A 144,179-nucleotide genomic window follows, 5' to 3' on the forward strand; every position below is an offset into this window, starting at 1 on the left:
AAAAACCTGTGAAGTGACTTTGTTTTCTCATCTGTTACTCTTTTGTGACAGCATTAGCACCCTTGATAATACATTGTCATACTCCAATAGAGTCAGAGTAAAGCAAGAGAAATAAAAATAGCCAGCCAGGCACTTACCCATGTGCCAAACTGTTACAAGAGTTTTACACGCATTACTCATTTAATCCTTACTTCAACACTATGAGGTAGAGATTATCACTTTTAAAGATAGGGAAACTAAGACCCAGAGAGGTTAAGTAATTCATCCAGGGCCACCCAATCATTCATGGCAGAGTTGGGCTTGACCAAGGGTCTGGCTTCACATTTTGTGCTCTTAGCCCTGTGAGGTAGAGACAGCTGTGAGCTATTAGCACCCCAGCTGTCACAGCAGCTGCAGGGTAAGTGCCCAGCCAGCAAAAGGGACCTGAGAAAGGCCCTACCAGCATCCATTGCAAGGAACATGGAGAACTGCATACCAATCCTTGTATGTCTCTACCCTGAAGTGATGCATATCACTTCCAGTCACATTCCACTGGTCAAAACAAGTCATTTGTCATGTCTATCATCAAAGGTTCTGGATCCAGAAGAAAGAAAACTACAAGTACTGGTAAGTAGCACTAATGTCTGGTGAGTATTATTAATATAAAAGGAAAAGGGTCTTCTTAAATATCTAGAAGGACCTGGTTTATACTGAGATGGAATTTGATATAATAATTATATGATTATATAAAACACAAAAATTATTATATCAATAATTGAATAAGTGAATATACAATGGGAAAAAGATAGTCTTTTCAAGAAATGGTGTTGGGAAAACTGGACGGCCACATGCAAAAGAATGAAACTGGACCACTTTCTTTCACCATACACAAAAATAAACTCAAGATGGATTAGAAACCTAAATGTGAGACCGGAAACCATAAAAATCCTTGAGGAGAGCACAGGCAATAATCTGTCTGACATCAGCCATAGCAACATTTTCCAGATATGTCTCCTGAAGCAAGGGAAATAAAAGCAAATATAAACTATTGGGTCTACATCAAAATAAAAAGTTTTTGCACAACAAAGGAAATAAAACTAAAAAGCAACGTACCTACTGAATGAGAGAAGATATTTGTAAATGACATATCTGACAAAGGATTAGTATCCAAAACATAGAAAGTATTGATATAACTCAATACCCAAAAAGCAAATAATACAATTAAAAATGGGCAGAAGTCACGAACAGACATTGCTCAAAAGAAGACATACACACGGTCAAAAGACACATGAAAAGATGCTCAACCATCATTCATCATCAGGGAAATGCAAATCAAAACTACAATGAGATGTCACTTCACACCTCTCAGAATAGCTAAAATCAAAAACACAGAAAACAAACGTTGGTGAGGATGTAGAGAAAAAGGAACCCTCATGCTCTGCTGGCGAAAATGCAAACTGGTACAGCTACTGTGGAAAATAGTATAGAGGTTCCTCAAAAAATTAAAAATAAAACTATCCTATGATCCAAAAATTGCATTACTTAGTATTTACCCAAAAAATACAAAAACACTAATTCAAAGGGATATATGCACCCCTGTTTACAGCAGCATTATTTACAATAGCCAAACTATGGAAGCAGTCCAAGTGTCCACTGATAGATGAATACATAAAGGAGGTGTGGTACATATGTACAATGGAATATTACGCAGCCATCAAAAGAATAAAATCTTGCCATTTGTAACAACATGGATGGATCTAGAAAGTATAATGCTAAGGGAAATAAGTCAGTCAGAGAAAGACAAATACCATATAATCTCACTCATATGTGGAATTTAAGAAACAAAACAAACCAGCAAAAGGAAAAAAAAAAAGACACCAAGAAATAGACTCTTAACTATGGAGAACAAACTGATGGTTACCAGAGGGGAGGTGGGTGAGGGAGTGGGGAAATAGGGGCTGGGGATTAAAGAATACACTTATCATGATGAAAATTTAAAAAATAAATTAAATTAAAGGAAAAAAAAGTCTAGAAGCACTTGGTTTATATTGAGATGGAAGTTGATATAATTATTATATGATTATATAAAAACAGGAATTATATTGGTAAGTGCTGCTATAATTTGTAACAGTTTTAACAATCCTCTTCCTGAAATATTTACAAGTTCCATACTTATTAATTGTGTGGCTGTCTATCAAGACAACCAGTCCACATTGCCCAGGGGGCTGAGAGTTTCCAGAGATGGGACTTGGTGTGGTGAAATCGGAACAGTCCCAGGCAAACCAGGACAGTTGGTCATCCTACCTTTCACAAGTCTCTCAACCTGTCTAAGCCCATCTTTTACATCTGTAATATGGAAGATAATAATCAAGTCTACTTGTGGGGATTAAATGCATATGTAAAGACATAGCGCCCCACGTGCATGGTAAGTTCATTACATGCTGGTGATATTACTTATTATTGTTGTTGCACTCCCAACAGCTGGTTAAGATAAACGTCATTATTTCTGTTTTATAGATGAAGACACTGAAGCCCCAGCAGGGAATGAGTCACCCAAGGTGCACACGTGCAAGTCTGTTCTTTGGGCTGCATGACCAGGCATGCACCCTCAAGCCCCCCCGCCCAGGGTCCTGCCAGCAGGAAGATTCGGTTGGGCTCAAGCCCCTCTTATACCCGGGGGAAGTGCTTTTCTGCAGCATCCTGATGGTCTCCCCCTCCGTGATTCACGTCTCCCACGGTGATCTTGCACATGAGCTCCTGTTCTCGCACCTGTGAGCAACGCCTCTTGCTGCTGGATTTCGAAACCTGGGTGTGCGGCTAGTGATGTTCTCAGAAAAAATGTCTCCCAGAGGAAGAGGCACTTTCCTCCAGGTAGTGATGAATTACAGTTCCCCTGAAAGGAAGAGTCACCCCTGGTGACCAGGAAGCCCGGGATGTATGACAAAGGCCTTCCATTGTAACCACTCCACTCCTATACCCATTAGGGGGCAGAACAGCCACAACCCCTTTATCCAGATAGGGAAGGTCAGGCCCAGGGGATGAAACAGGTCTCCACCTTATCAGAGTTCTATAACAGACAGAGCCTCCGATGGCACTTCAGAAATCACATCCTGCTGGGGAGACCAACCATCCTGATTTGCCTGAGACTGTCCCACTTTTGGCAGTTAAAGCCACCAGTCACACACAGGACACCCCCAGTCCCAGGCAAACCAGAATGGTTGGTCCACAGTTTCCCTGAGGGCCCCACAAACTACGTCCCTTATCCTGTTACGTAAATTTATATGCATCCTGTGCTTCTCTTCTGTAGCACTCATCACAGCTGTAATTAAGCAATCAATTGGGAAATTTGTTATTTAATTTTGTCTCATCCACCGGACTATAGCTTTAGGCAGGCATCGATCAAATCTGCACCCTTTGCTCCTACCCCACAACATTATGCAGAATGGTCTCTCAATAGGTCTTTCTCAAATAAATGAAAGATTACATGAATAAATGAATGAATTAATTAAATAATTAATTGCTCAGTAAATATTATACAAGAATATTTAGTAACCACCCTTGCTCAGATTGGCATTTCCCAAAATGTCTTCCTTCCAGGAGTTATTAAAATTAGTTACAAAAAATAATGGTTTCCTGGATAAAATAAGCACCAGAATTCTGAATTAAACAAAATCAATCAGGTTTTCTTATTTTTTAGGGACCTTCATCTTTACTTAGTGAAGTGCATACTATGTTTTCCAAGTAGTTTCACCAAGAACCCTTTTAGCAAAGAGCATTTGGGGGACTTATGCTCTGCAGAACATCTTTTGAGAAATTCCGGACTAAATAAGCATGTATATTTGCTGCCAAATCCATTTCCAGTCTCCTCTGAGGCTGCAGTTATTACTGTTGTCATTGACGCCATTGCTGTTCCTTGCTAATGGGGAGGAGAAAGCTGAGGATAAGTCCCGCCTCTCTCACTGCAAGCTGGGACTCTTCAAACTCCCATACCTTCACCCTACAATGCAAGCTAATGTTTCACAAAAATAAATCACTATGCCATACTGGCTTGTTTGCCCAAAATACTCGTGAGGGATGACAAAGCTGTTCCAGCTTGTTTTTCCCAAAGCCTCCATATCCCCCTCCAATCACAAGCCCCATGATCCTACTGGACAATGGAAGGCAACTCTTTGGATATCCCTTTAGGACAGTGTTGGTTATAAAACTGCCCTTATTTCATTCACTAAGAGCTGGGTGTTGAATGCAAGGTAGCCAGATTCCTACACAACCTCCCTGGTCATTATTCACAAGTAATGACTGATCAGTCTCCTAAATCCTGCAAAAGACAAGAGAGAAGATGGGAGAGATGGGGATGAATAGCACCTGCTCCTGAGGGGGATGAAATAATGGTGTATCTCAAAGTACATTTAGAACTATTTTGGGGGCACCTGCGTGGCTCAGTCAGTTGACTATCGACTCTTGGTTTCTGGTTCAGGTCATGACCCCAGGGTTATGGGATCAAGCCCCACATCAGGCTCTGTGCTGAGCATGGAGATTAAAATTCTCCTGCTTAAGATTTTCTCTTTCCCTCTCTCTCTGTCCCTCCCCTGCTCACTCTACACAAGCTCTCTCTCTCTCTCTCAAAATAAATAAATAAAAATAAACCAAAAACTAAATAAACTGTTTTGAAATACAGCAACCAATGACTGGGTACAAAGTTATTTGTTAAAATGAAAAATAAGGAGAGCTGGTCAAATTTTCAGTCTCAGAAAGGGCATGAATGTAGAATTTCCTACTATATGTCAGTTCAGCTCTATACATGTTCATGTATTAACTTATTCTTTCCTTAAACAAATATTTATTGAGGATTGATCATACATTGGGCAGTATGCTAGCCACGGGAAATACAATGGTCAACAAAAGGAACACGGCCTCTGCCTTCACAGAGCCTATAGATCAGTCAAAGAGAGCACAAATAATCAGGTTAACAAACTGGGACAAGCACCATGAAGAACAGGAAAGAAACATACATGGTGCTAATGACTAATGTATGACAGGATGACATGACCTACTGCAGGCAATCAGGGAAGGCCTTCTTGAGGAGGTGACATTTGGGCTGAGATCTAAAGGGTGAGCAAAAAGTTTCTCATTTAAACCCTGCAAGATAGGAGTTATAATACCACATATCAGGATAATTTCGGCTGTGAGTAGCAACAAAAGAAATGGAAAGCAAAAGGAAATTTATCTTGAATAATATGTAGACTGAAGGAATCACAATTTCTGGGTTGCTCAGTGAAGTGGCTTATCAATGTCCTCTAGAACTAGGCTTTCCTATCTTTATGTCCTGCCATCCTCCTCAGGATGTGGATTTGTCCTTTTGTTCGACACTGTGCAGCCTCTTACAATGGCTGTCCCAACTCCAGGCATCATATGAGAGACAACATGAGTGCTTCTTTCCCTGGGGCTCCTTTTCCATTGAATAAATCCTTTCCCAAAGCCCCCAGCAGACATCCCCCTCATGCCTCAATGGCCAGAATTTTATCCCATCCCCTTTCCTGAAACAACTGCTGGCAAGTGTAAAAGAATTACCCCAATCAGCTTCGACCAACATTAACCCACTGGAGGTTTTAACACCCTCCCTATAAGTTTGTGATTGCTTAACATCTAAACAAAAACAGGATTCATTAGCAAATGAGAAGACAGGAATTTCTCCTACAACCAATTTTACAATTAGAAAATTGATATCAAAGAGTTAAATAACTTCTCTCAAAATATTTTATATTGGAGCACAGATAAATCTGATCCCAAATTCATGTTTTATTTTGTTTTTTTTTTCTCCATCTTAAAGCATGCAGTGAGGACTAGACCAGACCCAGAGCAGGGAGGGTGGGAGGTTTGCTGCTGGGCCTAAGATATGGGGCTGGTCCTGGTATTGTGTCTGCAGGTGAAGGAGCCCCAATTATGGGAAGGGAAAAGAGGCTGGAAAAAGAAAGGTGCAACCCACTTTAATGGGAGAAACTTGGGGACAGAAAACATGAACAGAAGAAATTACTATAACTAGGGTCTCATAAATGAGGCAAAGTCACAGTTATTAGAATTGAGGCACTGGCAGCCAAGTTAAGTACCTGAGTAGAATCCCATGTAATTCCCCATCTCAGTGCTACACTGCACAGCTGCCTCAGCTGTGAGGGCAAGAGGGCTAAGGGAGGAGGTAGCAGGGGAGATCATGAGAACAGTTCAAAGGTGAATCATCCATACTTAATAGAAAAGAAAAAAAAAGAGAATCCATCAAAAGAAACAGAAGGGATGGCTAGAAAAGTAGGAAAAGAATAGAAATAGTGTAGAAGACCAAGCAAGACTTTCATAGGAAAGGGGTAGTCAAACCAAGGTCTGGCACAAAGTATGAGCAGAATACACTTAGATGTATCCATGCATGCATGAATGAATAAATGACTGGCTGACTGAATGATCAAATGTAGATAAAAAACAAGATATAAGATCTATCTATATATATATATATCAGAGGATGAAGGAGGGCAGGGGACTCTGAGTCCCCAGGGGTTGGGATCCAAGAATAAAGAAGGAGATGGAAGGCCATTGAAGATGAATGGCAAATCTCAGGACTTGTCTCCTCTTGAAAATGAACATCAGTGGGAATCAGGTTACTCCCCCACCCCCATCCCCATTTTCCAGATACAGCTGCAGAGGCAGGCTCTGCTGCCTTCCAACCCTTTATAGATGTCATGTGAGCCCTGTGACAGACTGGCCAGGCTCCTTGGAGCAAAGCCTACATTTTTTTCAAGTGATAGAACATCAAGCAGATGGAACCCACTAGGATGAGTAAAATTTAGATAGAAGAGACCATCAAACACCAATTTTCTAAACTAAGGGGTTATCTTGAAGGAGTCCTTGTGTTCCATCCTAGGATTATTTTCAGTCACACCTGTCCTGAAATCCTAGAATGTCAAGGTCAAAGACAAGAGACACCACTTCTTTAAACATACGACCTTCATCTCCCAATCTCATGCTTCAGTTCATGCTGTCCTTTCAAAGTGAAATATCTATGGACTTCACATTCATGTGTCTCCAAAAAAAGACAACTTCCTAAAGGCAGGATTGCCTTCTTATAGATACCCTCACTTAAGGCAGTTGGTTATTTCCACAACACATCCCACTATATTTATATTTATTTGATAATCTGCTTTCTCTGTAGCCCAAGATTATTTTCAAACAGAAAGTATATATTTTTCATATCTGTACCTGCAGTGACTTGCATAGCACTTGAGTAGGATAAGTGCTCAGGGGGGAGAAGCCAGGATGGTAGAAGAGCATGGAAGGTTTTTTTGCATCTCATGTCCATGAAATACAGCCAGATCAATGCTAAACCATTCTGCACACCTAGAAAACTGATTTGAGGATTAACACAACAATCTGCACAACGTGAACCACAGATCTCAGCAGGTACACAGCACAGAGAGGTGAACTCAGGGAGAGAGAAACTGCGGAGGGCAGAGAGCTGTTTCTGTGTGCAGAGAGAGGACAGAGATGGAGTGGGGCGGGGGGGGGGGGGGAGGGGGGTATGGGGGTAGAATACGGGAAAAACACCTCCCAAAAGCAACTAGAGAGAAAATGGAGAAGTGGAAACAGCCGCAGGGACTGAACTAAAAAGGGAGAAAGGAGAAAGGAGAGGGTTTAAATTCCATTATGATCTATAAACAGGGGAAGCACAGAGTCTGAAACTCCACAGCTAGATACCTGGCTCTGATGGGTGGTGAATCCCCAGTGATGGTGCTCTGGTGGGAAGGGTGAATCCCCAGGAGCAGAGTGAAGTCCTGAGGTCTTTGGGCCACCCAGGGAGAGGTGGTTCCCCTGCTGGGAGGACTCCCCCAGGCAAAGGCCCCAGTGGACTGGGGAGAACAACCACATTCACTGGTGCTGGAACAAAGTCATTAAGGTGAAACCTAGTGCCAGATGTAAGTTGTGATTTTTCCATAATCCCTGAAATGCTCCTGCTACACAATCATGTGAACTTTTTCTGGGGCGGGCTGGCACCCAGCTGCAGTCTCTGGACGTCGGCAGCAGCATGGGCCCACGAACATTCCTGGGTGTGGCCAGTACCCAGTCATTGCTCAGTGAGACCCTCCACAGAGGGGCAAAATGGGCCAAAGCCTGAGTCCCTCAGAAGTAAGGGGTTGGGAAACACAGTCGCATCTGAGCTAAAACTCAGGAGGGAGGTGCCACCTGGGGCTTGGTCACAGACAGCATAAAAGCGGGCAGTGGTTGGAAACCAGAGACAAAGGACAGGTGCGAGACTGCTGATGGGGAGAACAGAGTTCTGATATTAGAGACTGGGTAGCTGGGTGACGCCATTTCACCGCTCCTGCGCATGCACATATGCACCTACAAGCCCCACATTATTCCACTCGAGTAAGCTAAGCAGCGCCATCTAGTGGAGAACAGAGGCGTTGCATTAAGCCCCGCCTAACTGGGCCAACTTTACTCTTCAGGAACACAAGTCTCTCAACCTGCTTAGTTTACAAAGTATAAAGTGCTTCATAGTTTGACTTATAGGGGAAAACGAAGTAATTTCAATTGTATTTCAGTCTGTTCACTGGTCCACCTATTCAATTTTCTGTTCTTTCTCTCTTTCTGTCTGTTTTCTTTTTCTTGAATACAGAAATGAAAAAATCTATATTTTCATTTTTTATTAAAAATATTTTTAAAAATTTTAACTATATTTTTTACTTTTTTGTAAATTTTTCAAATTCTATTTTACTTCCATCATTTAATTTTATTGTATTTCAGTGTATTCATTTTTTCAAATTTTCAAGTGATTTCCTCCCCCCCCCCTTGTTTCTCTAATCTATCAAGATCTTTCAACACCCAGACTAAAACACACCTAGGATCTAGCATCATTTATTTGATTTTTGTGCATGTGTATGTGTTGTTTTTAATTTTTTATTATTCATTTCTTAATTTTATTTTTTTTAATTTTAATTTTTTACCTCATTAATTCCTTCTTTCAAAATGATGAAATGAAGGAATTCACCCCAAAAGGAGGGCAGGAAGAAACGACAGCCAGAGACTTAACCAACACAGATACAAGCAAGATGTCTGAACCAGAATTTAGAATCATGATAACAAGAATACTAGCTGGAGTTGAAAATAGATGAAATTCCTTTCTGGGGAGATAAAAGAAGTAAAAGCTAGTCAGGATGAAATAAAAAATGCTATAACAGAACTGCAACCTCAAATGGGTGCCATGGTGGCAAGCATGGATGAGGCAGAGCAACAAATCAGCGATACAGAAGACAAACTTATAGAGAATAATAAAGAAGAAAAAAGAAGGAGACTAAGGCAAAGGAGCATGGTTTAAGACTTAGAGAAATCAGTGACTCATTAAAAAGGAACAACATCAGAATCATAGAGGTCCCAGAAGATGAAGAAAGAGAAAAAGGGGTAGAAGGGTTATGTGACCAAACCATAGCAGAAAACTTTCTTAACCTGGGGAGAAACATATCAAAATCCAAGAAGCACAGAGGACTCCCATTAGATTCAACAGAAACCGACCATCAACAAGGCATATCATAGTCAAATTCATTGAGGCAAGGAAAGAATCATGAAAGCAGCAAGGGAAAAAAAAGTCCTTAACCTACAAGGGAGGACAGATCAGGTTTGCAGCAGACCTATCCACAGAAACTTGGCAGGCCAGAAAGGAATGGCAGGATATATTCAATGTGCTGAATTGGAAAAACAAGCAGCCAAGATTTCTTTATCCAGCAAGGCTGTCATTCAAAATAGAAGGAGAGATGAAAAGTTTCCCAGACAAACAAAAATTAAAGGAGTTCGTGACCGCTAAACCAGCCCTGCAAGAAATTTTCAGGGGGACTCTCTGTGGGGAGAAAAGACGAAAAAGCAAATAAATAAATAAAGACCAAAAGGAACAAAGACTAGAAATGACCAGAAAACACCACCAGAAACCCCAATTCTACAAGCAGCATAATGGCAATAAATTCATATCTTTCAGTACTTGCTCTAAACATCAAAGGATTAAATCTCCCATCAAAAAACATAGGATAAATGAATGGATAAGAAAACAAGATCCATCTATATGCTGTTTACAAGAGACTCACTTTAGACCTAAAGACACCTTCAGATTGAAAGTTAGGGGATGGAGAACCATCTATCATGCTAATTGTTGACAAAAGAAAGCCAGAGTAGCCATACTTATATCAGACAGTCTAGACTTTAAAATAAAGACTGTAACAAGAGATGAAGAAAGGCATTATATCATAATTAAGAGGTCTATCCACCAAGAAGACCTAACAATTGTAAACATTTGTGCTCCAAATGTGAGAGCAGCCAAATATATAGATCAATCACAAGCATAAAGAAACTCATTGATACCATAACAGTAGGGGATTTCAACACCGCACTTACAGCAAAGGGCAGATCATCTAATCAACAAATCAACAAGGAAACAATGGCTTTGAGTAACACACTGGGCCAGATGGATTTAACAGATACAAATACACCCCTCAACAAGTACAAAAGGATCAAGATCATACCATGCATATTTTCAGACCACAACACTATGAAACTCAAAATCAACCACAAGAAAAAACTTGGAAAGGTAACAAATACTTGGAGTCTAAAGAACATCCTACTAAAAAGTGAATGGGCTAACCAAGAAGTTAAAAAGGAAATTAAAAAGTACATAGAAAAAAAAAGTACATGGAAGCCAATGAAAATGATAACACCACAGCCCAAAACCTCTGGGACCCAGCAAAGGCAGTAATAAGCGGGAAGGGTATAGCAATCCAGGCCTTCCTAAAGTAGGAAGAAAGGTCTCAGACACAATCTAACCTTATACCTTAAAGAGCTGGAAAAAGAACAGCAGATAAATGCAAAACCAGCAGAAGACAGGAAATAATAAAGATTAGAGCAGAAATTAATGCTATCGAAACCAAAAAACAGTAGAACAGATCAATGAAACCAGAAGCTGTTTCTTCGAAAGAATTAACAAAATTGATAAACCACTAGCCAGTTTGATCAAAAAGAAAAAGGAAAGGACCCAAAAAAATAAAATCAAGAAATGAAAGAGGAGAGATCACAACCAACACAGTAATGACAAATGTTGGCAAGGATGCGGAGAAAGAGGATCTCTTTTGCACTGCTGATGGGAATGCAAACTGGTGCAGCCACTCTGGAAAACAGTATGGTGGTTCTTCAAAAAGTTAAAAATAGAACTATCCTACAACCCAGCAATTGCACTACTAGGTATTTATCCAAGGGATACAGGTATGCTGTTTCAAAGGGGCACATGCACCCCAATGTTTATAGCAGCACTATTGACTATAGCCAAAGTATGGAAAGAGCCCAAATGTCCATTGATGGATGAACGGATAAAGAAGATGTGGTACATATATACAATGGAGTATTACTCGGCAATCAAAAAGAATGAAATCTTGCCATTTGCAACTATGTGGATGGAAGTGGAGGGTATTATGCTAAGCGAAATTAGAGAAAGACAAAAATCATATGACTTCACTCGTATGAGGACTTTAAGAGACAAAACAGATGAACATAAGGGAAGGAAGCAAAAATAATATAAAAACAGGGAGGGGGACAAAACAGAAGAGACTCATAAATATGCAGAACAAACTCAGGGTTACTGGAGGGGTTATGGGAGGGGGATGGGCTAAATGGGTGAGGGGCACTAAGGAATCTACTCCTGAAATCATTGTTGCACTATATGCTAACTAATTTGGATGTAGACTTAAAAAGTAAATAAATAAGTGCTCAAAGCAGGTGTATTGATTGAAATACATATTCTTTACAAGCAAAGAAGTAATAATGAATGAAAGAATTAACAAATGAGGGTAAGTGAATGGAGTGACTGAAGAAATCAGTGAATAAAAAGTGAATGAGTGGTTTCTTGTTCTAGTCAAGATGGAGTGTGTGCCCTCACTCTGCCCCATCCCTATTGACAGCAACTAAAACACTAGAAAGAAAGCATGGGGTAGCTCTCTGAGGACTCTACAAAGTAAACGGTAGTAGGCAAATCTTCAAAGGAAATACACCTTCAAGTAACACAAACTAGTGCTGAATTTCTTGTTGATTTTTCCTCCAGTATTTCTTGTCCAGACTAAAAGGCAGTCTAAAATCTAGAACTGTGTATTTGATGAACACAGAAGAAGCTCCTTCTAATTCTGGTTCAAAGAGTAGTTTCCCACTGCAGGAGGCAGAGCTTAATTCCTCTCCCTTCAAGGGTGGGCTGGATTTAGTACTTGTTTCTGGAGAACAGAGTAGAGAAGGGGGGGAAAACAAGTAACTGGACATTGGAGAAATTTGGCAGACAATACCGTAACCAAGTGATCAAGTCTAACAAGGGCAATGGTAAGAGGTGGAAGTCCTGTACCCTTGATTCAATACAGTAAGAAGGACCTTCACCTGTTCAACCCTAGTCTATCATCAGAAAACATCAGGCAGCACCTGGGTGGCCCAGTCAGTTGAGCATCTGACTTCGGCTTTGGTCCTGATCTCGTGGTTCATGGGTTTGAGCTCTGCTTTGGGTTCTGTGCTAACAGCTGGAGCCTGGAGCTTGCCCTGGATTCTGTGTCTCCTGCTCTCACTGCCCCTCCCCTGCTTGTGCTCTGTTTTTCTCTGTCTCTGTCTCTGTCTCTCTCTCAAAAATAAATAAATAAACATTAGAAATTTAAAAAAAAAAGAAAGAAAGAAAACATCAGGCAAAGTCAAATTGAGAAACATTTTACAAAGGACCTGACCAGTACTTATTGAGGTCAGGAAAAACCAGGAAAGCCTGGGAAAACCGTACACATGAGAGAACAAAAAGACACAATGACTGAATGCATATAGGATCCTGAATTGGATATCACAGAAAAAAAGACACTAGTGAAGAAACGGGTGGATCCAAATAAAGTCTGTAATTTGGTTAATAGTATTTACTAGTGTTAATTTTTTAGTTTTGACAAATGTACCATGGTATAGTGAGAAGTTAACACTAGGGGAAGCTAAGTGAAAGTTATATGAGAAATCTCTGAATATCTAAAATTATTCCAAGATAAAAAGTACTTTTTAATAAAAATATGAAAAAAGACACACCATACAAATACTAATCATAAGAAAGCTAAAGGGGCTAGATTCCTATCAAAGTAGAAACATGGATAAGAAAATTTACCAGAAACATAATTGACATTATTGTCATAATTGACATAATTGATAAGAGAGACAACAAAAAACATAATCTCTCATATCCAAAAAGGACCTATATTGAGAAGACTTCTTTTTTTAAAAAATTTTTTTTTTCAACGTTTATTTATTTTTGGGACAGAGAGAGACAGAGCATGAACGGGGGAGGGGCAGAGAGAGAGGGAGACACAGAATCGGAAACAGGCTCCAGGCTCTGAGCCATCAGCCCTGAGCCTGACGCGGGGCTCGAACTCCCGGACCACGAGATCGTGACCTGGCTGAAGTCGGACGCTTAACCGACTGCGCCACCCAGGCGCCCCGAGAAGACTTCTTTATATATTCGGAATACAAGTCCTTTTGGGATATGTGAGTTGCAAATATTTTCTTCCAGATTTAATTGTCTTTCATTTTTTTGTTTGTTTTAATTTATTTTTTTTTTTTATTTTAAAGAGAGTGTGAGCCGGGAAGGGGTGGAGGGAGAAAGAGAATCCCAAGCGAGCTCCACTCTCAGTGCAGACCTCAATGTGGGGCTCTGTCCCACGAACCCTAGGATCATGTCCTGAGCTGAAATCAAGAATCAGATGCTCCTGACTTCTGTTCAGGTCATGATCTCGCGGGTCTGTGAGTTTAAGCCCCGTGTCGGGCTCTGTGCTGACAGCTCAGAGCCTGGAGCCTTCTTGAGATTCTGTGTCTCCCTCTCTCTCTGCCCCTGCCCTGTTCGTGCTCTCTCTCTCAAAAATAAATAAACATTAAAAGAAAAATTTTTTAAAGAATTGGATGCTCAACCAACTGAGCTACCTAGGCCCCACTATCTTTTGATTTTTATTTTTCTTACTGTTGACATAAACATACAGACCATAGCAAATGGCTAAATTTTTCTTAAAAATAAATGACAAAACCAAGTGCTGACAAGGATATGGAGCAAGTGGACTTTTCATTGATTGCTGGTCAAAATGCAGAAGGGTACAGCCACTCTGCAAGGCAGTCTGCAGTTTCTTATAAAGTTAAATTTACAATTACCACATAACCCAGGAGTTCCACTCCTAGGTATTTGCCACGAAAAACTAAAAACATTTTCATACAAAGACTTGCATGTAAATGTTATAGTAACTCTATTCATGATTACCCAAAACAGGAAACCACATGGAAAGGATAAACAAATTACAGTACATCCAAACATTGGGATACTATTCAACAATTAAAAACACACAACAGGGATGAATGTCAGAGGCGTAATGTTGCAGCCAGGCACACACAGAGAGTCCGGACGCCAAGGCTTTTCTTTCCAGGAAGCAGTTTTATTCGTGCCCACACATGCTCAGCGGGCTAAGACCCCAAAAGGCTGAGCACTGAGTGCGGGGCGGGGGGGTTGTCTTTTGTACAATTTTTGCTCTTTTGTCTCCCATAGATGGTAACATACAGTCTGATTGGGCGGTCTATGTTACAGAGTCGTGAGGAAGGTCACGCATGCACACACAGCCAGGTTGTCTTCTCTTGTGAGGTTTTCCCCACATTCCTTGGGGGGGGGGGGCGGTGCTCTATCACAATCGTGCTGAGTGGAAGAGGACAGTCTCTAAAGGCTGAATGCTGTAAGGCTCCATTTATACGACATTCAGAAAAAGGCAAAACTGCAGCGACAGAGAGCACTGGGGTTAGAAGTGGTAGGAAGGCCTGACCACCAGGGACATGAGGGAGTTTCTGGGGGCATGAGCTGCTCTGTGTTCTTCTTATGAGGATGGTTACATAAATCTACACATATATTAAACTACCAGAACTGTAAACCCAGAAAAAGGAAGTTTGTTTGTAAATTTGTATAAGAACAATAATAAATATATGCATATATTTGCTCCCACTGTAGCCTCTCTGAAGGGACTTTTTCCCTCCTCTCAGTCTATCTAAATCTATAGGCATTCTCACTAATTACCTGGAATCCCACCTCTCAAGGTTCCTGTCCTTTTGCATCCTGAAGCGTGCTGCAGAGACTTTAGGGAGACCCGGTGCAATCAGTCACCTCGGAGCCAGCCTCTAATATGCTGGTGGGAATCTATGCTCAATTCCCCCAGCTGGCTCTCTAGGGGCTGCATGTCATTGTGGCAGCTGCCCTCATGCCGTTTCCATCAAGACTCGTGACTGGATGGAAGAGAAACCCACTGGAGGCAGCCAGGGTCAAAGGCGTTTAGCCTAGGGCTTCTCAGGGGTCTCACAGAACCGGAGAGGAAATTCAGCAGAGCCTAATTTGCGGCCTGTAGCTCACCGGGCCTGCAGATCTCTGCTTTTCTCAGTGAGTCTGTCCCATTCTCTAGACCCTTCCTGCTTTCTTCAGCTTGCATATCAGCTCGTGTGTGTCCCCTCAATCCTCTAGCTGTGAGTCCACAAGACCTTCCCACTCCAGGGCCTACTATGTACTGGGAGCAGTCTCTTTACGTTTCCAATTCCATACTTTGGGGAAATAAATCAATTGGCTCGGCCCAACATTTTGAGTCTGCCACATAATTCTGGGCTGGGGTTATGTGCCCACCTCTGTCTGGCTCAGTAAACAACCGGGTGAAGGATTAAGTGGGCTAGGAAGGGCTAAATGGGCTATGAGCTTCTCTTTCCAGGGGCTGTAGCAAGGGCAGGCACTTTGAAAAAAATGCCACTTGATTTCATTCACAGCAATGTGGAGCTATTGATATACAACACTCCCTTGGGGACAAAGTCAAAACCATGCATCCAGCTATAGGGACGAGTGCAGTTTAGAGCAAGGTCTGAGCCTCAGTACTAAGACACCTCATCCAGCTGCCTGACTGGTGGCCAGAAATACCTTTAAGATTAGAGGAGGGTTCAGAGAGGGTGAGGCCAGGGGGCCCGCTGGTGCCAAAGGAGGCCCGGAGGAGTCGCTGACCCAGACTCAAAGTTCACCTTGAGCAAAGGCAACCAAAGCAACACAGAACAGCTTTGCTGACAGATGAAGGGGCAGGCCAGAGAAGGGCGTGGGAGGGCGGATCTGTGAAGGGCAAGCAGGCACCAGGGCAGGAAAAGGAGAGGGAATCAGAGTTTGAGGGGCACACTTCCCTGCTTTCAGAGGGTCAGCCTGCTCCTCCCCACTACCTCTAGGACCCTCCCTCCTCACCCAGGTGTTGGCAGAGAGGCCACTGCCTTGTCATTGCTAGCACAGACCTTTCTGAGACTCCATTCTGCCTACTCCCTGCCACAACAACCCTCTACACACAGTTTGTGACAATAGAGGACCATCCTCTTTTCGGGGGAAAGGTAATGTTTCGTCACACACTCTTCCTGCCTTCAAATAGTCATCTATTCTGTAAAACTCAAATTCCTCGCCTTTCCTACCACCTCACTATCACTACAAAGTAATATTCAAAAGTGATATGCAAAAGAAGGAATGAATGCTATTGTATTTAATTCTTCATGAGTTTGCTGGGAAATCTCAGGCTGGTTACTGAAGCAGTCTATTGCCTCCTAACTGTCCTTCCTCGAAAAAAAAAAAAGCCACAGATATATCCCCTAATTTGATAACTGTCACCCAATAGAGAGTTGATTCAGAAACTGTCGTTAAACAAGCAGGTGAGGGTGAGGGTGTCCTTCCTCCCTGCTCCATGCCACAGGCAACCCTCCCAGAGTTGTGAGGTCAGTCAAAGCAGAGAAGTGTCCCCAAAGGGATGGCCCTTCTTCTTACATCAGAAACCCACAGCATGGATTCTGGAGTTAGACAGTCTTGGGCAGGACCCTGGCACTGCCTCTACTCACTACATGACTTTGGGCAGGTTCATTAACTTTTCTGTGCCTTGCTTTGTTGTCCGTGAAATGTGCATGTCTACCCATGGGCATCTGGGGCGATGAAATGATATAGGTGTGGAAAACATTCCACTATTGTTTAATATTTCTATTGCTCAGTTTCCTTTCCTTCTCCTAATGCAGGGTAACACTGTAAAAAGGTCACACAGAGGAGAAAAACTGATTTCAAACAAAGACTGGGATCTTTGGGTCCCCAGTAATCAGACAAGGGAACTGAGCCCAGAGAGGTTAAAAAAAAAAAATCATCCAAGGCCACACAGCTAGTAAATATCTCAGTTGGGATTAGCACCCAGGGTGGCTCCAGAGTCTATGCTCATAATCATATCATTTACCCGATGCATCTGAGAATGAATGTTGGGAGTGGGAGATAATTTAACGGGCTAGTAAAGAATCCAGAAGTGCACTAATGATGGCCCAGACCGGTGCAGGCAGTGCGAATGGAGGAGTCTGAGGACTAGGTAAGAGGGAGGGAGGATGGGAGAAGGAGGAATCAGTGTGGATTTGTATTTCACAAGCCTAGGGCTGGTTTTTGGCATGTGTAATTTAGGGTCAGGCATCCAGTTTTGGAGAAAGATGGTGACGCAAGTGATCTTAAAAATATCCACTGAATCACCAAATACTAAGTTCCTGCTATGTATGAAACCCCCCATTAGACTGTATGATTCAGAAGCACCTGAGAAGCTTATGTGTTAAATCCCAGCACTCCGACCTCACGACAAGTCAGTATCTCTGGGGGGGTGAGGCTGTAAGCACTGCTATGTTTTTAAAGCACCCCAGGTGATGCTAATGTGCAGCCAGGGTTGAGACCCCTGGAATTCATTACCTCATGGAATCTTTACAGCATCCCTATGAGCCTTTATTATTATTGTCTCAGAGAGGCTAAGTAACAGCTAAGAAGGAGCAGAGCCCGGGCTCAAACTGTAGCTTATGTAACTTCAAAGTCCATACTTTTAGCCACTATGCAAGCTTGGTGCTGAAAGAGGTTTTCAGGATTGCCACATGCAATCCCCTCTCGTTTTGCAAAGTAGATGATTGAGGTTTGGAGGTGGAAAGTGAATTTCCAAAGGTCAGCCATACCAGTAGTGTCAGAGTCCAGACCACCTGTATCTCTGGACCCTCAGCCCAGAACTCACTGCTCCCAGCCATGCCTCATTCTGTTGTAGACTAGAATATTGATCTAGAGAAGAAGCAGCAAGGAAGAGAAAAAAAAAAAAACCAGTACTGGGTCAGAGTGTCAGACGGCGCTTTCTTGTTCCCAGGACTGGAAAGACAGATGCTGCATTACAGCGAGGTAACCAGGAAGGGAGCCCCAGCAGGCCACTCTCACCCCACCACCTTTTCATGTCTGCACAACAGCTCCTGCTCAGTGACAGCCAAACCCCTTATTAAGCGGCCTGTGCCATCTTGTCTCTTGCCCTTGCTGAACTTACACAGCTCATGTTGTAGGGATTAGGGGAAAAAATCCCTCCACCCTGAGGCAGAACAGTAACAACATGGAAGCTGACTAGGAAGGCAGTTCATCGTGTTGGCTTGAAAAATAACGAAGGTGACATTTAGGGGGTTGCTCTGGCCTCCCTGTCACTGAGCCTCATCATTAATTTAACCATCTCTGTTACAGGCAAACTTTCTAGTCAGCCTTGGAGGGATGAGGAGAGGGCTTCCTGTCCTCTGTGGCCCATTAGAGATGTAGGGGGCTTCTCTCCCTCTGTCCCCCTGGTCACCTGAAATCTGGTCTCTGTCCAATTCCTGGCTCCAGTGACATTTCTGCAGGAGAGCATAATTGGCTGCTGTTGATGAGGGGAGAGAAGGCGAGAAGCACACGGGCAGGAGGGGTCTGCTAAACATCGATGTTCTGCCCAGCTGGTAGACACCATTTATCGAATGCCCACAGTGGACTAATCACTCATTTGTAGATCCATTCTTTAATTCACCAATTAACTACAGGTGCCTTTTTTGTGTCAGGCACCGTGATAAGGGCTGAATATGCTACAGTGAGGCAAAGAGGCATGGTCCCTGCCTTTCTATAGCTTACATTTGGTCCTGTGCGGTCCAGTATGGTGGCCAATAGCCATAGGTGGCTACTTAAATTTAAACTGACTAAACTAACTACAATGAAAAATTCAGTTCCTCTTTTCTACTAGCCATATTTCAAGTGCTCGGTAGATACCTGTGGCTAGCAGCAAGCATAACGGATAGACAAGAAACACTTCCATCATCACAGAAAGTTCTATTGGACGGCACTGGTTTAGCGGGACATATGGACACTATGCCTATATTCTTACATCTAATCCTCATAGAACTTTCTGAGGTGATGTTGTTTCTGTTGTTTTATAATTTTTTTAGTCTAAATATATTCCAAGCAATATATGGAATATACTTATACTGTAGTGTTTATTTTATCTTTATTTATTTTGAGAGAGAGAGAGAGTGTGTGTCAGAATGAGAGAGAAAGAGAAAGAATCCCAAGCAGGCTCCACACTGTCAATGCAGAGCCCAACATGGGGCTTGATCCTACAACCATGAGATCACAGCCCAAGCCTAAATCACATGTCAGACACTCAACTGACTGAGCCACTTAGGAGCCCCTTCCTTTATTTTAGAAAGGAGGAAACAGTGATCACCTGGTCAGTTATGGAGCCAGGCACTGTCCTATTCTAAAACCTACAAGTAAGTGAAAGGAACCAGGATCAAAGTTCCAGGTAGAAAGGTAAAGTAATTAAAAAAATTTTTTTCATGTTTATTTATTTTTGATAAAAAGAGAGACAGAGCATGATCAGGGGAGGGGCAGAGAGAGAGGGAGACACAGAATCCAAAGCAGGCTCCAGGCTCTGAGCTGTCAGCACAGCTGAACTCACGAACCATGAGATCATGACCTGAGCTGAAGTCGGATGCTTAACTGACTGAGCCACCCAGGTGCCCCAGAAAGGCAAAGTAATTTAAAGTATATAGCTTACAGTGTGACCTACTAATGTTTAAATACTAACGTGGGCCAGTTTTTTTAATGTCTCTGAGCCTTGGGTTTATTCATCACATGGGGATAATGATATAGCCACTTCATATTCTGGTAGATTGGTGGCAGGATAATGCAGGTGTGCACATCCTTAGAATGGGATGAATGCTCAGTATTTAGTAGCCATTGTTGTCGTTTTGGATGGAGAAACTGAGCTCTAAATAAGAGAGCAAACAGTAGTGGTTTAGGATCAAAAACACAAAATAAACTCAGAACTCACTTGTTTTCGAAAACTCAAGAAAGCAAACATCAAAATCAGTGAGGATAAGGGGCGCCTGGGTGGCTCAGTCAGTTAAGCATCCGACTTCGGCTCGGGTCATGATCTCACAGTTCGTGGGTTCAAGCCCCACGTCGGGCTTTGTGCTGACAGCTCAGAGCCTGGAGCCTGCTTCGGATTCTGTGTCTCCCTCTCTCTCTCTGCCCCTCCCCTGCTCACACTCTGTCTCTCTCTCTCTCTCAAAAAAAAATAAACATTAAAAAATAAGTAAATAAAATCAGTGAGGAACAAGGAAAGTGGGCCCAGGATTTTGGACATTTTATTATTAACTTTTTCTGCATAACAAATTACCCCAAAACTTAGTGCCTTAAAACAACAAATATTATTATCTCCTTGTTTCTGAGGGCCATGAATCTGGGAGCAGTTTAGCTGGGTGGCTCTGGCTCAGAATCTCTTACAAGGCTGTTGTAAGAGCCAATATCAGATGAAGATATTGGCAGGGCTGTGTTAGCTAAAGGTTTGACTGGGGCAGGAGGACTTAGTTACAAGACTGTTGGCAGGAGGCTTTGTTTTCTCTCTGGCTGTTGGTTGGTCATGTTGGGTATTCACCACTTGGTCCTGTACATAGGCTTTCTGAGTGTTCTTAAGGCATGGAAGCTAACTTTCCCCACGGAAATTACCCAAAGGGGAGAGATAGCAAATGAGAGAGGATCACAGTTTTTTATAATCCAATCTTACAAGTGACATACCATAACTCCTGCCATATTCTATCGTATTAAATTAAGTCACTAGATCCAGCCCACACTGGACCAAGAGATGAGCTAAACTCCACATTTGAAAAAGAGAAGTATCAATGAATTTGTGGACATATATTAAAACTACCACAAGTATGAACTGGACTGAGTGTCCTGAGCTCCCTTCAGGCAGAATGCATGGATGGATCAACCAGAGTTAAAGGCGTAAAGTCTACACATATAAACACCATGTTACCATCCAGGAGCTTCAGTCAGATCTAGGAGGGTACCAAAAGGCCTGACCTTATCAGATGAAGAAACTGGCACCAGTGAGAAATATCAACAGTATATATGTATATATGTGGGGCAGGATAGAAAGGGCACATCATCTGTGTTATAAAAGAGTAGGAACTTATTGTGCATAAAGCCTTCCTCCTAAGGGGAGGGAAGCACCAGAAAGACCTACTCAGAAATACTTCCAAAGTTGCATTGTTTAATTTCTGACCAGAATATCTTCCCTGAATACATCTTCTTTCTTTTATTTAGCCTCAGGTTGAGTAACAGAGAAAGGGAAGGAAGGAATTAATATTCATTGAACGTTTACTATGCCATTTATTTATTTCTCACAATGATCCTATCAGCTGTCCATAGTCGTGAATCTCATTGTTCTCTAGCCAAGTGATCTCCAAAATGAGGTTGACCTACCCAGACGGCATGCAGAATGATTCATGGAAGCTTTAGGGAAAAATATTTATATATTCAAATTTAAAATAAGTAAATATTAAGGTTTACTAATGTGTAATATACAGATGGACACTGATGCTCTGATGTTCTCTTTGTTACCTACTCTTTGTGAGGGATCTTAAGGAAACTGTAAGTGTCTTTAAATGTAGAAGGGCTACCTCTGAAATCCTCATTCAATTTTTGGTTTTCAATATTTCATGATTTATTTTAGTTGGCATATGTACAGTTAAGTGGATTTACAGATTATATTATCTGAAATACTAGAGTTGGGTGAAGATAATGAAAATCTTCTATACCACATAGAAGTTCACTAGTTATCCCAGAGCTAAATACTTTAAAAAGTTGTATAAAATAAAGATGAGATATACAATTATTTTTCAAAAAGTCAAGAGTTTGCAATTTGCTGACATTTTCTGTGATGAAAGCAGTTGTCGGTAGTCTCTTACAGCTAAGACAATTATTAAATTCAATCTCCGGTATAAATTGAACGTCAGACTAGATCTTTGAATAACTAGCTCAGAAACCAAGATTTTCAAAAACATACTATTTTAGTAAGAGCAAGCATTTTTGTCTCATTAATAAATTATTTTTAAATTACTGTTTATTTTTATCTCACACTTTTTAAAAATCCCGATCTTAAAAATCGCTATTTGTGTATGTTTTATGCATAAAATACTAGTAGAGAAGAAACCATACAATTGTAAACAAAGAAACATGCATACATTGGTATTGGATGCTCAAAATTTCCAAGGTCAGTAGAGGCTCAGGATCCACAAGGATTTATCTGGAAACCAGCTGTTTTTCCTAATGTGGTTGAGACTTGCACTGATTCTCTTGAAACAATTCTAAGTAAGAAAATGCAAGATCGGTGAGAAAGGAGAGAGCAAGGATGGAGACACATCAGAGATGAAGGCTTTAGAAAGCCAGAGACACTCAGGGATTGGCAAGGAGAAAGGAAGATGTGTTCTAAAGTTGTTTTCACATAAGGACAATAACTAAGGACAAAACCACAACCAACTCTCATTAACTAAATAGCTAGAAGAGTCAGAAGGTGCACATCAAGGGACACAGAGGCAAGCAAGGATTGAGATGAACAATGGTGGTCCTGTGGATGTCCCAACAGAATGCCCATGATGAGAATAAAGTCTTTCTGCAGCTGAGTTATTCCAAAGAGCTCCTGTTTTTTCTCTGTTCTTATTTTCTATCTTGATGAGAAATGTGCTGATTTCCACCCTGTCTCAGGACAAATAGAACTTTGACATATAGTTCACAATTCACGTAACTGATTTCATACACTTCTGCTGGCTGTATCTTGTTTCTGACGATTACAAATATTTCTTTCCTCCCTCAGAGGTGTTGTGGGGCATCCATGATCACTCCACTGTGCCCTTGATGCTGCAATTATGGGTGCTATTGTTTCCATCTCTCACGGCAGGAAAGTGAACCAAGACTCAGACAGGTATGTTACTTGCCCAAGGACACCTTTTAAAAGGGGTAAATGACAGAGCCAGGATTTGAACCCAGGTCAGTCTTAGGAAGTACTTTAACTAAATTCTTTTCCGTATCTCAAATGTCTCCAGCCTGGATCCCTTTGATCACCATGCATCTCAATCAGTAGCAATATTTTGGAGGTTCAGTGTTCCCCAAGCTATTTTCAAAACTTCAAAAGTCTCATAGTAATGGCTATAAGACAGGCTATTTCTTTAAGTTTATTTATTTGTTTTGAGAGAGACAGAGACAGTGTGAGTGGAGAAGGGGCAGAGAGAGAGGATGAGAGGGAATCCCAAGCAGGCTCTGTGCAAGACAGGCTATTTCTTAATGAATACAGCGTTTGTAATAAGTAAAATCTTCTAAGGGTGGAGTCAGTGATATATGAAAATCATATATGTGGTCATTGGTGGTCAGAGCATGGTGAGTCATTGCTTTAGATTTTTATGCAAAAGACAAATACCCTGTGCCAAGTCCCTTTAACTGCATATAGCATTCGATGAAGCCAGGCTGCTTACCAAGTATGTGACCTCAGGCTGTTTATGTGACCTTATTGTATTTCAGTTTCCTCGTCTGTAAAATAGGGATGAACACAGACCTACCTCGTAGCTGTAAGAATTTTTAAAAGTTAAAACATGCAAAGTACTTAGAACAGGGCCTGACAGATAGTAGGAAGCCAGTGACGGCTATTGTTGCTGTTTTAGCCTCACTGTCCTCATCTATAAAATGGACCGATTCATATACTATCTTTCCCATAGGCTTATTGTGAGATGCAAGTGAAATGGTACAAAAGTGCCTTAGGGGCGCCTGGGTGGCGCAGTCGGTTAAGCGTCCGACTTCAGCCAGGTCACGATCTCGCGGTCCATGAGTTCGAGCCCCGCGTCAGGCTCTGGGCTGATGGCTCAGAGCCTGGAGCCTGTTTCCGATTCTGTGTCTCCCTCTCTCTCTGCCCCTCCCCCATTCATGCTCTGTCTCTCTCTGTCCCAAAAATAAATAAACGTTGAAAAAAAAAATTAAAAAAAAAAAAAACAAACAAAAGTGCCTTACAAGCTACGGCAGGCTCCAAAGGTGAGAGTATGTGCTGTAATTTTTACTCTTATGACTCACACATGAAACAAGTCTAAGAACAGCGTATTCCAGCTGGGAAATTAAAAGCTTTGTTTCTTTTGGAGTCAGAGTGTGTCCCTGTACAGATCAATGTTGCTGAAGCACAGAGAGATTTAATTACCTCAAGCCTTAGCGCCTTCCCCGCTGAGAGCCGAGAGTGCCTGGTGAGAGGAGTGGCTGAATGCGGAGGTGACAGGCCAGTGTGTGGGCACCTGGGGACTCCCAGGCCAAAAGTTCCAGCTCTGTTCCTAGGGCCAGACAACCTGACAAAGGCAGAGCTGGCCCCAAGGAGAAGGTGTGAACCTGTGTCTTCCATGCTGTGATGGAATCTTCCTTGGGAAGGAGGAGGCTAAGTCTGCCTTCCTTGCCCTTCCGTGCATGTGTGTTCCATGTAAGTGCACATGGCACTGTGTATGCATACATCGGTAGCCACATTCTGAGAGGTTTGCGCACCACAGACTCAGTCTCAAATGCATACAGTCACGTGAGTCTGTGTGTACATGGACCTGTGCATCTGGGCATGCCTTGTTGTATACAAAACATGAGTGGGATTGCACGTGTGCCCTTTGCCCCGAAAGGCAAAAATGCATGTCTCTGTCTTTGCTCTTGGCCCAGTAGACATGGATCTGTGCGGCCAGGTGGATCCATCTGTGTAAGTCCCTGGCTTCACAGATACAGATGAGTCTGTACATGCACTTGCCATGTGTCTCAGTAGTCCCTAGGAATCTGAGACGGGGCAGACGGTGGGGCTGCCCATAAGACGTCTGTGGAGCTGGCTCTGAGAGACACTGGGTGAATGCCCCAAAGCTAGGAAGAGGCAATTTTAGAAGAGAGAAGCTGAGGTCACAGCTGGAGGGGTCAAGGAAGTGGGGATACCAAGTGGGAGGAGATGCAGAACCTGGACTGACGGGAAAGAACAGTGCAGAAATAGGGAAGCAGAGCATCTGGCTAAGAGATCCACAGCCGCCGGCAGGCACAGACAGGAGAGCTGGTTTTCATTTTTTCAAACAGAGTTGTTTCCTTAAAGGTGTCATGCCAGCTGCACCATGTGTATGCAGAGAAGGCATGTTTTGAGTGCTGTCTTACACACACGGAGTCTGTATTTGCACAGGGCTTTTCCAGAGTTTGACATATAGAATTGCATCTTAAACACACTGGCTTTTACTCAGACTGCATTTAGAAAGCACCTAATGTGTACATGAGGTGTTTGGGAGGGACTACAATGAAGTGGGATCATGGCCCCCTGTGCTTGAGGTTCTTATATTCTAAATGGAAGAATGAAACATGCAATGCAGAGAGAAATATAAGCAACAGAAAGAAAGCATAGGAATTCTACTTTCTAGATTTCTGTTCAAGTTTGAACTCTGCCTTTTACTAGCTGTGTGGTCTTGGGAAAGTTATTTAACCTCTCTTGAGTTTTATTTCTCATCTATAAGATGAGATAAGAACACCACCATCACTAAATTGTTGTGAGAATTATAGGAAGTAATGTATATAAAGTCACCTAACAAACTATATAGTATGAAGCAAATGTGGTAGATGTGGGCTTGGTCAGGCAGGCTCCCCGGAAGAGGAAGGAGCTGAACAGTGGGATGAGCAAGGCTCACTGTTGTCCAGGAGAGGACACGTTACCTGGATACAGAGCCCCATGGTGGACAATTGAGACCACAAAGACTTCTGGGTGAGCCTGGCTCTGCTAGTTAGCAGTTGGATGGTTCTAGCAGTTCTTGACTTTGCTGAGCCTCAGTTTCTTTATCTGTAACAAAGGGTGATAATGCCCAGCTCTCCAAGTGGGGTGATAAATGCCCAACTCTCCAAGTGGGGAAGATTGGAAATGAAACACATGAAGCCCTTAATAAGTTGGCTGGAGTACAGTAGTAGGAACTCAAATACGTCAGACCCTCCAACCTGGCCCCTCACATACCTCACTACAGACCTGACTCCCACATGCAGTGGTGCCCAAAGGCAGAAGCCTTCCTACCTATGTTGAAAAAATTAGTTATTTATGCTCTGCCTTCTGCTCTACCTGCCTTCTGTCTTCACAATCCCCAGTTTCTCATCTTCTGATTATTTTTTTTATTTTTTTAATGTTAATTTTTGAGACAGAGACAGACAGAACATGAAGGGGGAGGGTCAGAGAGAGAGGGAGACACAGAATCCAAAGCAGGCTCCAGGCTCCGAGCTGTTGGCACAGAGCCCAACGTGGGGCTCGAATTCACAGACCATGAGATCATGACCTGAGCCGAAGTCGGAGGCTCAACTGACTGAGCCACCGAGGCGCCCCAATCATCTTCTGATTATTAAAGTCATAATATACACATATTGCTCTCCTGCTACTGTCATAGCCACTGGGGATTCAGAAACAAATTGTCGAGAGTTGTCTTTCTTAGAGCTCATGGTCCAGTAAGGGTCTGGGAGAGGGAGAGAGTAAAAACAAGGACCAAAGTAATTGCTACTCAGGGCAGGAATAGCCACAATAGACTAAGGCCCAGCTGCTGGCATGTGACAACACAGATCCAAGATTTTCCACTGAACCCAATTCCAAATCAATTTAATATTTTTTTTCAAAAGAGGCAATTTGTTGGGTATGATTTAATATGTATTTTTAATGGAATACTTCAGGCATATAAAAAGCATAAGTACAATGCACAACCATGTACCAACTATCCAGCTTAAAATAAAAACCTGACTGCATTCTCCTTCCTTTCTATCCCCAGTGGTAACCTCTCTTCTGAATTTGGTGCTTATCATTCCCTGGTATGTTTTTATACTTTTATTATATATGTATGCATGTACAAATGAGGCATCCCCCCCCTTTTTTTGCCCTCCAGGTATTCATTTCCACACGTTTGCCTTTTTTTCAAATGAGGTTGCCCTTAGGGGCCATTTATTTTACACATTTGAAAACTTTATATAAACAATACATACTCTATGTATCACTCTGCACCTTTTTTGCTTTTGCTCAACATTATATTTTGAGATGTCTCCATGTTGATACCTGTATCTCTAATTCATCCATTTGTCACTGCTTTATCATATTCCATTCCATGACAATATCACCATATTGATCTGATTTCTTGGCAGTAGACACTGGGTTTGGAAAATAGAATCACTAAGTCCGTCCCTCAGAGTTCTCCAAGAAGCAGACACCAAGATAGGATTAGATGTGCAAGAGAGTTATTGGAGAAACTCATGAATGATAAGGGGTGTGGTGGGCAGGAATAGGCAGGGAGAGTCTGCAGACCATGATACAGGTCTCACACATGTGCAAGGGGAGTGGGGAGAAAGAGGATTGAATCAGAAGAATTTCTTCTTTTTTTAATTTAAGTTTTAGTTAACATACAGTGCAGTATTGGTTTCAGGAGAATTCAGGGGTTCATCACATACGTACAAAGTCCAGTGCTCATCACAAGTGCCCTCCTTAATAGCTATCAACCATCTAGCCCATCTCTCACCCTCCTCCCTCTGTCAACCCATACTTTGTTCTCTATCATTAAGAGTCTTTTGTGGTTTATTTCTCTCTTCTTTTACTACCCTTTCCCATATGTTCATGTGTTTTGCTTCTTAAATTCCAGATATGAGCGAAATCATATGGTGTTTTTATTTCTCTGATTGACTTGTTTTGCTTAGCATATACATTCTAGCTCCATCCACATCATTGCAAATGGCAAGATTTCATTTTTTTTGATCACCGAGTAATATTCCATTGTGTGTTTGTGTGTGTATGTGTGTGTGTGTGTGTGTGTGTACCACATGTTTTTTATCCATTCATCAATCAACGGACATTTGGGTTTTCTCCATAGTTTCACTATTGTTGATAATGCTGCTATAAACATTAGAGTGCATGTACCCCTTCAAATCTGTATTTTTGTATCATTTGGGTAAATACCTAACAGTGCAATTGCTGGATTATAGGGTAGTTCTATTATTAGTTTCCTGAGGAACCTCCATACTGTTCTCCAGAGTGGCTGCACCAGTTTTCATTCCCACCACCAATGCAAGAGTGTTCCCCTTTCTCTGCATCCTTGCCAATAACTGTTGTTGCTTGTATTGTTAATTTTAGCCATTCCGACAGGTGTGAGGTGGTATCTCATTGTGGTTTTGATTTGTATTTCCCTGACGATGAGTCATGTTGAGCATCTTTTCATGTGCCTGTTAGCCACCTGGATGTCTTCTTTGGAAAAGTGTCTATTCATGTCTTTTGCCCATTTCTTGATTGGGTTATTTGTTTTTTGGGTGTTGAGTTTGGTAAGTTATTTATAGATTTTGGATACAAACCCTTTATCAGATATGTTGTTTGAAATATCTTCTCTCACTCTTTAGGCTACATTTTAGTTTTGTTGACTGTTTCCTTTGTTGTGCAGAAGATTTTTATCTTGATGAAGTATCAATAGTTCATGTTTGCTTTTGTTTCCCTTGCCTTCAGTGACATGTCTAATAAGGAGTTGCTGTGGCCAAGGTCAAAGAAGTTGCTGCCTGTGTTCTCCTCTAGGATTTTGATGTTTCCTGTCTTACATTTAGGTGTTTCATCCATTTTGAATTTCTTTTTGTGTATGGTGTAAGAAAGTGGTCCAGATTCATTCTTCTGCATGTCATTGTCTAGTTTTCCCAACACCATTAGTTTAAGAGACTGTCTTTTTTCCATTGTATATTCTTTTCTGTTTTGTCGAAGATTAGTTGACCATATAGTTGTGGGTCCATTTCTGGGTTTTCTATTCTGTTCCACTGATCTATGTGTCTGTCTTTGTGCCAATATCACACTGTCGTGATGACTGCAGCTTTGTAATACAGTTTGAAATCTGGAGTCATGATGCCTCCAGTTTTTTTCTTCTTCAGGATTGCTTTGGCTATGTGGGATCCCTTCTGGTCCCATAAAAGTTTTAGAATTATTTGCTCCAGCTCTGTGAAAAATGCTAGTGGTATTTTGATAGGGATTGCACTAAATATGTAAATTGCTTTGAGTAGTAAAGACATTTCAACAATGTTTGTTCTTCCAATCCATGAGCATGGAATACTTTTCCATTTCTTTGTGTCATCTTCAATTTCTTTCATAAGTGTTCTATAGTTTTCAGAGTATACATCTTTTACCTCTTTAGTTAGGCTTATTCCTAGGTTTCTTACTGGTTTTGGTGCAACTGCAAATGGGATCAATTCCATGATTTCTTTTTCTGTTGCTTCATTATTGGTGTATAGAAATGCAATAGACTTCTGCATGTTGATTTTATATCCTGTGACTTTACTAAAATTCACATATTAGTTTTAGCCATTTTTTGGTGGAATCTTTTGGGTTTTCTACTTAGAATATCATGTCGTCTGCAAATAGTGAAAGTAGAGTCAGAAGAGCTTCTGACTGTAGTACAGTTCTAAGAGTCTCAGGAAGGCCAACAGGAAGTCCCTAAGCAAAAATTATCCATTATAAGTCCCTCATGTGAGGCATGAATGGCCCAACCCAACCCTGGTACTCCTGCTGTGCTCAGTCACAGGCTGGGGGCAGTCTGAGTTACGCATCACAGTGGATATGGAGATGTGGAGGATTGGTCACCCATGTTCCCCACAGCAGGTTCTCTTGAAGAAGGTGGTCTGAGTGGTGCCAAACCCTCCATGACCATCATACTGTGATCAAAGTATGTAGTCATGGGCAAAGAGGAGGTGGATTATTACCCTGCCTGGCAGACTTTCATTCATTCACTCGTCCTCTACCTTTGAAAACAAAGTGAGATGTTTGAGAAGGCCATCATAGAAAGTGTCATTAAAGATGGGTCCTAAAGTACTCTTTCAAGCATTGCTGTTGGAGCCAGCAGTCTTGGTACGTCACTTCCACTCATTTCTTGGTGACTCTATGGAGCTCAGCTGTGAGGGATCTACAGTCAAGTCTCCAAGAGGCTCTGTGTTATGGTTCTAGAGGCAACCAGAACTGCATTTTCTTCTCCTCTCTACCACCTGGTCATTTATACAAGTCATTTCACAGTGATAGGTCTCATTTTTCTCATCCTTAGAGTAAGGATAACCAGACCCATCTCACAGAATTGTTATGGAGACTAAAATAGATGATATAAGCACAATGTTTGATACACATAGTCAGTGTTTTGAAAACCATGAGTTTGTTCCCCTGTTCCGCTAGGTTATTGTTAGGGATATAGAAATCTATTTTTGGATGCAGTTATTTTTTCCCAAACTGAGAAACATTTAAAAACTTAGAGCCCTAGTTTGCAAACTCCAGCTATCTATGGCAATCAAGGTGAATCAAAATGATGTCCACTGGACCTTCTTATTCATACCCATCACTCTTTCTAAAGCAGCATTTGTGATTAATCTCACTCTAGGGCTAAATCGGTCCCAAGCGTTTCCCAGGCACTTGATAAAGAAGCTCTCTGATTTATAGCAAACACCATTATTGAGCGGTGGCAGAGAGAGGCCATTGGGGGATTTGTCTCACTGGAAACTCTGTCTGTTGGAGCCATTTCTTCTATTTTCCTGGATGAGAGCTCAATTTATTTCAAAACAGATGAATGAGGTCCTTTTTTGCTCCCTTGCTGGGGTAGGAAGGAGACAGAAGTATAATTTTTAAAAATAAAGAATACTACTTAATATTTTTAATTTGGAAAGCTCTTCACAGCTTACACAGACATCAGGATTCAACAGAAGGCTAGGCACAAAGTAGGTCCTCAGAAAATGTTTGTGGAAGTGTACAATAATCTCCTTTGATCCTCACAGTGGGCCTGTGAGGTACCCCAAGTCCATTTTTCCCATTGGACAAAGGAGGAAGATGAGGTTCACAGCTAAGAAATGTCAGAGTTAGGACTCTGATATAGACCCAGACCTGAGCTTTATCAGTCACCACACCATGGGCCTCAGTAGTCCAGGAGCTGAATCACCATGCTCATTCCTTGAGCATTCCTTGGGAAAATGCCTGAGACACTTTCCGAGATTGAAAAGCTGGTCAGCCAAGGCTGCAACTTCTTTTTCACCTGGTCTTTGGGTCCCTTTGGTTCTGTTCCAGAATACATTTATGGAGCACCTGCCTCTTACTTGGCGTTCATCTTCCTCACTTTGTCTGCTCAGATCCTGACCCTCTTCCCCAACAACCCTTACAGTCATCTTCACTTGAACATTTCCAGTGACAGAGAGATACCTACCCAGTGGAGAGGTCTTATTTGACGGGGCCAACATATTGCCCTGGAATGTAATTACCTGGACCTCAGACTTGGCTCCAGGCAGAATAGTAGCAGTGAAAAGCTTAGGCTCAGGCAGACCTGGCTTAAAGCACAGCTGTTTCACTTACTAGCTCTGTGACACTGTTATTTAACCCATAAAATGTATTCTTTAGCTCATAAAATGGAAAATAGAATATTTTATCAGCAGGAATTCTTTTGGGTGCAAGGAAGACAATACTCAATTAATAGAAGCATAAACAATAAAGACATTTAATAATCTCACTTCACAAAAAAGTTTCAAGGGAAGCAATGCCAGTGTTGGCTCAATGACAAGGTGATATGAGAGTTCTTGGTTCGTATCTTCATGATTCTCAGGTTCATTAGAAGGCCACAGCAGCAGCAAGCATCATGTCTTAACACAGTACTTGCAAAGCAGAAATAGAAGACACGTAACACCTCCAGGTGGCATGAATCTGGGGCCCAAAAGCTTGGAAGGCCTACATAGTCCAAATCATGATGTCTGCATCAGGTCACTGAGGCTCCCTGGGCTCTGATTTCTTCATTCATATGGACAGTGGGACAGTTACATCCCCCTCAAAGAATAGTTGCAGGAATCAAATACGTCAAGGGCTTGTGGGTCCTGATTTGTCAGAGGTCTCAGTAGTGAATGGTACTCTTATTATTGCTGTAGTTACTGATCTTACTGTCAGAACCTTCATCTTGCTGAGCCCTGATGACCACGTCTCCTGAACAGTCCGACCTGAATGTCCTCTGCAGATTAAGTTCGAGTGCTGGTGAGCAGGCCTCCCCAAGACGGCCTTGTCCTCCCAGGCTGTGTTTCCTTCCCATTTGGACTCCTGACAGATTTCCGTGTTCTGGACCAGGCCATTGAGCAGTAACTCTGCAATCTGTTCCGGCTGTTAAATAAACTTCTCCTGCTCCCAGACGAGCTGTCACTTGTGTGTAAATACCCCTTTACGCCTGGACTATGATTTCCAAGTCAAAATTCCCATTGCATGGGTGGCTATTAGGGTCACTCCAGATTCGAAGCCCATGAATCACAGATAATAGGTTCAAACTGAGAGGTTGCTGTGGGAATTGACTGTGTGGCCTGAAGGAGGGATGATTAGCTATTGTAACTTGGGCATGTTTTTATGGCTATTCTGGGCATCTGAGGATCACTCTCCATGTCACCATCATTAGAAGAGGTAGCACTCTGAAGGGACAATAAGCAACTCACACCCAGTGCTACCGTTTACGAGGCCCATTTATGTCTGAGAGTTGACCTACGACTTCCTCCAAACAATCCTCAGATAAGGATTCTTAGAACTGTTTGCAGTGTAATCCTGGGCCAGTTACTTCACCCCTCGGAATGTGAGTGTCTTCATCTGTTACTGGGGGGTTGTTATGGAGATTCGATAATGACAAGTTTGACAGTGGACTTCACAGTTTTGTTTCCCCTCACAGCAGGCCCCGAGGCAGGTACTACGGTAGGGTAGGTGGGCACCGGGTCATTTATTTGGCAGTGATCTCAGGGAAGCACATGTGAAGAAGTGGATGAAGAGAGACGGAAGGGAGGGAAGCCTATAGAGTACGCATTAATGAGGGGGTTAAAGTTCTGGGCAGTGGGGACCCAGTCCCACAGGGGACCTGCTGACAAACTGTGGAACAAGCCCTATGTTAATTTACTCACGGACATTGATCCCCTGGATATGGGACACCAAGGGTGCCCTTCTGAGGTGCCCCTGCTTGTGGATGAGTGAAATCATGTGGTTCATGTGGTGCCAGAAAAACCGTTAGGCAGAAAAGGAGGCAGCAGGGTGAGAACAGGACTGGGAACTCTCCACCCTGGCTGCAGATGAGTTCGGTGGGCCAAGGGGACAAAGGGACAAAGGGGTGGCCTCACAGGTGGTCCTGACATGCATTCTTTTTTGTTCTGTGTTGTTTTTTGTTTTGGTGGGGGGGGGGGGTTGAGAGAAAGAGAGAGCAGGGAAGGAGCAGAGAGAGAGGGGGGGGGAGAGAGAGAGAATTGCAAGCAGGCTCCACACCGTCAGCACAGAGCCCAACATGGGGCTCGAACCCACGAACTGCTGTCACACACTCTTGACGCACATACCTCCTCCATGCTGGCATCCTGAGCCCTGGGCATATATTTGGGCCTCATACCCATCACGAAGCCCTAACCATTCCTATGTCCATTTTCCAGGGGAAGAAAATTGAGCTTTTACAGAGGACACTCACCTATGCAGAACGAGCTGGCATCAAATCCAGCTCGGACTGCAGCGCGTGGGCTCTTAAGGGAAAGCCTAACCAGAACGTTAGCCTGCTGGACAGAACTGGGAGACTCACACTGTGAGGATCTTGCCCAGACAACGCTGAAAGGCGATGCTAGTCACTATTCTATTTTTTTTTCTACTATTCTATTCTCATACTGATTCAAGAGGCACCTCTCGGGGTGCCTGGGTGGCTCAGGTCATGATCTCACAGTTCGTGGGTTCGAGCCCCGCATCGGGCTCTGTGCTGACAGCTCAGAGCCTGGAGCCTGCTTCGGATTCTGTGTCTCCCTTGCTCTCTGCCCCTCCCCTGCTTGTACTCTGTCTCTCTCTCAAAAATAAACATTAAAAAATTTAAAAAAAAAAAGAATAGATCATCTTCAATTCTGTGTTGTACTCGATCAGGCAATGGCCATCCTTTTGGAAATGACCTCTCTTAACTAATAATCTTACAGCCCAGACTAAGACAATGCTAGAATATAAGAATCAGCAGGGGTATAGCTGTTTGGATGCTGTAAAAAACATATACATGTTAACTATATTCAAAACCCATAATAATCCTGGGAAGTAATCAGGGCAGATGTTACAATCCCATGTTGCTCCCCCCAAAATAAGACTAGTCATGTTGTCCTCGATCTCTCAAGGCTACTATAACATCAGAAGAAAAAAAATCAAATTCAACTTGTCTGTGTAGAAAAACAATAATTGCTTTTAAAAAATATCTTTAAATATAGAACAACAGAACACTTAAGTAGACCATCCATCATCCCTAACCTACAAAAATATACTGGTCAAAATTAATACATGTTAATTTTACTTTATATTCTGAAGAGAAGAAGACGGCAATCTGACTTCAGACCCGTGTGGCCCAGGATGAGGTCCCAGGCCCCTTATGGTCCACAAAGATGGTACTGGGAATCTTTTAGCTATGCTTAATATTTCAGAGAGCCTAACTAAAAATTTTATATTTTCTCTCACATAATTAGGCCACCCAGACTAATTAAAATCACAAATTTTTCTCTTGGCTAGAATTTTGATAATACCAGAAATCACATGATGATCAGAGGTCCTGATTGGTGTTTGATGATATCACAAAAATTCTGAGATGTGCAAGCAGGATCACACTGTGACTTACGCCCCACACCCAACTAACTCAACTCCTAAACAGCCAGCATAGCAAGAAACCCTAGTCAGGAGTCTATACCCTCCACTCCTTCAAGACAGAACTGTGTGCTGTAAAAGTCCATGCACACAGTTGGGTCATACAAAAGGGGTCCTTGATTAAAGGGCTGGGAGTCACTGGCCTACCTCTAAAGGCTATTGGTTCTCAGATAGAAGTTAGGGGTTGGTGTAAAGGGGTATATACTGACAGGGTTCCTTCCAGTAATGAGGTGAGAGATATTTCTCACCACAGATTAAGGAACTCTCTAGGTCCAAATAAAAACAACATAAGGAGCACCTGTGTGGCTCAGTCGGTCAAGCTTCTGACGCTTGATTTGGGCTCAGGTCATGATCTCATGGTTCATGAGTTCGAGCCCCGTGTCAGGCTCTGTGCTGGTGGTTCAGATCTTGCTTGGGTTCTCTCTCTCCCTTTCTGTCCCTCTCCCCTACTCTCTCTCTCTCTTGCTCTCTGAAAATAAACAACAAAAAACCACATTATAAGATGATTAATAAGAATTTTAGCCCTCCCATATATGAATGTACTTAAATATTTTTACCACCTGTCATAGAGTATTAAAATGAATGCATTTAAGAGAAAGGAGGGTTCCCAAGGGAGGGGTGAAGGAAATGAACACTCTTCATCACCACTTCCTTTATGAGATTTGCCACCTGGAGTAGCAGTAACTAGCTGGAGAGCACAGACTTTGGAGTCAGCAGATGAGGGTTTGAATCTCAGTTCTGCCACTATGAGCGGAGTAGTGCTGGGCACACAGTTGCCTAGTATCTTTGAGCTTTGGTTTCCAGATAAAGAATGTAGGTAACACCTCCCTCCGCATAGAGTGTGGTATTGCTGACAGAGCACCGGATTACAAATCAAGAACCCTTTCCTTCTGATCCCAGTTCAGACGTTCACTTGAAGTGCATCCTCGGGTAACTTGACTCACTCCTCCAAGCTTTAGTCTTCTTCCTTATGAGTAAATAACACCACTTGTCCTTCCAATCACATGGGCTGGTTTTGAGGATAGGAGCAACGGAAAAAAAATATCTTACGGATGATAAAGCAAATACACTAATGCAAATTTACTATCAACAGAAACAAAACTTAGGCAATATTGTTTTTGCTCAGATTAAGTTATCATTTCTGAACCAAATCTGCCAAGAATTACCTTGTTTCTTTGCCTGCTGAAAGAGGAGAAACGTAACAGGTTTTATTCCAGTTACGGAACAGGCGCTGTGGTTGTATGTGAGCCACTCTGTTTGTAGGGTGCCGACTGTAACCATCCTCAGCTCCAGCCTGTCGGGATCACCCGTCCCCTGTGGTGGTTACTGTTTCTGGGTTGCTCTTTAGAGATTGCAGTTAGCATTCAAGGTTTTGTTTCAATAGTTGCAAGGTAACCTTGGCAGCTGCTCGCAGCCATCTTGACATCAGCAGGGAAGAGTGAAACCAGAGCTGAGAAAAATCACAGAGAAAAAGCCACTGCTCTGACGATATCACAATACTCTGGACTAAATCATGTCCAAAGCTAGTGTGCTTCTGGGCTTTTTTGTTAGGTGAGGCAATAAATTTTGAGGGTTTTTTTTTTCCTGTTCTTGCAAGTAAAATAATCTTAAGAAATACACCATATAACATTGAGCAAGTTTCATTAACCCTCTCAACTTCACTATCCTGATCTACAATGGGGGGTAAAATAATACCTATCACACACAGGGCTGCAGTGAAGTTCATCAGTGCTTGAAGAATGTTTAGCACGGTGCTTGGTACAAAGTAAGCCCTCAATAAATTGTGGTTATTTGTATTATGTTTGGCGCTCTACACATTATGCTAAATGCTTTCAGTACAACACCTTCCTTAAGCATCATGTCAACCTCACAACAATCTTTTTTCTTATATAATTTTTTTTAAGTGTTCCTTTATTTCTGAGAGAGAGAGAGGCAGAGTGTGAGCAGGCGAGGGGCAGAAAGAGGGAGACACAGAATCCGAAGCAGGCTCCAGGCTCTGAGCTGTCAGCACAAAGCTTGACGAAGGGCTTGACCCCACGAACCGTGGGATCATGACCTGAGCCAAAGTCGGATGCTTAACTGACTGAGCCACCCAGGCACCCCTACAAGGTAGGATTTCTTATCCCCATTTTATAAATGAAAAGAAAAATGAGGGTTAGAGACTTGAAGTGACTTGTCCAGGGTCCTATGGCTACAAAGAGGCAGAGATTTCATAACATATAACTGTTTCTCCTTTTTTATTTTTTTCATCATCCTTTGCCCCGGTGATGTGAAGTGTACATCATCAGTAAAATACCAATTCGATACCTATGTCAAAAATCATTAGTTACCAGAGACATAGCAGTAAATACACATATTCTTTTTGAATTTAGTGTTAGAGGAAATGACCCGGATTACAGGGGAGTTTAGATTGAATTTGTGCCTTGTATTTACTGGCATCATGGTCCTAACAACTGAGAAACTAACCAATGACACCTAAATCCTATAGGCACATGAAAAGCCCTGTCAGTATGGTATGCAACTAAATGCAGAGCTTAGAGGTCTTTTCCATATAGAACTTAGAGCATATGTATACATATTACATGCAACTATTTAATTTCTCCTAAAACCCTGAACCAAAATGTAACATTTCTTTTGTATTTTGATCCCATGGGTTAAAAAAACATCTTTTTCACAGGCACTATAAAGGAATTCTCTTGATACTTTCTCTGTTCCTTCCGACATGTCAACTTATATATGTTTCTAGGAAGTCCAAACAGTACAATTAGATGTGATAATGGGATGGAAGGAAATATCGACTAGGGCCTCCACGACACTATTTTCTCAGGAAATATACAGGGAAATCTGACGGCGTGTCTTACTGTTTACCTCTAGGTGACATTCTCCAAACGTCTTTACACGTTATGGAATGCCTCAGACAGGACTGCAATGACTACAACAGTTAATCTGAACCTCCTCCTTACAAATGTTATCTTGTGTGCAGATCAAGAAAGTCCTTCCCACTCATCTGTAGTAAGCCCTGGAAAATATAAGCAGCAGCCCCTGAAATTCTCCTCATAACTAGGTACATATCTTGTCTAAGGAGAGGTGTCAGGACACATCCCAAATGCGAAGTCACGGGCTTTCAGAGGCAGTGGGGAGAGGCTCCACCGTCCTAAATTGCCTCACCCCCTGCCTCTTCGTGTACATTTTTTGATGGAAAGGTGTGAGAGGAGTGCCTAGAAAGTCATCCTGCAGGTAGGTGATCCTGATTTTATAATTAGGAGATTTTTACCTATACTGAAGCCCTATATGAGGACGCTAAGACACAACCGAGGATGGCATCTGTTCCCTCTGATAGCACAGTTTTAGATATCTGAGAGCTGTGGAGACAGACTGATCTGCAGCCAGACAGATGTAGCTCTGTTCTTTCTAGGTGAGAGTCCCTGGGTGTACCACATAACCTCTGCAAGCCTGCTTCTCATTGTAAAATGAGGCCACTACAACCTACCTCATGGGGTTTTGGAATAAACGGGTCCAGCTCATAGCAGACAGTCAATAAAAGATCGTTTATTTCCCCTGCAATTCTCTAAGAAACCATTTAATGTAATGTGTCTTTAGAAAAATGTCCCTACCAGGAAGAGAACCTCAACATCACTAGACTGCATCAGTTTGGGAGTACAAATAATTTTATACACATAATAATACACTTTAGAACCCTATTTCCAGATTTCCAGAATATACAGTAATTTCTGAGTACCGCTCGGGCTGTGCCTAGTGCTTCTTCTCCCACCTCCTTCCAAACTTTTACTGATGTCTGCTGCCCAGGGAGGTCAATTTGTGGGTGGTACCTTCTCCCACACCCTTAGTGGTACCCTCAGTGAGAACAGGGTGGTTGCCTTCTCTGAGAACCCCCAAGACTCCCAAATTGTAATGTCGTGAAGGAGCCAAGATGACACAACTTTGTTAGGACTTCACAACATTAGCAGCACACTGGGTCTGCAAGGAAATGACCCTACCTCCTTGTTGTGTTTCTCATTGTCACTTGGACCACAAAGAGCACTCCTTTTGCCTCCTATGAAAACAGCTTCTTCAGCTTCTGCCTAGACAGTCCTTTTTCCCCTCGGAGTCCATAAGAGAAGACCAGTAAGTTCTCAATCCCAAGGTCCCCTGTTCCACATAATCCTATCCAAGTGCAAATCAACTTCTGTCAACAGTGCTTCAGACTGATGGTCAGTTTCCCAGTTCACCATAACCACCCAGACTTTGAGCTCCAGTTTAGGTTCAGGTGGAACTCTCTCTACAACAAGAATTACTGCACATTCTGACTTCTCATCCACTAGAGGTCTGCCTCCAAATCAAAACCAAGTATGAGACAGAGTAAAACATAATACAAATTTATTCTGTGACATTTTCTTCATTGAAGATATTTTAAAATAGATTAAAATACATCAATATTTCATGAAAATACCTAGTAGAAGAAGTTAGGTAATACCTGTAATATACATGATTTGACCCTGAATATACAATTTTTGTATTTCAAACATCATTTTTTTAAAAGGAACATAAAAATGGTAAGAATTGCTGCATTCTTCATATATCCCATGTCTCATAAATTTTAATTCAACTGCCAGTTCTTTTCTCAACTATATATGTTAAGGGTATTTGCTTCTGATTTTGAATGGTAGGAGTATCCATTTTCTGTTTCTTAGCAGTGATATTTGGGTCTTCTTTTTCCGATTCTTCAAGAAAATGCTTCATGCTGAGTTTGAACAGTAATCGAGGGTCTGGTCCAGAAAGTGGTGGGCAATTACATATCTCTCTGATTTTAAGGGCCTACAAATGAAGAATACAATACTCTGTGTATATATGTGTGTGTATGTATATATATATATATATATATATATGTACATATATATATACACACACTATATATATATACATATATATACATATATATATACACACATATATAAATTTATATATACATATAAATATATACATAAATTATTCCAGTAATTCCTACTATGCTCTATGCAAAACAGTGAAATATAAGAATACATTCTATATTTTTGGAATAAAAAGTATCTTAATTACAACATGTGAAAGAGGACCATAGAGGCATTCCTGGTAAATAGTTACATTTTTATTATTTGTTTATACAATAATATATTTGAAAAAAATATCTGCAGTGACTGTCTGATGTCCTATTAGGGATAAATGAGAGGTATCTCTATGATTTCAGTCACACTAGAGCTGACTGTGAGAACACCATTCAGATTTAAAAAGATCTGAAGACTCCAAGACTTTCTCAAGGAAAGGAAAACAAGAGGATATAGAAATATGAACATATTGAAGAAAGATACATGTAACTAGGACAGTCTGAGGGAGCATTGATGCTAATAACCTACAAGATTAAGCAGATCAAAATCATGACAATTTTTAATTCCCAGAAAAACAAAATGCTACAGGAAAAGTGATCACAGAATGATGACATGGTTCAGCTGTGACTGGTGTTTACAGTTTTAAAAACAATGAATCTTGATCTACCCCAAATCACAAACAAACAGCTGGAAGAGGGAGAGCTGGATACATGTGGGTGCATGCACAGGTGTATCAGTGATAAGGGAGCCCTTCGTTCTCATCCTCTACGGGGAAAAGTAAATTGGAAATGCTTAAAACTGGAAAGTTAGGAAGTAGCAATATGACTATGTGATGGTAGACGTGGTGGGAAATACCAAAAGAATTATTTAAGAGCTGGAAATGGTTACCCTTAAAACTGAGGGCAGGTAGGGGGATTGGAGCTTTAAATAACTAGACTTGAAGATCTATGTGATTCTTTACAGTGGTTTCATAAAGGACTTTAAGACATAAAAACTAAAATAGTGAATTAAAAAAAATTTTTTTAATGCTTATTTTTTGAGAGAGAGAGAGAGAGAGAGAGAGAGAGAGAGAGAGAGAACGAACACGAGCAGGGGAGGGGCAGAGAGAGAGGGAGACACAGAATCCGAAGCAGGCTCCAGGCTCTGAGCTGTCAGCACAGAGTCCGACACCAGGCTCAAACCCATGAGCCGTGAGATAATGACCTGAACAGAAGTCGGGCGCTTAACCGACTAAGCCACCCAGGTGCCCCTAAAATAGTGAATTTTTAAAGCAAAAACATTTTATATCTAATGGGGGTTAAAAGAAAGATATTTAGGGGAAGGAGCTAGTTTAGTTTCTTATTACTTATAACTTTAATTTTTTTTTCATGTTTATTTATTTTTGAGAGAAAGAGAGACACAGCGTGAGCAGGGGCTGGAGGTGCAGAGAGAAAGAGAGAGAGACACACACAGAATCCAAAGCAGGTTCCATGCTCTGAGCTGTCAGCACAGAGCCCGATGTGGGGCTCGAACCCAGGAACCAAGAGATCATGACCTGAGTTGAAGTCAGACAATTAACCAACTGAGCCACCCAGGCACCCCACTTTTAACTTTTTTATAGTGATGGATGTTAAGGGATCTAAGTAAAGCTGGGAAGGAAACAATCAATGTTTGTGGGGATAGTAAAATTTTAGAAAGATTAGCCTACCAAGGTCTCACTGTTAAATATTGATGGGGACAGAGAGGAGGAGGGGTAGCTGGGGAGAAGACCTGAAGGCTGAAGGACAAGAGGGAAGAGGTACGTGGGTACCTGGAAAAAGAGCATTCCAAGAACCAGCAGCAGAGATGCAAGGACCAGAGATGGGAGTGTGCCTGGACTGTTCTAGAACAGTGAGGAAGCTAGCACAGCTGGAGCAGAGCAGGGCATGGGCAAGAGCAGATTATGTAGGCTCTCATAGGTCATAGGGTTTTAGGTTTTACTATGAGTGGGGCTGCCTCTGCTATTTGTGGGGTCCATGGCAAGAATATAAACACTCAGATACCATATGTTTAAATATCTAAAAGCAGTAAGTCAAGCTAATAAACTACTGTAGAAAACATGTTCTATTCTCCCACTTTGAGAAATACACATTCAAAATGACCCTGAAGGCAGGTACAAAACTAGAATTCTTGAATTTTGGAATGTGTAAGGTTGCAGGGAACCTACCCACTTCCTGTCACTGGTCTGCTGTCCACTCCCTTCTCCTATCCCTGGCTTCCTGGGCACTATGAGGAGCTTTGTGTGCATGTGTCCAAGGGAAGAGATCCACACAGGCCCAGAAGCAGGCTCAAAAGTGTTTGGGCAAGGAATTCCATTATCCCAAATACCCACAGTGCCACATGGTAGGGGCCATAGGTTCTTAGATGGGAATATTCCTTTAAGTTCCAAAGGAGAGAAGGGCATGCAACCAGAGGAAAACCAGAAAAAGGTCTTCTAAATGGGTAATGCCAGGGCAGGAGCTTAGATCTAGGAACACTTCTGATTCTGAAGAAGGCTATGGTTTACCAAAATTAAAGAGGAAAAAGCATTGAAGTGAAATTCTGTGGTGACAGGGGCCTCGTCTGAATTTTCTTTGTATCTCATAATCATCTACTGAGCATTAAAAAAATGTTCATTAAACTTAACTGAAAAATCAAGAAAACGTTTCACAACTATAGCACTGAAATAAACAGAAAGTCAGACCCTCAGCAAAATGGTGACCTACTGCCCAAACCAGAACACCTTTGAGGTAAGATGCTATTAAAACTCAACTGAGACATCAGGCACAAACTGAGCCTGCCCTGGCAAAATGGGGACACACAGTCCACTCTTGCTTTAACTCCTTTACAGCCATGCTGATGTCCTTTTCCAAGTGAGAAGCCACTATGTTATGGTTGCTACATCACATGCCTGAGACCTTCACTGGTGTCAGTAAAGGGGCAAGTATGGAGCCTAGCAAGTAACAGCTGGTAAAGCTGAGTTTAGCAATGAGAGATGCAAAGCAGCAAAGGGAAAAGCAGAATGCCATCTAATCCTTTATATTCGGTAAAAGCTTTTCTCTCTCCCCTAAGTCCTTTTATTCAGTATTTTTACATAGTTCTAAATGGCCAATAGGTACACATCAGTCAGGATACATAGTCATGATCCCTGCCCTCACACAATTTACTTTGCATTTCCCCATCACTGGGCATTTGAATTGTTTCCACAGTTTCATTTTGTTTTACTTGGCTTTAATAAATGACCCTATGAAAATCTTTGCTTAAAAAAATGTTATCACTTCCATTTGGGTTTACTTGAAGTATACCTGCCAAAAGAATGATGTGAACAGAGTATACTTTTAGTTTATACAGGACCAGACTGCTTTCTATCAGAAAGGCTTTACCAACTTATAATGTCTTCAGCATACAGGCCTATTATCTAAGTTATTCACAATCAGTATAACATAAGATTTCATGATTTTTAACTAGATAATAACCATATAATTCCAAAATTAGAAACCTTAGAAATCATCAGCTGCAGTTTACAGATTGAGGAAATTTAAACCCCAAAGAGGTTAAGTGACTGGCAGGGAACAAAAAATTGCTTGGCAAATGTTTATAGCAGCTTTATTCATAATTGGCAAACCTTGGAGCAGCCAAATGCCCTTCAGTAGGTGAATGGATAAGTAATCTGTGTTACATCCAGACAGCGGAATATTATTAAGCACTAAGAAGAAATGATCTATCAAGCCATGAGAACACATGAAGGAACGTTAAATGCATATTAAGTGAAAAAAAAATCTATCTAAAAAGGCTACATAGCATATGATTCTGACTATATACATAACATTTTGGAAAAGGCAAACAATGAAGACACTAAAAAGATCCACGGTTGCTAGGGCTGAGCTAGGAGAGAAGGACGAATTGGCAAAATATTTGTGGGGCAACGAAACTACTCTATGTCATACTGTACTGGTGAATACAAGTCACTATACATTTGTCAAAACCCACAGAATGTACACTAAGAGTGAACCCTAATATAAAGTATGGACTCTGGGTCATAAAGATGGGTCAGTGTAGGTTCACCTTCTGTAATAAATGTACCACTCTGGCACAGGACTTTGATAGTGGGGGAGACTGAGCAAAGGCAAGGGGTATATGGGGAATCTCTCCTGTACCTTCCATGAAATTTTGTTGTGAACCTAAAACTGCTCTTAAAAATAGTCTAATTTAAAAAAAAAATTTGGGAAGAGGCACAAAAGTAAGAAGACTTAGAAAAAAAAAAGGGATGAGAATCTACTTCTGTTGTTTTGTTTTTAATCCTCTTACACTACATGCTTTCGTACTAAATTTTTTGTACCACATTGTTTCTTGAGTAAATCTTTTACTGAATAAACGTACTTTTGAGATGTCTGACCTACGTTTAATTGCTAGGAAAACTATATATTCTTCATAAAGGTATTCTATGAATATTTCTACATGTGTGAATCCTCTCCTCCAACTATTGATCAAGCAAAATCCTATTAGACCATAGACATTTCTATCAAATCTTCATCTATTTTGCACAGCAAGATTTTATCACATATGTTGGTAAAATATTTTTATTTTATACTGTCCTTTCTACGTTTATTTATTACATTTCAGGGTGTCAACATCTTTTATTTTTATAAATTCAAACTATCTTATTAAATATAGCTTCATCTCCTTAAAAGTCAGCAATATTTTCCCACAATACAACAAGAATATGCCTTTCTGTTGCCTTTACTTCATTTTCTGCATTTAACTGTATGTACTCTACATAACACGTACTTAATAAATACATGGTGGATTTTAAACAAACACCTATAAAACACAAGCTATGAATAAATCATTATAATAAATGTCATAGGGAAAACACTCTTTAAGAATCGAGAGTCTAAGAGAAAGCAGGAATGTATTCTAATAACAAAAATACACACTTCTAAGAATCCCAAGGAAGATTTGGAGTTAAATATGGAATTAGCCAACCTAAGGATTCCCACTAGACATGAAAGAAACTAACATATACTGTTCATTTTCTATGTGCCTTGTCCTGTACCAGGTATTTTACTTATCTAAATTGGCGTTATGATATGAACCACTTTTAATATTTATTTTTGAGGGAGAGACACAGAGTGTAAGCAGGGGAGGAGCAGAGAGAGAGGGAGACACAGAATCTGAAGCAGGCTCCAGGCCCCGAGATGTCAGCACAGAGCCCGACACAGGGCTCGAACTCACAAACCGTGAGATCATGACCTGAGCCGAAGTCGGACGCTCAACCGACTGTGCCACCCAGGCACCCCTGATATGAACCACTTTTAAAATCTTGGGCCCGATGTAGAGTATTTGTCATTGAAATGTCTTAAAAGAGAGAGAGGCAAGGAAAGAGGGGAAAAGGCAGGACCTTACGACACAAATACTTAAGTATGTACATAAAACAGGAGATATTATCACAATTTTACAGATGAAGAACCTGAAGGTTAGATTAGGTAACTTCTGCAAAGTTAGGTGGGTGGTAGATCCGAATTAAAACCCAAAGCTCCCAAGACCGCTGCTATTTTTATTGTACTTCCCTTAAGCATCCTTTTCCCATTATCAACTATTAGTTTGCTACATGCTAAATTTCCATGAGGGAATGTAACTGCTACTCAACTGTACTGCCCAATTTTTCTATTTTTAACCCAGTATTATTTAGCCTATCTTTCCTATTATGACCTAGCATGCTATCATTTAACAAATATTCATTAAGCATCTCAGGGACTGTCACAGGCTCTATGGATACAACAGCGAACAAGGGCCTTAGGTTGTAGGGGAGGAGACAAGACAATAAACAAGTAAACAAGATCACTTTCATTGTGTACATGAAGAAACAAAACCGTGAACTTTCTTAGAGAGCAGCTGCATGGAAGAAGGGCTATTTGAGATGGGGGGAATCGAACAAAGTCTCCCAGGGGAGATGACGTTTGTGTAAATAGCTGAGGGAAGAATATTTCAGGCAAGAAGATTGAGTAGAGAAGCTGTGAGGAGGAAACAAGCGCAGTGTGTAATCACTGCAATCAAGGAAAACCTGGGGGAGAGGGACACATGAAAACACTGGAGAAGGAAGCAGTGGCCCAATCACCTGACTCAAAGACTAAGGAATTTGGATTTTCATTCTAAATTCAAGAGATGTCATTGAAAGGTTTTATGCAGGGAAATGACATTGAAAAGACCTTTCTGGCTGCTATACTGAAAACAGGCTGTCGGGGTTGAGGTAAAAATGGAGCAGGAGGATTAAACATGAGCTGGCTGCAGTGAATTGGGGGAGCGGGGGATGCTGGTGACTTTACTAGGGCGGTAGCAGCAGGGATGGAAAAGGCGAAGTCACAGGATCTTCTTGTGGGAGGACACAGAGAAAGAGGAAAGAGAGGGATCAAAAAGGATTCCTGAATTCTCTCCTGTGTTCACAGCATTGCTTTCATATGCTACCCACGTATCTGAGGATAATTTGCTTGCTCCGAGGAAATAATTATTGTTACTTGGCACTGTATGGTTTGTTGGTTCATGCCCAGTCCATAAATTCTTTTAAAGGTATTTTTTTAAATCAATTTGTGAAAACAAAATGTTCATAAAATGAATAATTAACAATGTCCCTTTTTTGAAGCTAGAGTTAATTATTCGTTGAATAACAGTTCTTCAAACTTTCAAAAAATTCTTCAAAGTAAATCCCCACCAGGCCTAGCTAGGTGCTCTTTTCTTTGCTAATTTGTTATGACTATGGATTTCTAATACAGTCGTTTTTATTTATTTGATTTAATTATACCTTACCTCTTTCCCTGAGAATTAATTTGAGGGGGTACATTCTCGTTACAATTTCTACTTCTAGATGTACCCACATAGGCAGTTCTCTCTCTTACACATACACTTATGCATGCACACATTTTAATTACTTCTGATCTTGACCTGAGCCATTAATTAACACCATCTACCTAAAAATAACATGTTCTCAAGTATTTTGGTTTTCCTGCATTTTAATTATTGTAGCTTTTCTACTGATCCTATTTATATTTTACTCTTTGTCTGTCTGATTCAATAATTTCCACTTTGACACAATTTCTAAAACAATTAACTATTAAAATTTTGTTTATTTCTACTTAATTTTATTTTCCCTGTCTGGGGCACACTGTATTTCTCAATTTCCTTTCTCTTTTTCTCTATTACTAATACAGACATTTAAATTGATAATTTTTTGACATATATGTTTGACACTCAATCCATGAAAATATAACTACAACCACTACAAAATTTTTTTATTTTAAGGCATGTTCTCTCTGTTTATGGATTTCTTTATTGTCCTACATATACAACAATTTTAATTTTCATGTATTTGCCCATATTTTAATTTTTGTTATATTAATTTTAATGTACTATGTTCTGATAATTTGAACCACATTTTTATATTAAGTATACACGTTTCTGCCCAAGTTAACGACTAATATTTTTATGAAAGTTTTGTATTTTATGTATTTGTATTTTATGAAAAAATACATCTTTTTCCTAGCATTTCGTTTTTTATGTCAGTTGAATCTTATTTTTCATATTTTCAACTCAATTCTTTGTTAATTCCTTACTTGATCTGTAGTTTTCTAAGAATAGTAGGGTGGAAGCTATAATCACAGTCATATATAAACAAACTAAACTCATACTCTATCTAATTCTTGATCGTCAGTAGATTCTGGAAAGAGAACTGCTGCTGAATACTTCGTGGCATATTGTTTTATGTGTTCCATGTATTAAAGTTTCTTCTATTTCAAAAGAAAGAAAAGCTGGTTTGGCTAGATAGCACACTCGAGTGTATTACCTCCATTGTTTGTTGTTTTATCTCTTTTCCCCTAAACTCTTATACTTCTCCAAAGTCTAAAAGGAAAAATTTAAAGTCATTCTTACTCATATGTGTCTTTAAATTTTCTCTTTATATATGGCAGCTTGTAAAATCCTGTCTTTGCAATGAAGATTAAACACTTGATAGATTTATATACCTAGGCAACATCATTTCAGGGTTTCTCAGCCATAATGCTTTGGGATTCTTCTAAAAGCCCACTCTGAGAAGTGTTATCTAAATCAAACATGTGATACAGAAATCACAGTCAAAGAAACTAAGGCGTAAGTGAAGGTTCTGGACTTTACCACTGTTATATGCAGACCGACTTGTGTCTTTTCAGTATTCTTCCATTTTTCAGATATTTTTTTTAGATGTGGATCTTTTAGTTTGGTTGTGCTATGTTCCTTTATCTCCAGCATCAATAAGTCTTTGCTCTGGGGCATCAATTCTGCTCTTCCCAGCCTCCACTGAAACTTTTAGAGCTTGTCTGCTGTATTCACAAGTTTAGCAATTTTCTGGAATGGGTGTATCTTACGTTTGTAAAATCATTCTTTCTTCTTCTGTCACTTTCAATATAGTTAGATCAGCCTTCTCATGCCAGCTTCAGGGGGCACCTAGCCTGTCTTCTCCAATGCAGTAAAGCTTTTAAATTATACCTGAGACTTGGGGTTTTTGTTTTGTGTTCTTTTCAGATTTTTCTACTCTTTGAAGTTTATCCTACTGGAAGAAAATGGGCATTTCATGGGCATTTCAGAGGCTTTTTGTGATTGTTATTTTAGATTTAGTTTAGATGAGGGTCCTTTTGGTGTTATTAGTTAAGGGCACTCAGACGCTAAATGTCTTTTAAATACAATTACCTATGATCATCTTTCTTTCCAACTATTATGTACTCATCATCATTGTGATGTTTTAAAAACCTCTCTTAACTACCTCTTAAATCTACTCTTCATGGGAGAAAAATGTGGCTGCAACATCTTTTATTCCGTTAGATTTGATTTGGTTGGTCTGAGCTCCTTCTTCATTGTTCTATATAGATTCCTCCTGAAGACGCACATACAGGTAAGCCTTTTAAGACAGAGGACAATGATAGTCCCCTCAATCAAGAAACTTCTCAGGTTGATGAAAACCTGGCTACAGAGTCCTAAAAGCATTACCCCACAATCACGTGCTGGCCATACGAGAGAAAACCATGTTGACAAAGGAAGGGTCAGGCCACCACCATTCAAATCCCTGATCAAATGTGTCAACACTAATGTGGAGCAGCCAGATTAAGGGAATCCTAATATGAAAAGCATAGCTTCACTGCCTATAAAATATTCTTGTCAAAACTTAACTTCTGTCTATAGGTATATAGACAAACAAGTGTTAAAAAAAAGAACGAATAGGCCCAAAATAGAGTCACCTCTGATAAGCCCCACATCATCAAACCAAGACTTTAACTACTAATCTAACTGCAGTTTCAACCTCTTCCAGAAATAGAATTTTAAACCAGTAAATCTGGATTTTCCTGGTCAGCACTTAGTGAGGTAATCTGCCAGACAGTCCCCTTCTGTCCCCCAAAGAAGGATGAGGTAACCCCTCTTTCCCTGTGCCCTTCTGCCTACAGAAGTCGCTATTTCATTCAGCTCTTTGGAGCTCCTTTCCATTGCTAGATGGGATACTGCCCAATTCATTAATCACTGAATAAAGCTAATTTAATCTTTAAATTTACTCAGCTGAATTTTGTTTTTTAACACAAGTTAGGTTAGACAATCTCACCAAAAAAACCAAAACAATCAATAAATATAGACTGTGGGGCTAGATTTGTTGAGCAAGTCAATGGCATGTTTAAAAACAAACAAAAACGGGGTACCTGGGTAGCTCAGTCAGTTAAAGGTCTAAATTCAGCTTAGGTCATGATCTCACGGTCCATGAGTTCAAGCCCCACGTCAGGTTCTGTGCTGACAGCTCAGAGTCTGAAGCTTGCTTCAAATTCTGTGTCCCATCTCTCTCTGCCCCTCCCCACTCACACTTTGTCTCTCTCTCTCTCTCTCAAGAATAAGCAGTAAAAAAAATTTTAAAAGAGAGAGAGAGAGAGAGAAAATAAATACAACAAGGATGATGGCTATGTGACTACTTAAAAATAACAAATCCTTCCATGTATATATAAGCCTGACAGGATGATTTGATTTATTATCTTTACTTGAAAGACAAACAGATGACAACAGAAAAAAATGTGAAAGACTTGGAAATGGGCAAAAAAGATCATCGGGGTATCCTCTCCAGTGCATCCTTCAGCGTCACCTCTGCCTTTCATGGTCCTAGAGTTGTTTTACAACTCTGTAAGTAGTAGAAAACTATTAACAATGCAAATACTTATCCACAGAAATGTAAGTGAACCATCTGGTGGAATGCAATTGATTACTGCCTCATAACAGATCAATTTTGCATTTATTTGTAAAGTCATTTCAGCATTCCTACTTGTTTATATTCTTATGGTTCTTAAATTCTCCTGTAAGCTCCCTGTAACCTATTACTGGCTCTTTCAGTAATAGTAAGTTAAAGAAAATCTCAGATATTGTTCATCTTATATTTGCGTAAGTCATGATTTTACCTTAAAAATTTTTTTTTCCCTCTAATTCATTTTCTTTCATAAACTGCAATGAAAATTGGAGTCGGATTAGTTTTTTAAGGGGTCTAAAAATTAATTATAAACAACTAAAATTTTAATAAATACAAACAATTAAATTTAAGGCCAACTTGGCACAGGTCAATTTTCTTCTAGAAAGATAAGAAAAAGTTTTCAAATAAATTTATAATCAAACACTCCTGACGTGAGAATGATATATTATGAAATGGCTGTATTTTATTCCCAGTAACAACTGAAGTATTTATGCAACTGCTAGTGCACATCAGGACTCTTCTGGGCTCTATATATCAAGGAAAACAGTTATCAATTACTCACTCATAAAAAATAAAACTATAATAATTAGGTTTTAAAGAAAGAAAAAAAAACAGGAGAAAAAAACTATTGGCCACAGAAGCTTTATAATTAGGTTAAAAGCTTCCTTTGAAAGTAGAAACCAAGTCATTTCAAGAGGAAAAAAAAATCACCTCCAATTTTTTAATGTTTTCTAAAGATATCATACTTTTCTTTCCTCTAAAAGCATTTTTTTTTCTAATAGCCCATTCACTTCAGCCTCAAGTAGATACACATCACATGCACCATAATGTTTTTTTAAGGTTTTAGACAATGTTACTGTCAGGCTTCCTGGCTTTATATGATTCAGAGGCCAATTCAATTACAGCAGCTGCTATGATATTTGCCTTTTCCTCCACACTCTCCACGTCAGACAAAATGAAATTCTGTAAGGTGAACAGTGTATGCTTGTGTACACTGGCCAACAACGACATTTCACTTCAGTGTTAAACACCCGTATTTCCTAACGCGTGAGATGTGTAATATTAACGATTTATGCATTTACTTTGTCCAATTATAAATGCATAAGAGAGATTTACAGGAGTTCAACTCCCAGCTTCCTGAAAGTTTAAAGAATTCAAGATAAAATGAGATTAAAATGAATGCATTTATAGCCTGCTAGTAGCTATAAAAACTGAATGTGGTAAATTTGAACATCAAGATTTAAAAAACAGTTTAAAAATAAGGCTGACATTGAAAGCTCTAAGAAACATTAAGAAATAAATCTTATTCAAAATTATTATAATAATATAACCCCAAACAACAATAAGGCCATTGAAATGTTTTTCCTTTATATTCTGTCATTCTCCACCTCTTCCCCCTAACCAAGAAAAGGATGGCAGAGAGTAAGATGGTGAGAGAAACAGAAAATAAAAAATTCAGTCTAAATGCTTTTGGTTATAAAACAAATCTTACAGGTAAATTTCTACCCTGGGTTATCTTACAATTTCCCTTATTCACATCTATTCATCCATATTTTATAACAGTCTTTATAGGAAGAAAGTTAAATAACGTTATCTCTCTCAAGGACAACTTATGTTATACATAAATTTAAAATCTGAACAGTGTAAGTAGAATTTTAAAACTGTCATACCACTAAACATCAACAGGTTGATGTAACATCTGTTCTTCAATTTTTCACCCAAGTTGTTATGGTAACCAAAATACGTGGAGTATTTGTTTCCTAAATTTAACTGATTATTTCAAGTAAATAAAATTATAGCATATCAGCTTATTAACTACAAATATTATTAATACTATAACCCTATACTTATCCTTTTTAAATGCTAGTGAATTATATTTAATAGGCATTTCTACATGCTTTATACACATTAAAAGAATAGCAAGGGTATATATTTTTTCTAACTTGGGGGCATTTTCTTGATTTAAAAGCAAAACAACAAAACAAATAACTAGTCTATTTTCTAAACAATATACTAAAGTACTTCAAAATTATACGATTTTAGTGCTTTGTAGGAGCTATAGATCACATTCTTTCCAAACATAAGTCAATCCTATTACTCTTCTAGTCCCCTGCTCAAAATTTTCCACTGGAGGCCCATCTGTGAGCAAAATCCAAAGTCCTTATGTTGACTACAAATCCCACGTTCTCCCTTGCTTCCCCATCCAGCCACACTGGTTTCCCTGTAGTCTCTCATATACACCAGGCTCACTCCTGCCCTAGGGCCTTGTAGTACTTACTATTTCTTCTGCCTGGAAAGCTGTTGTCCTAGGACATTTATTTATTCAATTCTTTCATTTATTTCAATTCTTCATTCAAATACCATCTTCTCAGTGAAACCTTCTCAGACTGGCCCCATTTCAAAGAGCTATTCCAACACCTCTACCACCTGTGCTCACACGTTATCTATCTGCTATGGACTGAACTGTTCCCCCTGTCCCAAATTCTTACATTGAACCCCTAACCTCTAATGTTATGACAGTATTTAGAGATGGGGTTTTGGGAGGTAATTAAGTTTAGATGAGGTCATGAGCGGGGAGCCCTCATGAAGGGATTAACATGCCCTTACAAGAAAAGAAAGAGACATCAACACGCTATCTCCCCCCATGTAAGGACACAATGTTCTAGAAGGCAGCCATCTGCAAACCAGAAAGACCTTACCAGAAACTGAATCTGCAAGAAAATTATTGGATTTCTGGCCTTCAGAATTATGAAAAAATTAATTGCTATTGCTTAAGCCAGAACCTTGATCTTGGTCTTCTAGCCTTCAGAACTGTGAAGAAATTAATTTCTGTTGCTTAAGCCACCCAATCTCTGGTTGTGGCAGCCCAAGCTAATACATTGTTCTTCTTGTATTTTCCTCATCAACAGTCATTACTAATATGCAATGTATCAGTAATTTATTCTGTACATTACTAATTAATGCTATTTACTGTCTGTCTCCCTTTACTGCATACATAATAAGCTTCATTAGGGCAAGGTTTTTTGTCTATTATGTTCATAACATCTATGGTCTGACATAACATGTAATCAATAAATATTTGTTGAATGCACAAAATACAGATTTTAAAATAAATGTTGATATGCTATGGTAGAAAATAATACATTTCTTTGATGATATTCAAGGAATCCAATAAGAAATATATAATCTTTAATAAGCTAAATTTTTTTAGAAAATAAAAATTATCAAAATTTGGGTTCTCACAGAACCAAATCATTTACTTTCCTGATTTTCCTGATCTTTTCTCCTCTTATAAATCTGATTTACCAGAAGCTCAATCTTTATCCTACTAATTAAATAGAGAAACTACCTTATACAGTTAACTCTGTCCAGCATCTTTTTCTCTGCTTACTTCCTAAGTGAACTCATCCATTCTGCTTCAACTATAACATTTTCAAGTAGCTCTGAAATCCTCATCTCTTGCCTAGATTTCTTTGTCCTATGGCGCGGTATTCCCAACTATCTTTGAGATGTGTATCACTTCAGGGTTACTGTCAGCAATGTCAAAGACAGAAGCTTTAGATAGAATATAACACTGCACTCACTTAAGTAAAAAACAAAACAAAACAAAAAAACAACAAAAAACCAAAAACCAACGACAACAAAAAGTAGTCTTTATTAGTAGTAGTCTATAGATTCACATAATTCTATATACTGCCTGAGGAACTGCTTTCTTTCATTACAGAAATTAGACTTACAATGTTAGGGAATTCCAATCTCTGAATTATGACTATGTATTCTAATTAACAATATACTCTTGTACTATCAGTTTCACTTCAACCACTGAATTATTCCCAATATTGTAGTAGAGTTTTATTACTTTCAAATTGAATTTAATCACTTGGGGGGAAAATATAAGAAATTATATGAGGTTTTCAAATTAAGTTTCTAAACTAGGATAGTTTATTTTTAGAAGAAAAAAATCTCCCAGTGTTTTTCATCATTGGTTGCCAAATAACATTTGCTTCTCCAATCACTTTTCCTCATACTTACTAATCAATTCATTATTATTTTAAAGACTTCTCTAAAGCATATTTCTTACAGACTTTAGGACAGGCTTCAGATGAAAGTTGGCTAGAAGTCATTATTCACTTTATGCAAACCATATACTTTTAGAATTTCACTGAGCAAATATGCAAAGAAAAGAAATTCTGAAAGAAAACCATGTGGTTATTATGACTTTAGAGACAGGCTAAACCTCCCAAGGTGGTACAAGGTCCCGGGTCTCAGGGAGGACCAAGAAGATTCTCAGAGCCAGTGACCTTCAGCACTCATAAATTACTAATGAAACACATATGATACCAGTTCTATGTTGCCCTATTTTAAGATGAAGGATTATTATACATTATATCAAGTAAATTTCACTTATGTTTCTTTCTCAAAATTTTTTCCTTCAAATTAGGAGTATAAACGAAGTATATTTAGAAAGGTCTGGCTATCCCCCAGTACTCATGAAAGGTACAAAGTGTGCCCAAACTGTCAACAGATTCTCTCATTATTCCTTTCAAGATATATCCAAAATCTCACCACTTCTCTTTCTCTCTTCCACCTCCATAACGTCTTACTAGGATTATTGCAAGAGCCTACTAGTCTCTCTGATTCTGCCCTTGCCCCACTACAGTCCACTCTCCACACAGGAGCCCCAGTGATCACTGTAAAACACAGGAGTCAGGTCAACTCTGCTGAAAACCCTCTACTAGCTTTCCCCCATCACTTGACATAAAAGTCAAGTCCTTACAGTGATTTAGATGACCTTCCATCGTCTGTTCCCCTTAAGTTTCAAGCATTCTCCCACCTTTCCTTACTCCATTCAGCCCCAATGTCTTCCTTGCTATTCCATGAACACACCCAACATGCTCTCACTTTAGGTCCTGGGCACTTGCTGCTTCCTCAGCTTAAAAGACTCCCTCCAAATATACATAAGATTGGCTCCCTGGCTTCTTTCCAGGTTCTATTCAGTGAGGCCCTTCTTACACATGAACAGAAACTAGCAGACTTTCTCCACTGCCCAGTCCTCTCTATTACCTTTGACATGCTTTATATTTCCCATCGTGCTTATCACCACTTGACATACCACACGTATGTTTGTTTATTATTTGCATTACCTAAGTAAAATGCTAGCTCCAAGAAAGCAAAGCCTTTTTTGTTTTGTCCTTGCTCATTCCCAGCAATAGAACACAGAATAGGAGATTAGTAATGAGTATCAACAAATACTGATCACATAAATTAATGAATGAATCTTGTGATTGTTTCTTATCTTAAGTAGATGCAAGCTACTATTCCTTCAAATTGCATACCACTACATTTCAACTTTTCTTATGAGAGGTCATATTCCCTGTTGTATTAAGAATCAATTTGTACTTAGCATGAAAGTATCAAGAACCATATCTTACTTCTATTGTATCCCCTGTACCTACTAGCATCATTTCTTTCTTATAATATGTACTCAATATTTCTTAAGTTGAATTTGAAGTTATACTGAAAGATACTTTTATAATACACCTGGATCTGTTGTTATCCTTTAGCAAACAGCCCAATACCAATTCTTAAATTCTAAAGAATATTCCGCTTTTACAACCAACCAGCAAATTTAATGCAAGTGAAACAGAAAAGAGATGTAGCCTGGCTTAAAGATGTCTGACATGCATTCTGCACTGATGTGATAACTAAAGAACACATTTTGAATGATGTTAAGTCAAAAAATTTTCAGAAGATAGTAAAAACTACTTGAGGGAAAGCTGCTTCAACTTGATCCATTCAGGAGTTCTACCCAAAAACAAACAAACAGGGGCGCCTGGGTGGCGCAGTCGGTTAAGCGTCCGACTTCAGCCAGGTCATGATCTCGCAGTGCGTGAGTTCGAGCCCCGCGTCAGGCTCAGGGCTGATGGCTCAGAGCCTGGAGCCTGTTTCTGATTCTGTGTCTCCCTCTCTCTCTGCCCCTCCCCCGTTCATGCTCTGTCTCTCTCTGTCCCAAAAATAAATAAACGTTGAAAAAAAAAATTTTTTTTTAAATAAAAAAACAAACCAAAAAACCAAAACACTACACAGCACATACTTTACCTTTATAAACAAATAACTAAAAAGAAACTAATACAAAGAGATTTTTTTTCTAAGAAAACAAATTCTAGCATCAATATCAAGATAACCAACTGACCGAAAAATTTGGTACAAGTCATTAATGGGTATTTTTAACAAGCTTTTTAACAAAGGTTAAATCACCAAGAAGATACTAAATTAGGATCAATATGTTGAAAAAAAATATGCCTTGAGTTTTAGACTTTAGCCAAATCAGTTAAGTTTAAAAGGTATGATACTAAAAAGGTTAAACCATCCACCAACAAGAAAAGTCAACTCTACTCCAATTTATTCCCCAAGACTTGTGGACAAACAGGATTTTACTTTTCAGTCAAGTCTTTTGAAAACTGATAACCCATGATTACAGTAATCAAAATAATTGATAGGCTAGACTAGAACTCTCTTTTTCTAAACATAAGAAGTAACAACATTAAAAATAAGTGATACAGTAAAAATAAAGTCTTGCCTTATACAGTCTTAGCTCACCTGAGGTATGAGTCTATCCAAGTGCTCAGCTCGATTTCCATGAGAAGGGTGTGTGGATAACCATTCTGGCAACTTGGGATGACCCTGGAGGCTATCTGCAAATTCCATCTGCTGCCAAAACACTGAACTGGCTCTGACGTCCACACAAGCCTAGAACAAGAATTAAATGACAGAAAAAAATGAACTTAGTTATGAGAACATTTTTAAAAATTTATCTTTATGTCATTACATTTTAAAGGCATTTTCTACCATTATTTGCACATGATATATCTGATCAAGGACTGGTATCCAAAATATAAAAACTCAACATCCAAAAAACAAATAAACCAATTAAAAAAATGGGCAGAAGACATGAAGAGAGATTTTTCCAAAGAAGACATCCAGATAGCCAACAGAACATGAAAAGATGCCTATCATCACTTATCATCAGGGAAATACAAGTCAAAACAACAAGATATCACTTCACACCTGTCAGAATGGCTAAAATCAAAAACATAAGAAACAACAGGTGTTGGTGAAGATGTGGAGAACAAGGAACACTGGCGCCCTGTTAGTGGGACTGCAAACTGGTGTCACAGTGAGAAACAGTATGGAGACTCCTCAGAAAGTTACAAATAGAACTACTTTATGATCCAGCAATGCACCATTGGGTATTTACCCAAAAGATACAAGAGCATGAATTCGAAAGGATATTTGCACCCCTGTGTTTATAGCAACATTATTTACAATAGCCAAAATATGGAAGCAGCTCATGTGTCCATCAATTGATGAATGGATAAAGAAGATGTGGCATATATATACAAAGAAACATTATTCAGTCATGAAAAAGAATGAAATCTTGCAATTTGCAATTACATGGATGGAACTTGAAGACATAATGCTAAGTGTAGTAAGTCAGTCAGAGGAAGATGAATACCATATGATTTCACTCATATGTGGAATTTAAGAAACAAAACAGGGGCGCCTGGGTGGCTCAGTCAGTTAACTGTCCAACACTTGATTTCGACTCAGGTCACAACCTCACAGTTTGTGGGTTCAAGCCCCAGGTCAAGCTCTGTGCTGACAGCGTGAAGCCTGCTTGGGATTCTCTCTCTGCCCGTCTCTCACTTGTGATCCCTCAAAATAAATAAATAAACACTGAAAAAAAAAAGAAACAAAACAAACAAGCAAAGGAAAAAACTTGACACAAAACAAGAAACAGATTCTTTTTTTTTTTTTTTTAATTTTTTTTTTTTCAACGTTTATTTATTTTTGGGACAGAGAGAGACAGAGCATGAATGGGGGAGGGGCAGAGAGAGAGGGAGACACAGAATCAGAAACAGGCTCCAGGCTCTGAGCCATCAGCCCAGAGCCCGACGCGGGGCTCGAACTCACGGAGTGCGAGATCGTGACCTGGTTGAAGTCGGACGCTTAACCGACTGCGCCACCCAGGCGCCCCAACAGATTCTTAATTATACAAGACATACTCATACTAGAGGGGAGAAAGTGGAGGGATGGGTTAAACAGGTGATGGGGATGAAGGAATGCACTTGTGATGAGCACCAGGTGTTGTATCGAAGTGTTGAATCACTGTATTTATACACTTGAAACCAATATAACACTGTATGTAAACTGGAATTAAAAACTTAAAAAAAGCAAAAAAAAGTAGCAAGAAACAAAGAAAAAGGCATAGGAATGAAAAAAATTTTTCTATCAGTATTTTAATAAAAGAATAATATACTCATTACTTTTAAAAAAGTTCATAAAATATAGTATTAGAGAAGCCCAGAAGAGAATGCCCACCCTCTCTTTCCATGTATAACATTGACAGTACACTCACTCCCAAAGATAACCCATTATTGTCAGTATGACATATATTAAGAACACGTATTGAGGGCAAAAATCTTCCACACAAATTAGTATTTTGTTTTCATAAAAGAAAGGTTTTAAAATCTAATCCATCATGCCAAGATGGCAAAACAACATGGAAGATTTTTTGCGTCTCTACTCCATGAAATGCAGCCAGATCAACACTAAACCATCTTACACACCTAGAAAACTGACCTGAGGATTAACATAACAATTTGCAGAACCTGAACCACAGAACTAGGCAGGTACACAGCACGGAGAGGTGAACCAGAGGAGAGAGAAGCCACAGAGGGCAGGGAGCTGTTTTTACTTGCAGAGAGAGGACAGAGACAGGGGGGTGGGAGGGAGAGTATGGGAAAAGCACCCCCCACCAAAAGGAGCTGGAGAGAAAGTGGAAAAGTGGAAACAGCCACAGGGACTGAACAAAAAAGGGAGAAAGGAGAAAGTAGAGGGTTTAAATCCCATTGACTCTATAAAGAGGGGGAGCACAGTCTGAAACTCTGCAGCTCAATACCTGGCAGTGTTCTGGTGGGAAGGATGAATCCCCAAGAGCAGAGACCAAGGTCCAAGGGGTCCATGGGACACATGGGGAGTGGCAGTTCCCCTGCTGGGGACATTTGGTAGAGGCTGTGCAGCCACCCCACAGGCAAAGGTACCAGCAGACCCCGGAGAACAACCACATTCACTGGTGTTGGAACAAGGATGTTAAGAGAGAAGCCTGGAGCCAGATGTGTGTTGTGATTTTCCATAAACCCTGAAACACTGCTGCTAAAAGATCATGCAAACATTTTCTGAGGCGGGCTGGCACCCAGGGGCAGTCTCTGGGCATCAGCAGCAGCACAGTCTTGCAAACATTCCTGGGGGCAGTCCACACCCAGCCATTGCTCAGCGAGACCCTCCGCCAGAGGATCTGAGTGGGTCAAAGCCACAGTCCCTCAGAAGTGAGGTGTTGGGAAACACAGCCACATCTGAGATAAAACTCAGGATGGAGGTGCTACCTGGCAGCCTGACAGCTTAGTCACAGACAGTGCAGAAGTGGGGAGGGGACACAAGCCGGAGACTAAGGAGGGGTGCTTGACTGCCAGTTGTGGAGAGCACAGAGTTCTGATACTAGAGACTGGGTAGCAGGGTGACACCATTTTCACCCCTCCCATGCATGCACATACATGCCTAAACACACCACAGCAATCCACCCCAGTAAGCTAAGCAGCACCATCTAGTGGAGAACTGAGCCATTACACTAAACCCCGCCCAACTGGGCCAACAGTGCTCTTGACAAACACAAGACTCTCAACCTGCTTAGTTTACAGACTATAAACTGCTTCATAGCTTGACTTCTACGGGAAACCAGTTGTATCATTCTTAACTCTGTTTGCTGGTCCTTTTATTCAATTTTTTTCTCTTTTCTCATTTTTGAATACAGAAAGAATTTATTTTTATTTTCCATTATTATTAAAAATAAGATTTTTCTTTCACTTTTTTCTACTATATTTTTTACTTTTCATAAATTTTTAAAATTCTATTTTACTTTCATCATTTCATTTTATTTTATCGTATTCATTTTTCAAATTTTCAAACGTTTTCCTTTTTCCTTTCTTTTTCTTTTGTCTTTGTTATCTTTTCTTATCTTTCCCTTTTTTCTCTAATCTGTCCAGCTTGTTTCAACAACCAGACCAAAAGACACTGAGGATCTAACATCCTTTATTTGATTTCTTTGAACGTTTTTAATTTTTTAATTTTAAGGGTTTTTTTTTCTTTTTTACTTTATTAATTCCTTTTTTTTCCCCTTCAAAATGACAAAGCAAAGCAATTTACCACAAAACAAAGAAAAGGAAGAAATGACAGCCAGGGACGTAATGAATACAGATACAAACAAGATGTCTGAACCAGAATTTAGAGTCACAATAATAAGAATAGTAGCTAGGGTTGAGATAAGATTAGAATCCCTTTCTGCAGAGATAAAAGAAGTAAAGCTACTCAGGATGAAATAAAAAATGCTATAAATGAGCTTCAATCTCAAATGGATACCACAGGGGCAAGGATGGATCAGGCAGAGCAGCAAATCAGCAATACAGAGGAAACTTAGGGAGAAAATGAGGCAGAAAAAAAAAGGGAGACTAAGGCAAAAGAGCATGATATAGAAATTAGAGAACTCAGTGACTCATCAAAAAGGAATAATATCAGAATCATAGAGGTCCCAGAAAATGAGAAGAGGGGAAAAGGGGTAGAAAACTTATGTCAGCAAATCAAAGTGGAAAACTTATCTAACCAGGGTAAAGACACAGATATCAAAATCCAGGAAGCAAAGAGGACTCCCATTAGATTCAACAAAAACCGACCATCAGCAAGGCATATCATAATCAAATTCACAAAATACTGAGGCAAGGAAAGAATCATGAAAGTAGCAAGGGAAAAAAAGTCCTTAACCTACAAGGGAAGACAGATCAGGTTTGCAGCAGACCTATCCACAGAAACTTGGCAGGCCAGAAAGGAGTGGCAGGATATATTCAATGTGCTGAATTGGAAAAATATTCAGCCAAGAATTCTTTATCCAGCAAGGCTGTCATTCAAAATAGAAGGAGAGATGAAAAGTTTCCTAGACAAACAAAAATTAAAGGAGTTTGTGACCACTAAACCACCCCTGCAAGAAATTTTAAGGGGGACTCTCTGAGGGGAGAACAGACAGAAAAAACAAAAACAACAAAACAAAACAAAAAAACTACAGTCCAAAAGCAAAACAGATTAGAAAAGACCAGAGAACACCACCAGAAACTCCAACTCTATAGGCAACATAATGGCAATAAATTCATATCTTTCAGTACTCACTCTAAGCGTCAATGGACTAAATGCTCCAATCCAAAGACACAGGGTAACAGAATGGATAAGAAAACAAGTTCCATCTATACGCTGTTTACAAGACACCCACTTTAGACCTAAAGGCAACTTCAGATTGAAAGTAAGGGGATGGAGAACCATCTATCATGCTAATGGTCAACAAAAGAAAGCCGTAGTACCCACACTTGTATCAGAAATCTAGATTTTAAAATAAAGACTGTAACAAGAGATGAAAAAGGGCATTATATCATAATTAAGGGGTCTATCCGCCAAGAAGACCCAACAATTGTAAACATTTATGCTCCAAATGTGGTGGCACCCAAATATATAAATCAATTAATCACAAACATAAATAAATGCGTTGATAATAATACCATAATAGTAGGGGACTTCAATACCCCACTTACAGAAATGGACAGATCATCTAAACAAAAAGTCAACAAGAAAACAATGGCTTTGAATGACACACAGGACCGGATGCACTTAACAGATATATTCAGAACATTTCATCCTAAAGCAGCAGAATACACATTCTTCTGCAGTGCACATGGAATATTCTCCAGAAGAGATCACATACTAGGACACAAATCAGCCCTCAACAAGTACAAAAGATTGAGATCATACCATGCATATTTTCAGACCACAATGCTATGAAACATGAAATCAACCAGAAGAAAAAATTTGGAAAGATAACAAATATTTGGAGACTAAAGACCATCCTACTAAAGAATGAATAGGCTAACCAAGAAGTTAAAGAGGAAATTAAAAAGTACACGGAAGCCAATGAAAATGATAACACCACAGCCAAAACCTCTGGGACACAGCAAAGGCAGTAATAAGAGGAAAGTATATAGCAATCCAGGCCTTCCTAAATAAGGAAGAAAGGTCTCAGATACACAACCGAACCTTACACCTCAAAGACCTGGGAAAAGAACAGCAAATAAAACCCAAAACTGGCAGAAAACAGGAAATAATAAAGATTAGAGCAGAAATCAATACTATCGAAACCAAAAAAAAAAAACAAACAAAAAAAAACCCACCACAAAACAAAACAACAACAACAAAAAACATAACTGATCAATGAAACCAGGAGCTGGTTCTTTGAAAGAATTAAAAACACTGATAAACCCCTAGCCAGTGTGATCAAAAAGAAAAAAGGACACAAATAAATAAAATCAAGAATGAAAGAGGAGAGATCACAACAAACACAGCAGAAATACAAACAATAAGAATATATTATGAACAATTAGACATCAATAAAATGGGCAATCTGGAAGAAATGGACAAATTCCTAGAAACATATTAACTACCAAAACTGAAACAGGAGGAAATAGATAATTTGGACAGACCCATAACCAGTAATGAAATCAAATTAGTAATCAAAAATCTCCCAAAAAACAAGAGTCCAGGGCCAGATGGCTTTCCAGGGGAATTCTACCAAACATTTAAAGAACAGTTATCACCTATTCTCTTGAAGCTTTTCCAAAAAATAGAAATGGAAGGAAAACTTACAAACTCTTTCTGTGAAGCCAGCATTACCTGGATTCCAAAAACAAAGACCCCACTAAAAAGGAGAACTACAAACGAATTTCTCTGATGAACATGGACTCAAAAATCCTCAACAAGACACTAGCCAACCATATCTAACGATACATTACAAGAATTATTCACCACAACTAAGTGGGATTTATACTTGGGATGCAGGACTGGTTCAATATCTGCAAAACAATCAATGTGATACATCACATCAATTAAAGAAAGGACAAGAACCACATGATCCTCTCAATAGATGCAGAGAAAGCATGTGACAAAATACAGCCTCCTTTCTTGATAAAAACACTCAAGAAAGTAGGGATAGAAGGAGCATACCTCAAGATCATAAAAGCCATATATGTAAGACCCAATGCTAATACCATCCTCAATGGGGAAAAACTAGAGAGCTTTCCCGCTAAGGTCAGGAACAAGATAGGGATGTATACTCTCGATTGTTATCCAACATAGTATTGGAAGTCTTAGCCTCAGCAATCAGACAACACAAAGCAATAAAAGGCATCCAAATCAGCCAGGAGGGAGTCAAACTTTCACTCTTCGCAGATGACATGATACTCTATATGGAAAACCCAAAAGATTCCACCAAAAGCTATTAGAAGTGATCCATGAATTCAGAAAATTCGCAGGACATAAAATCAATGCACAGAAATCGGTTACATTCCTATACACCAATAATAAAGTCATAGAAAGAGAAATCAAGGAGCCAATCCCATTTACAATTGCACCAAAAATAAAATACCTAGGAATAAACCTAACCAAAGAGGTGAGAAATCTATATACTGAAAACTATAGAAAGCTTATGAAAGAAATTGAAGAAGACAAAAAAAAAAAAATTCCATGCTCCTAGATAGGAAGAACAAATACTGTTAAAATGTCAATATTACCCAAAGCAATCTACATATTCAATGCAATACCTATCAAAATAACACCAGCATTCTTCACAGAGCTAGAACAAAAGACCCTGAATAGCCAAAGCAATCTTGAATAAGAAAAACCAAGCTGGTGGCATCACAATCCCAGACATCAAGATGTATTACAAAGCTGTAATCATCAAGACAGTATGGTAATGGCACAAAAACAGACACTCAGATCAATGGAACAGAAAAGAGAACCCAGAAGTGGACCCACAAACGTATGGCCAACTAATCTTTGACAAAGCAGGAAAGAATATCCAATGGAATAAAGACAGTCTCTTCAGCAAGTGGTGCTGGGAAAACTAGATAGCGACATGCAGAAAAATGAACCTGGACCACTTTCTTACACCATACACAAAAATAAACTCAAAATGGATGAAAGACCTAAACACAAGACAAGAAGCCATCAAAATCCTAGAGGGGAAAGCAGGAAAAACCTCTTTGACCTCGGCCACAGCAACTCTTTATTCAACATGTCTCCAGAGGCAAGGGAAACCAAAGCAAAAATGAACTATTGGGACCTCATCAAAATTAAAAGCTTCTGCACAGTGAAGGAAACAATCAGAAAAACTAAAAGGCAACTGATGGAATGGGAGAAGATATTTGCAAATGACCTATCAGATAAAGGGTTAGTATCCAAAATCTATAAAGCACTTATCAACCTCAACACCCAAAAAACTAACCCAGTGAAGAAATGGGCAAAAGACATGAATAGACACTTCTCCAAAGAAGATATCCAGATGGCCGACCAACACATGAAAAAATGCTCAACATCACTCATCAGGGAAATACAAATCAAAACCACATTGAGATACCACCCCACACCTGTCAGAATGCTAACATTAACAACTCAGGCAACGACAGATGTTGGTGAGGATGGGAAGAAAGAGGATCTCTTTTGCACTGCTGGTGGGAATGCAAACTGGTGCGGCTACTCTGGAAGAAAGTATGGAGGGTCCTCAAAAAACTAAAAATAGAACTACCCTACAACCCAGATACTGCACTCCTAGATATTTATCCAAGGGATACAGGTGTGTTGTTTCGAAGGAGGCACATGCACCCCAATGTTTATAGCAGCGCTATCGACAATAGCCAAAGTATGGAAAAAGTCCACATGTCCAACAACAGATGAATGGATAAAGAAGATGTGGTATATATATATATACATACAATATAGTATTACTCGGCAATCAAAAAGAATGAAATCTTGCCTTTTGCAACAAAGTGGATGTATCTGGAGTGTATTATGCTAAGCGAAATTAGTCAGAGAAAGACAAATATCATATGACTTCACTCCTATAGGACTTTAAGATACAAAACAGATAAACATAAGGGAAGGGAAGCAAAAATAATATAAAAACAGGGAGGGAGACAAAACATAAGAGACTCTTAAATATAGAGAACAAACAGAATTGCTGGAGGAGTTGAGGGAGGGGCTATGGGCTAAGGCTTAAGGAATGTACTCTTGAAATCATTGTTGCACCATGGGCTAACTAACTTGGATGTAAATTATAAAAAATAAATAAATTATTAGATAAAAAACAAAAGAAAATAACAAGAATATGTTAATGCATATACAATATAGAAATATGTAAACTGCGAAATCAATAACATAAGGTGTGGTGGGGGAGGAAAAGTAAAAGCATAGGGTTTTTGTATGTAACTCTTATCAGCTTAAAATAAGCTATTTTAACTATAAAACATTTTATGTAAGTCCCACGTTAACCACGGAGTACCTATATAAGATACACAAAAGAAAGACAGGAATCAAAGAATATCAATACAAATATCAGCAAACCACAGTGACAAAAGGACTAAAGAACTATTAAGACAAAGAGAAAACAATTAAAATAGCAACAGTAAGTTCTTTCCCTATTAGTAATAACTTTAAATGTAAATGCATGAAACTTCTCACTCAAAAAATAATGTCTGAGAGAATTAAAAAATAGATCTAACCAAATGCAGTCTACCAGAGACTCATTTAAGATATAAGGACACAATGGAGATTCCTCAAAAAACTAAAAATAGAACTACCCTACAACCCAACAATTGCACTACTAGGCATTTATCCACGGGATACAGGTGTGCTGTTTCAAAGGGACACATGCTCCCCCATGTTTATAGCAGCACTATCAACAATAGCCAAAATATGGAAAGAGCCCAAATGTCCATCAATGGATGAATGGATAAAGAAGATGTGGAATATATATACAATGGAGTATTACTCGGCAATCAAAAAGAATGAAATCTTGCCATTTGCAATTGTGTGGATGGAAGTGGAGGGTATTATGCTAAGTAAAATTAGTCAGAGAAAGAAAAAAATGATATGATTTCACTCATACGAGGACATTAAGAGACAAAACAGGTGAACATAAGGGAAGGGAAATGAGAATAATATAAAAACAGGGAAGAGGACAAAACAGAAGAGACTCAAAAATATGGAGAACAAACTGAGGGTTACTAGAGGGGTTGTGGGAGGGGGGATGGGCTAATGGGTAAGGAATCTACTCCTGAAATCATTGTTGCACTATATGCTAACTAATTTGGATATAAATTTTTTTTTCCAATGTTTTTTTTTTTATTTTTATTTTTGGGACAGAGAGAGACAGAGCATGAACGGGGGAGGGGCAGAGAGAGAGGGAGACACAGAATCGGAAACAGGCTCCAGGCTCTGAGCCATCAGCCCAGAGCCCGACGCAGGGCTCGAACTCAAGGACCGCGAGATCGTGACCTGGCTGAAGTCGGACGCTTAACCGACTGCGCCACCCAGGTGCCCCAGATTTTAAAAAATAAAAAATAAAATAAAAAGATACAAGGACACATACAGGTTTAAAGTGAAGGACTAGGAAAAAAATATACTATGCAATTAGTAACCAAAAGAAAGTGGAGGTGGCTATACTTAAATCAGACAAAATAGACTTAAAAACAAAAATTGTCACAAGAGAAAAGGGCCATTATATAATGACAAAAGGATCAATAAACATGGACACTATAATAATTATAAATATATATGCACCCAACATCAGAGCATCTAAATAGATAAACATTGATAGAACCGAAGGGAGAAACAGACAGCAATACGATAGCAGTGGGAGAATGCTAGAAGCTACTTTAAGTAATGCACAGAACATTCAGATAGAAAAATCAAGATGGAAACAGTGGACTTTAACACTATAGACCAAATTTATCTAATACATATATACATTAACATAAGCAGATACTCATCTTCTCAAGCATACATGGAACATTCTTCAGGACAGATCACATGTTAGGTCACAAAGAGTATCTTTTCCAGCCACAATGAAATGAAAGTAGAATTCAACACTTGAAGGAAAACTGAATATTCACAAATATGTGCAAATTAAATGACACACTCCTGAACAACCAATGGGTAAAATTAAAAATGAAAAGGTAAATTACAAAATATTTTTGCAACAAACAAAAACAAAAATACAACATATTAAAACTTACACAATGCAGTAATAGGGGAGTTTATAGCAATAAACATCTACATTAAAAAAATCCCAAATAAACAACCCAACTTTATACCTCAAGGAACTGTAAAAAGAAGAAGAAAGTAAGTACAAAGTTAGCAGAAGGAAGTAAATAATAAAGATTATAGGAGAAATAAACAAAATAGAGAAAAGTAAAGCCAATAGAAAAAAAATCAATGAATAACAGCTAACCTTTTGAAAAGATAACTGAATTAACAAACTTTTAGCTAGAACTAAAAAAAAAAAGACTCAAATAAACAAAATCAGAAATGAAAGAGGAGACATTACAACTAAAGTCACAGAAATAAACAAGATGCTAAGAGAAAACTACAGTTACATGCCCCCAAACTGCATAATCTAGAAGAAACGGATAAATCCTGGAAACATAAAACCTACTCAGACCAAATCATTAAGAAACAGAAAATCTAACCAAACCTAAAACAAGCAAGAAGATTCAATCATCTAACAAAAAAGAAACGTCCAGAACCAGATGGGCTTCACAAATTAATTCTACCACACATCTAAAGAAGAACTGACACCAATCCTTGTCAAAATCATACATAAGAGTTGACAAGGAGGAAGCACTTCCAATCATTTTGCAAGGTCAGCAATATCTTGATACCAAAGCCAGACATTAAGAAATATTAAGAAAACTGCAGACCAAATGTCCTGATAAACACAGATGCAAAACCCCTCAATAAAATACTAGCAAACCGAACCCAAGAGCTTACTGAAAGAACTGTAGAACAGGGGGAGTGAGGAGAAATGGCAGAGTAGGAGGATCCTAAGATTATCTCCTCCCATAGATATATCAAGGCAGGAACTACATGCTGCGCAACTCACGGTGTAAATGACCTGAAGACTTACAGAACAGATCTTCCACAACTGAAGACATAAAGGGAAGGTCACAACAAGAAGGGTAGGAGGGGCACAGACACAGTAGGGAATCAAACTTATGGCATAGCAATCAGTACAGAGGAGAAATAGTAACAGGTGTGGAAGAGGTAGGGGATCAGGCCCAACATCTGGCACTTCCAACCCTGAGGACCCGAACCAAGAAGGCAAATCCCCATAACAGGTGGCTTTGAAAATCAAAGGGGCTAAATTCCAGGGGAGCCAGAAGGCTATAGGGAACCGAGTCTCTGTGCTTAAAAAGTCAGGGCCCTGTATTACTCAGTCAGAGACCCAGCACAGAAGCACCGATTTGAAAAGCATCTGTGTTATACATGAAGGTGATTTAGTGTCTGATTTTAGGATATATGCCAGAGCGGTAGGAATCTGCAGATTTCTCTGGGAACAGAAGTGATGACAGGCTCCATTCTTCTTGTCCTCCTTTAGCCTCATTGGCTGGATGTTGTAGGAACCAGTTCTGACACTCTCCATCACTGTGCTGGCACCATCTGCCCCATTTCAGCATTCCTCTACAAACCTACCCCAGCAGGTACTCCAAAGCAGCAACCGCCCTGCCACACATGGCAAGCAGCCAGGCCAGGAGCAGTGCCCCTTTGAAGTGACTGCTGTCCAGGAGAGGGGAGCAATAAATCCCACCCCCTAGCACGGCTATAGTACCTACAGCCAGGTTTCTCAGCCAGGTGACAAGCCCTGCCCACCAGTGCACCCACAGCAGTCACAGGAGGTCATCACAGACAACGAGGCTGAAGGCTGGCCCCATCTACCAACATACCCAAAGTGACTGCCACCAATCCTCAGCCAGCTGCACGAGGGGCAAGCCATGTCCACCAGCGTGCTCACAGTAGTTTCAGCCACTTGTCGTTGATGGGAAGGCTAAAGGCCAGCTCCGGCCACCAACACACCCTCAGTACTCACAACCAAGCCACAACAGGAAAATGCATTCAAGCCCACACAGGTGCATTCAAGCCCTAGAGCACCTGGTTCTGGTGACCAGGAGGGACTGTGCTGCTGGGCACTACATGACACCTTTGACATAGGCCACTACTTTCAAGACCAAGAGACATATCTGACCTAATTAATACACAGGAACAAACACAGAGTTAGACAAAACGAGAAGACAGAGGACTGTGTTCCAAACAAGAGAACAAGACAAACCCTAGGAAAAGAACTAAATGAAATGGAGGTAAGTAATCTATCTGATGAAGAATTCAATGTAATGTTCATATTCACCAGACTTGAGAGAAAAGTGGATAAACTTCAGTGAGAACTTCAATAAAGAAATATAAAATAGAAAATAGAAAATATAGAAAATATAGAAATATAGAAAATATAAAAAATATAAAAAATATAAATATAAAAAAATATAAAATATAAAATATAAAAAATATAAAAAAGAGCCAGTCAGTGCTGACCATACAATAATTGAAATGTAAAATACACTAGAGGGAATCAAACGCAGATTAGAGAATTCAGAAGAACAGATCAGCAATCCAGAAGACTGGGTAATGAAGAGCAACGAAACTGAACAACAAAAACAAACAAACAAAGAAATAAACAAAATAAATATGACAAAGGAGGAGAAATTATACAATGGGGGAAAGGCAGTCTCTTCAATAAATGGTGCTGAGAAAACTGGACAGGTACATAGAAAAGAATGAAACTAGACCACTTTCTAAAACCATACACAAAAATAAAATGGATTAAAGACCTAAACGTGAGACCTGAAAACATAAAAATCCTAGAAGAGAACACAGGCAGTAATTTCTTTAACATTGGCCATAGAAATATTTTTCTAGATATGTCTCCTAAGCCAAGAGAAACAAAAGCGAAAATAAACTCTTAGGACTACAGTAAAATAGAGAGCTTTTGTACAGAGAAGAAAACCATCAACAAAACACAAAGTCAACCTACTGAACAGGAAAAGATATTTGCAAATGATATATCTGATAAAGGGTTACTACCCAGAATACACAAAGAACTTCTTAAATACCTCCACACCAAACAAAACAAAACAAACAAACCCCTTAAATAACCCAATTAAAAAACAGGCAGAAGACCTGAATAGATCTTTATCCAAAGGCATACAAATGGTCAAAAGACACATGAAAAAGGGCTAACATCACTAATTATCAGGAAAATGCAAATCAAAACCAAAATGAGATATCACCTTACACCTATAAGTAAAGCTAAAATCAAAAATCAAGAAATAACAAGCGTTGGTGAGGACATGGAGTAAAAACAACCCTCAAACACTATTGGTGGGAATGCAAACTGTTGCAGCCACTGTGAAAAACAGTATAAAAGTTTCTCAAAAAATTAAAAACAGAAAAACCACATGATCTAATAATTCTATTACTGGCTATTTATGCAAAGAAAACACAACATTAATTTGAAAAGACACATGCACCCCAGTGTTTGCTGCAGCGTTATTTACAATGAACAAGATATAAAAGCAGCCCAAATGTTCATTGATAGATGAATGGACAAAGAAGATGTGATATATATACACACATACATACAATGCAATTATTACACAGCCATAAGAAAGGATAAGATTTTGCTATTTGTGACAACATGTAGAGAACCAGGGTGAAAAAAATTGCTAAGTGAAAAAAGTCAGATTGAGAAAGAGAAAAAGCATATAATTTCATTTAATGTGGAATCTAAAAACAAATGAATAAAATAAACAAAAAGCAGAATCAGATCTATAACTACAGTGAACAAACTGATGGTTGATGGAGAAAAGAGGGTGGGGGAATGAACAAAATGGGTGAAGGAGAATGGGAGATATAAGCTTCCAGTTATGCAATACATAAGTCACAGGAATAAAAGCCACAGCACAGGAAATATAATCAATGCTACTGAAACGTACTGTATGACAGATGGTAGCTACACTTGTGGTGAGTATGGAATAACATATAGACATATCGAATTGCTATGTTGTACACCTAAAACTAATATAACATTATGCATCAACTGTACTCAACTTAAAATTTTTTAAAATAAAAAATAAACATAGAAAATTTTATAACAAGGATATAGGTTAAGGGACCTCTGGGACATTAAGCACATTAACATTTGCATTATAGGGGTCCCAGAAGGAGGATAGAGAGAAAGAGGCAGAACATTTATTTGAAGAAATAATAGCTGAAAACATCTCTAAGCTAGGGAAGGAAACTGACATCCAGTTATAGGAAACTAAGAGAGCTCCAAACAAGATGAACACAAGGGGGTCCACACCAAGACAAATAATAATTAAAATGGCAAAAATTAAAGATAAAGAGAGAATCTTAAAAGCAGTAAGAGAAGAGCAAACAGTTATGTACAAGGTAAACTCTGTAAGGCTATGAGCTGATTATTCAGGGACATTAACACCGAACTTACATCAATGGATAGATCATCCAGACAGAAAATCAATAAAGAAACAGTGATTCTAATGACACCTTAGACCAGATGGACCTAACAGATATATACAGAACATTCCATCCCAAAACAGCTGAATACACATTCTTTTAGGTGCACATGGAACATTCTCCAACACAGATCACATGCTATATTACAATATACACCTCAATAAATTTAAGAAGATTGAAATTAAGCATCTTCCCAACCACAACAGTATGAAATTATAAATTACAAGAAAAATACTAAAAAAAAAAAACGGAAGCTAAATAACATACTACAATACAACCAATGGGTCAGTGAGGAAACTAAAGAGAAAATTTAAAAATATCTGAAGACAAATGAAAATGAAAATAAAACAGTTCAATATCTTTGGGTGACAGCAAAATCCGTTCTAAGAGAGAAGCTTATAGCGATAGGAGCCTACGTCAAGAAACGAGAAAAACAGCAAATAAATAATCTAAATTTACATCTAAAGAGACTACAAAAAGAACAAAGCAAGCCCAAAGTTAGTATAAGAAAGGAAATAATAAAGATCGCAGCAGATATAAATGGAATCTAGGAGCTGGTTCTTTGAAAAGATAAAGTCCGAAATCCTTTAGCCAGAATCATAAAAAAAAAAAAAAAAAAAAAGAAGCAGCGTCAAATAAATGAAATCAGAAATGAAAGAAGTTAAAACCAACACCACAGAAATACCAAGGATTATAAGAGACCACTATGGAAAATTACATGCCAACCAATTAAACAACGTAGGAGATGACAAGAAACTATACACAGAAGACCCTAAAGATTCTACCAAAAAACTACTAGGACTAATAAACAAACTCATAGGGGCGCCTGGGTGGCTCAGTCGGTTGGGCGGCCGACTTCGGCTCAGGTCACGATCTCGCGGTCCGTGAGTTCGAGCCCCGCGTCGGGCTCTGTGCTGACAGCTCAGAGCCTGGAGCCTGTTTCGGATTCTGTGTCTCCCTCTCTCTGACCCTCCCCCGTTCATCCTCTGTCTCTCTCTGTCTCAAAAATAAATAAACGTTAAAAAAAAATTGTTTTTTTAAATAAAAAAAATTAAAAAAAACAAACTCATAAAGTTGCAAGATACAAAATTAATATACAGAAATCTATTGCCTTCATACACACTACTAACAAAAGAGCAGAAAGAGAAATTAAGAAGACAATCCCCTTCACAACTGCATTAAAAAGAACAAAATACCTAGCATTAAATTTAACCAAAGAGGAGAATGACCTGTACTCTGAAAATGGTAAGAAATTGATTAAAGGAATTAAAGACAACACAAATAAATAGAAAGATAGTCCATGCTCATAGACTGGAGTAATTAGTATTGTTAAAATGCCCATAACTACCCAAAGCAATCTACAGATTCAATACAATCCCTGTCAAAATACCATTTCTCACAGAACTACAACAAATAATCCAAAAATTTGTATGGAACCACTTCAGACAAGAAAGTTAGCTGAAGCAATCTTGAGAAAGAACAAAGCTGGAAGTATTACAATCCCAGATTTCAAACTATACTACAAAACTATAGTAATCAAAAAGTATGGTAATGACACAAGAGTAGACACAGAAATCAATGCCCCAGAACAGCGAGCCCAGAAATAAACCCATACTTACATGGTCAATTAATCTATGACAAAGGAGGCAAGAATACAGAGTGGGGAAAAGAGAGTCTCTTCAACGAATGATGCTGAGAAAACTGGACTGCTACTTGGGAAAGAATGAAACTGTACTACTATATTACTACATATCCAAAAAGGAACTCAAAATGGATTAAAACCTAAATATAAGACTTGAATTGATAAAACTCCTACAAGAAAACATAGACAGTAATCTCCTGAACATCAACCTTAGGAATACTTTTCTGGATATGTCTCCTTCAAGGAAAACAAAAGCAAAAATAAACTGAGATGACCTCAAACTGTAAATGGTATAGGAAACCATCAACAAAATAAAAAGGTAACCTACTGAATGAAGAAGATATTTTCAAATGATACAACTGATAAGTGGATAATATCCAAATAAAAAACTCATACAATGCAATACCAAAAAAAATATCCAATCAACAAATGAGCAGAGAACCTGAATAGGTATTTTTCCAAAGAAGGCATGCAAATGGTCAACAGACACATGAAAAGATGTTCAACATCACTAATCATCAGGGAAATGTAAATCAAAACCACTATGAGATATCACCTCACACCAGTCAGATGAGTAGTATCAAAAAGGTAAGAAATAACAGGTGTTGGGAAAGATGTGAGGAAAAGGAAACCCTTCTGCATTGTTGGTGGGAATGCAAACTGGTGCAGCTACTGTGGAAACCAGTATGGAGTTTCCTCAAAAAATTAAAAACAGAAATACCATATGACACAGTAATTTCACTTCTGGGGATTTACTCAGAAAAGAAAAAATGAAAACACTAATTCACAACAGACAAGATATGGAAACAACCTAAATGTCCATTAATAGATGAATAAAGAAGACGTGGTATATATATATACAGTGGAATATTACTCAACAATTTAAAAAAATGAAATCTTGCCACTCATGGCAACATGGATGGACTCAGAGGTTATTATGCTAAGTGAAATAAGTCAGAGAGAGAATCACAAATACCATGATTTTACTTATATGGAATCTACAAAACAAAACAGATCAACAAGCAACAACAAAAAACCAGAAACGGACTCACAGAACTCATTGCCAGTGGGGGGGGGGGGGGGGTGGTAAAGGAATAGGAGAAATAGGTAAATAGGTATAAAATTCCAGTTATAAAATAAGTCACAGGGATGAAAAGTACAGCATAGGGAATATAGTTAATAAGATTGTAATAACTTTGTATAGTGACAGACTGTAATTACACGTATCATGGTGAGCACTGTGTAATGTATATAATTGTTGAATCACTATGATGTATCCTTGAAATTAATATGTCAAGTATACTTTAATTTTTTTTTAGTTTTAAAAATAAATTGTTCTAGCCTGAAAAAAAATCATACACTATGACCAAGTAAGATTTATTTTTGGGATACAAAGATGACTCAACATACAAAAATCAATTAATGTAATATACTACATTAACAAAATGAAGGATAAAAATTACATGATAATGTCAACAGATGCAGAAAAAGTATCTGACAAACTTCAACACCCTTGCATTAAAAAAAAAAAAGTCAACAAACTAGGAATAGAAGGCAATTACTTTAACATAATAAAAGTCATATATGAAGAAACCCCAGCAACCATCATATTCAATGGTGAAAAATTGAAAGCTTTTCCTCCAAGATCAAGAACACTCTTGGGGCACCTGAGTGGCTTAGTCAGTTGGGTGTCCAACCCTTGATTTCAGCTTAGGTCATGATCTCACAGTTTGTGGGTTTGAAACCCACATCAGGCTCTCCACTGACAGTGTGGAACCTGCTTGGGTTCTCTCTCTCTTCCCCTCTCTCTTTGCCCCTTCCCCACTCAAGCTCTCTCTCAAAATAAATAAATAAACATTTAAAAAATTTTTAAAAATTCTTGTTACTTTTATTCAACATAGTACCAGAACTCCTGGCAAGAGCAATTATGCAGAAAGAAAAATTAAAAAAGGTATACATATCAGAAAAAAAGAAGTTACCTGTTTGCAGATGGCATGATCTTCTATGTCGAAAACACTAAGGATGCCACAAAAGAAAACTGCTAGAATAAGTGAATTCACCAAATTACAAAAATCAACATATAAAATTCAGTTGTGTTTCTATATACTAACAACAAACTGTCTGAAAAGAAAATTAAGAAATAATCCTGTGGCACCTGCGTGGCTCAGTCAGTTAAGCATCCAACTCTTGATTTCAGATCAGGTTATGATCTCATGGTTTGTGAGATCGAGTCCCATGTCAGGCTCTACGCTGACAACACGGAACCTGCTTGGGATTCTCTCTCTCTCTGCCCCTGCCCTGCGTGCTCTCTCTCAAAATAAATAAATTAATTAAAAAAAAAAAAAAGAATCCCACTTAGCATCAAAAACAATAAAATACTTAAGAATAAATTTAACTAAGAAGGTCCAAGACTTGTATACTAAAAACCATAAAACATTAATCAAAGTAATAAAGAAGATACAAATAAATGGAAAGATACCTGTGTTCATGGATTGGAAGACAATGTTAAAATGCCCATGATATCCAAAGCCATCTACAGATTCAATATGATGTCTATCAAAGTATCGATGGCTTTTTTTATAGAAATAGAAAAAACAATCCTAGGGGTGCCTGGGTGGCTCAGTCAGTTGAATGTCTGACTCTTGATTTTGGCTGAGGTTATGATCCCACAGTCATGGGACACAATTCCAAGCCCTGTGTTGGGCTCTGCTTAAATATTCTCTCTCTCTCCCTCCCTCCCTCTACCCTGCTTGTGCTCCCTCTCTCTAAAACAGAATAGAATACGGCAATCCCAAAATTCACACAAAATCACAAAAGACCCCAAAAAGGCAAAAAAATCTTAAGAAGAAAGGCGGAGGCATCATACTTCCTAATTTCAAGATGTACTACAAAGCTACAATAATTAAAACAATATTGTCATAAAGACAGACATACATACACACCAAATGAACAGAAAGAAAGTTCAGAAATAAACTGTAGTCAAGTGATCTTTGACAAAAGTGCCAAAAATATACAACGGGAAAAGTATAGTATCTTTATCAGATGGCACTGGGAAAACTGGATATCCACATGTAAAACAATTAAATTGGACCCTCACTTTACACCACAGACAAAAATAAAATTAAATTAATTAAAACCTTAAACATAAAATTTGAAACTTGTGAAACTCCTCAAAGAAAACATAAGAGGAAAAGCTTCATGATATTGATCTTGGCAATGATTTATTGGATAAGACACCCAAAGCACAAGCAACAAAAGCAAAAACTGACACATGGGACCACATAAAACTAAAAAGCTTAAGCACAGTAAAAGAAATAATTAACAGAATGAAAAGACAACCTACAGAATGAGAAAAAATATTTGCAGACCATACAATTGATAAGGGGTTAATATTTAAATACAAGGAACTCCTACAACTCAATAGTAAAAAAACAAGTAACAGTATTAAAATTGGGCAAAACACCAGAACAGACATTTCTTCAAAAACAACATACAAATGGCCAATAGGTATACTTAAAAATGCTTAATATCACTAGCCATCAGGGTAATGCAAATCAAAACCATAATGAGAGATCACCACATCTGTCAGGATGATTATGATTAAAAACATAAAAAGTGTTAAGTGTTGGTGAGAACACAGAGAAAGTAGAACCCTAGTACACTGTCAGTGAGAATGTAAAATAGTGCAGCCACTACAGAAAACAGTATTTAGGTTCCTAAAAACAAAAATTAAAAGGTGGGTGGAGTCTGTTTGGGATTCTCTTTCTCTCTCTCTCTCTCCCGCCCCCCTCTGCTCCTCCCCCACTCGTGTGCTCTCTTTCTCAAAAAAAAAGTTTTTTTTTAATTTAAAAAGAAGGAAATCCTACCATATGCAACAACATGGATGAACCTTAAGTACATTACACTAAGTGAAATATGCCTACTCACAAAAGGACAAATACTGCATGATTCCACTTAGGTGAGGTATTTAAATAGTCAACCTCACAGAAGCAGAGGGTAGATTGTGGTCACCACGGCCAAGAGACAGGAAGAAATGGGATGTTGCTATTCAAAAGGTAGAAAGTTTCAGTTATGCAAGATGAATAAATTCTAGAGATATGCTGTACAACATTGAGTCTATAGTTACCAGTACTATGCTATACACTTAAAAATCTGTTACGAGGGTAGATCTGAGGTTAAATGTTCTTGCCACAAGAAAAAAAGAGAAAAAGTGACAATCATAGATTGAAACAAATATTTTAAAAATATTCAGCCCAACACAAATCTAATTCACTTGCCTCAATAAAAACTATGACAAAGTAAGGAACCTGTGTTTACCAAGTGTCTGGAAGTATATTAAGAAAAGATGGGATAATTTCTAGACAAGTAAAACTCTTAAAACCAGTAATGGTTACAGTTGACCAGGGAAATAAGAAAATACTTCAGTGAAATATATAAAATATTTCAGTGAAATATATTAGTCCTGGAATAATTTTTGAGGCATTATACTGGCATAATGAGAAGAGTACAGGTTTTAGAAACAGAAAGACCGGGTTCAAAATATCACTTATTTACGGGGCACCTGGGTGGCTCAGTCGGTTGAACGTCCAACTTTAGCTCAGGTCATGATTTCACGGTCTGTGAGTTCAAGCCTTGCATCAGGCTCTCTGCTGTCAGCACAGAGCCCACTTCAGATCCTCTGACCCCCTCTCTCTTCCCCTCCCCTGGCTGCACATGCACATGTGCGCTCTCTCTCAAAAATAAACACTTTTAAAACAAGCACTTATTTATTTTGACTAATAATAACTCACATGGCACTATATGCCAAGTACTGTTCTAAGCATATAACAAATATTAACTCATTGAATCATCATAACAAATTTATGAGTTAAGTACTATTACACTCATTTTACAGATCAGATGAAGAAACCAAGGCCCACAGAGGTCAAACAATTTGCTGAAAGTAACAGAACACAAGTAGACTGGTTAAAAAGTTTGTGACCTTGGACCAATAACTTAGTCTCTGGGAGTCTCAGATACATCTGTAAAAATGAAATTAAAGCAGTGGATCATTAGGATTAAATGTGATAACTTTTGTAAAATATTCAGCCCAGAGCCCAGAACCCAGAACCCAGTGGGTACCATTTCTACTCTTACTTTCCCCTGGTGAGCAACTAATATTGCAGGATGTTAGGTTTGGTCATAAGTGATGGTATTACAAATTTATAACTAAACAAGGATTTAGTTTAATTCAGCCTATAATACCAATATGCACGAATATGCATTAAGGGACATATTAATTGACAACAAATTTGTTACTATTCAATTAGAGACTCAGTGGGATATGATATTCATAAGAGTACAATAGTACTCTATTCTTACATTTGAACATTCCCCAATGTTCAATGCCAGAAAAAATGTATAAATAAACCTAGACCTAGTATATCCTACCTGTAGCCAAAGCTTTCATTAGAAATGTGATGATGAAAGTGTCTCTAAAATTTGCTCTCTATTCACCTAGACTCTGGAATAAAACTCTTGCCAGCCATAATCCTAAGAAGTGAAGTCTGACATTAGCAGTTCTGAGTCATTTTTCAGAATGCCATTAACACCGTACACTTGTCCCAGTCCCTCTGGCATCCTCGTCCGTATTCCACACAGACACGTGGTAGGTAAAACAGTCATGTGAGATAATATTACAAAGGACTGTGACAAAAGGGTGGGTGGACTCCTCAGAGGTAGAAGAATACACTGAGGCTATTTTAACGTTTATTTATTTTTGAGACAGAGAGAGACAGAGCATGAACGGGGGAGGGGCAGAGAGAGAGGGAGACACAGAATCGGAAGCAGGCTCCAGGCTCTGAGCCATCAGCCCAGAGCCCGACACGGGGCTCGAACTCACGGACCACGAGATCGTGACCTGGCTGAAGTTGGATGCTTAACCGACTGAGCCACCCAGGCACCCCTACACTGAGGCTACTTTAAAGCAAGACTTAAAGGCACCAAAACAAATATCAAAATGGTCATCTTAGGAGCAGTGCTACAGAAAGCCAAAACTGTTCCTAGTACATTAGAATATTATAAAAAGTTCCATTTCAGAAACAAATGTACCTTTATCCTCGAAGAGAAAAATCTCACTATCTGTGAGACCTTTGGCAAGTTACTTAATTTCTCTATCCCTTGGTTCCATCTGTAAGATGAGGATGATAATAGCACCTATACCTCATGTGTTAAAGAGTTATTAACACATGCAAACACTCAGAACAGTGCCCAGCACAGAGACGTTAATTAACATTACTGCCATTGTTGTCAATATCATCAGCGTTCTCAGTACAACTGTCATCAATGTCAGCATCAACTATCAGGAAACTGGTTCATTTCGGTCTCTTTCATACATTCATTTTCCCATTACTTCTGATGACATCACTCTCTAAAGCTCACTTTAATCTGGAACCCAGTTCTTGTCTCAACATTTTCTAGTCAATAATTAAAAAGTGCTCTTTTCCAATGGTTTCAGCTAAACCATTCTCAATATCTGCCAATTCCTCTCATTAAAAACAAAAACAAACAATAAGAAAAAAACCTTGACTTATTAAAACTATGTTATATGCCCTAAGAGAAATAGATTTCCAACATTTTTTAATTCAGTTCATTTTAATGTTTTTTTGCACCTTTTGACTGCTGACATGTCAGTTCCTCAATCAATACAATAAGGTTTTAATAAACTTTCATGTACATATTTTCCCTATCCTAGATAAAGTTTTATCATAAGACTCAACATTGAAAGCTAAAATCACTGCAACTAAAAAATTAAATGAATACGCAAAAGCCTGTCTTGTTTCTTCAGGTAACATAATGAGGTTCAAAATAAGATGTAAAGCATGATGTATGTATACTTTATGAAAATTGACATTTATAACATACTAGTCAATGAGATGTTCTCATTTACTGGTTTCTATTCTCAAACAAATCACTAAACAAATCATCTTAAAATCTTTGTGTGATTTCTCACACAAATCATCTAAGGTATCAACCCAAATAGAACAAAAATAGTCAGTTTGCTATGACAAAGGCTCAGATTACTAACCTGGAAAATTCTGAGACCTGGATTCTAGCATGGGCTCTTCCTAACTAGGTGTATGTTACAGGAAAAACCGCTTTACCTCTTTGGACCTAATTTCCCTATCTTAACAGGGTAAGGTTAGATAATCTCCAACTTTCCTTCCGGCTACAAAAGTCTATGATTTTAACCTACTATTTTACAGAAAGTTTAGAATTTAAAGTCGATTTTATTTATTACCTATTTCTGTCACTAGATGGTGCTATGTGCATAGTTATCCATATTACTTGAAGAACTCATCTGGCAACATCTCTCAACAGGAGCAGTTAGAAACTTTGGGGGCTAGACAATTCTTCCCTATGGAGGGCTCTCCAGGCCATTATAGAGTATTTAAGATACCTCCCTGCCATCTCTCACTCCTGCATGCCCATTAAACACCAGTAATCTTTACTATTCTAATCACTGTGACCATCAAAACAACCCTATACGGTGGTCTACTAAAAGGCTGCTTGCTCCTGCATTACAACCACTAAAAGAAAATGTTTCCTTTTTCATATTTAAGAAACAGATACTAAAAATAAAAATTATTTAGCTGTTAGTGAAATCAGTCATTTCTGTAAATGAGTGTCAAGTGTCAAATTACCTCTACAGTGACAAATAAATCTACACACACAAAATCAAAGACTTAATTTGACTGCCAGCTAGTAACCAACATCTTGTTATTATTCTGTGATTAAGTCACACCTTAGTCCAACCAATTTTTACCAACCCTGTATTAGCCTTTTTGATAATTTATATAATGATAAATTTAATGTCTTATAAATGAAAAATTAAAACCATAGAAATGTAAATATACAAAATAAGCTCACACCCAATAACAAAGCAATAAAAAAGGGGAGACAAGCGGCCTATTTTCAAAGAGGCCTCCTGAGTAACTTGATTTTAATGAATTTTCCATAGTCTGTTTAGCCCTTGGCCTTGAAATCACATAAATCTAATGGGACAGCACATGACCAATAGATCCATCTCACAGGAACAGTTCCCATTAACCAAGTTCACAAGATTGATAGAAAAGCAGAATATCACCTTATTAATTTGCTGCAATAACTCTAACTGCCAAAACTACCAAGGGCACAGAGCATTTGTGTCCTCAAGCCATCATGTTCTCTCTCTTTTAGGCATGGTACGAAGGAAGCCACGTTATAATCAGAAGGTTACCTAATAAGGACAGAATTTAGGAATAAGATAATTATGTTCTGTGATTTGAATATTAAGTGGCAAGAAGTCAAGAAAGTCTGATTCATCAATGTTCAAAGAAAGGATATAAGCCACAAATAAGAATCAAGAATAGGACATGCAAAATAACCCTTTTGGGTAGATACTGTCGTGATTCCCATTTTTCAGACTAAAAACGGGTCTCAAAAAGGTTAAGTGATTTGTCTACAATTACGCAAAGAAAGTAAGAGTTCAAATACATGTCAGTCTGACTCTAGAGTCCAAGATCCCAACCACTATGCTGGATAAGATATAAAATCCTGAGAACTGCTAACAAAGAAGGCTCTACCTTTCAGTTTTATCTATTGACATTGGTACTCTTGAACTCTATCTACATTTTAGCCATACTGAATTTTTAACTCCTGGACTAAGCAATCCTTTCTTTTGCCTTTGAACATGCTGTCCACCATGCCAAAAGCACCCCCATTAGCATCTTCATCAGGATAATTACTCTTTAGCTTTCAGATGTCTGCTGTAAATATCTCCTCAGTCTTATCTGTAGGCCAAGTTCTCATCCCTCACTAATGTGACATCTCTACTCTACTCTTTCAGGGGATCCTGTGTATCTCTATCATACTTTAAGGCATAAAAATCATTTATTGAATGTCTTTTTTTTAATTCAAATTCTGACCTTCATCAAGGTATTATGTAACCCTACATCCTAGAAGATGATTAGCATGTATTAACAAATATGAAAAAGAATGTGCCAATCAATAGTCGGGGGTTGGCCAACCCAGAATCTGAAAAATCTGGTGGCAAATGCTGGCCAGTGTCCACTTAAGTCTCACCTTGAGAAAGTGAATATCCCAGCTAACTAGACCTAATTCTTATTTATGGCAAAGTGGAAGGGAATACGATCTGGCGTCAGTGAAAGCTGTCATGAGACTGGGACAGTTGTTTGGGTAAAATGCTAATGATGGAGACAGAAACATATTGAGATAAATTTTATAGGCATAACTACTGACATGTGATGAAAGATTCCATGTGAATGATAAAGAAGAAGGAAGCACTAAGGAGGACTTTAAATTTTTTCCAAAAGCAACTGAATAGAAGGTGGTATAGAAGGAAGACTAGAAGTAGATGTGAGGGAAAATTAGGGATACAATGACTATATTAGGTTTGAGATACTTGTGTAATAGAGTAAATAACAGGTAGATTTCTTTTTAATTTTTTTTTTTTTTACTTTTAACATATATTTATTTTTGACAGAGAAAGACAGAACGTGAGTGGGGGAGGGGCAGACAGAGAGGGAGACACAGAATCGGAAGCAGGCTCCAGGCTCTGAGCTGTCTGCACAGAATCCTACATGGGACTCGAATCCACAAACCATGTATCATGACCTGAGCTGAAGTCAGATGTTTAACCAACTGAGCCACCCAGGCGCCCCGTATTTTGGTTTTAATTTTTCTGAGTATAGTCGAAACATAGGCATATATTTAAATATAAATGATTAGAAGACTAGTGCTCTTAGGACTTTAATTGAATTACTTCTATAATGTAGGTCCTATTACTGTTCCTATCCTATAGATGAGTAAAACTGAGGTTTAGAAAGGATAAAAAACTCACCCAAGATCACACAGTTAGTACTCTACAGCTAGCAAAGCAGATCTCAAACTTGGGCAGTCAAGTTCCTGAGCTCACTAATTATCACTATATTACATTGCTTCTTTGGCAGATGATTGATACCTTCACATCATGGGGACTCCAGAAAGGTTCAGTATTTGGTACTCAAGAAAAAAAGGTAGAAGTATAAGGTTCAAATAGAGAATTAAACAAGAGACTCCACAATGAATGGAATAACCCCACCACCCTCTCCCATTCTAACCCTTAAACAATGACAGCTAGCTTTACAAGATTCTTCTGCAAAGACACTTGAAAAGCCAAGAAAAAGAGCCTATATATATTCCACGTGAAAGTTCCCAAAGAAAGAGCTAGCTCACTGCCCTATCATCTTACAGTGAAGTCCACTATCCCAAACTATGTACACAGAGCTTCTGAAAAGTTTCTTAGTGCCTTTTTATAAAATATGGATGGACAATCATGAATTACAAATTTGGGGATATACACTTCCACCCATGAGACTAACTGGTACTGGATTCATCCTCCCACTATAAATAACCATAAAGCTGGACATTTGCCTTACGGACTACATAAGGCAAACATTTTCAGGTACTGGACAAGAGGCAAGACAGGACTGTGATTCTTTTATTTATTTTTTATTTTTTAATGTTTATTTAATTTTGAGAGAGAGACAGAGTGCGAGTGGGGGAGACATGGAATATGAAGCAGGCTCCAGGTGCTGAGCTGTCAGCACAGAGCCTGACACAGGGCTCAAACTCACAAACCATGAGATCATGACCTGAGCTGAAGTCGGACGCTTAACCGACTGAGCCACCCAAGCGCCGCAAGACTGATTCCTGACATAAAGAGAAATACTATGTACTGTGATCCCCAGACTTGCTCCTGCTCTCTTGGCCTGGGGGCAGTTTTCTGACCACAATGTAAGGGGGTAGAACCCAAGCAGAGAACATGGTAAGTTTGACTCAGCTATGGAGTTAAAAGACAAGAGTTTAGGGCTGCAAGAGTAGTTGGAATTTATGGGTTAAAGCATCAGAAGGAAGCTCATCCCAGAAATTGGCAGAGTTTCCTTGGGTTCCTTAAACTAGCTTTCATCACAATTAAAAATGTTTGCTCTGCAAAAAAACAAAAAATAACAACAACAAAAAAACAAAAACAAAGTTTGTTAAGAAAAGATGAGCCACGAGGTGCCTGGGTGGCTCAGTCGGTTGAGCATCTGACTTCAGCTCAGGTCATGATCTCGCAGTCTGTAAGTTCGAGCCCCACGTCAGGCTCTGTGCTGACAGCTCAGAGCCTGGAGCCTGCTTCGGATTCTGTGTCTCCTTGTCTCTCTGCCCCTCCCTCGCTCATGCTCTGTGTGTGTCTCTCTCTCTCTGTCAAAAATGAATAAACATTAAAAAAAATTTAGAAAAGATGAGCCACAAATGAGGAAGAACTATTTTCAAATCACATATCAACAAGTGACTGTATCCAAAATGTGTAAAGAATACTCAAAAGTCCACCATAAGAGAAGAGAAAATCCTATTAGAATATGGAGAAAAAAAACTGAATGATACTTAACCAAGGAGGAACAGAGATAACACATAAAAACATTAGTTAGGTTATGAAAGATTAAATCTTCCATAACAAGAAATCTTATGTCTAAACCTAATGAGTCATCAAGTTACAAAATAAACATATTATATGGAAATATAGAGGTAAATAACTAAAGAAGTTAAGGTGACTTTATTTCTGGGGTATAAGGCAGATGGGCAGTAAGGGCTGTTATTTCCCATTATGAGTTTACAATACTAAATGACCTTCTATACTATAACAAAATGTGTGGCTACACACGCAAATATACACATATTTTCAAAGGGAAGCATGATTCATAGTGTCAAATGCTACTAAGAGAAAGAACAAGATAAAGGTAGAAAAGTAAGCATGGCATATGACAACATGGAGATAGACAAGTTTATATTGTGAAATATAATTGTAATAAAGGGGTAAGATCAGAAACAAAACTGGAGCATGGGCTTTGAAAACATACACACTTGGGTCTGAATCATGATTTTACCATTTTGCACCTATAAGAAAGTAACTTAACCTGTCTGAGCTTCAGTTCATTTATCAATAAAACGGAGATAATGATAATAATAACTACTTCATGGAGCTACTATGGGATTAGGTTAGACAACACAAAAAATTTAAGCTCAGTTATTAGAATACGTTAAGTATTGGGGCTCCTGGGTGGCTCAATTGGTTAAATGTCCGACTTCGGCTCAGGTCATGATCTCACGGTTCCTGTGTTCAAGCTCCACGTTGGGCTCTGTGCTGACAGCTCAGAGCCTGGGGCTGCTTCAGATTCTGTGTCTCCCTCTCTCTCTGACCCTCCCCAGTCATGCTCTCTCCCTCTCTCAAAAATAAACATTGGAAAAAAAAAAAGAGTATTATGAAATGGCAGATATTGGTGTTATTATCTAAACAGGTGATGTCACAGAATAAATGTGACATATAAATGTAGTATATATTTATATTTAAATATATTTAATATATTAAATAGTATATATTATATTTAACATATTATATTTAATATATAAAATATATTTAAATATATACATTTAAAATGTAGTATAAATATAATATTTGAAGTTCTTAAACTATTTAATTTTGAGGTTTCTCCCTTTTGATAGGAAAAAAATACTTATACTCAGAGATGGCGTTTTTATATCCTAAGTGCTCCATAAAAAAGATATTACCTGTATCACTACGTATTCATGACTTAACATCTGTAGCAATATCGTTTTCTCCTTTGAACTAAATATAATATCACAACTGGCAAAAGGTCATCTACTCCACAATACAATATTTAGATGTGTTTTAGAAAATGAAATGATAGTTTTCTCTATCCAGATGCACTGGATAAAAAATGTATGGCTTCCATATTATAAATAATCAAAAGAATATCAATATTTACTAACCTCTCTAATTCCATTCTTCTTTCTTAAATAAAACAGAAAATTTAACTTACCAAGTCACCCAAAAACACAAAACTGGCATTTGATCACTCAAAGTAGTAATTCCCATACCTGCCTAGACAGCAGAATCACTTGGCAGTTTCTAAACACATTTAGATTCAGGGTCTCATCATCTAGCTACTGACTCAGAATTTCCAAGTGGGGCCTAGAATATGTATTCTTAAAATCTACTGAGAAAAACATTTAAAAAAAGGCAATCTTCAAAACAAGAAATAAAATAGCCAATAAAAAGGAAACACCCTCAACTTTACTACTAGGAAAGAAAATGCAAATTTTTAATTAAAAGCTATGAGATTCCATTTTTTGTCCAAATTAACAAAAATTAAAGATACTAGAAACAGTGCTGATATGCACGTAAAAAAAAAGGCATTCTGATATGTCACTGGTTAAGATTTGCTACAACATTCTGTAATAACTGGGAGTATCTTTTTTTTTTTCAAGAGAGAGGGAGAGTATGAGTTGGGGATGGGCAGAGGAAGAGGGAGAGAGAAAATTAAGCAGCCTCCATGCCCCATGCAGACAGAGGCCTATCGGCCTGAATCTCACAACTGTGAGATCATGACCTCAGTCAAAATCAGGAGTCAGACACTTAACCAACTGAGCCATCCAGGCACCCCTGGGAGTATCTTTTAAAAATAAAAAGGCAATACCGGAAAAGCACAAGGAACATAAGGATATGTATATAAGGATGCCAAATGCAGTATTATTTGCAATTTAAACAATAATGAAAAACTCTGGAAATAACCCCAAAACTCATTAACAGATACATGATTAGATGAATTAGTGACATTATAGAATACTGAATCGCTATTAAAAAGACTAAGAGACTTCCTCTTCTAGCAGTGATGGAGTAAATAAATTATAGCAGACCAATGTTCCTATCAAACACAATTAGAAAATCTATCAGGTGAAAGGGACTAAGAGGTAAAAACTTTCAGTTATACAATAAATAAATCATGGGGATATCATGCTTAGCATAGGAAATATAGTAATACTGTAATAACTGGCAACAGATGGTAACTATACTTACCATGGGGATTATTTTGTAATGTATAAAAATACTGAATCAATATTATATACACCTGAAACTAATAGGATACTGCATGCCAATTTTACTTCAACAACAAAAAAATCTGGATAAAATATAAATAATATTTGTTCCAAGGTATTGGAGAGTTACTGAGTTAGCCAATACTAGAAAAGCCAAAATCCTAGGAAGAAGGAAAGCTCAGGGAGAGGGGTCTTATCCGTGTGTTGCTCTTGTTTTCAGCAAAATCTGTTAAATTCTAAGAAGTGAAGGGCCAGAGGCTAAGAAAACTAGCAGAACTCAAAAGAAATCCAAGCAGAAAGAGGTGACTAAGGAGTGCTTATGGCTATCCAGCAGGACTAAACATCAAAACTTACAAGTCAGGCTTGATGAGGCAGCCAAATTTGAGAAGTCAAGATCTGAAAGACAGGAAAGCAAAGACAACACCAGATGCCAGTTCACCAAGGCGCCTATCAATTCTAAAGCTGCATAGGGCACTCTTTAAAACAAAAAGTGGATGAAAACTGAGATTTCAACATCCTCATGGTGCTGGCAGAACAAAAAACTGAAGTTCAAAAACCACTACAGAGAAGGAACTTAGTCAATCCTCCATTCCTTCAGTAGACTTCCCGACAGTAATATCCTTATGAATGAAGGTGAAGTAGAAGCAAATTGAAATTTAAAAAGACTCAGCCCAGGCTGTGACTGACTGAAGGAATCCGCTTTATTCTAGTTGTTCTCCAGACTAAAGGCAGAATCCTCAGTGATGGAATAAATTATCATTCAGAGCCAAAAGTACTATTTATATGAAATGTTCAGAATTTGATAAAAAATGGGCAAGCATACCAAGAAACAAGACCAAAGGCAAAAAACAGACAAAAGAAACAGACCAAAAGTTAATAAAAATAATAGTTAACAAACATGAAGGTTTAAAAAATTATGATAAACATATTCAAGAAAATATGAAGAAAGTTATGACAAAACAGAATTTCACCAGCGAACTGAAATTTATAAAAGAGAATCAAATGGAAATTCTAGAATGGAAAAATACAGTAACTAAACTGTAAAAGTCAAAGATGAGTTTATGGCATAATGGACACAGCTCAAAGTAAGATTAATGAACTACAAGGCAATGACAGAAAATATACATCCTGAAACGTGTGTTATCTGTGGAAACTATGAAACAGATCTGCTAACAGTCAAATTATTTTAATCGTAGGTATTGGCACATTCCAACAATCTGCACTATTCTAGGGTGTGACAGTTTAAGAGTAAATATGGTTTGAACTTATTCATGTTTAGAGGGTGTCTGAAATTGAGAACTAGGCAGATCTATTTACTCAGATCCTAAGCATGGCCCTAAGGAAAATTGCTTGAAGAAACGGATCCCAAATATTACAGCTGGAGAATTTTTACAACATGTCCATATTCAAGTGGAGATCAAAGAAGCTCAACTAAAAGAACTATGGACTGAGCAAAACTTCTTTTTAAAAAAAGGGCTGACTTAAAAATTACAACTTAAACTTTGGAAGAACCAAGGTGGTTGGCAGTGGGAGGAATCACAACATGTGAAACTCCTGAAATAAAAATATATTAACTTTTGGGGCGCCTGGGTGGCTCAGGCAGTTAAGTGTCTGATTTCCACTCAGGTCATGACCTCATGGTTTGTGGGTTCCAGCCTCATGAGTTTGAGCTCCTCGTCGGGCTCTGTGCTGTCAGGTCTCTCTCTCAAAAACAAACACACATTTTAAAAATATATTTAAAAACTGTATTAACTTAAAAAAAATTTTTAATGTTTATTTATTTTTGAGAGAGAGACAGAGTGTGAGTGGGGGAGGGGCAAAGAGGGAGACAAAGAATCTAAAGCAGGATTCAGGCTCTGAGCTGTCAGCACAGAGTCCAATGTGGGCTCTGAGCAGGAGGCTGGAACTCACAAACTGTGAGGTCATGACCCGAGCTAAAGTTGGAAGCTTAACCAACTGAGCCACCCAGATGCCCCTGTATTAACTTTAAAAAAAATAAATAAAATATATCTGTGGACTGCAGTATCCTTGAGACACTAAAAATATAGTAAGGGAGGGGGGCACCTGGGTGGCTCAGTCGGTTAAGTGTCCGACTCTTGGTTTCGGCTCAGGTCAAAATGTTACAGTTCAGTGAGTTCAAGCCCACGTTGGGTTCTATGCTGGCAGCATGGAGCCTGTTTGGGATTCTCTCTCTCAACCTCCCTCTCTGCCCCTCCCCGACTCATGCTGTCTCTCTCTCTCTCTCAAAATAAATAAACTTCTAAAAAATACATACATGGTAAAGGTAACAAACTGATGGCTGGCAGCAGAGAGGGGTGAGGGGACAGGCAAAATAGATGAAGGAGCAGGAGAAACAGGCTTCCAGTTATGGAATGAATAAGTCACAGAATGAAAGATATACCAGAGAATATAGTCAATGGGACTGTGACAGCATCGCATGGTGACAGATGGAGCTACACGTACAGTGAGCATAACATACAGAGTTGTAGAACTTCTGTCTTGTATACATTAAACTAATGTAATATTGTGTCAACTACACTTCAATAAAAAATACAAAACACAAATATATATGTACATTAGAAAACTTCATAATAATGTTGAAAATTTAAACGAAACAGAAGTTCCTAGAAAAACAAAACTTATAAAAACTGACACAAAACAGAAAAATGTGAGTAGCTCTATATCTATTAAAGAGACTGAATCTACAACTAAAGGCCATCCCACAAAGAAACCTGTAGGCCCAGGGCACCTAGGTGGCTCAGTTGGTTAAGAGTCTGACTCTTGATCTTGGCTCAGGTCATGATCTCGCAGTTGTGAGTTCGAGCCCTGTGTCAGGCTACACATAGTCAGTGCAGAGCCTGCTTGGGATTCTCTCTCCCTCTTTCTCTCTTCCCTTCCCCACTCACTTGCTCTCTTTCTCTCTCTCTCAAAATAAATAAACTTAAAAAAAAATAAATCTGTATGGTTTCTACCCACAAAATCTCCAAACATTTAAAAAATAAATATCCCTAACGTTACACAAACTCTTCCAGAGAAAAGAAAAAACCACTTCCCAACTCATTATATGAGGCCAACATAATCTTGATACTAAAACCTGACAGGACATTACAAGAAAAGAAAAGGCCAAGCCATTATCTTTTATGAATACAGATAAAACATTCTAATTCTAAGCTAAACATTAGCAAGCCAACTTCAGTAATATATTGGAAGAACAATATTATTGATAAAATTGGGTTTACTTCAAAAATAAAAGTTGTCCTAGTGTGTAAAAAAATCAATATAGTTTACCACATTAAGAGATTAAAGGAGAAAATTGATATAATCAATATAAAAATGTATTTGATAAAATTTGTTATTCATAATTTTAAAAAATCTCTTAGCATATTAGAAATGGCAGGGAAACTCTTCTAAAAAGTCAGATTAAAAGAAAAACAACTTAGACATCAGAATGGTGAAAAATGATGATGAAGAAACAAAGGTGCTCACCGTCAACATTGTACTAAAGTTTCCGGCCATTTCAATAAGGTAAAAAAAAAACAAAAAAACAAAAACAGAAAGTACACAGACCGGAAAGGAAGAACTAAATCTGTCATTATTCACAGGCAGCATAAATGTGTATATATAAAATCTAAAAGAATCTACACACTATCAGAATTAAGTGGATTTAGCAAGGTTTTTAGATACAAGGTCATTTATAAAAATAAAGTGCATTTCTATATATGAAGAAGTTTATTTTTTAAATAACACTTTACAATTAAAATGTCAAACATTTAGCAATAAATCTAACAAAAGATGTATAATTCTTATACACATACACACACATTTAGAAACATCACTAAAATTATAAGAATATCCATATAAATGGACAAATATATCATTCATGGATTGGAAGATTTAATATTATTTTTTCAGTGTTTATTTATTTTGAGAGAGAGAGAGCACGGGGAAGGAGCAGAGAGAGAGGGAGAGAGAGAATCCCACGTAAGCTCCATTCTGTCAGTGTAGAGCCTGATGTGGGACTCAATCGCATGCCCCTGAGATCATGACCTGAGCTGAAATCCAGAGTGGGATGCTCAACCAACTGAGCCACCCACGCTTCCCAGGAAGACTCAATATTTTTGACAGTAGTCAACTATCTCCAAATTCACCCAATTGCCATCAAAATTCCAAGCGTATTTTTATACAGGCATGTAATTTGATAAAGTGATTCTGAAATGTATATGGAAAGGAAAAGGACTAAGAATAGCCAAATCAATCTTGCAGAACCATGCTGGAAGACAGAAGTTACCAGGTATCATGTCTTACTACAAAGCTATATGACAATGCAGTATTGGCTCAGAGACAGATTAAGAGGCCAAGAGAATACAAGAGGCCAAGAGAATACAATACACATTTATGACAAAGAGACACTCAAGAATAGTGGAAAAAGATAACTCTTCAATAAACAGTCCTGAGGCTATTAGATATCCACATTGGAAAAAAATTATCTTGACTTCTTCCTCATTTTATATTTTAAAAAGCTAATAAAACAATAAGCTTCTTGGAAATAAAACAGGAACAATTTATTGAAATAGGCCAAGATTTCTTAACCAGAACACAAAACACTCTTACCTTTATAGCCAATCTGTGGTCCACTATTTGGGAACCTCTTAATCTATGTAGTCAGAGAATTCACTTAAGTCTTATTACGTAACATTCAAATAACTACTTTTGCTTTTGTGAATAGTAGTATCTTCATTTATGAAATTAAATCCATAAAACTAGAAGTTCATATAATAGTTTATTTTTATACCTAGGACTTTTTAATAACTACTGGAAACTCAACAAAGATCAAATACAATTTGAATTTAATGTACAAAGTGGCATTGTTTTTACTCTGCTTTAAAAATGCAGTTTTACTTCTAATATTAAATTCTACTACAAATAATATCAGTTATCACAGATGATAAAAATAGGAGCCAGACATGAAGTTCCCTGTAAAGGAGACATGAACAAAGCCAACCTAAATCATAGTAAAGGCCCAGGGTGCTCTCTGTGCCTAGCAAATGTAAGTCATTGGCTGCAACAAAAATAATCTCAAAGACACAGAGTAATAAGTCTGCTCCTCTACCATTTATTTAAAAGGTAAAAATTCAATCTGCTCATTTGGGATCATAGCTACAATAGCATAAACCTTTCTCTGAGGGGAGGAAAAATAGTCTTACGTTATTTTACTCAAGCCTTCTTAGATCAGTGAAACAAGGGAGAATAGTGAAATAAAGATAGTGTATCAGTTTACAGAGGGCACAAATTTAAAAGGTATTAATGAAAAATTTCATACAGCTCTCATTCTCTCCTCATACCACAGCTCATTAAGACAATGTGTATTTATCTTTTACTGTGTGAAGGACACTGTGTAGTCTCAACTACTAAACATTTTACCTTTGCAGCAAGCTGTAGTCCAATTTTGTCAGCTTCAGCCTCCAAAGTTCTACTGTATGGTCTATCAAACATATACTAAGAAGAAGTAAGAAAGAGAAGTTTCATTAAGGATATTTATCATTTCACAACAAAATAAGTAACAAAGTGAGATTTTTAAAATTAATTTCATGGAGTATCTAGGATAAAGGTTTTATGCTCGCGATGACTGACACTTAAAGAACACCATGGTAGGGGCGCCTAGGTGGCTCAGCTGGTAAGCATCCAACTCTTGATTTCGGCTCAGGTCATGATCTCACAGTTTGTGAGTTTAAGCCCTGCCTCAGGCTCTGTACTGACAGTGCTGGGCCTGGTTGGAGATACCCGCTCAACTGTGATCTGGAAGCAGATGGTTCTCCGGACATACTGTCAGAGGTCTATAGCAGCCTAACACCACGTCACAGTGCCTACATTGTTCACATCACTTTATCTCACCACATAGGCATTTTATCATCTCACATTATCACAAGATGGTGAATACAGTACAGTAAGATACTTTGAGAAGGCCACACTCATGTAACTTTTTTTACAGTATAATAGTTCTATTTATAGAACAATTCATCTCTTACTGTGCTTAACTTACAAACTTTTATCATAGGTATGTATGTATAGAAAAAAAACCCATACTGTAAATAGGATATGGTACTATCTGAGGCTTTAGGAAACCACTGGTGGGAATATATCCCACCCTCCCTCAGCCCTATGGATAATATTGGGGGAGGGGTTACTACTATACAGGTATACCCCTCTTTCGAAAGTTTGCCTTATGCTACTTTGCTTTTACAAAAGATCTACATTAGAACGTGTTCTCACTAACCAAAAGAAATCCAAAGAGTATGTTTGCTTTTATGAAAAAGCCTAAAAGTGAAGTGACATAACATGAATTTTAAGAAAGGAGAGGATTTCCTAAGAAAGCTTCTTAACGCAAGCTTTTATTATGGCCAAGGAACATTCTGACCTTGCAGTTTTAAAAGAAATTTGAAAAAATATGGCTATATAATAACCACTGACACTACTAGAGAATTTATTTCAGTTAGAAAATTAACCAGAGAGCAGAATTTTCCTTCTTTGATAAATTATCTTAACTCCGTCTTTCTAAGTATTGATTAGTTAGGAAAATGAAATTTTCTTCCAACTTCAATAAAAAAATACAAATAGATATCGTAACTTTAACTTCCCTAATTACTTGTATTTATGTGAATGCTTTCCAGTTAAATTCTAATTTTCAGTAAGTACTAAAATTTGTAGGAGATGGATCAATAAGCAGGACTTTTGAGAACAGAGTTATTTATTAACAGGGGAAACAATTTCACAGAGGTAGCTACATGTCAGTGATGTCTAGAAATAATATAATCAATCTAGTATATAACCATGAGATAGGACTTTCTTCCTTCTCGATCATGACTTTTTAGGTTGTTGAACTATATTATATAGTGTCTTCACTCTCAATGAGCAGTCTGGAGGGGTCGATCAAGTCTACTGATAGTATAACTGGTTTAAAACATTGGCTTTTTTTTTTTTAAGGATGGAAACTTACATTAAGTCCAAATGCTGACACTTATTAACTGTTAACACTCAGCTAATTGTTTAACCCATCTAAGCCCAGTAGCATCATATGTAAAATGGAGTAGCACAGGACCAACCTCCTAGAGTTGCAGACAGGATAAAATGAGCAAATGATAATAACTCCTATACTGAGTCCTCATTTTGTACTAGGTACCGTGCTAAGTGCTTTAAATCACTGGTTCTCAACTGGATGCGATTTTGTCCCCCAGGGACATATAAAAATGTTTGGAGACATTTATGATCATCACAACTATTGGGCAGGGGGAGTGCTACTGGCATCTAGTGGGTAGAGGTCAGATATTTACAGTAGATGTTTAGAGGCTACTGAACATCCTGCAATGCACAGGACAATTCCTCACAACAAAGAATTATCCAGTCCAAAATGTCAGTGTTTAGATTAAGAGATCCTACTTTAGGGATGCCTGGATGGCTCAGTCAGTTAAGCGTAAACCCGACTCTCGATTCTGGCTCAGGTCATGATCTCAAGGTTCATGGGTTCAAGCCCTGCACTGGGATTCTCACTGACCCTGTGGAATCTGCTTGGGATTCTCTCTTGCGCTCTGCACCTCCCCTGTCCTCTCAAAATGAATAAAAACTTAAAAAAAAAAATAGGTCCTATTTTAAATGTATCATTAAACCAACAACAGTGCTTTGAGTAGCCAGTATTATGCCCATTTATAGATGAAGAAACTGAGACCTATAATTAGTGAAGTAATCTGCCCAGTATAGAACTTAGGTCTAACAGCCTAAATTCAAACACAAGTCCATCTGTTCACAGCCTGTATTCTTAACCTCTGTACATAATTATAGTGCTTATCCTAATGCCTAACATATAGTAAGTACTCAATACATATTAGCTGTTGTAATTATTACTAATTAATACCTGGTAGCACGCTATGACGGCTGCTACATTATACCTAAATCTTTTAAAATTACAAAAATAGAGGACTCCCCAATGGTTGGTTATGTAAAGGCCCCTCCTTCTTCCTTCATCTCTTCCTTTTTCTGGCAAATAAATGTCAGCAATTCCCCCTCTTTAATGATTCACTATCAGCATCCCCTCCTGCTCTTCAATCACAAGGAACAAGGCTTTCTAGAGAAAGAAACATTTCCCCATCACCAAAATCATGGGGGTGGGGGTGGGGCTTGATTTAAGGAAGAAAAGTTCAAAGAGAAGTAATCACTCTATTTTTAGTTTAATTATTAATTAGTATATGAAGTAGCAGGATTCATCAAGTTTTTTTTTAATTTTTTTCAGAGAGAGCACAAGTGGGGTGGGGCAGAGAGAAGGAAAGATAGAATCCAAGGCAGGCTCCAAGCCATCAGCACAAAACCTAACCTGAAGCTTGAACTTTGAACTGTGAGATCATGACCTGAGCTGAGATCAGGAGTCATGCTCAACCCACTGAGGCACACAGGCACCCCTTCATCAACTATTTTAAAGAAAAAACAGCCACAGGTTATATTTCCTATAACAAAATCTTCAGATTCCAATACAGAAAAAAGTGATGTATTGATAAATGGGGTAAACACTACATTAACTCCTTTGACTTCCCGACACATAATGGAAATAAAATTCAAAATATGAAATCCTATAACCTAAGCAATAACCATTCTTTTTTTTTCCCCTTTAAGAGCCTTTATTTCAATATAAATGCAGCCAAATGATATGGTAACACTGAATAAAAGACTTAGTTATCCAATTTCAAAAGCAATTTGTCTCAAAGAATTTTACACATTAGATTTAAACAGTACCCAGATGGCACAATGATGGTGCTCCACAAATCATTAAATAAACAAATAACAGATTGTTCCTGAAGAACCAAACCTCCCAGGACAAGAGGAAACATGTGAAGAAAGATGTAAAATAAAATAATTAATCATAGTTAACAAAGCAATTATCAAAACTGCAAGACCTACTTTCAGTAGTGAAGTGTTTTGAACAAAATGCGGGCCTCAGTAAATTTTATGACATGAACACCATTTTACATAAGTACTAGAAATGAAAGTGAACAAACACCTAGTAAGATTATCCTTTCACTATTGTGCAGGTAACCTTAGTATAACTGGGAGTGAGAGGATGAGGATGGTAAAGCAGCTTTAGCTAATTCTGTGCCCATAAAAATTTACAGGTTTTAAGAGTTCTACATCAAAATGCAAACGTTTGGGAGAAGGGAGAGTCATTCAGAAAGTATACCACAGTCACTATGAGAGACAAAAGTGAAAAGTTTGAAGGTAAAGTGACAAAAGGAAAGAAAGGATCTGTGACCGCGTTTTCTCTAAGACCAATAACTATATAACACTCTGCCCCTAAATATTATGTTAGCCAAAAATTGCTATGCCCTTGAAAATCATCTATCTCCATCATTTAAAAGATGTAGTATTTTCTAATTTGAATGCTCATTTTTAAGAATGTCCCCTAAAAATGAGAAAACATATGACTAAAAATTAGTAGCTATATTTCATGATACGTGAAAACATCTCTTGTATCTGTTACTTTATAGTAATCTTTAAAATATCCTCACCACATACCTTTAAAAATCCAACTTATTGTCTCACACTTACCTCCTGCAGTTTAGACTGTATCCACTGGCCCAAGAGTGCAAAACTATCTCGAGGACAAAGAGCCCAAATCATTGTGAGAAAAATCATACCTAGGAAATCCAGTAGGTGAACCAAGCTAGCCTTTTCTGCCTGAGAATAATCAAAATAATGAAAATTACATTTAATAAATTAAGACAGTGTAACCTTAGATTTTCTAGTTCATGATGTGTAATCACATTAAATAATTACATGTTTAAACTTACCTTCACCAACTAAGATCACATGTTCTTTTTCTTCTGTGTGTTTTTCTTTCCATCCCTTGCTTACAGGTATAAACATTCATTCAACTAACATGTACTGAACCACTTACTATAACTCAGATACAATGACAGGTTCATAGATATGAATAGAAGTTCACTAACCTATAGTTCTTATATTAACAAGCATAATAATCTTGTGAGATAGGTACAATTATCCCTCTTTTATAAAGAAACTAAGATGGGAGAAACTAAAAGAGGTGCCAAAATTCACACAGCTATTAGTAAAAGGACAAGGAATCAAACCTAGAAGTTTTAGTTTCTAATGTTATTGCTAAATTTTTTTTATTTTTTTTATATATATGAAATTTATTGACAAATTGGTTTCCATACAACACCCAGTGCTCATCCCAAAAGGTGCCCTCCTCAATACCCATCACCCACCCTCCCCTCCCTCCCACCCCCCATCAACCCTCAGTTTGTTCTCAGTTTTTAACAGTCTCTTATGCTTTGGCTCTCTCCCACTCTAACCTCTTTTTTTTTTTTTTTCCTTCCCCTCCCCCATGGGTTCCTGTTAAGTTTCTCAGGATCCACATAAGAGTGAAACCATATGGTATCTGTCTTTCTGTGTATGGCTTATTTCACTTAGCATCACACTCTCCAGTTCCATCCACGTTGCTACAAAAGGCCATATTTCATTTTTCTCATTGCCACATAGTACTCCATTGTGTATATAAACCACAATTTCTTTATCCATTCATCAGTTGATAGACATTTAGGCTCTTTCCATCATTTGGCTATTGTTGAGAGTGCTGCTATAAACATTGGGGTACAAGTGCCCCTATGCATCAGTACTCCTGTATCCCTTGGATAAATTCCTAGCAGTGCTATTGCTGGGTCATAGGGTAGGTCTATTTTTAATTTTCTGAGGAGCCTCCACACTGCTTTCAGAGTGGCTGCACCAATTTGCATTCCCACCAACAGTGCAAGAGGGTTCCCGTTTCTCCACATCCTCTCCAGCATCTATAGTCTCCTGATTTGTTCATTTTGGCCACTCTGACTGGCGTGAGGTGATACCTGAGTGTGGTTTTGATTTGTATTTCCCTGATAAGGAGCGACGCTGAACATCTTTTCATGTGCCTGTTGGCCATCCGGATGTCTTCTTTAGAGAAGTGTCTATTCATGTTTTCTGCCCATTTCTTCACTGGGTTATTTGTTTTTCGGGGGTGGAGTTTGGTGAGCTCTTTATAGATTTTGGACACTAGCCCTTTGTCCGATATGTCATTTGCAAATATCTTTTCCCATTCCGTTGGTTGCCTTTTAGTTTTGTTGGTTGTTGTTAAATTTTTTTTAAAGGAAATAAATGTGCTCATTATGCTTATACCTTATACCTTTGGATAGACTAAACACTGCTTAACATATGAAATAGTTAAAACAAGAAAAATTCAGAAAAAGACTGGAAATTTATTTTTAGTAAAAAACTTCTGGACTTCATGACCTAATATATGAAGTATGATTCATTTATGCAAGTTTGCAATTTTACCACTCTGGTATTTCTCACTAGGAAATTGAGTTCTATAAAGTTTTATATTTATAGCACTAACCAATTTTACTTAAAATAGTTGTTTTAAGTAATAATTTCTAAATACAAGTTTAACGCACTGGATTGTTCACATTCCCCATTAAAGATGATTAATAAATGCTGATAATACAGGAATCATTACTTGAACATATGAAACATGGCTGACAACTAAAAATAATCACACGGAACACTTCTCGTAACAATATAATCTGTCCTCACAAAGCATTCTTTGCTTCATTATACAAACTGTGTGTCATGAAAAACAATTATGGAATTATTTTAGCACAAAAGAATAACACTACAAATGATGAAGTCATTATAAAAGAGAAAATCCTCATTATTAATTATTAAAGAATATAATTATCCATTACATAGTCTTAGAAAACTAAAAAAAAATTTTAAATATGTATTTGTGGAAGGAAGAAAACATGGAGACTGCTAAAAGAGAAAATATAGTGCTGATGATGTCTAAGGCCTCTACAAAGAAATATCAATAACTACTTTCAATTTTTAAGACTGTTATTTTCTTTTTATGTCTTATCTAATTAGTGTTCTGCACTGACAGAGATGACAACAATATGCTGAATGAGACAGTGAACTAGAGGCCAGAAAAATAAAGGTGTATGTAAAATGAGTATCTTTTAAATGCTAAAATTGGCCAAAACTGATTTTGCAGTTATGAAGTCTTTTCTTGAAAGACAATCTTTTTCGATTGCTTAGATTTATTCTTATATAGATCTATTTAAGGAAAATGTTTTTTTATATTTTTCTATAATTCAGAAGAAATAAATGAGATAATTACTGTTTGTGCTTCAGAAAAGCACAACTGTGACCCACCTCAACTTATTAGTACTTTAAGGAATAGACAGAATTTGAAATGACTTTTAAGGAGATTAATAACACTAGCATTTCCATTTAAAGTTAATATTACTTACATTTCTGACATAACATTTCACAATCCTTTCACTATTTACCTTCATGTTTTCAACAGAAAATACACCTCTCTCTAGTTAATGTGGACAAAAGAAATACACTTATTTTTAATAAAAATAAATATATGAATAAACAAATACATTAGCTTTTTGTACTCATACCAAGTCAAACAGATGTGTATTCACAGAACCGTAAATCAACCTGAATTCTATGATCCATTAAAAAAAAGGCTGCCAATACCCAGGTAACTGTGGTGAAAGAAAGCAGGGCTGGATTTGCAAACAGAAGACCTGGGTTAAAGTCCCAATTGGCCAGTTGACCACATTACTCATGTTACTCCAAGTCTTTTTAAACATTAGTTTCCTCATATATAATGTAGGGATATTAAATACATACTTAATGAGGATGGTATTAAAATTATAATTGAGAAGGTATGTTTAAAAGCTCAGTAAACTGTAAAATGGCAAGGTATCATTATTATTACTCTGCATTAATTATATATGGCATATCATTCTAGAGATTTTCAGAGATGCTCCAAGCCATCTTCTGAGAATGAATAAAAAAGCAAGAAAACTGATTTACCCACTTAAATAGTAATATCACTTTCATATAGTTAACTTTCAGACTAGATTACAAGTATGTTAATAATTATGGAGAGTTTAAAATCTAATTTGAAATAATTAGAGGTTGAGAATAATTACTTTTTAGCAAAAGAGACAGCTGATAAAAATAGTACTTAACAGAAACACTAATTATTCAGGTATCAAATACTAAAGACCATAAAAATTCTCAAAATTAGCCAGTCATATTTTTTCAGGTAACAGAGTAAGTCAACTGCTAAAAATTAAAATACCATCTTTTAAAGAAAAAGAAAACTGAAAAGATTCAGTTTTACAAGATTTAACTTGCACACTTCAAAGCAGTTATTTCAACAACTGAACATTCATCCTAGGTACTTACAGCATGCCCAAGTACTGCATGTGCTATTTCATGGCCCAGAAGAAAGGAAAGTTGATGAATATCAGTTACACTATTTAAAAGCCCAGTGAAGATAAACACTTGTCCATTCTGCACCATAAAGAAAATAATGTAAGTAATTGGAACACCTTTTTAAAAAAACAAGGATATTAAATTTACGATTTAAAGTTAGATGGGAGAACATTTACTTACTGGAAGCACAAAGGCATTTATATCTGGGGAATCAACCACATGAATAGTCCAATTGATCTCAGAGATCCCTGGAATATCTTTATTGCACTCAATCAAATGATAAACCACTTCTTTAACCATTAGGTATCGGGCATCCTTCTCAGTTAGCATATCATTTTTAAACTCTTCCATCCACTGAAAGATTAAAAAGTCATCTTTATTTTAAGAGAGTTTTAGCTCAGCAAAATGTTTATATTGCTTCATGAAGAGTTAAATGGCTACTTATTGTTGAACATTTTAATTTTTAATTATGTAAAAATCTACATATACAAAACACTTCAATTCTTAAATTTGAATTATTCATGCAAAGGCAATGTGCTTTCTCACAAATGGAATAAATTCTAATAACTAAGATTTTTCATATAAATTGGTTGAAATAAAACTTTCATCTTTTCTATTAGCCTATAAACAAATAAAATGTTTAAATATTATTTCTACTTTCCTAAATATTTTAGAAAACAAAATACTGCCTAGGAAACAAAGATTTCATATAAAGAAGAACAATATAAAAGAAAATTACTTTCATAACCCACTGACTAGAAAAACACCCTATACTTAATTTAAAAAGTTAAACTTCTAAAAAGAAAAGGACATTTTGGGGACACCTGGGTGGCTCAGCTGGTTAGGAATCCAACTTCGGCTCAGGTCATGATCTTGAGCCCCGCGTCGGGCTCTATGCTGACAGTTTGGAGCCTGGAGCCTGCTTTGGATTCTGTCTCCCTCTCTCTCTGCCCCTCCCCAGCTCAAATTCTGTTCTGTCTCTCAAAAATGAATAAACATTAAAAAAAAATTTTTAAAAAGGACATTTCATTAATTTTAAGTGTTTTATTCACACAGAATGATAGGAAATTACTGAAATTTTAGAACTAACAGGCATGTCATTTTCTCTACACCATGTTGAGTAGGACTAGCCACTGTACGAACACACTTTCTGAAGCTATATTCAGGAGAAACCCTTTCAAGTATAGGAAAATTAAGGATGTTCTGAAAATATCACATTAATTTCCATAAAACGTGTAGCTTCGTTCACATATAGATCAAGAAGTTTAGAATCTTCTTCCCTTAGATGTATTAAAAATAGATGATTTTGTAGAATTGAATCTGCAATAGTCTTTATATCAATACCATTTTTTAAAAGCACAAGTCACCAATGTAAATAAACTGAAACAACTATTAACCCATATGAAGGAAATAAAACAAGCAAAATTATATATAATTATAGTACTTTACCATATCCCTATAGGAACATGTGCTTGAATTTTAGTATCAAGCAGGTTATTATACTTGTAGGCTAAAAAAAAGAATATTATGTACATATATATTATTTTTTAAAGCTTCTGAGTGAGACGAATGGTGGAAGATACACAAATTTAACACTAGGCCTATCTCAATCTTTCCAGAACACTCTCCTCAAACCTGCTTCAGACAAGACTACCCTAGAAACATCTCCAATCTCTGTAAAAGCTCTACTAGAAAAGACGCATCTTTTTTGTGAAAATACATTGTTATTGCTTTTTTAAGGTAACTTTCCACTGACAAACTCAGAAGCTTAACTGAAATAAAAAGACATAAAGACTTCACCAAAGTGGTCAAGTGAGACCATGAGACATCAATTCAATAAATACTCATCGAGTATATACTAGGTGTGTGCTCACAACTGGAGAAAGGGTCTGTCCTCAAGAAACTCACTAGTGGTATAAAATGCTTAACTATCTGAGTTACTGTACTTTCTAAAGAAGTAAGGCTTCTTGGGGCTCCTGGGTGGCTCAGTCAGTTAAGTGTCCAAATTTTGATTTCAGCTCAGGTCATAATCTCATGTTTCCTGAGTTTGAGCCCTGCCACAGGCTCTGTGCTAGGAGCACGGAACCTGCTTGGGATTCTCTTTCTCCCTCTCTCTCTGCCCCTCCCCTGCTTGCACTCTCTTGATAAAAATAAAAAACATTAAAAAAAAAAATGACTTAAGGCTTCTGAATTCCAACTTGATTTTGCATTCAAAAAATATAATTGCCAAAAATGAGGTTTTGGAAGAAATTACCATATTCTACATTACTTTCAAGGTACAAAAATTCATATTACATATCTATTTATCCAAAAAATATGTACTAAACACTACCTTCTACATTGTGCTAGTACTTAATATAAAATGATAAAAACAGACAGGGTCTTGGTTCCCAAAGAGCTTAGTCTAACAAAGGAGACAGATCAATAAAGAAATAATTATGCAAATAACAATTATGTTACCTCCATGATAAGTGATTTAAAGGAAAAGTACAGTATGCAAAGAGAAAATAAAAGCAGGAGACCTGACCCCAATATAGCCAAGCACTGGACACAATTATAAATGAGCTGATTCATAATTCAGTCTGTATGAAGGATTCCCACTAGAGCATAATGTAGCCAACCTGCCTAACCCAGTCTGGATAATCAAGGAAGACTTTCCTGAGAAAGTGACATTTAAGGTGGCATGTGATGAGCAGGAATTAGCTGGATGAATGAAAGGAAATGCAATGTAGGTAGCAGGAACACTAAGTATGCAACTTTGGAGGCCTTTTGGGAAAATGCGAATTTTCTATCAAAGACTAACATAAAAAAGTAGTGCATCTTTCATACTTAAGAAACTTTGCCGCTTTGAGTATTATATTAAGCAATCTAATTATAAACAATTCTTACTACTTACTGCTTCATATTCCAGTTCGGATAAAAGTTTGAAATGTTCTTTCCCCAATAATAGTAGCTTATTCCTTCCTGTGATAGGACTCACTTCCAGGTGAGTAAAATAAAACACTACAAAGAGCAATCCAAAACTACTGAAACAAAGGAATAACTTCCATTTATTCTTCCTTAAACTTTCTTTAAATAGTTCCTTCTTGTTAGGAGGAAGTGCCTGCCACCATTTCCTTATGCCCCTAGAGCAGAAAGAAAAATTCAAAGTTCTGACAATAGTATCAGCACGTATCAAAAAAACTTAATCTTATACTAGAATTCTATGTCATCAAATACTTGAATTTTTGTGAAATATTTCTCTGTATAGATGAGTTTTCTCCATTTATAAAATTCTTAGCTAAATGATGAAAAAGTAACCAGTTATAAAAATTCTAAAGCTCATTTAAAGTTTCTTCTTATTTTAAAGGTGAACACTAAATGAGTAGCTATTTTACAACTACCACTAGTTAACATTTATTGACTGTTTACCTCATGCAAGCTGCTGTTCTAATTGTTATACATATGTCATCTCACTTCATCTTCACAAAAGCCCTGTTACCAAAGATAAAACTGAGACAGAGAGAACTGTCCTAGGACTTGTCCAAGGTTGCAGAGGTGATAAGGGAAAACCAGGCAAAGAAGACCATGTGATCCTAGAGTATGGGTACTTAACTACTTGATAGGGATGATCTGTTCAAATAAACATCTGAGGGGTTACAGCACAATCATCTATACCTGTAACCACAATTCACTCCCCCTGCTCATCAGACTTCCAGCACAATCTGCCAGTACTTCAGCAAGGTACAAGGGAAACTACCTCAGCATTGATTTTAGAAATAAACACTGCTCACCAGCAGAAACTTCACTATCCCCTCAAGAACATAATAAAGGAAAGGTAAGAAGGGCATAAACATCGTAAACAAGAAAATGAGAGAATGTGTAGTTAACACATGGAGGTCTAATTTCTACCAGGCAACAATACTCCCTGCTGGTTATCAGAGATTACAGACATTTTGACAAGCAATGTTTTCAACAACAAGACAAAATTTTTCCTAGTGAGTTCATCTGTGAAATCACAACAAAAGTTTAAGATATACACATCATTCTCTTGACAAAATCCATCTTACAAAATAAGTTCAAGTTATTTTAATTTTATTAAGTGACACTCCTAAGATGCCTCAAAGTGTCCCAACCTGAAAAGACTTAGGCCAGACTATGAAGTATATTTATTTCCCATTTAAAACTTCCTATGACTTATCATCTGCCTTCAATGTATGATGAAAACACAGCAAAAAGAAAATGTTAAGTGATTACAATGGAAACAACAACCAAAAGTTAAAAATAATATTAAAAAGGATGAGAAAGAGCCATTGGCCTAAGACCCTGGGCTGAGTTATGACAAAGATCCTCTCTTGCACCAGACTCTACTCAGGCTCCCCTGAACTTTTTTCAACTAGGCCTCACTTCTGGACTTCTGTATTCATCTCTGCATTGTCCAGGTTTAGCAAGAATCCTGCTAAGTCAGGTTAAACAGAATTTCCCCATCCTCCGTATCTTATCACCCTCGATACCTGATCGAGTTCCTCATCATTCTCCAGCCTCCAGATGATGTCTGATCACACTCACCTGCCTTCAGCAAGAAGCCTAGTGGGGTCAGGTTAGGGAGAACCCCCACTTATTCCTGATGCTTCGTCTGAGTAATTTTCTATCCACCAAACCCCACCCTGCTTCTCAGCTATAAATTCCCACTTGCCCATGGTATATTCAGATTAACTCTGGTTCTATACTTAGGTCTCTCTTCCCCTACTGCAAAAGTTCTGCATAAATCTGTGTTTACTGCTTTAACTGTTGTCTAGCTCTGGTCTTCTCTGACAGTCGTTACCTACAACTAGAGCTAACACAACTGTATATTTTCTGGGTGCCAGTGTCAAACCACAGAAAACTGGGTTGGTTAGTATGAGAGTAAGAGAGCTAGAAAGGCCTTCACAGTCATCAAATGTAAGAATGACGAGACAATACTTAACTTTACCTTTCTTCATTCTTCATGGAGCAAATAAGAGAAAACAAGATTAATTATGGGGGGAGGTTTAAATTAAATAAAAGATACTATTTAGCTGTGAAAACATATTATGAAGGACTACCCAAAAGAAAATAACAAAGATGTGATGGAAATAGAACTGAAAAATAAATGCTAATTAAGCTTTAACTTGGCTAGGAATGAGCCTATTCTTAAATAAGTGAACTCCCAGTTTCATGACCCGTTGCCTCAGATTTCGTAAAATAAAAAGTTATGTTTTTAAGTATTGTTCTTACAAACTATACCCAACATTTCTCATTCTTGTACAAAATAGAAGATCGTTTAAAAAGTGTCCTATATAATTTTTTAAAGATCTCATTTTTATACTATAATATGTAGTAAATTATTTCAAGATTAAATCATTTCTAACAAACTGGGTAGAACCAACCGTTTGGAAACTTAATTTTGAGCTAAATATGGGAGGGAAATCTAACAAGTTTTCTTTAAAAGTATAGTTTTACAAATACCTTTTAAGTTTTGTTTGTTTGTTTTTTTTTTTTAAGCTTTTTACCTGCCTACAATGATTGCAAATAGTTTCTGCACTGGTTTAAGAATAATCAACAAGAGAGGAACCGGAGCGGCTTGAAACCGAGGAGAAGTGTGGAAACTCCTGATGTCTCTCTCTCTCATGCGAAGACACTTTAGGGGACGCAATACTGAGAGAAAAGGAGCTCCTGCAACTTCTTCTATCAGGAGCTGTCTTGAAAAAGAGTCATTCCGTGCACCACATGTTGGGGTAACCATCCAAATTTCTTTATGGCTCACGCTCAAGAGGCATCCTGGTCTTTTGGTATTAAGAGTCCTATAAGAATAAAAATTTTTAGGCAGAAAAGTCAACCTATCACACTGCTGTACTCCCAGACCCTGATACTTATTAATTGTATGAGTAATTTGTACTTGATGGCAGTCTGGTGAGGTGACAGCTAGTGTGTTACACAGTCTCCAGTTGGTCAGCAAATGAAATCGGAAGAAAACACAGTTTCTAGTAGCAGACTGCAGTCCATAGATGAAGCTCATCTTTCTTCTCCTGGATTATCTGGAACACAAAAAATAAGTTATAAATACCTCTGGAAATACTTATTTATAAAACTGTTGCTGTTCAGTTGTTCTTCCCTTGACACATCTCAGACTGAATTATCTTAGGTTTCTGCTCACCAGCCCTATAGCAATGCCTCTCAGCAATACAAACGAAAGAGGTTAAAAAAAAAAAGGTTTTGCTCACTTCTTTTTACTCTACAACATATACTTTAGAAACTTGGTTGTTATTTTTTTTTTCTTCTTTCATTTTTTAGTTTTGCTTGGGGGAAGTCTGTTTTTATTTTAACAGTTAAATTACTGGGGATTAAGAAATGGATTAAACAAACAAAAACAGTCAACTTTAGTAATTGGCAGTAACTAGGAGGCATTACAGAAAAGCATGTAATGGAATAGTAAGATCTAAGTTTTAAAATGTATTTTTTAAAATACAAATTTGATGCAGAAAAGCATTTGACAAAATACAGCATCCTTTCTTGATTAAAAACCCTTAAGAAAGTAGGGATAGAAGGATCATACCTCAAGATCATAAGGGCCAACACAAAAAAAACCCACCACTAATATCACCCTCAGTGAGGAAAAACTGAGAGCTTACCCCCTAAGGTCAGGAACATGATAAGGATGTCCACTCTCATCACTGTTATTCAACATAGTGTTGAAAGTCCTACCTCAGCAATCAGACAACACAAAGAAATAAAAGGCATCAAAATTGGCAAGAAGTCAAACTTTCACTCTTCACAGATGACACGATACTCTGTGGAAAATCCAAAAGACTCCACTGAAAAAATGCTAAAACTGATATATGAATTCAGCAAAGTTGCAGGATATAAAATCAATGCACAGAAATTGGTTGCATTTCTATACACCAATAATGAAGCGAGAAATCAAGGAAACGATCCCATTTACAACTGCACCAAAAGTCATAAAATATCTAGGAATAAACCTAACCAAAGAGATAAAAGATGTATACAATGAAAACTATACAAAGCTCATGAAAGAAACTGAAGAAGTCACACAAAAGAATGGAAAAACATTCCATGCTCATGGTTTGGAAGAACAAATATTGTTAAAATGTCAACAGTACACAAAGCAATCTACACATTCAAAACAATCCCTATCAAAATAACACCAGCATTCTTCACAGAGCTAGTAAAAACAATTCTAAAATTTGTATGCAACCAGAAAAGCCCCCGAATAGCCAAAGCAATCTTGAAAAAGAAAACCAAAGAAGGAGGCATCACCATCCCGAACTTCAAGCTGTATTACAACACTGTAATCATCAAGACAGTATGGTAATGGCACAAAAACAGACACTCAGATCAATGGAACAGAACAGATCTCAGAAATGGACCCACAAACGTACGGTCAACTTATCTTTAACAAAGCAGGAAAGAATATCCCATGGAAAAAAGACAGTCTCTTTAATGGTGCTGGGAGAACTGGACAGCAACATGCAGAAAAATGAACCTGGACCATTTTCTTACACCATACACAAAAATAAACTCAAAATGGAAGAAAGACCTAAACATAAGACAAGAGGCCATCAAAATCCTAGAGGAGAATACAGGCAGCAATCTCTTTGACTTCAGCTGCAACAACTTCTAACTTAACGGGTCTCTGAAGGCAAAGGAAACAAAAACAAAAATGAACTACTGGTACCACATCAAGATAAAAATCTTCTCGGGGCACCTGGGTGGCACAGTCGGTTAAGTGTCCAACTTCAGCCAGGTCACGGTCTCGGGGTCCGTGAGTTCGAGCCCCACGTCAGGCTCTGGGCTGATGGCTCAGAGCCTGGAGCCTGTTTCTGATTCTGTGTCTCCCTCTCTCTCTGCCCCTCCCCCGTTCATGCTCTGTCTCTCTCTGTCCCAAAAATAAATGTTGAAAAAAAAAATTAAAAAAAAAAAAGATAAAAATCTTCTCCACAGCATGGAAACAGAAATAACCAGCAAAACTAAAACGCAACTGATGGAATGGGAAAAGATATTTGCAAATGGCATACCAGATAAAGGGTTAGTATACAAAATCTATAAATCGTTTGTCAAACTCAACACCCAAAAACCAAATAATCCAGTGAAGAAATGGGCAAAAGACCTGAACAGACACTTCTCCAAAGAAACATCCAGATGGCCAACCAACCCATGAAAAAATGCTCAACATCACTCATCATCAGGGAAATACAAATCAAAACCACAAAGAGATACCACCTCACACCTGTAAGAATGGTTAACAAGTCAGGCAACAACAGGTATTGGCGAGTATGTGGAGAAAGAGGAACCGTTTTTGCACTGCTGGGGGGAATGCAAACTGGTGCGGAAAACACCGCACTCTGGAAAACAGTATGGAGGTTCCTCAAAAAATTAAAAACTGAACTACCCTACGAGCCAGCAATTGCACTACTAGGTATTTAACCAAAGGATACAGGAGTGGTGATTTGAAGGGGCACATGCACCCCAATGTTTATAGCAGTGCTATTGACAATGGCCAAAGTATGGAAAGAGCCCAAATGTCCATCGACAGATGAATGGATAAAGAAGAGGGGTGCCTGGGTGGCTCAGTCAGTTAAGCACTGGACTCCAGTTCAGGTCATGATCTTGCAGTTCACGAGTTCAAGCCCCACATCGGGCCATTTGGCTCTGTGCTGACAGCTCAGAGCCTGGAGCCTGCTTCAGATTCTGTGTCCCTCTCTCTGCCCTTCCCCCGATCACACTGTTTCTCTCTCTCTCTCTCAAAAATAAATTTAAAAACAAATATGTGGTATATAGATACAATGAAGTATTACTCCTCAATCAAAAAGAATGAAATCTTGCCATTTGCAACAAATTGGATGGAACTAGAGTGTATTATAAGTGAAATTAGTTAGAGAAAGACAAATATCATATGACTTCACTCGTGTGGAATTTAAGATACAAAACAGATGAACATAAGAGAAGGGAGGCAAAAATAATATAAAAACAGGGAGGGGGGACAAAATACAAAAGACTCTTAGAGAACTGAGGGTTGCTGGAGGGGTTTGGGGTGGGGGGATGGGCTAAATGGACAAGGGGCATTAGGGAGGACACTTGCTGGGATGAGCACTGGGTGTTACACACTGGATTCTCCTCCTGAAATCATTATTGCACTCTATGTTAACTAATTTGGATGTGAATTTAAAATAAATACATATTTAAAAAATAAATATAAAATAAAATACAAACTTGATCCTTTCACATATAATCCTGGCACTTTTAATTGGGGTCAAGATGGAATACGAGGAACTGAAAACAAGTGAAAAAACAGAATAAATACAACAATGGTTTCAAAACACTGGACATTAGGCAATGAAGAACAAGTGACGCCTGAGAGATGGGAAATAAATTAACTGAGTCCTACAATTGCCCCAAGTTCCTGCCTGGAGAGTTTCCCGGCCACTATGCAGAGAGGGCAAACCTAGCACAGCCCACAGGTGGCCCTAAATTGGAGAGATGAAGCTGGGAGTTCAAGTAGGTCATAGTAGCTAGACCTCGCAGAGCACAGTATGAGAGAAGACAGAACTGTGCAGAAAAAGAACTCCAGAGTGTGTCCTGCAGAAAAATCTGCCTCCTATATTCAGCTGAGTTCTGATCAGGGCACTCATGTGAGGAAAGTCCTTGGAGGTGGGAAAGAATCACCTGACAGGATTAGAGGAGCAATATGCAAGACTCATGGAGCATGGAGTATCCGGCCTATTTCCACTCTTCAAAGCAGAAACCCTTTTAACTCATGGGGGACTGCGTAGAGTACTCAGAGGGTTTTGCCTCATTAGAGAAAAAGCAGTCCTAGAATAAAAGTTACTCTAGCTCTACCTAACAAAGATTAAAGGCAATACTCAACAAGATCAAACTGTTTCTAAGTAACTAAACCACATTCTAGAAAAAAGCTCAAAAACAGTTGTTAAGAATACAAAAATATCCACCACTTAACAAGGTACAATTTATAATTAAAAATTGCCAGGCAGCAAAGATGCAGGATATGTAAACCTTAATTAAGAAAAACACTAATAAAAACTAACTCTTAAGTAGCATGAATGACAGCATTGACAAAGATATTGAAGTGCTTATTATAACTATATTCCATGTGTTTAAGAAGCTAAAGGTAATTTGAGAGTGTTAGACATGGAATATGTTTTTTTTAAAAGACTTACATTGAACTTCTAGACAAGAAAACTAGTGTCTTCTATGAAAAATACGCTAGATGAAACTAACAGCAGGTTAGATATTATAACAATGAAATAAAGACTTGTGAATTTGACGGATCAATAGAAACCAAGAAAACCAAAATAGAAAACCAAGAGAAAAAATGCACAGAGCATCAACAAGGTATAGGATAACTCAAGCGGCCTAACATATGTATAACTGGAGTCCCTGAAAAGTGGGAAGGCATGGTAGGTAGACAATAAAAAGAAAAAAGAATGGCCAACATTTTCCAAATTTGATGAAAACTGTAAACCAACAAATCCAACAAGTTTAAACACACACACACACACACACACACACACACACACACACACAGTAAACACAAAGGAAACTTACTCCAAGGCATATCCTAGTTAAATTTCTTAAAACCAATTGAAGAGAAAATCTTAAATTTCACATTTTAGATGAAATGGATCAACTTCCTGAAAAACACAAACTACCAAAGCTAACTCAGAAAGAAATTGATCTGAACAGCCCTATATCTATTATTTTAATTTAACTTACAGTTAAAAACCTTCCCACAAAGAAAGCTCCAGGCCCAAATAGCTTCACTGGGGAATTCTGTCAAACAGTTAAGGAATAATTAAAAATAATTCTATTCAAACTCTTCCAGGAAATTGAAAAGAAATGAATAATTTGCATTTCATTCCATAAGACCAGCATTACCATGCATGATACTAAAGCCAGAAAAAAACTTACAAGACTATAAAGTACTATCTCTCATCAACACAGACAGAAAAAATTCTTAATATTTTAGAAAATCTAATTCAACAATACATATAAAGACAGTACATCATGACCAGTTGAGGTGTGTCCCAGGAATGCAAGGTTGAAAGAAAAATTCAGCAATCAATGTAATCACCCTATGCACTGAAAAAGAAACACCACATGATCATCTCAATAGATACAGAAAAAGCATTTGATAAAATCCAACACCTAACCCTGACAAAAAACTCTCATAAACTAGGACATCTACAGAAAACTGTAACAGCATATTTATTGGTGAAAGACTATACTTTCCTCCTAAGATCAGGAGAAAAGCACAGATGTTCACTCTCACCACTTAAATTCAATATTATACTGGAGTTCCTAATCAATACAATAGAATACATACATAACTAAATAAGTGGCATCCAGACAAGAAATATAGAAGTGGTCTTTATGCCTATACAATAGGATCATCTCTATAAAAAATCCAAAGGAATCTACAAAAAAAGCTCCTACAATGAGTTTAGTTAGGTGTCAAGATACAAAAGCAATATACAAAACAAATCTTATCTCTATATACTAACAAGTGATAGAAGCCAGACCTTACTACCGCCAAAAAAGTGCATACTCTATGATTCCAGCTCTATAATATAAGCTGTACAAAATGCAAAGTAATTATACTTACAGAGAGATCACTGATTGCCTGAGGATGGGAAAGTAAAGAGGATCAGGAGAGGGATTATAAAGTTTTGGAGGCAATGAATATGTTCACTATTTTGCTTGTGATGTAGGTTTCACAGGTGTACGCAGAGGTCAAAACTTATACTATATAGCTTACGTATGCACAATTTATTTTATGTCAATTATAAATCAATTAAGCTGTTTTTCAAAAGATACTAAAACCAGGTAACAATCAAATGCAATGTGTGAACTCTGATTAGATCTTAGTTTGAAAGAAAAAAATCAGCTTTGGAAGACAACTGGGATTAATGGGGGAATTCACATATAGATTTGCTTTTAGGTTATTTTAGGTAAGTATTGCTTATTAGGTTATAATGATGTGGTTATGCAGGTGAATAATTTATACCTGAGATACTTGCAGAGGTATCTCTTTATGATGAATAAAACTTACTTTCAAATTATATCACACACACACACACACACACTTACATAGGACATAAAGCCAATGCAGTAAAATATTAACAATGGTATCTAAGTCCTGGTTATATATGTGTTCATTAATTTTTTTTTCAATTCTTCTGTTTCAAAATCTTCATAATTAAAGTTGGAAGAAAATATGTAAATCTAACTCAACCTAAACTAATACAATATTATCTAGAAAAATAACTTCAGAAAATCAGTTTTAATAAACAGTATTACCTACATGTCAGACTATTTAAAAGTTACTAACATTTTTTATATAACATTCCACCCTTGCATATAACATAAAATGTGAATAAAGGGCATGACAAGTAAACATTAACTCCGAGTTAACCCTTTTGGAATTACTACCAATTTTAAATCAGAGTCCACACTTAATACATAATAATCTGATGTTATTAACAAGATACTTTCTAGTTTTTTTTTCCTTTTTTAAATCAAGCTGAAAGTAGTAAAATAACTGAAGTCTAGAAATCATTTCAAAATTAGTATTTGAGTAACCAGTAAGTTTCTTCATTGGCTAGCTGGCTTATGAGTTACAGATGCAGCATGAAATTCAGTCCCTGCCCTCATGGATGTCATAATCTAGTTGAGGGGGGTAGGGAATGTATCTAAGTAAGACTATTATGGAATAATAAAATACAGTTCCTTATTAAGCGTTATGCACTGTTATGAATTTTTAAAAAAGAAAGGACTTCCATGAGTAGCACAATAGTTCAAGGCAACTATTGTTTTTTTATGCTGTTTGGGTAGATGCAGAAAAAAAAAGTTTTTAAAGAATTGTTTCAAATGGGGAAGTGTACTCAAGGTTTAACAGCAGAAAGTCTTTTGCTAGAAGTCATACTACAAAAACAACACAAACCCACATTCTTTACTATAGGAGATAAGCTTCAAACACTTGTCCAATCACATGCCCACTTTCAAAGGGCATCCTATAGCCTCAACTTAAGGGATAGGCCCAGACTGTCAATCTTCCCCAGAGACCCCTTCCACTGGCCACAGAGCCAGGCGTGGACGTCTGACACTGACAAGACTTTTGGTGAGGCAGTATCAGGCAAAGAAGTACAAGGGTATGTATAATTTGGGGCTGTACTTGGTGCTACACAAAGTAGCACGCAAGCAAGAACCAGGAACCAAAACCCTTGCAAAAGAACTGGATCAAGAGAAAGGACGATGGAATCGATCAATGTGCAGAAAGTAAAAGATCATGAAGCCTCAGGGAGAGAAAGAGAGAAAGAGAGGGGGCAAGACTCATACCCTCCCGGTTCCCAAGAGTCCACTGTACTTCCTAAATTTAACTGAGCTACATGAGCTTTTACTCTATCCCTAAAACAATTCCCTCTCTTTAAAGGGAAGAGTATCTCATGAATAAATGACCTCTGACTTAAGAGGTTACGAGGTATAAAAGTTACACACTTCATACATAAGCTAATAACATTTTAATATACATGCTGTTTATTACAACTGAGGGTTCCTTCTATACTTTGCAAAGCCAAATTCCCGATTTTCAACACTGAATCAGTTCCAGATTAGCAGTGGATTATCTCTGCAGTGACTTTATCATACAACAGATCTCAATCCACATTAAATCAGTCGTGTCAATTCTGCATCCTTAATGTCTCAATCTAGCCCTTCCTGGGCTCCGTGGCCTTAGGCCGTGGATGGCTATATAACCTCTAATCTCTCTGCCCATTTTACCACCAACTCCTACCCCTCCAGTTCGTCCCCCCCAAACAAGAAGTAAAGCTATCTAAAATACAAATCAGACAACAGAATCCTCCTCCCACAACTCACATAAGCCCTACATTGCTAAATATAAGGCAACCATTTTTTTTTAAATGGAGATTTGTATAGTGACAAAGATATACAAATCTTAAAAATAACAATACTACTTGCCAAAATTCTGTATATCAGGAATGGCAAATTCAGATGTGTAAACCAGCACTGCACAACAGAAACTTCTGCAGTCATAGAAATGTGTCTTCATTGTCCAATGTGCTAACTTATACCTATGGCTACTGAGCACTTGAAATGTGGCTGGTGTGACTGAGCAAAAGAATGTTTTAGTGTTCACTTATTTATTGTAAGAGAGAGAGCGTGCGCTCATGCCTGAGCAGGGAAGGGGCAGAGGGAGTGAGAGAGAAAATCCCAAGTAGGCTCTGCGTTGACAACAAGGAACCCAACGCAGGGCTCAAACCTATGAACCATGAGATCATGACCTAAGCCGAAACCAGATGCTCGACCGAACTGAGGCACCCAGACACCCCTTTAGTTCATTTTAGTTCATCTAAAACAAAATGGCCATAGGTGACTAGTGGCTATTGTATTAGCCACAGTGCTAGTCTGTAGAGTCCAGGCAAAGCCATCCTGACATAAATGCAGATTCACGCCTATCTAAAGAAGATTACACTTGTTGTGTAATGGAATTTGAACTTAGTGTTACCAAACAGTTCAATGTTTTCAAGAAAAGCAAGCAATTCAAACTTTATGTGGAAGTTAGCAGTTTTAAAATGCTAGCAACCAACTTAAAACAAAAAACAAACAAAGCTTATTAACCACCTTGACCAAACCAACATACACAAGACCCCATTCAGTTTTCCATCTAAATGATGTCATTCATTCATTAAATATTTAATGAGTGCGTCCTACATACCGTATCATACCATTCTGGATGCTGGAGATAACCACAAAAAAAGAGACAAAAATCTCTGCCCAATTTGCAGCAACAGTAATGCTGCAATATGCTAACATACACAAATACAAATAAATCTAAAGCAACACATAGCAAACTATTCATAGTGGTTATTTTGAGTCACTGTAAAGGATTTTCATCTCACGTATTTCTGTGCTGTTCAAATTTTTACCAGGTGTATTATTTTGTAAGCCCCAAAACTAACAACTATTTTTGTAATTCCCAACGGTTTCCGTGGGCTTCAATAAACTCCTGCATATGAAAGACCAGGCCTCTCATAATGCCACCTCCTACCATTTCTCCAGCCACCTTCCCCGGCTGTCCTTCACCCATTCCTAAGCTCCAGACCCACTGATTTACTTACACCCCTCAGAAAACCTCTCATCTCTAATAGCTATGCGCATCAATTGCACAGCTTAGCTCTGCGATTATAGCAAGCAAAGTCTTGCTCATCTCTCATGACTTATGTGAAATTAAAAAAAAAAAAATTCTGACACAGAAGGTACAAGCAAAAGCCCCAAACATTACATGAACATAAGTAAAAACATTATCACTGACATCACTGACAATAAACTGTCATTTAGAACAGAAATGGAGCCTGATATTTTGCAATCCCTGGCTTATCCTTGAGAAATGGTAAAAAAAAAAAAATGGGGGGAAGAAACCTATTTATACATTTCACAGAGCCAACGCTAGACTACACAGAGCCTAAGAAGGACTCAGGGCTGGCCTATCCTCTTCAAAGAACTAGAGCAGGTCAACAAACATGGCTGGCAAACTCCAAGGATTACTAAATTAATGATGTGAGAAAATTAAGCAATTTGGATGGTTAGCCTCTAAGACCATTTCAGATCCTTAATTCTTTAAGTACCATCTCAGAATGAGCAAGTACAGCACTCACTGGCACTCACAGCTGAAGCCTGGAAGACAGTTTTAACAACTCTGCTGAAAATGACTATTTCTTCTCTGGTTTCTATGGAAACAGCCGTCAGGTTGGCAAAAATAGGACATGTACTTTAAAATAATCATTCAAGCAAAGTACACACATGATGGAAGACTTAAAAAAAAAAAATAAATTGGAAGGCAACAGCCTTGGTTCTTAAGCTTCCAAATGTCAGACTGCATGCACCCCGTCACCACGGCTGAGATGATGGATATACACCCGCTGCGTTTCAGCGAGGGATACACGGTACTGGTTGGGGTCCCTACGGTGGATCAATCCCTGAATTCCAAATGAGGTCTTTTCGTCGCCCCGGACTAAAATTGCTCATTGAGGACTGCATGGCACAATAAAACTGTTGCTCAGCTTTACACAGGCAAGTGACATTATTTAAAGAGTATAAAAAGCTCTTTTTGTAAACAAGTTTATGAAGAAAGTATCAAAACGCCTTTGCACTGGTTAGACGGGAAATGTTGGGTTCTTCATTGCAGGGTTTAGGTAGGAAAACTTATGTTGTCTACTTTAAGAGTGAGGAGGAAAGAGAGGGACTGCCTCTCAAGTTGCTGTAGGCGGTTGGAAACGGTTTTGCACGGGTGAAGGTGTCGAAGTGAGGCACACCGTGCCGTCCGCGTTAATAAGAAATACTACTTTAAAAAAGGAGCTGCCAAAGAGAAAGGATGAGGGGAGAGGGAGGTATCTTCTCGGAAACCACATCCACCTGCTAACTAGCAACTTCCCGGCCAGCAGAGTAGCACCCTGGGGTCCCTGCACTCCACGCCGGGAGAGGGGGGGGGAAGGGAGGGATGAGACACAACTCTCCCGTACCCCTTTTCCACTCACCCCTCTCCCCCGGCTCTCCCCAACCCTTTCCCACACACACCCGGCGCCCCTCCGTCCCTTCCCCCCAGGCCTCGCCACCCCACTCCCCTCCCCGTGCTCACAGGGCTCCGCCTCTCACCCCGGCGCCCCTCGAAGTTCTCGCACTCTGCCCCCACCCCTGGGCCCCGCCCAACTCGTAAAAGGGGGACAAAGACGTCCCCACAGGACAGACCCTAGCAGTGGCGAAAGCGAAGACGACTCTTCAGACCGGCCCTTTGCGCAGGCGCATACCCCATCCAGAAGCCCCGCCTCCTTACTTCCTGCCCTCTGCCCGGTCCTTAGCGCCTTTTGCTCCGCCCACAGCGGGCAGTCGACACACCCGCCCGTAATCTTCCTTCCCGAGGGCCGCCGACGGGGAGCGGACCGTGGCGCTCTCACGCCCCCGTGTGGCTAGAGGAGGGACGTGGCTGCGGGCTGTGCTGTTTGCCTGGCACGTCTTCTTCACTTACGTCCTTGGAACCTGATTTGGCTCCTCTAAAGAATGATCCAGGCAAGGCTGTGACCGCTGAAGATTCTAAGGCAGTGCTGGCCAAAAGAAAAGAGATTCTAGAGGGTTTCTGGAGCCCAAAGACTAAGGTTTCTTGGTTTTAAAGTTGCAGTGCTAGAAGCAGTCTTTGGAGTGTGAGAATTTGCTTTCACCTGACTTTCTGGAATGGCACAGTTTAAGAAAAATGAAGCATAACCTGAAGCATCTAGAAGTTAACTGAAAAGAGCTGGCTACAAAACAATGGGTATGGTATGTCTCATTTATGCCACCAAAAAATATTTATCCAGCACCAAGTGCATCTTTCATGGAGCTTGTGTCACAGTGAGGAGATCTAGGCAATAAGCAAGCAAACAAGCAAATAAACATGGTATCAGATAATGGTATGATTCTGTATTAGTTTGTGATATTTATATTCTCTGCACAATGAAAAACATCTTAAAAGATATAAACACTATGAACAATTTTACGTGTCGCTTTTACAGGATTATAAGCAATGTTTTCTTTCACCTTGCTTATTTGTGTTTTATAATTTGCCTTTTACTTTGAAGGAACTATCCTGGCAGACCCCTGACCACTGGTTCCCTAACAACTCAAGTGACAGGTCTCTGAATCTTCATGGGTTTATGTGAAGTGCGTGTATCTTTCCAAGGTCTCCAATGTACTAGCTATCTCTTGCTCAGCATGCCTGATTAGCATGCTGTTATCAACAGAACAGATAGGGTTATATTATTAGCAGGCTGTTATCAATAGAACAGATAGGTTCTCTGGGATGTCCAGGTGGTCCCGATCCTTTTGGACTGTATTATGACAGATCGCAGAGATAGCACAATGACTATAATCAAGTCTACTACATGATTACATCTTCAGTTGTCTATAAACCATTCTCCTGGTTTCTGAAGTGGCCAGACTGGCAAATTAAATGGAGACATGACAGGGACAACTACTCTGTATCTATTAGGTCTTTAATGGTGGCATTAATCTCTACCATCATCATCCTAGCCCCTTGGATGAAATATTGGTTATTTATTATCTCAACTCGGTAAGGAAGGGACAGTTTTAGTGGCTTTCACCTGGTTTTCCTCACCATGAGAACTCAAGGCCAAAGACCTAATGTGGAGCTTGCTCTCAATATATACTCCCAATTATGCACTCAGGGACTGAGGAAAGACTAGTGGATAGGTCCACGCTCCCATGGACTCATTGTAAACTGGATATTATACAGACCTGTGCTCATTACCTGACCCCCATAAGTCCCCACTCTTAAAAAGAGGCCATGATAACACTTTGAGTTTCTGGGCAACAAGATCCTCTGGACTCTGCAAAATTTCTGGGTACCTCTCTTTCCCTAACATATAGTTGGCTGTGAAAATGGCCATAGGCCACAGAGTAATCATTGCAGTAATATCTGTTTCTGTGTTGCAGGGTTCTTCTTCTTAGGGAATGGATTCTTCTCAGTCAATGGATTCTGTGGTCCAGGTCTGAAGATTGACTCAGATCTGAGAACTGTACAGGAAGTGCGACTTTTGTATTAAGGCAACCACCCTCAGACTCCTCTTCTGCCATTCTTGCCTTCTTCTGGTTATAGATATCAAGCAGCACCTTATTGGCTGCCCATCTATTTTTCCCCTATGGACACCTTGTACTATTAAATACCTTCACAGCACCTGAGGGTCAAGAACCCATGCAGCCCCTCTTAACTTGCCAGCTATTATAGTAATTACAGCCTCCAGGCTTCTGGTGGTTAAAGTCACCACCTAGCTTCTATCGCTTCAGGATGCTATCATTACCCTAGAGACTACCCTAGCCCCCTCTGAACTTCTTAGTGATGCTGGTATTTCTCTCACTAGTGCATTTCCCATTGCCATTGAGTATGGCCTGTCCTTTGGACCTCCTGTGGAGCATAACCCTCTGTCTGACCTTTTGATTCCACACAATAAATCCTTCGAGCAAGCTCACTTCCCTCAGGACCTCTTTTCTTCCCCTACAGTCTGATAGGGCAATTCAGCTGCCTTCTTCCCTGGAGACTTCCCTTGACTGAGGTTGATATAACCGGCCTCATCAAAGAATATGCCTTCACCCCAGGAAACAGCATGCATTCAGTGACTGATGTTTTTTATTTTTATTTGTTTTAATTTTTCCTTTCCTATTTGAGTGTGTGTGTGTGTGTGTGTGTGTGTGTGTGTGTGTGTGTGAGAGAGAGAGAGAGAGAGAGAGAGAGAGAGAGAGAGAGGGAATCTCAAGCAGGCTCCATACTCAGCCTGCTCCACACTGTGGAGCCCAGTGTCATCCCACCCTGGATGGGATCATGACCTGAGCCGAAATCACGAGTTGGATGTTAACCGACTGAGACACCCAAGCGCCCGCAGTGACTGATTAATTTAGGAGATATAAAGGCCTGGCCCCTGTGCCTCAATTGAGGACAACCCCATAAGGCCACCCCAGCTCCAGAGCTCTCCCTAGGATTGGTAAGAAGAACCACTTCTCCCTCTGCCCAGGCCTCTGTCCCTTATTCACTTATAGGTGTTGTCCCTGAGGACCCCTCCACTGCACCCCAAAAACCCTGAACACAGAGACTCAGAGTCTGTTTCCAGGGAACCCAACCCAAGGTAACTCGGGTTTTCTCCAGAAGTGGAAGCTGCTTGGATACAGAAAGACTTTCATTTATACCTCCCAGAGGAAGTACCAGAAGCTGAATACTGAGTAACTCTGAAGAATTGTGAGGCTTGGCTTGTTTTAGAACTGGGTGTAGACAGAAAGAAGCTCAACAGATAGCACAACTCTGCTGATCTCAGTTCAAGTTGAGAGCCACACAAGATGGCCACAGGACTTGAGAAGGGTCACAAGTTTCGTAGGCTGTAATGGACAGGTGGTTCCTTGACTGAAGTGGCCTTTCATTTTTCTTGAACATGTGCCAGGCATGACTGTTCCAGATGTTGGAAATGACTGGTTCTGGGTCTGAAGTCACCCAACATAGACAACTGCAGCAATATAGACAACTGCCTGTTCTACTCCAACAAAAAGTAGCTCAGCATTTTCTTCATCCATGGGCTTGACTGACTTTACTTTCTTCTCTCAGCCCAGCCTTTCTTCCCACAGAACATGAACAGACATGTCTTTAATTTCTTTTCCTTTTTTTTTTTTTTTTGGCTTGAAAACAGTGGTCACACCAAGTTCTAGTGTGTTATTGCAACCTGAATTGTTATGCTCTAGCTCATTGAGTGATCTCCCTGCCTTCACCTCATTCCTCTTGTCTAACCAGCAGCCACCTGGACCCAGGTCCTGAAGCTGAAGCCTAGATGATACAATGGGGGTCAACAACTCCAAGGCCACAGCTTGGACACAACCTTGCTCGCTACCCTGGGATGAGTTTTCCAGAGATTCCAGTTGAGCACTTTTCTAAGAGTCAGCACAAACTATTACTCCTTTATTGCAAAAGTAAACCATTTTTTAAATATTTATTTTTGAGAGAGAGCCAGAGCATGAGTGGGGGAGGGGCAGAGAGAGGGAGACACAGATTCCGAAACAGGCTCCAGGCTCTGAGCTATCAGCACAGAGCCTGACACGGGGCTCGAACCCATAAACCAGGAGATCATGACCTGAGCCGAAGTCGGACACTTCACCGACTGAACCAACCAGGCGCCCCAAAAGAAAACTATTCATACCAAGAAAAATGAAACAAAAAAGAGAAAAGTACCCTTAACCCACTACCCAAAGATAATTAATCACTGTTAACATTCGGATATGCCACTCTCTTGGAAGTCAAGATTAAAATTAAGTATTTAAAACTTGGATAGAATGAAAGGTTTCTCGCTGTCCTTTTAATGTGCAGTCCTCTGATTCTTAACCATGTAAACATTTTTCCATGCTTATATGCTTTTCGGATTTCTTCTTTGGCAAATCTCCTGTCCATGCCCTCAACCCATTTTTCTATAAAATATTCCTTATTATCTTATGGTCTTACAAAAGTACTTTGCATAGTTAAGAATTGTCTGCCGTTTACGTAATAAACATTTCCCCTGCTTGGCATCTGTCTTTCAACTTAGTTAATACGTGTATGCGGATATATGTACTTCAAAAAAGTTTTGGTATAAACAAATCTCTCTGACTTCTCATGGTGGTTTCTGCCTTCGAGATTTATTTACCGTCTGTCTCAAACCCAAGATTATATGTTTACCAATATTTTCTTCTGGTATTTGAGTTTGTTCTCTCTTAAATCTTCATCAGGAATTCATTTCAGTACAAGATCAGACAGAAGAATATAACCTACAATATTTTCTGAATTATCAGGCCAGTGGAGCTTTTACAAAAGACACATGCAGGTGCTGTGCCCATGGGAGGATCACCAAGGTAACTGCTGTCCCAACAGTTTACTGAATAACCCATCTTGTCCTGACTGACTTGAAGCGTCACTTTTGGTATATACTAAATCCTCTGCTTCTGGGCTTTTCTCTTTTGTTCCTTTGTCTGTTCTGGCAGTAGTGCGTGGTTCTAATTTTACAGTACAGATTTTATTTTCAAATATTTTCTGGCTCTTCCTAATACACTTGACCTTCAGGATGCACTTTTGGAATAACTTTTCAAGTCCTCCCCACCAAAAAAATGCACTGGGACTTTAATTCTGTTATTGCCGTTTTTAAACTTAGATTAATTAAGGGGCACCTGGGTGGCTCAGTGGGTTGAGCATCTGACTTTGCTCAGGTCACGATCTCAAGGTTCGTGAGTTCAAGCCCCGCATCGGGCTCTGCTGACAGCTCAGAGCCTGGAGCCTGCTTCAGATTCTGTGTCTCCCTCTCTCTCTCTCCCTCCCCCACTTACGCTCTGTCTCTCAAAATATGAATAAACGTTAAAAAATTTTCTAATAAATAAACAAACAAACTTAGATTAATTTTGAGGAATTTTATTCTTTTGCAAGGTTGACTCTATCAATCCAGGAAACTTGACATGTGTCTCCATTTACCCAGGTCTTCTTTTATGTCCCTCCATAAAGTTTTATAGTCTTCTTATATGGGTCAAAGCAGTATATTTTTTAAAGGAACTATAAACTTTGACTCCTTAGGATTATAAAATCTCCGAACTGGAAGGGACTTAAAAACCATCTTGTCACCCACCCAATCTGTTGCTGAGCCCACCTCTTGAACAACCAAAGATACAGGATGAATTTTCGTGTTGTTGTTTTTTTTTTAATATAATGACATCATATTATATGTATTCTCTGTGCCTTCCAGTTTATCACTTGAACAACAGGTCTTGGAAAAAGTTCTGACCAACGTATATAGATCACCTTAATCCATTTTAATCACTGCATGGTGTTCTATGGAAATGATATTGCATCATTTAACTTATCACCCCGCTGTCCCTCGACATTTAAGCTATCCCTGTCATTTCGCTGTTACAAATATCTCAGCTTACAACCTTGAACCCTTACTAAAATCAAAGTCCCCGAAATTCTAGAGCACAAGACCAGTGCCTGCAAAGTCCCCCCTCCTCAAACTCACCACTAGGTGGCACAACGCCTGTTCAAAGAAAGTCTGACTTCCCGATGTCCTTAGATTCTGTTCAACAAACGTTTATTGAACATGCATTATACAGTAGGCACTGGAATTTTTTAATACACTAATTTCAATAAAATAAACAAGTTCACTAATTCAAAATCACTTACGGAATGCACACTGCGTGCCCGGCACTGTGTTTGTCTGGAGAGTCCAGGGAAAACTAACAATCCCCTGCTATTCTAAACTCCAACAACTCTCAAAATAAAACAGGAGTCATTGCAACATGGTACCCACTTACTTCTAAGCCCCAGGCGAGTCCACACAGTAGGCCAAAAGACCAGGACAGCAGATTCTCAAATAATTTGGACAATCACTTAAATGTGTCATGAGATTTCCACACTTACGCTCCCAGGCTCTTGCACATGCCATGTTTTCTGTGTGGAAGACTAATTTGGTGTTCCTTCAGAAGGACACCCTGAGACAAGGAATCAGATGCAATCATTCATTTGGGAAGTGATCCCAGGCAGCACCAGTTGGGGAGCAGAGAAGTGAGACAGGGAAGGAAAGGAAGCCAATAAATGATGCATTAACAAACGAGTTACAACTGGGGGCAGATGGAGAGAGTCCTTCTGATGAATGTGGGAAGACCGTGTAACACACACCTCAGAGTTTCCAAACAGAGGGATGAAGTTGCTGGTCTATTTATCCACTAACTCCAGCTACTCATTGGTTGAGGGCTGTCCTGGGGATGATTAATTCTCTAGCACTTCCAGCCTCCTTCATGTGCTCCTGGAAGCTCAGAAAAAGCCTCCAGCAAAGGGATTCAGTCGCTGACAGCTGCAAGCTGAACCAGCATGTGCAGAAATATGGGCCAGGCACCAACATGCCAGTAGGTATGAGTGGGCACCAGTAGCATCTGCTACAAATGCCTTTTCTACTGTCGCCTGGCTAATTTATTCTTCAAAACACAGGGCAGTAGTCGCCCACTCTGGCAAGTCTTGTATGCATCTGCACCAGGCCTGGTGACTTGTCCCACTTTTCTGTGCACCAGGAGCATTTTGTGCTCATGTCATTCCTACTAAGACTATAAGTGGTGGCTCTGAGACCCAGGTTGGCCCACTCTAAATCCCAGAACAAAATCACTAACATGCTTCCATACAAGTGAGCTCCTTGACTTGTAGATCCATGACTCCAATCTCTGCCCCTGTCTCCATGTCATGATCTGCTCTGTGTTTCTGTGAGTCCTCTCTTTTTATAAGGACACCCACCGGTCATTAAATTGGGGGCCCACCCTAAGTCCAGAATGATGGCCTCTCAAGATCTTCAGCTTAGGGGCGCCTGGGTAGCTCAGTTGGTTAAGCATCCAACTCTTGATTTTAGCTCAGGTCATGATCTCAGGGGCGTGAGATCTCTTCCGGGGTGCCTGGGTGGCTCAGTTGGTTAAGTGACCGACTTCGGCTCAGGTCATGATCTCGCAGTTTGTGAGGTCATGATCTCGCAGTTTGTGAGTTCGAGCCCCGCATCGGGCTCTGTGCTGACAGCTTAGAGCCTGGAGCCTGCTTCGGATTCTGTGTCTCCCTCTCTCTCTGCCCCTCCCCTGCTCATGCTCTGTCTCTCTCTGTCTCTCAATAATAAACATTAAAAAAAAAATTAAAAAAAAAAAAAAAAGGTTGTCTCTCTTCCTCTGCCCCACTTCCCCACTCACATGCTCTCTTTATTTATAAATAAATATCCTCAGCTTAATTAACAACTACAACAATTCTATTTCCAAAGGAAAGTTAAAGGAGATAACTTTCCTTTGGGGCCCTTAAATTAGGAGAATATAGGACTGGAACGATTGGTGGCCATCTTGCCCATGATGTGGACAAAGCTGGCCTAAAAAACAAAGCCAACCCAGAAGCAGAATAAAGATATGAAGAGAGAAATAGAAACCTGACATTAGTTGAGCCCTTGGATCCAGCCATACCTGAAGCTAACATCTCCCCTTCTCACTTTCCAGTTACGAGTCAACAAATTTCTTTTGCTTACACTAGTTTGAGTTGTTAACACTTGCAACTGGAACAGTCCTTGCTGATACACTCCAGTGTTGCACATCTGCTGTCTCTCTCCATCCATTTTCCCTCCCTCTTGTTCTCATACCTGACAAATCCCTATTTATCCCCAGGTCTCAGTTCAAGTAGAACTTCCTCAAGCAGATCTTCCCTAAACTAATACCCACCTCCACCCCAGATTCCATCAGTTTTCCCTAATGGATCTTGTCATAGCCCCGTCCTCCTTTCTCATAATAATCATCCCACATTATTGCAATTGCCTTTGTATTGATCCTCCTGTCCCCAAATCACTAATGCAACATAGTCATGAAATATAGTCAGTGGCTAATGTCTAGTCACTCACAACTTAGAATATTCATTTGTTTTCTGAAAAGTATAGTAAAATAAACAATGACCAAGCCTAACTATTTCTGTGTGGCTACTAGACAGTTGTTTAATATGTCCTGATTAATTTTTAGTATATAAGCCAGTAATTGCTTTTACTTAGGATTTCTTAATGAAATAATAATAATATATTTTTAAACTCCCCAGGCTGATCAAAGAGAATAATTAGAAGAGGATAATTATACTCACGAAGGATGAAAATTATTGCTTTAATAGTATTTAGTGGTCTGATTAGACTAAATAAAGGAAGAACCCAGTTTGCCAGTTCTTTAAGCATTTTCTGAAGATCTGAGTTAAAGTCTAAATAATACAGCACCACAAACTGCCCTTCTTTTAAATAATTTCTGCATTTTTTCCTTGATTATTAAAACCAGTTATAATCATTGTGGAAAACTTAGGAAATACATAAAAGCATAGCTGGAGACAACAGAAAGCTCTATTATCCCCATGAATGAATATTTGCATTTTATTTCTGTGTGCATCCATAACCAGACACCAGCTCAGATCCTGGCTCTTACCCCCAAGGATCCTCCTGCTCTTACCTTACGCTCCTCTGGGGTTCCTGATTTCACTTCTCATGGTCCTTTATCCCGCAGAAACAAAGAAATGCCTTTTCCTTCTTGATTTCCACACAAATGACACTGCCCATACAGCACACTTTCACGGCCAATTTGTACTGAAAATTTGGCAGTAAAGGCAAGGAGGAAATTTACATCACAGGTCCATATGCATCATTCATTCATTCATTCATTCATTCATCAGAAATAGCCTTTTAAAAAAATGGAATATTAGAATTCCCTTTTCTCAGTCAAGTCACACACTAGGGGTTCTGTGCTGGGTTAAATAGTATCCCCCCCCCCTCCGCAAAATCACGTCCACCTAGAACCCGTGAATGTGACCTTATTAGGGAAAAGGGTCTTTGCAGATGTAATCAAGTCAAGATGAAGTTTCACTAGATTAGCGTGGGTCCTAATCCAATGACTGGTGTTTTACAAGAAGAGGGAAATTGGGGAAGGACCCCCTCGGGAAGGAGGCCGGGGTTGCAATTTTGGTGCCACAGGCCAGGGAATACCGAGGACTGCTGGCAACCACAGCAAGCTAGAGAATGCTTTCCTAGAGCCTTCAGAGAGAACACCACCCTGCTGACACCTTGACTCTGAACTTCAAGCCTCCAAAGCTATGAGAAATAATTGTTTTCCGTTATTTGAAGCCACCAAATTTGTTGTGCTTAATCCTGGCAGCTCCAGGAAACTAATAGAGGCTCCAACCCCTGGCCAAGGGATCCTTTCTCTGCCCCCACCCCCATACCCTCCCCCCCTCCCCCCCCCCCCCCCCCAGCATCCACCCACTGCCAAAAAATTCCTTTTCCCTTCTGGATGCAAAGCAATTTAGGTTATTTTGCTCCTCCCCCAAGCAAGGGCCCTTCCTTTGCATATCCAAAGGCCCATTCGTGGCTTCCACTAAAGGCCTGGGGCCAGGGAGGACTTCCCTTTCTTCTGCCTCAGCGGCTGTTCAAAGAAAACTGAGTGAGCAAAGATTGATCCCGACCCTGATAAAAATTAAAAAAAAAAAAAAAAAAAAAAAAAAAGAAGGAAAAAAGGAAAAGGAAAGCAGTTATGGTCAGCTTTGATGTAAAACAGCAAATTGTGCATATAAAGTAACAAATTCCATTTTTGTTTTTTAAAATGGAGTGGGGGGCACTGGGTGGTTCAGTGACTTGAGTGTCTGACTTTGGCTCAGGTCATGATCCCATGGTTCGCGGGTTCCAGCCCCGCGCTGGGCTCTGTGCTGTCAGAGCCTGGAGCCTGCTTCGGATTCTGTATTTCCCTCTCTTTCTCTCAAAAATAAATACACATTAAAAAAAATTTTTTTTAATTAAATAAAACAGAGTGGGATCATTATATAATTTTGTTTTTCTTCCCCGGCCCCATATTAGAAAGTCCTCAAGGGTTATACTATAATTTGTACAGATCCACAATTCCTTATCTTCAAATCCAAATTGCTCTGAAAACCAAATGCTGTTTTGAACGTTTGGTGCCAGCTCATGTGGCAGTAAAGCTGACCTGAAGTGGCCTACGGCTATTTACGGTCTATTTATACCAATTAGTGTGACTATAAATAAGTTTCATGGCAGAAACCTGTCTCTATTGAGGATGCTGCCGCAGACCCTACTGAGGGGGCTAGATAACATGTACCAAGTTCTCCTAAAAACCCAAGATTCTGAATTGGGCAACATTCTCTCGAGGAGTTGTGGACCTGTATGACCATCCCCCTGCTGTTGGATATTTGGGCTCCTTTCAGCGTTTTGTTATTATAAGTTTTCTGCTGCAGGAGACACATCTTATCTGTGAACCTTTGTGTGCATCACTATTTATCTCCCCAACATAAATTCCTTGACATGGAATTAGGAAATCAAAGAAAATAAACACTTTTAAGGTCCTTGGTGGATATTACCAGCTTGTTTTCCAGAAAGGTTATACAATGAACACGTCCCTCACCAGCACTGAATAAGACCCGTTGAATCAATTTCACAGAGAAGAATTTTTATCCCACTTTGCTTTGAAGTGCGGTAATTACTGGTGATGTTAGATATATCTTTAAAAGATGTTTATAATCGGGGCACCTGGCTGGCTTCGTCGGAGGAGCATGTGACTCTTGATCTCAGGGCCTTGAGTTCGAATCCCCGCGTTCGGTGTAGAGATTACTTAAATATATAAAACTCAAGAAACAAACAAACAAAAAAAGATGGTTATTATCATTTCTAGTTCTTCTTCCGGAATTGTCTATTCAGGACCGTTGCCCATTTCCTACTGAAGTCAGGACCATCTCATAAGGTTGTTCTGTGTATGAACTGCACCAAGACAAACAGGGTGCAGTGGCTAAAATCAAGTCTGACTCCAATCATCTACCTACCTGTGCACCCTCAACTGAGGGACACTTTTTCCTTCTTACAAAGGCTCCTGCATACTTGTGTACTTGGCAAGCCTGCACTACAAGACTGGGCCCAACTACATGGGGTGTCTTTTTCTAATTTATCTGCCCAGAGAGGGGAGCCCTTTTTAATTTGCACAAAGGTACCTAGCTAAGGCCTTGATTAGATCATTGTTTTTCTAATCAATTTGTCTCAGTTCTTTATATAGTAAAACTATTAACTTTTTGCATATTATTTTGTGCTGTATTTTCCTTGCTTATTATTTTGTATTTGTTCCACTCATAAATTATTCAAATGCATTCCATATTGCTTTTCATTAACAAAACCTTCATGGAGTTCTAAGTGGCTTTCTTTCTCTTCCTTTTGCGACTGAATATTATTTTGAGTGGTGAGATACGGGAAGAAGCATATGAAATTTACCTCCTTGAATGGTTAATCCCTGATGTCGAAGGCCAGAACTAGCCATTTGGGGGAACATCTATACCCACCTCATCTATCCAGCCATTTAATCAGTATTAATTATTGAGCATTAAATACTGAGCACCTGCTATGTTCCACGAACTGTGCTAGAATTTGAAAATGCAGAGGTGAATAAATAAAAAGAAACAGCTCTTTCTTTCATGAACTTGCATTGGACACTGTGTATTCAAGTTTAAAGGAACTATTAACATTAGCTAACATTTATGAGAGCTCACAGTGTGGCAGGCACTAGCTTAAGTACTCACATGTACTAGCGTATTTACTTATCTCACCAACCCTTTGAGGAGTATACTAGTATATACTAGTATATACTAGTATATACTAGTATACTAGTGTCCCCATTTTACAAGTGAGGAAACTGAGGCATGAGGAGTGTAAGTACCCAGATCCAAGATCACACACTGACAAGCAGCTTTGCCAGAAGTTGGACCCAGACGTCTCAGCCACCTGTCTTCCTACAGGACTCTTACAGATTGGTCACTTGAACTGCCTACTCCAACCCTCCCACCCTGTTCTCAGATGGTTGCCCCTAAACAGCAGGCAGTGGATGGACGATAATCACAAATGGCAGACACTCAAGTCTCTCGGTCTGGGGCTCTGCTCCTACCAACACCCTCCCCCTCCACGGGTCAGTGGCCCCCAACCTCTGACATGGCCTTGTCTCCTGGTGCCAATCTGGGCTTGTCCTTCTGTCTCCATTTCTAGTTTTGACCCTTCCTCGTTTCCTTCTACATCTCATTCTCCTCTTTCTGCCCCTGAAGAGCTGGGGTGTTTGGAGGCACAGTGCTAGTTCTTTTCCCTTTTCAGTCTTTTACCTTTCCCTAGGCAACGGCATCCGTGTTTGTGGTTTTAAGTACCACTACCAGTGCCTTTCAAAACCTATATGCCGGTGCTTCCAGAATTCCCAGCTCCCTCCCATAAAACACCAGACATCTATATCCAACGCCTGGGCTGAACCCAATATGTCTGAAAACGATCCTCACCAATTCACTCCCACCAAAGATGTTCTCACTGTGTCCTCTGCCACAGGGAACAAATGGTACCACCAACCAGTCACAAAGGACAGAAACCTGGGAACCATTCTTGATACCTCTCTCCTCCTTACCACCCCTATATTTGAATCCATTCCCAAGTCCTACTGATTCTGTATCCTAAGTATCCCTCCAAAACACCCACTTCTGTCCATCACCCCCACCATCCTATACACCTGCTCTCAGGCCAAACTATCTTTATCTCTCTGAGATTCTTTTTTTCTCGTCTTCTGTTGTTTCCTTTCCTCTACTCTCTCCTTTTTAGTCTGTTCTCCATACTCCAGCCAGTGATCTTTTTAGAACACAATATGACTATGTCATCCCCTGAAAAATATTTTTTCAACAATTTCCCTATGCTCTTGTCTGGTGCATATTTCCCTATGCTCTTGTCTGGGGTGCAGTTGTGTCATTAGGGAGGAGGGGGCCCCTTTTTCTCCATGCAAACGTTCTCACCAGCCCATATGCCAGTCCTTGCATGGCAGGGTTTAGTTCAACTAGAAAGGATGCCATTTTATGTGTGCACAGAGGGCATGCCCTTTGCTAATTTGCACAAAGGTGAAAATATTTAATAAGCTTGAAAGGCCTTCCATAGTCTGTCCTCAGCCTACATCTCCGGCCTCATGTATTACCACCCTCCCCTTGTTATCTATATTCTAGCCATGCTGTACTACTCTCAGGTACTCCCTGTGCTAAACCACACTCCCTGTGCTCCAGGACCCTTGCACATGCTGTTCTTTCCTACCAAAATGCTTCTCCTCACTCACAAATAGCATCTACTGTACCTTGCATCTCAGATTAAATGTCAATTCCTTAAGAATGTGACTCTTGCTAAGACTACGTCAGAATTCTATACATGCTCGTTTTCTTTACAACACTTACCTCATTTTTAAATTGTGCCCTTACTTATGTGATTGTGGAGTTAGTAAGTATCTTTGCCCCTTGCCTTTAAGTTCCACAAAGGCAAGAACTCTACCAGTCAGATTGTTGGTTGTAAGCAACAGAGACATTTTAATAGCAACATGCTCTACCCAACTGAGCTAACCGGCCAGGTGCTAAGAAACTGATTCTAGCTAAATTTAATGAAAAAAAAAATTATTGGGAGGATATGAGTAAGTTCACAGAGTCAATGGGAAGACTGGAGAACCAGATTCAGAAAATGGTAAGCAACTAAGGTTCGCTGGACAGTAGGAACATGGCCAAGGTCAAGCAATGAGACAGTCTGATGGAAATGCCCCACTGATGCTGCTACCAGTGGGGGTACACGGCAGCCATGGAACAGCTGTACACATTGCTGGGAGTAATTGAGCAGGTGGCCTGATGTACCTTCATGTCCTTTAGATCAGTGTCCAAGGCAGGAAGGTTCAATGGCTGTGCCTGGTCACATGCCGTATCCCACCAGCCAGGGAACAGGGTCATCAGGCCTCCCACTAAGATTCACAAAATGAGGTGCTTCCCCCATTTGAGAAGGTTGTGGGGATGCCAGGTAAGTTGGATAAAAAAAAAAACAACTGACAAATGAACACCAGAGAAACCAAATCTGTTCAATTCATGATATATCCCCCCAATTAGCACAATATCTGACTTAAAATAAGACAAAAAATACTTGAAGGAATGAACGAGTGATCTACCCTCAGCATCCTTAAAGACACAGGTTGTCCAACTTGGGACTGCTTCAGGATAACCACCTACAGTCACTCAGGGTGTCTACACTGCAGGTATACCCAGAACCAGGCAAACTGGCCATTCAGTCAAGCTTATTTAGGCAAGATCAGAAGACAAGAGCTCTGTGAGGTAGAATCAGTAGATATTATCAGACCCATTTGATGATGCCAATGTGAGGTTCAGGGAGGTGAACTACCACATTTAAGATCACCTAGCTGAAAAGAGAAAACCAAGACATAAAGTATAAACTTGCTGACCTAGTTGATACCTTCTATATCACATTGTGGTTCGATGGCAGATAATAATGTGCTTCCCATCAAAATAGTTGGGTGGACAGAACATTCCCTCAAAGAGCATCAGCGAACAAGGGATTTGAGAGTAGTGGGTAGTACTAAGGAGACTGAGTCACATGCAGTGTGGGAGCCCTGAGTGCACAAGCCTTCTGAGGATTAGCATGAACCAGCCAAGGGATTGGTGTCTCTGTCTTTTCCAAGGAGACATGATGCCATGCATTGGTAAGCTGCCTGCTGTTAATGTGTTCAAACCATCACTGCGTATCTTTTTTCTTTCCCTTCTCACCCATCTCGGTTTGGCCTCCTTGCACAGCGTGGACGTGAATTTCCCCCTAAATCGAGGACATATGGCTGTGTGGGACCTGGGGAGGCAGCTCTCCTGCCTTCAGTGTACCCTAGAAGTGAATGGGCCCAGCCCCCTCCCCCTCCCACCCTCCCGACAATTCCTTCCTGAAGACTGTCATAAAAAAAAGCAATCAAGAAACGTCTAGTGGTATTTAGCAAAGACAGAATGGTTTCAGGAGGGAAATTACAGCTGGAAGATGTCCACCAGGGTTCTCTATTGGTTGTAAAAGAAATCAATTATGTTCCCAAACAGTCCTTGGAGGGATTCTATCTAGGTCCCTGAGACTAAGCGTCTTCACTACTTGGCATGGTGTGTGAGTCTCTGGTCTCTACCCTGCAGTGTCATAGGGTAGGGTGTAGTGGTAAAACACAGACTCTAAGGAGGGGAGCCCTGGATTTGAACTCTAGCTGTACTCCTTACCAGCGATGTCATTGCTGGAAAGTCTTTTTTTTTTTTTTTTTTTTGCTTTAGTTTCCTCATCAGTAAAACAGGAACAGCAAAACATACTTCATGTTCATGGGGTTGCTGAGAAATAAATGAGAGCATCAGGATGAAAACACCATAGGGCAGTGTTTGCCATGTCCTATGTGCTTAATAAATGGCAGCCATAGGTATCAGTTCAATTTGACACACTTTCCTGAGAGCTTATTAGTTGCCAGGCACCCTGGACAACACAGTGTGGGTTATAGAAATAACTCCCCAGAATCCCTTTTTCCCCTTGGAAAGGCTTGGTTCAAAAAGGATGGAGGAGAGGGCCATGGGAGAAATAGCTCTTCTGTAACCAAACACAAAAATGCACCCTGCCTTACAATTCCACAGAGGCAAGATAGTATATTGGTTACGCACATGGATTTGGGGGCCATCTTCTATGTGGTAGACAGAATAATGCCCCCCATCACCAAAGATGCCCACTCCTAATCCCCCAAACTTGTGAATATGTCACATTACATGGCAAAAAGGACTTTGCAGATGTGATTAAGGTTAGAGACCTAGAGAATGGGATAATCTAATCTGGCTTTATGTGGGTAGACCCAGTCTAATCACAAGTCCTCGTGAATGGGGAACCTTGCCCAGAAGCGGCCAGAAAGAGATGAGACATGGTGGAAGAATGGTCAGAGGGATGTAGTGTGAGAATTCAGCTTGCCATTGCTTGCTGCAAAGAGGAAGGATGGGACTATGAGCCAGGGAAAGTGGATTGCCACTACAGACTGGGGAAAGCCCTTACTTTACACTGCCAGTAAGAAAGCAGAGATCTGGGATCTACAACAGAAAAGGAAATGAATTCTGCCAACAACCTGAATAAACGGAAGATAAAATTTCCCCTGGTATCCCCAGAAAGGACCACAGCCCTGCAGGCAGCTTAATTTTTAGCCTACTGAGATTTATATAGGACTTCTGACCTGGAGAATTACCAGATAATGAATGTGTGTCAACACAGGAAATTAGCAAAAACTAATATGCTCTGGCTTGCAAATTTACAAATTGGGAGGCAGTACAGCACACTGGATTTGAGGGCCAATCTGCCCGGTTCTAATCCCAGAAGTGCCACTTACTAGATCTGTGACCACAGGCAAGTAATTTCACCTTCAGTGTCTTAATTTTTTCATCAGTTACACGAATAATAATACAGCCACTCAAACTAGCGAAAGAATATGTTAAAGTAAAAGACTATTATAGAGACCTATAATATAATTTCAAAAGCAAGACATTTATTTCCTTCTCATATCATAATAAAGGTGGGCCACTTGGCAAGGGCAGCTTTTTCTTTTTTTGTATATAATTTATTGTCAAATTGGCACCCAACAGGTGTCCTCCTCAATGCCCATCACCCACTTTCCCCTCCCTCCCACCCCCCATCAACCCTCAGTTTGTTCTCAGTTTTTAAGAGTCTCTTATGGTTTGCCTCCTTCCCTCTCTGTAACTTTTTTTCCCCCTTTCCCCTCCCCCCCTGGTCTTCTGTTAAGTTTCTCAGGATCCACATATGAGTGAAAACAAATGGTATCTGTCTTTCTCTGCCTGACTTATTTCAGTTAGCATAACACTCTCCAGTTCCATCCACGTTGCTACAAAAGGCCAGATTTCATTCTTTCTCATTGCCAAGTAGTATTCCATTGTATGTATAAACCACATCTTCTTTATCCATTCGTCAGTTGATGGACATTTAGGCCTTTTCCATAATTTGGCTAATGTTGAACATTGGGGTACAAGTGCCCTTATGCCTCAGCACTCCTGTATCCCTTGGGTAAATTCCTAGCATGCTATTGCTGGGTCATAGGGTAGATCTATTTTTCATTTTTTGAGCAACTTCCACATCTTTCCAGAGCAGCTGCACCAGTTTGCATTCCCACCAGCAGTGCAGGAGGGTTCCCGTTTCTCCACATCTTCTCCAGCATCTATAGTCTCCTGATTTGTTCATTTTAGCCACTCTGACCAGCGTGAGGTGGTATCTCAGTGTGGTTTTGATCTGTATTTCCCTGGTGAGGAGTGACATTGAGCATCTTTTCATGTGCCTGTTGGCCATCTGGATATCTTTATAGACACTTTATAGACACTATATAGACACTTCTTTATAAAAGTGTCTATTCATGTCTTCTGCCCATTTCTTCACTGGATTGTTTTTCGGGTGTGGAGTTTGGTGACTTTATAGATTTTGGATACTAGCCCTTTTATCCGATATACCAACCAGGTGGCCATGGCTCTGCCTTTGTAAATAGGTGACTTCCAAGGTTGTTCTAGCTCCCTAATAGTGGAAGTCCAGGGACAGAGACATCCCCTTAAGAAAGTACAATGGAAGTGCTATTCACATTGTTGGAGAGAGCTTAACCATTTCTAGTTATTTTTTCCCCAGGTTCTTGGGGGCCTTGCTGTCATTCTAACAAGAGTGATCATTTACAAATACATACTCAATTTTTCATGTCTTCTATCTAATCTTTAAATTTTTTTAATGTTTATTTATTTTTGAGAGAGATACAAGAGACAGAGTGCAAGCAGGGGAGGGGCAGAGAGAGAGAGAGAGAGAGAGAGAGAGAGACATAGAATCCAAAGCAGGCTCCAGGCTCTGAGCTGTCAGCACAGAGCCTGATGCGGGGCTTGAACTCACAGACCGCAAGATCATGACCTGAGCCGAAATCAGTGCTCAACTGAGTTACCCAGGCGTCCTCTAATCTTTTTTTTTTTTTTTTTTAAGTAAACCTATCCCCAACGTGGAGCTTCAACTCAAGACCCTGAGGTCAAGAGTCGCGTGCTCCACCAACTGAGCCAGCCAGGCGCCCCTCTTCTATCTAATCTATAAAATCAAGCATATTAGATAAGACTCTACCTATTTCACAAAGGCGCCTGGCTGGCTCAGTCAGTTAAGCATCCAACTTCGGCTCAGATCAGGATTTCACGATTTGTGGGTTCAAGAGCAGAGCCTGCTTGGGATTCTCTCTCTCTCCCCCTCTCTCTGCTCCTTCCATGTGCTCTCTCTCTCTCTTTCAAAATAAATAAATAACTTAAAAAAAAACACCTAAGAAAAAATGGGAGTCTAAAAGTCCACATAACTTCAAATCCCATACATTTTACACCTAACCAAAGTATCTCTCCCATTTAAGTGGTACCAAAAAGCTAAAGAACAACACGACAATTTAAGAACAGAAATGATCCAGAAAACAATAAACAGGAGACTAACTAGGGAGACAAGTGGAGCAAACACTAGACAAGATAGAAATCCAAGTATTGGCGCTCTAGGGTAATGCTGCCACTATGTGCCTGACTTGGGAAAATCCATTCTCCTCTCTGGGCCTCTATGTCTCCATCAGCAAAATGGAGTCGCGGATTCAATGATCCTTTTTCCAGCTCTGACGTGTGGTGATTCTATTTGGAAAACACTGAAGCCAAAAATATGTGAGCAGGGGAAAAGGCTATGATTTTTAAAATCGCTCCAATTAAGGAAATAGCAAGAGTGGAGAAAGTCCCGGACCGAAACAAGGAAGCCAGATGAGCCTCCCACGGGGCTCACAAGACAAGCCGTGACCTGTTTGGTGAGCCACACCTGCTCCTCACATTCCTTCCAAGGGCAGTCCCAGGCCTGTGCACACAGCAGTGAAGAGGAATTCTGAGGGGAACTCCTGGAGGTAGAGACTAAACCCCAGAATATAGCTAGTTCTAGATACTCCTGCCCTCAGCAGATGCAAGCTGAGTTTCAAAACATACGTGTGAGGGGTTCTTCCTTAACACAAGTGAAGAAGAAAGGTGTCTCAACCCGCTTGGTGCCTAGGAGAACAGCCTGGGCTAGGAAGCCAAAGACAAAAGTTCTCAACCCTGGCTTTAGCACACCGAGGATGTGTGATTCAGAGCTACCCAAGCTCTTTGGACCTTGGTTTTCTGTCACGTGAAATGGATAAGGTCTATAGGAGAGGAGCTAATTTAAGATACCCTGAACTCTAAGCGCTCATATTGTTACAGGCACTTTATCAATTACTTCCTTTAATCTTTGCATTGATGAAAGAGATCTGTAGTTTCATGCAACACAAAGGGAAACTGCAGAGAGGTAAGGGACTTACCTACTTACCTGCCTAGTGGAGAAGGATTCGAACTCAGGTTTGTCATCACTTGGGCTATTTCCAGGAAGCCCATGTCTCAAAGACGATTCATGTACAAAGTGCTTTTGTGAAGTATTAAGTGCAATAAAGTGCAAAGACTCTTAGTCCTGAATTAATGCAGAAATTTAGAAATCATCCAGAAGGGACCGTCTATGAAGAAATTGGCATTTTCAGGGCTTTTTCCTTTGTTTAGCCGCCCACTCAACCCTCAATCTGTTTATTTTGTAGGCAGTCAGGTGAGTTTTTTGAAGTGACTCTTGAAACAATGGCAGTCTGCTGTAGTAAAAAGAATGCCAGCCTGTCTAGTTTCCAGCTGTGCCACGGGAACATTCATCTCCAGAAGTCACTAGCCTGTTCCCTCTGTAAAACGAGGGGCTAGGTTTGAGGGGCCACGGTCTCTTGAGCTAAGCTGGCTATTCAGTGATTCAGGGAAGCTGCACTCACACTATTACAGTTCCCATTCTGGCCTCGGCCCCTTCCACTTTGAGGAAGCCAGCCAACATCCATCTTCTCCCCCTCCCCCTCCCCCTCCCAGCCCCATCTGAACCAGAGAGGACTTTGGGGGGGGGGGGTGGGGAGGCCTAGCAGGCCTGCTTACAGATTTAGGGATCCGCCAGCCACAACCCCAAGCCGGAAAGGCCGCAGCTGAAAGATACCACCCCCTTTTCTTACCTGTGTTTCAACCTTTGTGGGGCAGGCAGAAACCACAGGGCAGGAGTGGGAGGAGGCAAGATGGATTCCAAGGGAAGAAACTGAAATCCTGATTTAGCTATTTGCTGTCAGGGGTAGCAACCACTCCCTCCTTTGTGCACACCCATTGTTGCCCCAGTTTCCCAGTAATTACCCTAACTTGTTTACCTGCAGGCTCCCCAACGGTGCCCTTCTAACACACTCCACATAAATGAATGCGAAGGGGTGAAAATGAGGAAGTAAGCATGAAGGAGCCAGGTTGCCAGTTTTTACAGCTAATAGGAAGCAGAAGTTTTTAAAGTGTATTATTGGTGAAATTTTAGGAAAACAACCTGGGTGCGTGCCACCCCCGCACTTCCACGGCCAGAGAGTAAGGCCCACTACAGACTAGCTGTAACTACTTGGAAGCTTCCTTTAACCTGTCTGGGAGCCACAATACTTGGCAATTAAGTAAACTGCCAGGGGCTAAATGGACATAATACCACTACTTGAGGCAGGGCAGGCATTCAAAGAACTACCGCATTTCTCCACTGGAGGTTCTTGAGAGAACCTAAAACTGGTCCCCTTTCCCTACAACAGCAGCTCGTTTTAGCCGCCTCCTTCAGACCCACCCTTATGCAGTCTGAGGGAGGCTTCCAATCTTATTTAGAAAAGCCAGTATTTAAACCAGCCTGTTAATGCATCTCAGGAAAACAGGAGAGGCAAAATGAAATGCCTGCTCCTGCAAAAAATAAAATAAAAAAGGTGTTAGGATTTGAAATGAGAAATTTGAGCCCAGGGAAATGAGAGGACCTGAAAGTGATATAAATCTGGAGCGAGTTTTCACAAACTCCCATCTTTTGGTCTGTGCCTTTTCCATATTTTATTACATTTGTGTTTTTAAAAAATCACATTAGCATTATCAACGACAAAATATGTACAAACATTTTACAAAAGAAACATTACTAATACCAGCTATAATAAGGGCGGGCTGAAGCACAGACGCGAAGTTTCAGAGGCAGAGTCTGCCCTCAAAAGACATCTCAAATGTGTTCAGGCAGTTGAGACAGGCTTCTTTCCCGGTGACAAGCACATGTGGTCGGTAATACAAACGACAGCAAATGAGGACACTACACGGGCTCAGTTGGCGAAATCCTCTTCTCACCAGGAAGGCCACGACACAAGTGGAGCTAATCAAATAACTTAACCCAGGACAGTAAAAGCGCCGTTCCCCCCACCTAAGCGCATTTAAACCTTCAACATCGATTGCAAACGACGCTGGACTGTAATACAGACACGTGGTTCTTAGAACCCTGCGCCACACTTTAACTCTTCGAGCCAGGTTTCTTGTTGGACCCAAAGGGGAGGAATTTTAGAAATGCTTTCTCTGAAGGCAGAAGTCAGAAAGAGGTGACCCTGAGCCCAGAATCTATTAGACTTCATGGGGTGGGGAGAGGCAGGAATTGGAAAAGAGAAATGTCTCCTTTGGGCCACGAGTCAAGAAGCATGGCTCACTTTGGTCTGGGTACCCCGCCCTACACCCCCCCTGCCCCGCCGGTACCTACAAGCTCGGTTCCTTTCTCAACTCCCCCAGTTCTTTGACCTCCACCTTCTTGTACTTCCCCGACTTCCTCCGGTTGGTGATCACCAGGACGGCCACGCCGGCGACGAGGGCCACCACGACCACCACGATGACGGCGATGAGGCCGGCCGTGAGGCGCTTCATGGAGAACTCTGGGGGCTTCTCGTCCAGGTAGTAGATGAGCGTCCGCTCCACTAGGAGGGGCTCGCCGCGCACGCGCACGTCGAGGCCGCCGCGACCCGGGAACAGCGATTCGCCCTTGACGTCCCTCTCGAAGTAGTAGGCGGCGTCGGCGATGTCCACGTCGCCGGGGGCCTTCTCGGACGCGTTCTGCCGGAGCTCTATCTGGATGGTGGGCCGCTCGTAGTGCACGGCCGCCACGAACCTGGGGTGCAGCCGGTAGCGCTCACGGAAGAGCCGCCGCAGCTCGGCGTCCAGGTCCGAATGGTTGAAGGCGCGGGCGGCCGGGCGGTGGCGCAAGTCGATGAGGATGTGGTGGGTGCGCACCAGCTCGTCGCAGCGCAGACTCAGGTCGCCCTTGTCCGTGCGGCGCACGCCCACCGAGTTCACGCACCAGCACACCGACGTCTGGTTGCACTGGCGGGCCTTGAAGCGGCCGTCGTGGTCGCAGTCGGGGTCATACAGGCCGTCGTTGTCCACGAGCGCGTGCTCGCTGGGCCGCACGAGCGCGCGGCCGCTCTTGGGGGTGCTCATGCGCGCCTTGAGCAGCAGGCACTTGGAAGTCAGCGTGGAGCAGTCCACCGGGAAGCCCGAGCCCAGCGCGCGGCACTGGCAGCGGCCGCCGGGGCCGTCCGCGCGGCACAGGGTCATCTTATTGGTGGCGCACGTGCAGTTGTCCTGCGCGGCCGCAGGGCCGGTCGCCGCCGCCAGGAGCAGCAACAGCAGCAGCGGCAGCGGGAGCGACGGCAGCGCGAGGCCCGGCTCCCGGGCCATGGTGGGGACGCGGAGCGCAGACGGGACGCGGGCGATCAGGCGCTGGGGACTCCGCGGGGCTCCGGCTCCGAGCTGGGACAGTCTCCGGGCATCTGCCGCTGGCCGCTCCCTCCCGCTCTTATACTCCGCCCGACCTGCCCGGCTGGTTCGGCCGACTCACCCTCTGGTATTTGGGTGACACATCCCGCCCCCCGTCACCGTCCCACGGAAGGCACAGCCCGCCCTGCGCCGCCCGCGATAGGATCAGGGGAGCGGTGGCTGCTCCCGCCTCCTCCGGACCGAAAGCCCGGGAGAAGAAAACCGATACTCACCTGCGGGCTGCGGGGGCCCCGCCCCCGGCCCGCCCGACCCCACCTGGGGAGGGGCCGCGGTCGGTGCGGCCTCCAGCCAGACCTCCGTGGGCGTCCTGGCTGCCCTCCTGGACGGGAATTCTTAGGGATTTCATTGAAAAGTAGGGTCGTCTCGCGCGAGGTCGTCTCGCTTTTGTCCCCTATCCGCTTGCCTTTCTCGCTGCGTTTCCTACCCTCTATCGCTACCCTACCCCCAGGTCTTATAGTAGCAATCAGTTGCATAGTTTACAGTTCACAAGCATTATCTCATCCTCTCCTAGGTCCTGACAGGTATTATGGACAATGTTTCAGACCCATTTTATAAGCGATGCAGTCGAGGCCGAGGCGTAAAGTCACTCAGCCGTCAATATCCTCAGATCCTTCGGAGGGGTCTTTGGTATTCTGCCTGGCAGTTATGAAAACTTACATCAATGTGTATGGAAACTGAAAGTTAGGGAGTTTTTGTTACTCACCGTATCATGAGTAAAACCCAGGTGTCCTGGTGTCCAATGCGTCAGAAGTTCTGTTAAACACCATTTTCCTTTACACACACACACACACACACACACACACAGAAACAAATAATGTTTATACATGAACTGAGTATCAGAGACAAAAAGGAACTAGTTCTTAAAAAGAACAAGCAAGAGTATAAGGGGTTCTTTGTGCAACTTGATTCTAAAAGAGTAAATCGTTGCTTTTCTTTCTCTGTGTCCCATATAAGTTGCTGCACCACTGCAAATGAGGAAAGAATACAGACTGTGGGAAATTGGCTGGTCTGCCTCTGTGTGGCTACTTTAATGGGATGGAGGGGTTGCAATCTCTTTTTTGAATCATTGAGAAAGTCCAGGGTTTCAAAGCTGTGGTAAAATTAACAATAATTAGCAAGCTGTAATTATTCCCAGCTCGTCCGTTCAAAGCACATTTTATGTGTTCAGCATTTAATGAACACCAGCAGCAGTACAAGGGTGTTGTTTAACACATGAAAGCCAGCGAGGCCTCTACCCCATTAATTTTCAAGCAATTCCTGAGGCGGGCAGGTGGAAATACAACATTCTGCATTTATAGGTAGAGAAAGCAGAGTCACGTGAGGGGCAATTTCTTACCCATAAGCCCCGGGCATTGTGGGAATGCTCCCCGGCTCTCTACCACCACTGTCTCTGTTTGTATGTTCAGGTTCTTTTTTTTTTTTTTAGGTTTATTTTATTTTGAGAGAGAGAGAGCATGTGCATACGAGCAGGGGAGGGACAGAGACAGAGACAGAGGATCCCAAGCAGGCTCTGCACTGTCAGCACAGAGCCCCATGCAGGGCTCCATCTGACCAACCTTGAGATCACGACCTGAACCGAAATCAAGAGTCAGCCAGTCAAGTGACTGAGCCACTCAGGCACCCCCCTCTGTTTAGGTTCTTGAACCAAAAGCCTAGTCAGGTTCCAGTGTCTTTTCCCTTCTCCAACACCCAGTCCTCCCTGTGGTCAGAGAAGGCTTTCTAAATCACAAATTTGTGTCTATCTCTGCGGAGAACAGAGTGGGAGGTGCTCTTGGCTCTTGGTATAGAATTCACACTTTTTTTTAAAAGAAGGATATCCATCACACAATTTAAGTTTATTTATTTATTTTTGAGAGAGAGAGAGAGAGAGAGAGAGAGAGAACAAGCAGGGAAGAGGCAGAAAGGGAGAGAGAGAATCTCAATCAGGCTCCACACTGTCCACGCAAAGCCCAATGTGGAGCTTGAACCCATGAACCGCGAGATCATGGCCAAGCTGAAATCAAGAGTTGAATGCTTAACCGACTGAGCCACCCAGGCGCCCGTAGAAGTCACACTTTTTAAGTGGCAAACAAGATCATATATGACCTTGGGCAAGCTACTTCTCTATGCCTCAGTTTCCTCATCTGTAAAATGGGGATAATAAAAGTACCTACCTAACAAGGTAGGTATGAGAATTAACGTAGATAAACTGCCTAAAACAGTATCTGTTCTAACAGTGTCTGCACTTAGTATAAGCATGGATAGGGGTCAGCTGCTGTCGTGGTTACCACCACCATCAGCACCCTCATCTTGATTCTGCTAGTGTCCCCAGTCTTCTTCACATTTTCAAGCCTTTGTCAAGTCATGTACTCTCCCCTCATCTATTTAGTGCATAATTGTGCATTTCTACTGAGCCCTTGGATCGCTTCCAGGAAGCCTCCCCTGAGAGGCCCTGTCTATCGCACTCAGGGGAGTGCTCCCTCTCTGTGCTTTCCTAAATCCTGTAATGCACCAGACTTTTCTGGGCTTCTGTCTGCCCACGTGTAAAATGGAGATAATAGCATCTCTCTATTTCATGAGACATTCCAACAACCAAATCTAAAATAGATGAGACGGTAGATACCAAAGTTTTGTAAAATGTAAGACACGGTCAACATGTCAGGTTGCATTTTTATTTTTTAAATATCCTTTTTGTTCTACCAGCTCCTGACTAGGTAGCCACAATCCTCTATACGGGGCAGAGCTACCTGCTTGTTAGTCCAGTGCTTCCCAGGCTGGCAGCAGGAAAGCTAATGGGGAAGGGTTCTCAGGACTGAGCAATGTCCACAATGGTGCTTTGGGCTGCTTAGCTATATCAGCCCCAAATGGCTGGACCTTTCTCAGGCGAGAGCTCTGAGGTCTCCAAACCTTGGCCTTTTTCATCCATGGTAAGTGTTTGGGGGATGCGGATAAAAGGAGCCCATTCTCAGTATCCTCTGTGGAAGATGGAGGGCCACCCCACCCTCTTTCCTTTCTTAAATTCTATGATCTGCCAGGCTTTCCCCCAACAGGCACACAAACACTATGATAAGTAATGTTTTTGTCTTGTTTTTACTTTTTAAATTTATTTTGATTTTTACTTTATTTTAGAGAGAGAGCACAAGCGGGGGAGAGGGGTAGAGGGGTAGAGGGGCCGAGGGCGAGGGGGAGAATCTTAAGCAGGCTTCATGCTCAGCTTGACATGGGGCTCGATCCCATGACCCTGGGATCATGACCTGAACCAAAATCAAGAGTCAGTTGATAGTTTTGGTGCTGCTTGTTTTTTATTGTTTTTGTATAGATTCTTTTGGGAGTTAGTTGGGAAATATTTTATTATTTTTTTTTAAGTAAGCTCTATGCCCAACATAAGGCTTGAACTCACAACCCCAAGACCAAAAGTCACATGCTTTGCTGACTGAGCCAGCCAGGCGCCCCTAAGATGAGCTTATTAAGTAAGCACAGCCTCAGCTCTGATTCTCCTTTCTCGTTTCATCCCTTTTCTGAGTAGGTCTGTAAAATTTCACGTTTTAGCTTTAGCTCTTTGTATTTTTTTTTTCATTTTAATTTTCAAGTATTTAACAAAAGCATCCCATGAACTCAGCCTTGTCAAATGTATACCAGGGACAAGAACCATATCTGAGCACTATAACCCCAGCGCCAGCATATATTTAGGGGCTCGGTAATGTTTATTGGGTTAATTAACATTGAGTTGTTCCCAGAATGTTACAGTATCAATATACATTCCTGGGAGTGTTCATTGTGACCATTTCAATTCTCTGCTGTCCATTTCTCATCGCCTACTCCAACCATGAATCTCTATCCTTACCCTAACGCAACCTTCAAACACCCAGTTTCAAGGAAGACTGAGTAATGATGAACTGTTACTTTTGCTTTTATGCATGATCCCAAACTTTCATCAGACTGTGCTACAGGGAATAGAGATAGAGTCTGACAGTCTATGAGCAGATGGGGATTCTGGAGGCAAGCAGTCCAGTGAGGTTGAAGGAAAATGGATTTTGGATCTAGTGAGACTCAGGCTCAAATCCTAGTTTCACATAACGTA

At 39.6% G+C, this 144,179-nt stretch overlaps 2 protein-coding genes across 5 annotated transcripts; both read right to left on the reverse strand.

The window, feature by feature from the left end:
• Positions 1 to 35,915: 35,915 nt before the first annotated feature.
• On the reverse strand, positions 35,916 to 117,343 carry OMA1 (OMA1 zinc metallopeptidase). 4 transcript variants are annotated; one of them, XM_043575109.1, is made up of 10 exons: positions 117,247 to 117,296; positions 106,346 to 106,484; positions 105,960 to 106,250; positions 103,346 to 103,574; positions 100,630 to 100,803; positions 100,420 to 100,527; positions 96,709 to 96,837; positions 92,542 to 92,616; positions 56,553 to 56,702; positions 39,214 to 39,668 (listed from the first exon to the last, which is right to left on the reverse strand). In XM_043575109.1, the coding sequence occupies exons 3-10, from the start codon at positions 106,190 to 106,192 to the stop codon at positions 39,456 to 39,458; spliced, it is 1,311 nt and encodes a 436-aa protein (XP_043431044.1). In that variant the 5' UTR covers positions 106,193 to 106,250; positions 106,346 to 106,484; positions 117,247 to 117,296; the 3' UTR covers positions 39,214 to 39,455. The 4 variants fall into 4 exon arrangements, with proteins under 4 accessions (XP_043431043.1, XP_043431044.1, XP_043431041.1 ...); XM_043575108.1 differs by lacking the exon at positions 39,214 to 39,668 and adding an exon at positions 35,916 to 36,303 and having other exon boundaries at positions 105,960 to 106,484; positions 117,247 to 117,343; XM_043575106.1 differs by having other exon boundaries at positions 105,960 to 106,484; positions 117,247 to 117,343.
• Positions 117,344 to 138,352: 21,009 nt separating this feature from the next.
• On the reverse strand, positions 138,353 to 140,295 carry TACSTD2 (tumor associated calcium signal transducer 2). The gene has a single exon (XM_043575110.1). The coding sequence runs from the start codon at positions 140,018 to 140,020 to the stop codon at positions 139,046 to 139,048; it is 975 nt and encodes a 324-aa protein (XP_043431045.1). The 5' UTR covers positions 140,021 to 140,295; the 3' UTR covers positions 138,353 to 139,045.
• Between the last annotated feature and the right edge of the window lie 3,884 nt (positions 140,296 to 144,179).

This window comes from Prionailurus bengalensis, chromosome C1, assembly GCF_016509475.1.
Source record: "Prionailurus bengalensis isolate Pbe53 chromosome C1, Fcat_Pben_1.1_paternal_pri, whole genome shotgun sequence".
In the NCBI taxonomy this organism is placed as follows: domain Eukaryota; kingdom Metazoa; phylum Chordata; class Mammalia; order Carnivora; family Felidae; genus Prionailurus; species Prionailurus bengalensis.

What these genes read in the sequence shown, in the direction of transcription:
- OMA1 (XM_043575106.1), bottom strand. Translation starts at nt 106,465, where the DNA reads ATGAGCTTCATCTATGGACTGCAGTCTGCTACTAGAAACTGTGTTTTC. An exon ending in CCGAACTGGAATATGAAGCA is followed by an intron (nt 100,804 to 103,345) that starts GTAAGTAGTAAG and finishes TTAATCTTTCAG; the next exon opens with TGGATGGAAGAGTTTAAAAA. An exon ending in ATGCAGTACTTGGGCATGCT is followed by an intron (nt 96,838 to 100,419) that starts GTAAGTACCTAG and finishes GATTATTCTCAG; the next exon opens with GCAGAAAAGGCTAGCTTGGT.
- TACSTD2 (XM_043575110.1), bottom strand. Translation starts at nt 140,020, where the DNA reads ATGGCCCGGGAGCCGGGCCTCGCGCTGCCGTCGCTCCCGCTGCCGCTG.